This window comes from Lissotriton vulgaris, chromosome 11, assembly GCF_964263255.1.
Source record: "Lissotriton vulgaris chromosome 11, aLisVul1.2, whole genome shotgun sequence".
Taxonomy (NCBI): domain Eukaryota; kingdom Metazoa; phylum Chordata; class Amphibia; order Caudata; family Salamandridae; genus Lissotriton; species Lissotriton vulgaris.
In genome coordinates, this window is record NC_141699.1 from 998,842,778 (window position 1) to 998,986,956 (window position 144,179).

Consider the following 144,179-nt stretch of genomic DNA (forward strand, 5'->3'; position numbering starts at 1 on the left):
CACTTGTGTTATTTTTTTAATTCGTATGTATTGTTTTCCGCGTTTTATGTTGTCTGCAAGATGTGAGGAAAGTGTTGTGTCACCTGTTTAATGTTTTTTTTTCTTTCCGTGTGTTCGTTTTTGTATCCCTTCAAAGAAGTTTCCCTTTCGTTTTGTCAATTGTGTGGTGAAGTCCTGGCAGTGCTCGAGTGATTATGGGCAGTTGTGTTATTTTCGTTATTCATATGTCTTATTGTAAGTGTTTTATCTTGTCCGCAAGATGTGAGGAAAGTCTCGCGAATGCGCAGTCGATTGCGTTTCTCCGTTAAGAAATTACGGCTTTTTTTGTTCGTGTTTACCCCCCTGTGACATCGTTGGTCAATGGCCAATGGTTAAAGACTTTTTTTTTGGTGAGCCGAAGTCGTGTGTGTGTTTTCTTTAGTGCGTAGTGATTGGTGTAGTATGCGATTAATCCTGCCCCCTGTGTGGCGTCATTTGACACTCCTCGTCGATGGAAGGCCTGCCCGGTTTTTAATGCGAAGGTGTCCATATTTTCTGGGTAACTGCAATGAATGTGTGTATATTTCTTATAGCGCGCACCTCTGCTGTTTTTGTATATTGGTGTTACCGCGCTGTATGTGTGAATTTAAATTCATTGAAAGCGCATTTCCGCTGTATGTGTTGGGATTTGCAATTTTTTTTAGAAATTCATTGAAAGCGCATTTCCGCTCTATGTCTGCATATTGTGCGTTGTAAATTCAGTGCAAGCGCATTTCCGCTCTATGTGTGCATATGTAAGTGTGTTGTGAAGTCGCTTGGCCTAAGTTTGTTATTTGCACTTGGCACAGCCCTGTAAACGCCCACATTTGTTGTTTGAGACGCCCACTGCCAAGACCACGCCCCCAAGGGACTACTTTACCACTTTTGGCGTTTTCGCTTTTTTAACGTATATGGTGTACATATCTATAGCCTATGTCCTTCTGCCATATCTCCCCTTTCAAATGCTGTATTGGGTGTAGTGATTAGTGCATTACTTTTGTAGTTTACCTGGCTCAAAGGTTTGTGTTCTCTCTTTATAATAGTAGTATAGAGTATATATATATATATATATATATATATATATATATATATATATATATATATATATATATATATATATATATATAAAACACGTGACTCCTCTGGATCTCTCGGTGTTTCTCGCGCACATGCAGCACACCAGCAAACAGGAAGGAGACGGACCACGTCACATCAGCATAGATGTTATTTATTCGGTACAACAGAAAGCAGCTACGCGTTTCTGGCAAGGAATGCCCTTGTTCACGCTGCAACAAGTACATCGAACTAAATGCTTTTTAAATGCAATTTACAAACAGTGACCACCCCTTCACAGTGACATAGTGAGTCATGTGACTTAATAGATATCGAAAACATACTACCATAGTGAGTGCGAGTACATCTCGTAGAAAATGTCAACAAGAAGAAACATCACTGGTTAAATCCAGATATTCACACTACATAGACCATAATGCATCACCGGTTAAATCCATAAATATGGCCATAATTCAAGAGACCTATCAATTCATTACTAGCAATCTTATCACAATTTCATTGAGTACATGTTAAATAGCTGTAAATGACAGGAAATTCTTATATCCAAAATTAGTACAATTAGTGTTTCTGTTTGCGTAACCATGGTAGTATGATAAAGTGCTAAGTGAAGATTAAAAGGTAAAGTGCAAAGTTCTAAGAAAAGTGCGTAAGAACAGAAAGCTGTACGTAATAAAGTGCAATACCAATCATTATATCTAGTACGATTAGAATATATCTGATCACATTTGAATATTACATGGGTTCTGAGTACCTCAACATTTCATATGTATATTTCGTACTTTAATAATAATGTTATGTTATGTTATAACGTTTTATTGAGCGCGAACAGCTGCCCCAGCAACGAGGCGTCCCGGTGCTAAACTATAACAAAACCTGAGGGGGGAGAAGGAAAGGAGGGGCAGTAAGAGGTTAGGATGGGGAGAATAGGAATGTTTCGATCGCTTTGCGGAAGGCCAGCAGGTTAGTTATGGAGCGAATGTGAAGTGGAAGGGAGTTCCAGAGCCTTGCCCCCAGGACTCTGAAAGAGCGACCGCCCATTCTGCTTAGCCTTGTACGTGGGGTAACAACCAAGTTTTGACCCAAGGAGCGTAGGGCCCGCTGAGGGGTGTAGGGCTCTAGGAGTGGACGCAAGAGACCAGGACAGTCAGTCTTGAGAATTTTGAAAACCGTAGTGAGGGCTTTAAACTGGACTCGGGCTTCCATGCGCAGCCAGTGTAGTTTCTGGATGGTGTTTCTTGCAGAGCACCTGCGAGGGAGGCCTACAACTGCCCTGGCGGCAGAGATTTGAATACGTTATAACCGCGCCATCTCAGCTTTGTTAAGGCCAAGAAAGAGGACATTGGCGTAGTCCAGTCGAGCCAGGATGGTGGATTGGACTATCAGTTGGCGCGTATGGTGATCAAAAAAGCCAAGGATAGGATGAAGGCTCCTCAACAGGCCCACACAGGTGGCAGCCAGTTTCTTAGTGTGGGTCTGGAAGTTAAGAGATGCGTCCACCCAGACACCAAGGTTTTTTACCACGGTTTTGGGGGGGGGATAGGGCCCAGTGCGGACGGCCACCAGTGATCAGTCCAGTAGTCGGGGTTTTTGCCCAAAAGCAACACCTCTGTTTTGCCAGCGTTCAGCTGGAGGCAGTTGTGTGACATCCAGCGAGCAACTGCCTCTAACCCGTTCTTGAATCTCGCCGCTGAGATCGAGGGGCCCTCAGTCAGGGAGATGACGAGCTGAGTGTCGTCGGCGTACGACACTAGTGTCAGGTCCCATTCTTTTGCTATTTCGGCGAGAGGCTGGACATAAAGATTGAATAGGGACGGGCTGAGCGCCGATCCCTGGGGGACGCCTTGCTCTATGGGGTGAGGCTGGGATGTGAACGGGGGGCAGAGACCCGGAAAGATCTGTCTGTTAAGAATGATCGGAACCATTCTAGAGCAAGGTCTTTGATACCTATGGCTTCGAGACGTTTTAGTAGGATGGAGTGGGAGACCGTATCAAAGGCTGCGCTGAGGTCGAGTAAAACTAGCGTAGCACTTTGACCGGCGTCCAGGATGTTCCGTAAGTTTTCGATGGTGGTCAGCAGGGCGGATTCGGTGCTGAATCCTGGCCTGAAGCCATTTTGTGATGGTCTAGAATTTGGTGTTGCGTCATGTAGTTGGCTAAAACCTTGTTCACATGGGCTTCTGCCAATTTAGAGGCCCATGGAAGCAATGAAATTGGTCTGAAATTTTCTGGTTGTGATGGGTCTAGGGTGGGTTTTTTTATAATTGGAGAGACCCAGGCCTGCTTCCAACATGTGGGGACCACTGCTGATGAGAATGATAGGTTAAGTAGGGTAGTCAGAGGAGGGAGGAAGAACTCGAGAGATTCTAGGAATTTGGCGGGTCTCATGGCATCTGTGGGCGAGCCAGATTTGACTTTGGTGCACAGTTTGGCAAGTTCGTCAGAAGTTAAACTGGGGATGAGAGACAAACTGGGACTGTCTGGCGAAGGCTCACGTGGTTTGGAGGTATCCGGGAGGTTCTGAGGGAAGGAGGTGTAGATTTTCTTTACCTTTTCCGTAAAGAAGGTGGCAAGTTCATCGCATTGTTGTGCGGAGGTTATGCCTGGGGTAGGATTAGAACTATCTTTAAGTTTTTGAACAAGTTCAAAAATAGTTTTGGAGGGATTCTCACTGGAGCTGATTGCTTCCGCATAGAAGGAAGCACGGGTGGTGCGCACCGCCTTGTGGTATGACCTCAATTTTAGCAGATAGGCAGCTTTGTCGGTGTCCTTATATTCTTTCCTCCACTGGCGTTCAGCCCTTTTGCAGTCTTTCCGCATGGTTAGAAGATTTTCGTTGTACCATGGGTTAGATGGCGTGTTACGGGTTTTAGTCCATTTTGCTGGTATTAGGGAGTCTAGTCCTAGGTTAATCCAATTTTGAAAGGCCGCGTAGGCGGAGTTAATGTCTCCATCTGAGAGGTTAAGGTGGAGGTTACCTAGTTTACTAGTAAGGTCACTAGGTGCCAGTTTATGCCATGGCCTCTTGTATCGGGAACTGGAGGTGTTTTTCATAATCGAGTCTCTGATCTTCAGGGAGAATTTGATAAGGGAGTGGTCAGTCCACCCCATGGGTTTAGGGGGGGCAGCCGAGGCAGCTGAGAGGTTGGAAAACACAGGGTCCAATAAATGCCCGGCAGAGTGAGTGGGAGTTTGGATGAGTGGATTTAGCTGAAGGGCTGTAAGGTCTGCCTGAAGGTTCTCAATGGTATAGTCGGTCAGAGAGTCGAAATGTAAGTTAAGGTCTCCCAGGATGGTGAAATTGGGCGAGGATATCACTAGAGTGTGAGCGACATCTAGAAGTTCCTCAATGAACCTGGCAGTGGGGCCAGGGGGCCGGTAGATATATAGTCCGGAGAGGGTGAACTGGGGACTGGTGGAGATTTTAAATCTTGCGCTTTCACAGCCCCAAATGGCTTCCTTTTCAAAAGTGCAGTTGTAAGACGATTTGTAGACAACAGCTACCCCCCCCCCCCCCCCCCTGGAGTCTCTATTGATGGTCTTTATGGAGAAGCCCTCGGGCAGCGAGAGATTTAGGATGCTGTTTTGATCATCGTGGAGCCAGGTTTCACGGATAAACATGATGTCAGGATGTTCCTCTGTTATGAGGGTGAACACCTCGGCGTGGTGTTTCACAAGGGATCTAACATTAAGTTGGAAGATGGAAAGGGTGTATTGCTTATAAGCAGTGGTATTGTGGCTAGCTAGCCCGGGTGAGGGTGTCAAAAAACAATACGACTTGCAGTACAGAACTGTTTGTCCAAAGCAGCCTAATAAATAGTATAAATAGTTAAAAAGCTCCTTGAACATCAAAAATAACCCGGATTTGTGATAATCAATTGATGATATATATACACACACATCAATTTAACTGGCATATATATACATCTATATTACATATTTACAACCCACAACAATTTATGTATAATTTCATTTGTGTTCATACTCAAACTATTGGTCCTCTTATCAAATACTAAGCAGTATAAAAAAGTAGAAAAGTAGAAAAGTAGAAAAGTAGAAACATAGAAAAGTAGAAAAAATCCATATATATATGTGTATGCACATTAAATCTATATACACAAATATATCAATCTGAGTATCTACATGATCATGATAACAAAATTAGGAAACACTTTTACATGGTTATTTACAATTTTGGCAAGCAAGCAATGTGTTCAGACCCACTCTCAACCTCGAAATAGGGAACCTAACTAAGAGGGAGATCCAAATTACTAATAGACATGGGTCTGTGGTAGTAGACAGGAAATATAGGTGGACAGACAATAATACTTTCTACAAAAAGTGATGCATCTCATCTATATTGTTCAATCCATTTGGCCAACGTGTATCCAGCTCTAATATCATCCTAGTCTCCAGCTGTCTTAACAGTGATTCCCTATCTCCTCCTCTTTTCAAAGGTGGCACAGCCCCGATCACAAAGTACTTTAAACACGAAAGATCCTTGTTGTGTACTCTTTTAAAGTGGCGTGCCACCGGGTAGGCAGGGTCACTGTGCAAAATAGCGCGCAAATGCTGTAAAATCCTGACATGCACCTGCAGCTTGGTACTACCCACATATTTCAAGCCGCAGGTGCAAGTCAGGACATACACAGCAAAATCGGTTTTGCAATTAAAATTGCCCATGATCTTTTTTGGTTCTGTAGAAAAAGGAGTCATGTATTGTGCAGTATTCTCACCAAATCTACAAGCGCGGCATTTGAGATGTCATCAGTGATGTCATCAGTGATGTCACTGACTATGTCATGAATGATGTAATATGTGACATGATCAGCAGTGGATTGTGGGTGCGCGATAGTGCAACTAACTATATATGCGAATTTCAATGGTTTTGTGTGAGTAAAATAAGGTATTGTAAATGCTAATTCCTAACTATATATGGTTTATAACCTATGGTTTTTTCAGTGAATATATATATGTATATATATATGTATATATATATATAGATATATATTCACAGAAAAAACCATAGGTTTTAGCCCATATATAGTTAGGGATTAGCATTTACAAAACCTTAATATACTCGCACAAAACCATAGAAATTCGCATATATAGTTAGATGCAATAACTATATATCGCGCACCCGCAACCCACTGCTGATGATGTCACATATTACATCATTCATGACATGGTCAGTGACATCACTGATGACATCACTGATGACATCACTGATGACATCATTCATGACATGGTCAGTGACATCACTGATGACATCTCAAATGACAACATCCAGTGACTGTATGTTTCTGTAAAGTTAAAATATGTCTTAGATATTGAAGAATGAGTGGATGTATAAGTGTTTGGATGAAGGATTTAGTAGGTGCATGACTTACTGTATGAGTGAGTGATTAAATGTGTCTCACTGAGTGCATGGGTTAGTGACTAAACTGTCTTAATTTGTGCATCATTATTACTGTAGTTCTGTAAACTGCTGCATGTGTTGATCAGTAGCTATATGAGTAACTATATGGGTTATTGATTGGTTGCCCAAATATTTGTATGGGAGAGTGAGTGTGTGAGTGGGGGTGGCTGGGAGGTGTGTGACTCTGTGCATAGATGTGTGAGCAGTTGATTCAGTAGATGTATGGGTTCAAAAGTGCATGTGAAAACAGCTGTATGGGCGGTTGACTATCAGCATGAGTGCATTGGTGAGTAATTGGATTTATCAGTGCTATATGTCAAAGTAAGTACATATGTAAAACACAGTACATGTAAGAGTTGACATATATAAATAACTGTGCATAAGAGCCAGTGAATGTGTGAGTGGCTGTATGGATCATTCTGAACTTGTATCAGGGATTGTATAAGAGAGTAAATATGTGTTAGTATATGTTTGATTAAGTAAGGTGTGTATAACTGTATAGTTGAGGAAATGGAGGTGTGATTGATTCTTTGCATGACTGACTAGGTGTGTGAGTAACTCCATGGATGAGTGACAGTCTGTGAGAGTCTGTTTACACTGATTGTATCTAAGGTTATATTAGAGTCTGAAGAGGTTGATCGTATTATCACATGAATGATATCATCAATGATGTGATCAGTAATGACAAATGAGATGTTATCAGTGATGTCATTTGAGATGTCATCAGTGATGTCATCAGTGATGTCACTGACCATGTCATGAATGATGTCATCAGTGATGTCATCAGTGATGTCATCAGTGATGTCACTGACCATGTCAGGAATCATGTAATATGTGACATCATCAGCAGTGGGTTGCGGGTGCGCGATATATAGTTATTGCATCTAACTATATATGCGAATTTCTATGGTTTTGTAAGAGTATATTAAGGTTTTGTAAATGCTAATCCCTAACTATATATGGGCTAAAAATTATGGTTTTTTCTGTGAATTTCAATGGTTTTTTAATAGCAAATATCAAAAACTGTCAAATGTCAAGTACGTGATAGGTCAAAACTTTTTCGTGTTTATGCACGCTGATGTGCTTTGAACGCTGCCCCCCCCCCTCTTTTCTCTTAGTAGTACTCTCTCTTTGCAGATAGTGAAGGGTAGTTAACGCAGGCCTTTGCCCCCGTTCTAATCCACCGTGTCTGCTTCTCTCTCCATTTGATTGATTGTTATCCAAGCATTTACTGTTTGAGAATTGGTTCTCTTTGGTTCATTCTCTATTTACAAACAAGCACAGAGTCGCAATACTCTGTTTAGTCTTTGCAGATAGTGAAAAATCGTGTAAAAAACAAAAGGAATCGAGCAAAATCAGTAGGCCACTAATGGGATCTCTTTTTGACCTAGCTAAAATAGAAACATTAAGAACAACCCTTCATGAGAAATACGAAACTAGTGAGATGAACTGAGCTCCACACGATGATGGCTGCAAGACAGCTCGGCTCCACCACCCACCCCACCCAAAACAACGACAAACCCTATGCAAATATTATAAATATATACAACACACCAGCAAAGTAACAGGGTAAAACATTTTATTAAATAACTATTTACATAACTATTTTATACTTTTTGTTGCCCGATCCGGCTAGCTCAATCGATCGAGCATGAGATTCATGCACTCTGATCTCCTTGGCCTCAGTCAAGCATCAATACTAAAATTTTAATACATGAGTGTTCGTTCATGGTTTTGGTCCCTGAGTTGCTTCGATGTCACTGCCTTGCACAAATGGCATAAGTCCTGGATGTTGGGTGCCATACTTCAGAGTTCTGAGCAGCGCTTGTAACACTGTCTAAACCTTATTTGCACCTGCTGCAGCTTCACTATTCTCAAAGTAAGTGGGGGCCGTTTGTGGACCTGACTGCATTTGAAAACAATGTGATATGGTACCTCCCTAAACCGCTTGACGGAGGCCCCCGAGGGGCGGTGTGATGGCACGGACTCGGAGAAGACGCTTGGCTCCGACCCCTTCCCCAAGTCTTATAGCACTGGTGTAGCCTGAGATCGCACCCGACATAAGCGGCCGGCTCCCGGGGTCAAGCTGTCTTTGACGTTTTGTAGCCTTTCGAATTCTATCCTTAGATGGCATTGTCTAATTTCCAAATAATCTGCAGTTGAATCTGTGGTGAAATATAATAAAAAATGTTATTAACCACTATTACCAAACAGTAAATCAATAACAGTAAGAACTAGATTCGACAATGCTATATAAAAAAAAAAAAGTATGCACAAGGATGCAGGGGGTATCACTTTGACACCCTCTGACACCCTCAAAGCAGGCACAAGTGCCATGTAGCAAGCAAACCAGCCCTAAGGGCAGGTCTGCCTTTCACATGACATAGATGTGCGAGCACACATGTGCATGCACACCGGAATCGGTATTTTACCATGAAGTTTGATTTCATGCTAAAATACCGATTCGTTAAGGCCTTTGGGACTCAGAAGACTCCCCCCTACATAACAAATTAACAGAATCGGTAAAATTACCGATTCGGTATTTTAACGAACAAATAATTTTTCCGATTCTGTAAATGTAGATTTACCTACACGTGGCCTTGGATTTAAGCCCCTACATTCCGATTTGCCATTTAACGATCGGAAACGGCCAAAAACGGCCGTAACCGGTCGGTAAATGGCCTGAAACGACCACCTACATCTGGCCCTAAGTGTGCATGCATTTCATTTCAAACAAAGTTTTAAAACATTTTATGTAAAACAATAATACACCTAGGGCCAGATGTAGGTAAATCACATTTACCGATTTTGAAATACCGAATATTACCGAATTTTACCGATTCGGTATTTCAAAATCGGTAAATGGGATGTAAGTACCAACATTTGATTTATTACCGATTCCTTAAAAATTCGGTATTTACCGATTTGGTAAATACTGAATCGGTATTTCCTATTGAATCCTATGGGCCTTGAAGCCCATTGGATTCAATTCAAATACCGATTCAGTATTTACCGAATCGGTAAATACCGAATTTGTCAAGGGTGCAGGGGGTATCACTTTGACACCATCTAGCACCCCCAAAACGGGCATGTGTGCAATGTGGCACACAGACATGCCCTAAGGACACGTCTATCTGTCACATGGCATATGTGTACATGCACAGATGTGCATGTACACAGGAATCAGTATTTTACCATGGATTTGTATTCCATGGTAAAATACCGATTCTGAAAGCCATGTGCCAATGGAAAATTGGCTACCCACATTTCAATCTTGCATTTTCGGTAAAATTACTGAATCGGTAAAATTACCGATTCGGTAAAATTACCGAAAACGCAACATTTAAGGGCAAAGTAATTAATTTTACACATGGGGGCGTATTTACAAGGGCCTTACACTACAAGGAAAATGACTTCAAATGACCAGACACACATGGGGACGTATTTACAAGGCACATGAACCCGGAGGAAGTAACTTGAAATTGCTAAGCACACATAGGAGAGTATCTACAATGCCCGTGCAACACTTATGCATCATTTTTTACATGTACACCGTAACATTAACAACACAATTACATCATATATCTGTTCCGCAAAAGCAACACATTGTAGGAGTCACATCATTTTACCATCAAAAACAATTTCACCAATACCTTAAGAAACATGGAAGTGGTGAAAAAAGCCAAGCTTGACGTTACGGCAGCCACGAGGTAGCTAGGCTCCGCCACCCCCCCACTGCTCCAAGCATGTCTGTCCCACCGCCCGCCACGCCCATTAACGGTAACATGAAATAGATACAAATCAGCAGATACCTACCCCCATTCCGGAAACTCCCGAAGTGCAACAGGACCACGGTTACGCCCATCCGGAAGATGAGGCCTCGACACGTGCAGGGCGGGGCCCGGCTAATCGCCATCAGCCATGGGGTGTAAGGCCCAAAATGTACTGGTCTCCCGATTCCCTTCTTCTGCCACCTTGCAGGCCACGGGGGGGGATGTCTTGCCTCTGCCTCCGACCCCCCCCCCTCTTATCGCCTGGTCCGGACATCACGGATATCAACGCCAGGTGTCGGCGTGGGGTGCGCTGGGAGGGAGAGGCGGCGCGAACGAGCCTCTCCCACCCCCCCAGGTGGGGGCCCCTCAGCTGCACCCCCAACGCTCCACTCACCCGACAAGGGTTCCTCCACTCTTGCGATGCAGCGGCGCTGCACTCACCCGACAAAAGGTCTCGTCCACTATTGCGAGGCAATGATGCTCCGCTCACCCAGCGGGGGTCTCGTTCACTGTTGCGGTGCAACAACGCTTCTAGTTTCCTGCGTCCAGAAACCTTCTCCTCAACTTTGAAGATTCTATAAGAGCCACGGGGGCCCCCGACCCCCGATGGGGAATGACTGCCATGATCACCCACGGAACGACCACGACGTAGCTGCGGGACGTCGGCGCGCTCATGCCGGCGCCGGCCTCAGTCTTGAAATCACCAAAATCCTGCAAGACTACCAACTTGATCAGTTCCGGTGGGACACCAGTATGACCCGGTAGGAGAGATTGTTGCCTCCCACCCCACTTTGACTGATGGTTCATGTCGGCAGTCCCCTCTGCTACCCTTCAATGAAAACTTTTGGACTGCCGAAAGAGGTCCCGGTCCAACCACGAGTTGGTGGAGACATTTTGACTATACTTGGACCTTCCTGACCTCACCCAAAATGGCGCCGGTACAAATGAAACTCTCAACTCCTTGTTGTGCCCCGATTGCTCAGCCTTGATATCATGAGATATGTATGCAGTTTTTAGCACATGAATTGATATGGGATAAGACTGATTACACGTTCGAACAATGAATTGATATTAAGTTCTAAAGCATAATTGATTACTGTATTTATTATTGAAGGTTCGAATTGTCGACACTTTTGGTACTTGCTCACAATGAATTATCGATATGATTTTGTTGCACTTGTCGCACTTTTTACTATGAAATCAACGACCACTGACTCTCTGTTATGTTTTCCACAAATAAATACCCCGCCCCCATTTACAGTTCCAGCCTGCTCCGTGGCCGGCCCACGGGGTTGTAAGCCCGTATTTGGGCACCAACATTTTTATTAAAGGTTTTTGAAAAAGCAAACGTAGTTGTAACGCGTAGATTGGTAAGTTTCGAAGAAATGGCCACTGTTTCCGATTTTTTTTTTTTTGTTAAAAAAAAGCAGGTGAAATGAAGCAGCTCAATTAGTTAAGGGTTAAAAAGTATAGTACGCAGAAACATTGAAAATATGAATGGTCCAGGTTTGTTGTGTGTTTTTCATTTTTCTACAGCATAAAGCAATAGATAAAGATCCTGGTATTTAGCCTCTACTTTATATGCTACCTGTATCAGGGAAGTTGTTTTAAATGCCCCTAAGCCACCCCGAACGAATGTCACCTGGCCCCCCTAGTACAAACGAAAACGACCCCGTACCACTGTAGGTTATCTCTCTTCCTCAAAAATGACAAAAATTACTTTCTAGGACGTTTTGGACATTGATGATTTTCATATGATCTATTTATTAAAGTAATACTCATCTCTCCGCATGAAATTAATTTTCCACATGCTACACAAGTCAATCTCATCTGCCTAAAGTTCTTTTACAGATTTGGGACCGTTTCCCTTGCCTCTGACTCACTTATTGCTAAGTCATTGGTGGATGTTTTTGCCGGTCGGGGATTATCCACCAAATCTCGAAGTTGTGCTTTAGAATAATTAAAAGGGTGCCACCTCTCCATGTGCCAATGCATGATAGGATTACCATAGCTATATATTTTTTTCGGTCCCTCTCGAGAGTTTTTTTTTGGCAGATGAGGCAGGTAACGAACCTGGGATTAACTTTCTTTTCATGAGAAGGAAAAGAAACAAATTGCCAGATAAAATTCACTTTCACATGGGACGTTCTTGGCATTTCTTTCAGAAACTTTTACATCACTGTGTCATTTCTTTGTCTATCCTGCTTAAAGCAATGTCATGTAAATAGTTGTTTAAAAAGTTTTTTTTAACGTGTTTACTTTGTTGAAGCGTTGTATATATTTATAAGTTATTAAAGTGTTATAATCCTACAACTTTGTTGGAGTGCTATATATTTTTAATGTGACACATAATTGTGAAGACTTTGATGTACAAAAAGGCATCCCTGGAATCTTCCGCTTCAGGCTCGGGCCCACACACCCTCACAGTGAGAATCCGCTCCCCAAGCACAATACAGGATGGTTATCAGATAGTAGGAACGCGTGTGGTGTGACGGATCTCATCGAGTGGGGGCCTTGATCTACTGTAACTCCTTTGAACAGGGGTGATTCTCTACAGCTGGAGCCATAAACTACATCTGCAGGGCTAAGTGATAGCCTGAGACCGGCCTGCACAATCAGACACAGAGGAAGAGGAGTGTCAGAGGGTGCGGTAGTGAATAGGGTGAAAGGGAGGTGTCGGGCGGGCACAGGGTGTGATTCTCAGGGAAGAGCAGCGCGGATGGGGGGAGGTTTATGGCCCATGCATGAGAGAGAGAGCGGGGGTGACCAGTGCGTGGGGGAGATGCTTGCGAGGGTGGGGAGCCATGCTGAGGATCGGCGGCGTGCAGAGAGTGGGTCTGGTCAAGGCATCTAAAATGGCTGCCGTGCTCAACAAAAGTGTGGCATTGCAAAAAAGGCAAGATGGCGCAGACAATGTTTATCAATACGGATTAATTTATAACAATTATTTTTAACAAAATATTTACTCGCAGTGACAAAATGGCGGTCAACAGTTCCTGATTTCCATCGAATCGAACGTTAACAGACGTCACGCAGCAAAAAAAAAAAAACGCTCACGCACAGCCGCTGGAAGACATGTATCAACATATATGAGCCTCCTCAGCCACCCTCAGAAAACATAAGGGGTCAGGATACGTCTCCTGTACCCCCTTATACCTAGTAATTTAATTAAATCGAAACACAAAATGGCGAATTCCCGTTTCGCTACCAGTTTGCGGCCCGGTTCACGAACCGAGAAGCGCTTCTACCGTGAAAAATCAAATTTTAATTATTTGCCCCACGGGACCCTTTAATAACCCCAACATCATTCCTAGGGGGTCAAGAGGAGTCTACCTTGCCCCCTTTCATTAAATTCCCCCTTCGTTTTTCTCCTCCTCTTGTCTCTCGATCCTACCAAGAGACAAGATGGCGGCCGCACCTGACTGTTTAGAATGTTGACAGACACCGGAGAGCCAATCAGCTTCGCTACGCAAAGCTCCGTTACGCGAAAAGTACGCAATCTGGTGCGCTATCTAGGACGCTGTCACAGATATATCTGTTTTTTTAAACGTTAATTTCTCAAAATCCACTGGAGCACATATATTGAGACCCAGCAAAGGCACATCGGGCTAACAGTCCCTATAATTTTGCCAAGTTTCGTGTAAATCCATTCAGCCGTTCGAGCTAAAAGTGAGGCCAAAGGCCCTATGGAAAAATGAATGGGAAAAACGCGTTTTGGGACCCCCCTTTTTTCTCAGCCCCCCTTGACGAAACCCCCCCAAATTTTCTATGCTACAAGCAACAGGACTTGCGCTTTCTGCACCGGGGCGACTTCGTGACCAAGAGCGGGCCACTTAATATTCCACAAAGGTGCTCAACAAGTGAAGTGCCACACACAACGTTTTCTTTACCATGTTTTATTCAGGAAGCTGCAGCGAAATCAGCACAATTCATTCAGCCTCGCCCGCTCTTGGTCACAAAGTCGCCCCGGTGCAGGAAGCGCAAGTCCTGTTGCTTGTAGCATAGAGCAACAAAAAGGAACGACGTCACCTTTTCAGGAAGCATAAGTATGAAGCTTAAACAGCATCTTTCAAGGCACGTGTAATTTGCTGTAGGAAACTAAGGGACGACTGCCGCTACTACAGCTTTAACTTACCTGGAACTGCATATACCATCATGCAAATCACAAGCACGCCCCCGAGGAGGGCGGGACTAAAAACTTGAATGTTGGTGAAAAAACGAAGTGCAGCCGGTCCTGTTTTCCACATGCCTGCCAGTGAGCAAGGGAGACAGACTCCAGAAACGCGTTTGGCAAGAAGAGGCTTTAAAAGACGAGGCTGAATGAATTGTGCTGATTTTGCTGCAGCTTCCTGAATAAAACATGGTAACAGTGAACACCTGGACTCAAAACTAGACTCTGTACTCGTTGCTGTAAAGAAAATAGGTACCTCCCTCGAGCAAACTCACACTTCCTTTGAGGGCCGCATCGACAAAATCACAGTTGACTTCACCTGGGAGCACACAGATTATCCCAAGCTGACTGACCAGGTATGCGACATTGAGCAAGAACTGGCTGAAGTCCACCCTATTACCCGGACCGCAGGTTTGGAGGTACAGGAGCTAATGATTCACGGGCGGTGTTGACACTTGCCCACTACTCCGTGGACCAAGCAGCTGGGGGTCGCTGGTTGCTGGGGCAAGTGACAACGAACATCCTGCACTCAAAACTTGACTCGGTACTCGCTGCTGTGGAGACAATAGGTACCTTCCTCAAACAGGGCTGTATCAACAAAATCACGGTTGACTTCACCCTACAGGAGCTAATAGCACGTGTGAAGCCACTAGAAAGAAGAGCTGAGGATGTGGAGGGCCGCTCTTAGCAGAACAACCTGCGGGTGGTGGGTAGGCCTGAGGGAGCAGAAGGAGCTGATGCAGTGACATATACTGAGACATGGTTCCGTGACCTACTGCCAGCAGGTGCACTCTCCTCATTCTTTGTTGTGGTGCGGTCCCATCGAGTGCCAGTGAGCCGTCCGCTGCCAGGGGACAGGTCATGGACCCTTCCTAGAGGGATCGTGATGCTGACTTGAGGGAGGTGCCCAAGCTGGGGGAGGTGAAAGTGGATAACACCACAGTACTTTTCTTCCCTGACAGAGGAGGCTGTTTCTAGTGGTTAAGCAACAGCTCAGAGTGTTGGGCATCAAATGCTTCCTCCTCTTCCTGGCAAGGTTGCGAGTGGTCTCAGCTGGTAACATGCGATTCTTTGATGCCACTGAACATGTCTGGACCTGGTTAGAATCTACTGGTCGCTAGGTGCTGCGGACAGGGAGTGAAGGATCTGCGTATCAAGCTGTCATTCGCAGAGCCAGTCATAGTGGGAGGCTTAGGAGGAGCAGACATCCCCCGCTACAACTACAAGCCGCCCCAAATCTGGAGCAGGTTATACAAGAGTGGCAGAAGGTGCTGCATGCGTAGCAGCAATGCACAATTGCACTAAGAGACATGATATCAACACATCCCCTGAACGCTCCTCCAGCGACTATGGCTCCACTGCACCGTGGCTTTTTTTCGATGTCCTAGTTTTTGCAGGAGTTTTTACGTGGGAATGCCTACCTTGCATCTCATTTTCTGTAAGTCAAGCTAACAGAAGTGGTGCTGTGAAAAATTCACGTTAACACTGAAAAAATGCTGCTAAGTGGACTTCATGGCAACGTGTGAATATAGCAATCGAAAAAGCCACCGTAGCATCAAAAAATTGATGCTACGGCGCCGTTAAATCCTTGCAAATATGCCTCTTAGGGGCATATTAACAAGGCGGTGATATAAAATTATAGCTGCTTTTGGAGCGGTTTTCGGCCGAAAAGCGGCGATAATTTTATCGCCTTATCAGCAAAGACTTTGCATCGCTAATGAGATGCAAAGCAGGCGTGTCTTTGGAAACAACATGGGTAAATATCGCGAAGGCAGCTTCGCGATATTTACAACGCAGGGAAGCAATTATTTTAATCGCGCTAAGTATGCCTTAACGCCGGCATTTAACGTCTGTTAAATTCCTGACTAAGGCATACCTAACATGGGAGGTGAATTCATGTAATACGACCGCAGGGTCGTATTATCAAGCATATCGATGTTTTACATGGAACATCGCTGAAAAACCAGCGATGTTCCATGGAAAAAGGCACTATCGCTGGAATATTCATCGCCATGGCGCTAAACGCTAGCCTGGCGAAATATTACAGCGATAGAAAATAATGCGGTATGCAAGGTCAGCGATAATTATCGCTGCCTGTTCCAAATTCGCCCCTTAGTGCTTCCGACTGTAATTGAAACCCAGCACAGACACTGCAACCCCGACTGTTAGGCCGCAGTCCCAAATAGCAACCTTAAATTGCAAGTATTAGAGGGTGTCACAGCCTCAAAGACACCCCTGAAGCTACACCTCTGAGAGCATGAAACAAACACTAATAACAATCAATGAGAAGTCTGGAAAAGGCCATCAGCTTTGTGGCAACCATCAACTAATCTCCTCCATAAAGTGAACCTAAAATCCTTATAAAAATAAAGGCAAAACGTTTTGAAAATGGAGGAAAGAAAGAAGTTTATTTAGAAAGGCTCAGACATCATTTACAAAAACTAGACTTGCGCCTGAGAAACATTTTCAGTAGTCTGACATGATTCACCCAGGAGAGAAAACAAACCACTCTCACAGTGGGCTAAAGGAGTGGACACGCAGAAGGCTTGAGACCACTTGAACTGGAACAGTCTGAGTTTGCTATTAAAGAACAAGTGGTTTGGAAGGTCCTTCAATGAGACAATTTACAGGCTACAGAACAACTCCATGTCCCAACTGGTAAATGATTCCAAACCTGCAGCAGACTTTCCATCATGAAGTGGTGACAAACGAGTGAGGCCCATGGCTCTTATACTATTCCACCCTGCAATGGAACCAACTGATTGCCAATTCTCTCATCTAATCAATTGTCAATACACTGGCTTTCAGGTAGGGGTAAACACAATTTCTTTTGCAGAAAACATGCATGTGTTGGTGAAAAAACAATAACGTAATAACTAGAAATTCCTCTTCTAATCAACAAATCTGATAACAAAGTGATATAAATGCCTAAACTGTTCCCCAAAACTAAATAAGTTGGTAAGGCGCCCTCCCAAATGAGAACTACCCCAACATCAGAAAGCACGCTATGAAGATGTCCACAGTTTTTGGAAGCACATATATCTGTGAGCAAACTTTTTCACGCATGAAGCTGATAAAAAATCTGACAAGATCAAGACTCTCAGATCAACAATTGCATCAGTCTCTGAGACTGGCTGTAACTGGAATGGAACCTGACATCAATCTCCTCACCAGTCAGAAGCAAGCCCACAGCTCACACTGATATGGTAAGCCTGCTGATTTCAGTAACTATGAATATGAAAAAATGTCAGTATAGTAATGCTCTTTTTATAGGCAACATGTTTCTTGAACAGTGATGTCACATACAAAATAAGACTGCATCATGTCATCTGCTGATGGGCTGCTTGTGTTTTTTTTTAAGGGCCTGCATGCTTCCAGGACCACCCTAAAGTCAGACTGTTTATTGCAATTATTCTGTATTAATGTTATTTCACTGTGTGGCAAAAAAATTATCATCAGCTTGTGTTTTTATTTTCGAATCTAATCTATATCTATAAAATAATAGGAGTATCTGTGGTACTTCAAATAAACACGAGACTTTCTATTACTTTTTTTGCAAACCAACAGGTGGCGCCAAGGCCCAGCGAAGGGCAGCTGCAAAAAAAAATTCATTATAATCTCCACAATAATACTGGTTGTCACTTTGGCCCATATCATTTCCTGTTATAAGACTGACCCCGGCCCCCCATCACAGAAAGGAAAGTTGATGTGGCCCCCGCCGAAAAAAAAAGTTTGAGGACACTGCCCTAGGACATTGCTCTATGCCACAATTCACATCATGCCATTGCAGTTGATCTACGAGCATGTTGAATATATAGGAATATGGATCACTTAACCCAGGAGGAATACATTACGTGCCAAACAAATACCTTTGCTGCCTGTCTCAACTGTCTGAGAACATAGCCAAAATGAAGTCCCTTTGGCAGGGTTTGACACAGCTGGCAATCAATGGCGAACAATCATTCACTCCCTTTACTTGCTTGCTCCAGAACTCTTGAACTTTATCCCTTTGCACATCCTGATTATTCAGTCTTGTTTAGCCTCCAGAAAGGATGTGGGAAGTAACTTTTCGCTAGTTCAGCTTCTGTATTTCTCTCTTTCTGCAGTGTTTTACCCAATATGTTTTATTGTTTCTAGCACCAAGATGCCTAAGTTGGTGAACAAGACTACAATTTGGGAATCAAGAGTAATTTTTTACAATTGGTGCTTCTCTCAAAATTTGTACCTGTGGCATTTGTGGGTTGAATAATTCATGAGCTGCGCGACATTAAAAAAATAAAATGAAGACAGAATGACTCATCAGATATTTCACCTATGTTGATGAAAAGGTGATGGAGTGTATGCCACAAATTTAAACTGATGCAAAACAAAAAGATCTACAAAATAATTTCTACAAAATATTCAGTATGCTGCCAGGAAGCAGATAGGAGACAAGTTGTCACATTAGGATCTTTTTTTCTGTCGAAAGACCAGGGACATAAGGAGTTTCGCAGGGCTCATCCCTGCAATATATTTATATGGCCACCCTAATCTCCCTAACAGCATCTTTTAGAATCACTACACCATTGTATGCTGATGACACACAGTTGATTCTCTCATTGGACATAGGGTATTTTGGCACAGAACTTAATTTCCGAAGCTGTCTGACCAAAGTTGTCCTGTGGATGCAATTGAACCACTTAAAATGCAACACAGACAAAATGGTGATCTTGCTATTTGGCAAGTCTAAATGTTTCTCTCCACTTTAATGGTGACCAAACTCATGACCACCCCCTGCCACAGTGGAAGGAGAAAGAAATCTAAGAGTAAAAGTGTACACCTCTCTCTCCTTCCACTTCCCTGCTCCTGCTTTGGCTGGGACAAGTTCCAACGTAATCAAATCCCTATGAAAGTTTTTTGATTTCTTCCCATTGCCCGCCAGAAAAACAGTTGCTTTTGCTCTTATTAACTTCAGACTCAATTACTGTAACAGTCTCTATGCAGGATCCTCAAAATACATACTCCACAATTTTCAGATGGTGCAAAATGCAGCAGCCGGACCGGTGCTGAAACTGCTCAGACGGCGTTCCGCTTCTGCTGCTCTAAAGTCTTCGCATTGGCTGCCAGTACATAAAAGGATCCTCTTTAAATTCCTTTTACTGGTCTTTAGAGAATTCAAAGCCACCATTCCTAAATACTTGACTGCCAGGTTCACGCACTATACAACCCAAAGAACCTTAAGGTCCTCGCACATGAATCTTCTTAAGCCCCTCTCATTCAGACTTAAGACCCAAGGGAGTGAATCATTCTCGCTACTAGGATCCAAGGCATGAAATCAGTTCACGAGCCCTCTGAAGTTCATTGAAACTGAAGTCCTCTTTAAAAAGCATTTAAAAAACAGGCTTTTCCTGAGTCCTAACACACTCTGTCACTCCCTTATCTAGTTAGCCTCATTCTGCTTCCCTTCATCTGGGTTTTCAGACAAACTTGCAGCACCAGGATGCTCCTTGAGAGTAGCAGAAAACGTTATAAGTGTATAATCCAATTCAATTCAGGAGACAGGCTTTTCTTGCTATATTCTTTTAGAATTTCATGCATGGGCAAAGTGGGCGTTTCAGACCATTGGCTTGATTTGTGTAACCTTCGATTTCGTGATTGAGAAATCTAACAAGATCCACATTTTCATGAATAATGTATGCCGTGCAGTCATCAGCATTATCATGATGCCTCAGTTCTTGCTATTTGCAAATCAGCCGAGTTACATCAAGTTATTGTACATAGGCTGAGTTCACCCAAGGCAGGGCTGTATTGCTGTCCATGCAATAGTTAATATTTTTGCTTAAGTGGCACCATATTGAAGCAAAGTAATGTCAATGACCTGAACATTAAGGTATTTGAATATATTTAATACGCCGGTCACCTTATTCAGGCAGTGAGTGTAGTAAACTGAGGATTTCTTTGTACTTTTTATGGCAGATGAAAAGACAGCAGAATGTTTGAAAAGTGTCTGTGGTTGTGATCATCTTCTGAAATGTGCAGTTTCCAGATGTGTTGGTAAAGAACATTATTGCTGGTTTTATTGGCTATCTCGGCCTGGATTCAATGCTACCCTGTTTAAGGGCATTTGTTGGCAGTGGAGGATACTTCATCCATACCACGATGTGTTAATCTTCAAAATTATGAATGCTGTCCGTGTGACCTCAGCCTGGATTCTATATCAGTACATGAAGACACTCATTACTTGGGGCCCGATTCACAGAACTAACTTAAGACAAAATCCTAAACTTACTGCTTTTGGTATTCACAGAAGTTAGGATTTTGTCTTAAGACAGACTTAAGACAGACTTAAGACAGACTTAAGTTAGGATTTTGTCTTAAGTCTGTCTTAAGTTTGTCTTAAGACAAACTTAAGACAAAATCCTAACTTCTGTGAATACCAAAAGTAGTAAGTTTAGGATTTTGTCTTAAGTTAGTTCTGTGAATCAGCCTCTTGGTCTCTAGTCTTTACAACTCATCAGCAGCAGATGAGCATAACAATAACCATTACATTTCTTTGGAATACTATAAATCCCATGAGTACAAGCAAGGAAATAAACAAAATACTTCCACCAAGCAGTGCTCCTCCAACAGTCCATAACCTAGTATCCTGTCTCAAACTCCTCCACTTTTCTTTGTTGCGACGTTCTTTGTAAATGCGACACAACTGACGTTTCGACTGTCCTACTGTAACTTCTCTCACACATCTCGCCGCTTTCCTTATATCAGCTCTCAAAACAATAAACATCAAATCAAAAAATCTAGTCTTGTAACAACCATGACCGTATCTGCTTGACCAACAAGTTTCAGGTGTAACCTTATAATACACTACATAACAAAGAAGGGGATTGAACGATACAAGGGAGACAATAATCCTTTGCGTCAATAACTAGAACGTACACTTTCCTTAACATTGTACAGAAAACCACTTTTCAGTTTTGTTCTGTGTGATGACATATGTTGAGATATAGTAGAAACAAGCATCCAGTACTGCAATGTGTCACTCATGGCTATTGCTACTGAAGTCAGCACAGCCTAAGGGCCTTATTTAGATCTTGGCTGATGGAATACTCCATCACAAACGTTAGAGATACCCCGTCCACCGCATTGCGATCTCCATAGGATATAATGTAATCGTTATACAGCGTACGGCATATCCGCCATGTTTGTGAAGGATCATTCCCCTCTGCCAAGATCTACATCAGGCCCTAAGTCTGTATTTGTTGTTACTGTGTATGAGGACATCTGTTGGGCAGTGAGAACATTTTGGTGAAATTCCTCTCATCAAGATAATGCTTGTATACTTCTGTTGCAGAGATCACAGATCTTTAGATATATGTTATTTGAGGAGAGCTTTGGAAGAATTTTTCCTCAAAGCTGGAAGCAGTAAAACATGCCCAAGAATGAAAGGACAAACGTGTTAACTAAATAAATAATTCCATACTATGTTGTGCACTGTGGATGAAAGTGAAAATAAATTCTATTCCAAAATAAGCATATGAAAAAGGCAATGTATGTGTCTTGAGAATAGTTTGGATAAACACTAAAATCTTAGTTTGTATACAACTTATCATCTTAATTGTATCACAGGTGTTAGGTGAAGAAACATGCTCTAAAATGCCATCTACCATACATTATTAGGATATTCCAAGTTACAGAGGAGATCCATGACCATCTAGAGGAATGTGGTCGATGGTCATGGAAATCCTCGATGACTTGCAGTATCCTTTTAAGTGCTTCAAAGGGTATTTTATTCCATATACAAGGTCACACTATCACCCTTGACTCAAACTGCTTAAATCCTTGGTGCCTTTCTATTTTATGTGCATTGCAGACAAGAAGAATAAAAGTAGAATGGGGGCGTGGCTAGCCAGCCAACATGGTGTATGTAACCTGCTAGTGCTCTGGCATTAGTCCCCTAATTTTCCTGCAAAATATCCTTAAGAGGTGTCTTTGACAATTCTCATAAGTGGGGATTGGTGTGGGGACCCAGAGGGGAGCCTGTGGGATCCGGTGGCTCCTGACCGGAGAGTGTAGACGAGGAAATCGCGGGCGACTGCTGTGGAGAGGCCCCCGGGGATGTGGGCGCGAAGAGAGCTCCGGGGCTCAACAGTTGCTGGTGTGCCCTGTGGCAGCTCTGTGACACTGCTGCGGGTGCCGGGACCTGGCGGAGTCTGGTGCCCCTGAGTGAGCAGTCAGACGGAGCGGCTGGTGAGATTGGCTGGGCCCATTGTCCTGGGCTGCTGGTGCCTTCTGCTGGTGGAGCGTGGGCCGGAGTGGGCGGTGGGCGCGCAAGGGCGCCGAGGCGATAGCAGGGGGGCCCAGACCTGAGGCCGATGTGGCCTGCTCAGGTGACCCAGACGAAGCCCGGGACCTGGAGGGCATCCCTGCGCTGAGGCAGCAAACTGCAACGGAGGAAGGCGCTAGAGAAGAGATCGACCGGGGAGCCCCCCCAAAAAACTGCTGGTGTCTCAAGGAGAAGCAGCTGCGGACTGGGCCCCGCGTCGCCCAACTCTGAGCCCTACTGAGAGCAGCGGGCCCGGCCTGACTGCCCCTCTGACTGACACCCCAGGTGAGGAGTGTGGACCTGGGGCGGAAGGAGGGCCTGGGAAGACTTGGCAGTGCCCCACCCTGCGGAGCGTGCACCTGGCACTGCACCTGAGACCTGCGGTGGCTATCAGCGACCCAGGGGGCAGGCGGTCATCTACCTGCAGGAGCAGAGCTGCGAGGAGACGCTCCTGGGGGCCTGGGGGTAGCTGTGGCACCTGCGGTCTGCGGCCCTTATACCAGCTAGCTTGGAGGTGGTCTGGGCCTGGCTCCCGATCTGGCCCGCTACGGTGGTGCAGCCCCGGGGAGGCAGAGTGATCAAGCGATCTCCCCGCAGCTAGTGGCATAGTGGAGTGTGCGGGGACTATAGCGGATGGTGGAAGGTGTGATGCGGCCCTGGTGAGAGCCCTGACTGACAATTGAAGACGGCTGTGATAGGCATTCTGCGGGGTGCGCTGGGTGCTGGGAAGACCCCCCTCCCCACTGGCGGGACAACGACTGTGGCGCCGCACCGTGCCTGCCATGATAACTAAGAAGCAGTCTGCGAGTGCAAGGGAATAGTGCTACTGGTGTGTCGGCAGCGCCCGGAGGCGTCGTGACAGCCATCACAGGTGCGCTCTAAGTGGCTGTGGCCCGCCATCTAACGCCCTGGGTGCCATCTTGGAGGCGGCGACATTTTGGGCGCAACTGCAGCAGCGGTGACACACCCCGAAGTGAGAGATACACCGTGCAGAGAGGAGGCCTTGTGAAGTCAGTGGCGGCTTAGGCTTGCTGTGCCCAACTTCTGATGGTGCTGAGAAAACTCATAGGCCATGGGCGACAGCTAGAGCTGAGCGGTGCTGTGAGAAGGGACGAGAGCAGAGGGACACCACCTGGTGAAGCACACGGAGAAACACCCCTGGGCCACGAGTGGTGCATGAGCTACTAGTCAGGCCGTTCCCAGGCTCGGTGGCTCCTTTGCCCCTCGGGAGACGCCTAGGTCCAGGTGACTAGGGGTTGATAGTGCTCACCCGAGCCAGCGTCTGCGAATGCCAATGGCACAACAATTAGCGATGGGCCGGCTGAGGGGCAAACCGAAAATTGGACAACAAAAGACTGACAGTCTTGATTCCCCCTCGGGACGTCAGAGTGGAAGCATGGAGCCCCAGGCGGCGGCCCTTGCGGCTAAGATGGACAACGTGCTGGCAGTGGTGAAGCGGATCGGAACCACCCTGGAGCACACGAAAGAGTCAATAGAATCACGGATTGATAAAGTCACGTTGGACTTCACTCTCCTTCATGCCGATCATCGCAAGTTAGCAGACTCCGTTGCCCTGCAAAACCAGACCCTCCAAGAAATTCAGGCAGTGGTGCAAAATCACACTACAGCGCTCCAGGATATGATCGACCAAATCAATGCACTTGAGGATCGTATTGAGGATGCAGAAGAGCGATCCCAGCACAACAATGTCCGCGTGATGGGCCTTCCAGAGGGCAAGGAGGGCAGGAGCCCGGAACAATATGTTGAGAACTGGTTGCGTGACCTTCTGCCCCGTGGGGTGCTGTTGCTGCAATTTGTGGTGGAGAGGGCACATAGAGTGACGGCGCAGAAGCCCAAACCGGCAGCTAGGCCTCGTCCATTCCTCTTCAAACTCCTTAATTTTCGAGACCAAGTTGTGGTGCTCTGTGAAACCAGGAAGCTAGGTGACATCAGGGCGGGTAGTGGTCTGGTGATGTTCTTTCCAGACTACACAGCAGCAGTTCAGAGATGGAGAAGCACCTATATGGCGGTGAAGCTTCAACTGCGGGAGTTGGAGCTGTCATACTCCCTGTTATCCCTCTCAAAGGAGGGTGCCCGCTTTTTCGATACTCCGTCGGACGTCTGGGACTGACTGGAGGAGACCGAGCAGTGGAAAGGAGCAAGGCCCACTGGCCTGGACGACAGTGGCTGGCAGAAGAAGAAGTCGCGGAGGCGCAGGCGCAGGGGGGCTCGCCGAGGAATGGAGTTGGGTACTGTTGCGCCCAGTCCAGTGAAGATTAGACTGGAACGTCAGGAAGCTCTTGAGGCGGTGGCGACTCTCGGGACAGTGAACAATAATAGCCGTGTGGAGTCGCATGCACACAGTGCATGCGCGTGGCACCCTGGTATGGGTAAGGGCGGGAATCCCCTTCATTTGTGAGGAAACAAAGATAGACCAGGAAGGCAGGTACTCCCTGGTGCGGGGGAAGCTGATTAGACAGAAGGTGCTATTAGGATCGGTTTATGCCCCAAATGTAGACCAACCCTCCTTCCTAGCGAGTCTGACCCAGGCCCTTCACCCTTATGCTGGGCTTCCTTGGCTACTTGGCAGAGATTTTAATATGGTGCTGGACGTGAACCTGGATAGGTCCTTTCCCCCTCAGAGCTGCAGAGGTAGAGTCCAATGCGCAGGCGTTTCGCAATTGGCTTACACACTGGGCGATACAGGACCTGTGGCGAGCGCAACATCCGGTAGATAGAATCTATTCGTATTACTCATCAGTCCACGACTTACATGTCCGGTTGGGCAGGATAGTGGGTTCCCAGTCCCTGCTCCCACTCATCACACAGTCAGAGTACCTGGGTAGAACACATTCCGATCATAATCCCCTGTGGTTCCGGATCAGTTGGGAGGCTGACCGACCACCTATTCCCACATGGAGGCTACAGCCTAATGCGTTAGAGGATGCAGAGTTCAACGTCAATGAAGGGACAGCGAGCAGCGCCTTGATGGAATGGGATGCGCACAAGGTGGCCGTTCGGGGACACTGCCTGGGGGCCCATGGAACATACGCAGAACGCTCTCCGACTCTCTGGCGCGTCTTGAGGCCGAGCTCCTGCAGTATGAGCGGGAAGGGGAAGGGGGGGGTGGGCACTCACACAGACTGGAAGACCTTTGCACTAGACACGCGGAGCTTCTAGAGAGGCTGAGATGCTATAACTATGCAGCAAACACAGCCAGAACACATGCCAAGGCAGACTGGGCAGGCCGACTGTTGGCCTGGTTGATAAAACAGGAGGGGCACGGTGCCCCGATAGGGGCCCTCCGCACAGCTGGGGGAGGGATGGTGTTTACGCAACGTGAGATACACCGTGCCCTGACGGATCATTATACACAGTTGTACAAGGCCCAGGGCATTGGCCCCACGCACGTCTTGGAGGAATTCTTGGACTCTGTCCTACTGCCCACGGCCTCTGAGGACCACAAAGGGGCACATAGTGCGCCCCTCTCGCTGGCAGATGTTGGGGAGGCGATTAAGCCAATGGCATTCAGGAAGACCCCGGGGCTGGATGGCTTACCAGCGGAATATTACAAAGCATATAGGGAAACCCTGACACCACTGCTTCACAAGATATACAATACTGCGATAGAGGAAGGATCCTTGCCTTCCTCAATGAGGGAGGCGTTTCTGGTTTCTCTGCCTAAACCAGACAGGGACCCCACAACCCTGGGCTCATACAGGCCTCTGGTGATGCTCATTGTGGGCTATAAAGTCTTCGCTAAGGTGTTGGCAGAACGATTGGCGCCCAGTCGCTCACCTGGTGCCCACTGACCAGAATGGGTTTGTCCCAGCGGGATCCACATCGCTCAACCTTAGAAGATACTTTAGGGTGGCAGCTTAGGCTACCCAGGAGTGGCCTAGGGCAGGATCCCTGATATTGGATTTGGAAAAGGCGTTTGATTGCCTGGAATCGGGATATCTATCGGCAGTGGAACTGCGCTACGGATTGGAGGTGGACTTCCTCCAAATGATAGACTTACTATATAGAAATCCTGTAGTACGAGTGCGATTGGACCCATACATCTCAGAAGCGGTGGCGGTCGGCAGAGGCACTCGGCAGGGGTTCCCTCTGTCCCCGCTGCTGTTCGCGATGGCAATCGAACCCCTGGCTGCAGCCATAAGACAAACTCTTGGGGATGGTATCCTGTTGGGAGACGCAATACATCAGGTATCGCTTTACGCTGACGACCTGTTGGTATTTGTGAGGGATGTGGGATGCATGCCGGAACGGCTGACCCAGCTGCTGCGCACATTTGCTGGAGTCTCGGGGCTCCGCGTGAATGTGAGTAAGTCCTGCCTTTATGCTTTTAGTGAAGGGACCGGAGACCGTGAGTATTATCTCGAGTGCACACAAGTCCAGTGGAAAGCAGACACCTTTAGGTACCTGGGGATACAGATATAACGTCGGCTGGGTGATTTGTTCCATGAAAATCTTGGGAGGGCGGTCGCAGCGCTCAGGTCCCAGATACGCTTTTGGAATACGCTCCCGCTAACAACCACAGGCAGAGTGGCATTTGCCAAAATGGTCATGCTTCCCCGCCTTCTGTACTATTTTGTCAACTTACCGCTCTTTGTCCCGGCCTCCTTCTTCACTATGCTCAATAGGATACTGCGGGACTTCATCTGGGACACTTCGAGGCACAGGCTGGCGCTGGCTAAACTATTCCTGCCAACAGACCGGGGAGGCTTGGCCGCCCCTTGCTTTGAGCACTACTACCTAGCCGTGCAGCTGCAGTGGGTTGCTCGCTGGTTGGCAGACAGAGGCAGAGAGGACACAGCCACGGTGCTGCCACCATATTCCCTAGAGCGTATAACTACATTTTTTCACCCCATAGCAGTGACTCGGTGCCCAACACCGCTCCTTTTGGCGGTGGCATGTAAATGTTACCGTAGAAGCCTTATACCTTATCTGCAGCATGACGCCTTATGCGCCCGCAATTCCATTGGAAGGTTCTCCCAGCGGCGACGGGGTACTTACGTCCTCCATGCTTGCGGAGTGGCGGGAGGCTGACATACTCATGCTTGGCGACCTGTATAGGGGAGGGGATCTCACAGCATACGAGACACTGGAAGCGGAAGAGGGACTTCCACCCAGGGGGTTCTTAATGCACCGCTCACTGATAGCGAAACTGACTGCCAGTTGGGGAGATGTAGCATCGGAACCCAAACAGCATTTAACTATGCAGTACCTCCATGTCATGGGGAGAGGCAGACACTTGGTCCGCTGGTTTGCAACATCTCTAAGGGAGCCCGTAGGGATTAGTCTAGATCCCTTCAGAGGCAAATAGGAGCTAGATCTGGGGCGGCCATTAGCAGACAAGGAATGAGAAAGAGTCCTCAAAAGCCCAGTGCGCATACCCAGAAACATGCAATTTTGTCAGATACAACTTTTCATTATTCATTGGGCCTACCTTACACCAGAGTTAATGAACAAATATTTCTGTCGTGACAATGCGCGCTGCCCTGGGTGTAACGAGCTAGGGGCGCAGCTTCTGCACATACTATGGAGCTGTTCCGGGCCAGGCACCTACTGGCAAATGATCAGTGAGCTGCTGCGGCACTGCACGGGTCGAACCATACCCTTTGATTGGCCGAATATATTCTACACCACTTCAGGAGAACCCCCAAAGATGAGGTGAGATCCCAATTCCTGGACCTGGGGCTAGTGGTGGCACAGCGCCTCCTCACGAGGAGATGGAAGGCGCACGATCCGCTATGTGCTCGGGCGTGGACCTCCTCCTTTCAGGCACAGGCCAGGGCGGAAGGGACTGCTATACGTAGGGAGGAGACGGTGGGGCTTCGGAAGGAACCCATGGCATCGCTCTGGGGCAGCCATTAGCAGACAAGGAATGGGAAAGAGTCCTCAAAAGCCCTGTGCGCATACCCAGAAACATGTGATTTCGTCAGATACAACTTTTCATTATTCATAGGGCCTACCTTACACTAGAGTTGATTAACAAATACTTCTGTTGTGACAATGTGCGCTGCCCCATGTGTAACGAGCTAGGGGCGGGGCTTCTGCACATGCTATGGAGCTGTTCCGGGCTAGGCACCTACTGGCAAATGATCAGTGAGCTGCTGCGGCACTGCACGTGTCGAACCATACCCTTTGATTGGCCCAAATATATTCTATACCACTTCAGGAGAACCCCCAAAGATAAGGTGACAACCCGATTCCTGGACCTGGGGCTGGTGGTGGCACAGCGCCTCCTCACGAGGAGATGGAAGGTGCTCGGGCGTGGACCTCCTCCTTTCAGGCATAGGCCAAGGTGGAAGGGACTGCCATACGTAGGGAGGAGACGGTGGGGCTTCGAAAGGAACCAATGGCGGCGCTCTGGGGGCAAATGCTTCATGAACACAGCAGGCGGATAGGGAGGGTGCCGCGGATGGCGCAAGGGGGATGGGAGGCACACAGGGGGGGCAGGTGCATACCACAAGTCGTTCTCCAGCTGGGATAGTCTGATGTGTTCATCTCCTGGTCCAAGTGGCCGTGAGGGGAAGTGTGGGGGGGGAGACAGTCCATGAATGAGAGCCAGAATGCCTGGGGGTGAAAATTTGTTGCCGCAGCTTATGTTTTTCCTTCCCTTTGTTTCAAATATAATTCATCTGTTTGCAAGCTCAAGTTGGAGGGTCAGCCCTGAACTACACGGGCTAATGAGAAGTTAATGCATCAGCCCCCCTGGACAACCTCAGAGACTGAGCCTGCATGAGGGCAGGCGCACTACAATCCAAATAACTCTGGGCAAACATTGCATGTCTTATCTATTGTAACAAGTGAATGATGGTACCATGACGTGCTAATGTGATAACTCACATAAGGCTGACGGGCCTCTGCCTATGAGCTTATATAATGATGTTTGTAATGTAATGTAAAGTGCAATCCTTCTGAAATTCTAATAAAAACAGATTTGACAAAAAAAGAAGAATAAAAGTAGAACACACCTGTAGTGTGATACTAAACACATTAAAAAGTGGTTATTCATTTTTGCACAAAGATATTTAAATCAGTTTAATGTAAGTGAGATTAAAAATTCTATACCTCAGAATGTGTGGAAACATGCAGATATTCTGGCTTACCTAAAATAACCTATAGCATGGAAAAAATGAACATGTAGCCATAAATATCTCCTTTCAACAGATCACTTTTTCTTTTCTGAAAAATATATCAGAAGAAGGAAAAGCCAGTTCCCATTTTCCTCCTTTAAACTGTGCAGTTGTAATTATCCTCTGTGACTTGCCTTTCACCCTGGCTGCTGGCTCTGACAGAAGGCACAGTGATGTCAGAACTCAACTGCAATAACTTATTACAGTTGAGCAGCTATGTTATTTCATTATTACCACCTACTAGAGAAATCACAAGTCATCTGTAATAAGGAAATCAGGGACAGGCTTTTACACACTCTCCCATGTATTATATATGCATAAAGTAACCCTTTGCATACATTAAAGGGATATTGCAAGTCTGTGAGGAGTTATGTTACCATATAGAGAAATGTGGCCGACGGCCATGTTCCTTTATAAGGCCATGGAACTCAGAGGTGACTTTCAATATCCTTATAATGTACACCATGGTGTGCTTTATTCCGTATTATATATGGTCACACAATCACCCTTCGCACAAATTGCTTAAATACTTAGGTTCACATTTATCAAGCCTTTGCGTTGTCCTTGCAATGCAAGGACAATGCAAAGGCTTCAGTAATATTCACAAAGTCACGCAAGGGGCATTTTGCGTCACCTTGAGTGGTTCTGTAAAGAAATGTAAAGCAACGTAGGGGCTTGCCCTGTGTCATGGTCTATTTCAAGCTGAGAGGCATTCTATGGGTGGATCATGGGTGTTCCCGTACATTCACCCATGGATTTTGGCTCATTCCCACATCTATTAAAACTAGTAACCTTTGGAATGAATCAAAATGCTACGCCTTTCCGCAGTGAGGCATGAGTAGAAATATCTTCATTTTTCCTTGTTGCTTCCTCTTTCCAGCACCAGGGTAAGTGGAAAATGCCTCTAAAGATTGTTTTTGTGCGGGAATGTGTCCCTTCCAGCACAAAATCAATCCTACCTGTAATGCAGGTACTCTTGCACTATGGGGCAAGGTGGCCTTTCTTGGTGCTAGGCTACACACTTTTTGCAAGTGCACGGAGAGATCAGAAATGCTCCATATCTTTGTAAATATGGAGCAATACTGCTCTCTCCCTTACACACAATGCAGAGCAGTAACTTTGCTCGCTACCCTGTTTTGCATGAAAGATTAGTAAATATGCCCCTTGGTATTTCGCTCTTTCATGTAAAAGAGGCGAGATGTTTGCAAGCATGAAGAATAAAAGTTGAATCTCTACTGTAAAATCATACACAACAAACAGCAGATACATATTTTTTTGCAAAATGGTATTAGAATAAGCCTAATACGAGCAGAATCTGAAGAAATTATATAGGTCAGACTATGTACACAAATGCAAAGAGATTCTACCTTTCGTATAATTACATAAAACATGCAACAAGAAAAAAATATGCTACCATAAATATCTAATTTCATCTTATTACTATTCCTCTAGAAAAACAAAGCAGTCGGAAAAACAAGTTTTGCTTTTATTGTTTAAACTGCAGTTTTAATTATGCTCTGTGACTTGCTTTTTACTCTGGCTGCTTGCTCGCATAGCCGGCATTCTGTCGTAGTCTTTGACGTCACAAGTCGCCTGTAATAAGGAAATTAGAGACGGACGCTTATACATGGACTGTGGTCTCTCATTTGACCCCTTGGGCGCGGGCGTGATCCTGCGCCTGTGCGGCACATTCCGATCGTGGGTGCTGTCATGACGGCCTCGAGCCGTCATCAGCACATGAGCACTGTGTGCCATGACGGCTCCCGGCCGTCATCAGCATGGAAGGGGTTAATATATCAATTGTACATAGCACTGTGTACTTTATTTCGATGTAAATAACAGGTATCACTAGTCCTCATCTTAATGGTACTCATTTATTGACCTCAAAAGGAATCAGGGCTGATTTGGACCCTGTTGTGATTCAGGCTTGTGATCTTCAGCAAGCACTCAACCTACTGAGCCAAACACCACTAACGATTTGTGACTGTTTATGTCTGCTATGCACGCTGAATGTTAGCGCAGTGAGTCAAAGGCACACATACTCACGCAATCCATCCGGTTTTGTGTTTGTTCTTTCTCAAGCTGCAGGATATGAGCCCTTTATGCTGCTTCTTGGTTAGTTCTCTTAAACTTCACATTTCCAAACAATTAGAGAATATCAGAAGCTCTTAGCTTGTAATAGTCATCTTCTGTGGTGAGTACACAGGTACCGGTTGAGAATGTTTTGTAAGAGGTTGGCCACAGGAACCAATCCATCTATGCAGGAGTTTATTTGTGTTACAGGCCCTAAAGCTCCAGCACAGAAAAGGCAGGGATGGAAGAGTGACACTTATTCATAGTGCCAATAAAAATGCTGCAGCTGTGCAGACATGTTATTACCATGCATGTAACAAATTCTGCATGTATACTGTAAAGGAGTATTATTGGATTGCATTACCAAAACCGTGATCATTTCACCAACAGTAGGGGCCTATTAGGATGACGGGCGGACTTTGTCCGGCCGTCAGCCTAGCGGGGATTGGTACTTCCCGCCATAAGGGCGGGGGTCCCGCGGGGGGTATTAGGATGTGCCCGCCACAGTGGCGGGCACATCCTGCATTTTTAGCATTGTGGCGGGTGGTGCTCTCAGCACCGCCCGCCACAATGCTAAAAATGCATTTCAGCATCTGCATAAACAAAGCGGCAGGCACCGTGCGATGCTTGCCGCTTCGTTTATGCAAATGAAGGGGGGTACCACAGGTACCCCCCGTGTGCAACCCCCACCCCTCCTTCACCCTGGGGGCCCGCAGGGGGCCCCCAGAGTGAAGACCGCATGCCTTTCCGTGGCGCTATTGCCGCCACGAAAAGGCATGTCTGAAAGCCCATGCTAATATGGCTGGCGGTGTCTAATTGACATGCCACCATATTAAACATTTTCCACCCCGGCCGCAAGGCGACCGGGACGGAAAAACGGCGGACCGTCTTTCCCTCCGCCGCGGTCCCCCGCCTAATATGGCGGGGGGAATTCTGGAGAGGATGTCGGGCAGATTGCCCCCGTCAGGCCGGTGGTGGCTACCGAAAATGACATATGCCTGTTCCCTTGCGCAGCAGCACTCTTACACTGAAGATAAAATGCAAATTACCGCAAGGTTTGTGCCATTGGTTGAGGGTGGTGAGCACCGGTACTTATGTTTGAGAAGGTTAAAGTGCTTATAAAGCACACATATACTCCACTGAGTGTTCTAGTGCTCGTAGATCAGATGGCCCAAGTTCCCACAGTAAGAGCAGTTTAACACCACAAGAACATGGGCTTCTATGGGAATTCACAAGGCCATATTATCAAGCCCATTATCACTGCTTTAGCAGCAGTTTCCTGTCGCTAAAGCAGTGATAATTTTAATCCCGTTCTTGATATTATGCCCCTAAGTTGGTATAAAGGGAGCCCTCAATATAGCGCACTAGTATAGTCCAGAGGCAATGTAATCGTTGAGTGGACCACCATCTTCTGACAAGAGCTCAGGAGCAAAACAAAAACTTTCTGTGGAGCTCCAAAAAACTGGAGCAGGATGCAACCACACTTTCTACCTGAGGTTTAAAAGACAGGTTATGATCAAATTTCACTCCAAGATTCTGGACCACTTTGGCCGGTGTAGGAGGAGATGGTGCAGAGCTGTGTCAGACTTCAGCAACCCAGCAAGGGGGAGGAGACCCAACATCCAGAACTTTCGTCTAACTTGTGTTACAGTGGAGGTTGCTTAAGCACATCTAGTGGAACACAGCTGACAGACACGCTTCAAATGTAAGATGAGTGATGGAGATATTTCAGTCCCACTCAGAAAAATCTGTGTGTCATCAGCATAAGAGATGACCTACACTCCAAAGGATTCCACATAAATATTTTTTTTGTCCTTTTTCTTTTGTCCTCATTTGTGCAATAAACAGTGATAAGGGCGATAACTGGGGTCTTGTTTCTCTCTGTACCGTCTTGACTTTGATTCTGTTTCTAGGGGCCCTTTAGTCTGATAGACCTTTTCCATCCTGTCCCATTGGTTCCAACTAAAGGAAGCCTGCTTTCTGGGGCCATAGTGCGAGTACCTTATTTGCGGATTATTGCTGTATTGCGTAATCATTGGACATTATATGCCCCTTGTCTCATTAGATCTCTACTATATTTCCTTTCCCAAATGTCCCAAAAGCCTGGCCTCTTGCTTGGCACCCCCCTCTGTCCATTTTGTTTATTCTCTGTACTGAGGTTACGCATTCCTCATGCATGGGTGAGATGTTAAATACCCACTTGATGCAGATCTCCGTCCTAGCCAATAGGATCAAAGGAAAGAGTAGATTTTTGTGCTTATTACTTAATGTTGCCTTGTTTTCATTACAGCTGAGTAGCCCAAATATTATTAGCTCTGTGCTTATCTCTAAGTTGTGAACCATCACATCTGTAAGTGCCTTATCCACATCTTGCCAGAAGCCTTGGAGCTGGGAGCACTGCCAGAACATGTGTATATTATCAGCCTTTTCTTCTTCACATTTAGGGCAGCACTTCACCTCTTGCTTGCTCATCGTTGTTAAGGTTTTAGGCGGCCAGTATACTCCGTGCACTGTAAATAAATGATACTTCCTGAGGGGGGCAGATTTGACAAAATACCTACACGTAGACATTGATCCTTGCCATAGGTCTGAATGCTCCAGCATCGACAGCCGTTTCCCCCAGAGCTCCACTGGCAATAATGTACAGTCTCTATCCTCTGCTGGTATTAGGCTCTTTAGCCATCTTGCTACTTCCTTTTTTTCCGTCAGACTATCTTGCATCATTTCTTCTAGATCCATGTTTCCTGATTCTTTATTTCTAAATAAGTTTGCCCAGCTCTTGAGCTAGTAATTTTTGAATTTTGATGTATAGCCATTAGTCCTTGATGAGAGCTGTTCCCAGCGTATTAGTTTGTTTCCCTCTAGTAGTTGATCCCATTTCAGAGTGCCTTCTTGCCTTAATAGTCATGCAAGTGAATATTTCAGGTAGACCGGGGTCCCTGGGGAGTCCCAGATTATCGCAAATTCACTATAGTACGGTATCTTCGTAGTTCTCCTGATCTTATACCATAATTTTCAGCCAGACCATAGTATTTCCAGCTTCACTTTTTGTACAACTTTAGGTGACCAAATTTATACAGGAAGAAACTGCCTTAGGGCTTCGTCATGGCCAGCAAATGTGGAGGGTATGTTTGTTGTTCTCTTAATGGTACTCTTACATTTTTGAATTGGAAGGCTGTGTAATATTGATAAAAGTCTGGTGTGGCTATCCCACCACATTCTTTTTTCCTTCTGAGCTTTTTCCAGGCTATTCTAACTCCTTTATCAGCCCATATAATGCTGCTCAGCTCTCCTTGTAGCTTTTTAAATCAATCCCTCCAATGGTATAATGTTAAAAATGAATGTAAATTTTTGGAGAATCGACATTTTTAAGATGTTGGATCTACCAATAAATGTAAAGGGGAAGGTCCTCCAGCTTTTTAATAGCTTATTAGTTTCGAGAGAAAGTTTGGTAAAATTCACACAGGTTATTTTGTCTATGTCTTGTACTATTTGAATGCCCAGGTATTTTATGCTATCTTTTACCAGGGGTTTGTGACTTTGGGAGTTCCAGTCCATGATTTCAGTTTTGTTGCTGGTTTACCTGGTAACCATGAACTTTCCCAACATCTTCAAGATCTGGTAGTATTATTGGGAATGTGGCTGGGAGGTTATTTGTGAAGACCATTAAGTTGTCAGCATATTAGACAACTTTCTTTTCCAATGGTGGTAGAAGGTTGTTATTCTAGTGTTCTATCTAAGAGCATAAGCTAGAGGTTCTCAGTACAGATTAAAAAGTAGGGGGGGGGGGAGAGTGGACAGCCCTATCTGGTGCCCCTTATTATACCGATTTTTTCTGTGAGTTTCCGTTTGACTAGGATTTTTGCTATTGAGTTCGTGTTCAAAGATTTTATCGCCTCTGAGAATACCCCTCCGAGATTATTCCAGTCGATTACTTTGAACATGAAGGGCCAGCTGACCCTTTCAAAAGCTTTTGCAGCATCAAAAGTGAGAAACGACCAGAGGATCATATAAATGTTAAGGCCGAACCCTGGGGGACACCAAACTGAAGAAGTTTAGGGTCAGATACATAGGAAGGCATCCCCATGGCTTGGCCTCTGTTTGATGAAATGGAGCCCAAACAGGCCAACACAGTCCCACCTACCCCTAGTCCCTCCAGGCAAAGTAGAAATATTGGATGGGAAACCATATTGAACACTGCAGAGAGGTCCAATAGCAATAGAGCAACATTCTTACCATGGTCTACAGCCATTTTAATGGTGTCAGAAACTTCCACCAGCATGGATAAGTGCTGTAGCCCGGAGGCAATCTTGATTGCGTTGGATGTAACAGCCTGTAGGTCTCACGATCACTGGAAAGCAGGACATTCGCCAGTTCCTATAGGATCTTAGAAAAGGTGGGCAGGAGAGAAATAGGCCTGTAATTTGACATCACAGCTTTGTCCACAGCCGTTTTTATAGGAGTGGTATTAAATTAGCATTCTTCCATTGCCTAATGACAATGACTTGATGAAGTGTACTATTCAACAGAGGGGTCAAAATCTGATTAATAACCTCAGCATGCACCGCTAGAATTTAAAAAGGACACCGCTCATCCAAGGAGCTAGACTTGTAGGCTCTAGGAGCTTTCATCCCAAAGAGATGCCAGAGAACAAGAGTGAGTGATAGGAGCAAAAAAAGGCTTTCAGCCACATGCATCAAGCTAAAAACCGGTCGCAAACGGGCAGATTCTCAGAATCTGCCTCTTTGCGACCGGTATTTTTGCATTTGGGATGCATCATCCCAAATGCAAAAATCGCAATTTAAGGAACCTCTAAATTGAGATTGCTTAAATTGCGATTGCATTTAAGGAATCCCAAATTGAAATTCCTTAAATGCAATGCATCAGAGTAAATAAATTAGCGATTTCGGTAATAGGAGTAGCAAATTACCATGAAGTTCAACTTCATGGTAATTTGCAAACACTTTGAAAAATGCACTTTTGTGCATTTTTCAAAGTTTCATGTTGCGCACACACATGCCCTAAAGCCATGTGTGTGCGCAACATATGTCCACAGATCAATTTCAGGGGTGCAACAGGGTGTCCTTTGGACACCCCTGCGCCCTTGAAATTGCATTCTCAATTTGCGAATCCCTAATTGCGATTCGCAAATTGAGAATGTCTTCCGATTCATTCCTACGGGCCTCTAGGCCCATAGGAATGAATGGGGAGGTATTCCGTAACTGCGACTCGCAATTTGCGAGTCGCAATTAAGGAATATTAAGAAATCACATCTTTTTTTAGAGATTTCTTCATGCATAGCCTTTTGCTATTCCTTATTAGCGAATCCTTATTCTTCGCTAATAAGGAATCGCAAATGGCATTGTTGATACATGTGGGCCTTAATCTCCAATCCTCTGTCCTTGTTGCTGTCAATAGGTGCAAACCCTGGAGTTCAGTTGAATCAGCAGCATCAATATAGTCAATGGATTCGGCATCATTTGGGGACTCAACAATATTTAGAATCTAATGCTGAAATAATCAGAGAGCTGAGAGCAAAGTTTCTGGGAGACTGGCACGGATTGAGAAAGGGCCATGGGACTAACAAAGTTTTTTGTGATTTTAAAAATCACTTATGATTTTTTATTGGACTGGCAATTCCATTAGCAAAGTGCTTAGCTTTTTTTTTTCTTTTGTATCTCTCGATGGTAAGACCCCAGCTCCCTTTTATAGCAGTCATTATCCTGAGGCCGATGGCGCTTACACCACACTCTTTCAAGTGTTTTACAATTCTCATTAAACCTGGGTGCAGAGGGATGCCTCAGGACCCCAGACCTGGACTTAATAGGAGCCCCTTTATCTCCTATGCTCCCCAACCAGCCATTAATTGCCAGGGCATCCGCTTTCACACCGCCTGATGGTATCAGGGCACAATCTTTGAAAGTAAGAGTGATTTCAGCCATACTAGCCTTTGCCCACTTGCAATAAGGCAGAGAAGGGGTAAGCCCTCTATCACTTGGGCCATGTTCCAGAGACCAAAGGAAATGAACAATTGAATTATCCAACCAGGAATTGCTTAGCACCTCTAGAACCTTGATGCAGCCATTTGAAACAAGCAATTTCAATGCAATCGGTCTCACCTTTGGGACCTTATATGTATCTAGCTATGCAGCACATTAGCCTGGGTGCTAAAACATCTACTGGCAGATGCATCAACGTAGCCTTTTGCTATTCCTAAATAGCGATTTTTAAGGAATCGCCATTTAGGAATAGCAAAAGCCTATGCATGTAGGAATCGCTATTAAAATAGCGATTCCTTAACATTCCTTAATTGGTACTCGCAAATTGCTAGTCTCATTCATTCATGCAGGCCCTTAGGCATGTATTTGAGATTGCATGAGCAATTGCGAGTACCAGTAGATACTCGCAAATTGCTCATGCAATTTCAAGGGTGCAAGGGTGTCAAAATGACACCCTGTTGCACCCCTGAAATTGATCTATGCACATATGTTGCACACACACACATGCCCTAAGGGCATGTGTGTGTGCAACATGAAACTTTGAAAAATGCACAAAAGTGCTTTTTAAAAAGTTTTAGCAAATTACCATGAAGTCCAACTTCATGGTAATTTGCTCCCCTTATTAGCAAATTCGCTATTTTTTTACTTTCATGCATTGCATTTAAGGAATCTCAATTTGGGATTCCTTAAATGCAATCGCAATTTAAGGAATCTCAATTTAGAGATTCCTTAAATTGCGATTTTTGCATTTGGGATGATGCATCCCAAATGCAAAAATACCGGGAGCAAAGGGGCAGATTCTGAGAATCTGCCCATTTGCTCCTGGTATTTACTTTGATGCATATGCCTCCTACTGTTCTTTAACATGGAGGGAAGGTAAGCCCCAAACTGCGTGACACGCCAGGTATGGGAACACATGGAAAGAAATATTGCCTTTCAGCGGGAAATGGTATAGTCCAAAGCTCTGTTTTTAATATAAAATCAGGTCCTCGTGGTCATATCACTGAAAATACAAGATTTGAAAAAATATTATTGTCTACGGGTGCTCGTGGAAGACAATTTCTATGGACTGGAATCTAGAGAATGCTAAAGTGATTCTGGTATTTTACTGACCTCTGCTGGCCGTTTTCTATCAAGACAGTTAAATAGAGTCAGTTGAACAAGCAGAAAGCAATTCTAGTATTTTACTGACCTCAACTGGTCGTTTCCTATCAAGACAGGTAAATAGAGGCAGTTCAACAGAAGAAAAAGTCCTTAAGCGGAAGCAGAGCAGTCCTAGGGCTGATCTCCAGAGCCCACAAAGTACATACACATATAAGTATATACTAAAGTATATACAAGAGGTCTCGAATGCTTGACCTAAAAACAGGGTCCAGCAAATCACCCGCCGATTGAGTAGGCTTTTCCACAAATTGCAACCAGGACTTTCATTTTTAATTATCAAACTTTGACCTATAGAAAGAGAACAGTAAAAAAAGAAATAGAAGGAAGTGGAGAGGAAAAGGAAAACAGTGACAAAGGGAGGAATCAGGGATGAAAAATAACGTGCCTGAGTGAGTAAAGGCTTGTGGAACTATAGGGTGGTGGAAAAGAGAAGCATGAGGTGGACTTAAGACTCGGCAATTTTAACATTCAACAATCACAGAATAAGGCACTACTGGTAGCAGGCTCCTAGGAACAACTTTCAGACCAAACACCTATTTTTTATTTCTTTGATTTCAAGATTTCAATTGAACAGTCATATGATCATTCACACTTTTATGGCTTAAGAAGTGCTGTTAAAATTGACTGATCCTCATTATAACATTCTTATTTTTCAACCTAGAATTTCAAATCTGCTTCCTGCATCAGGTGTAATAAATCTTTTGTCAAATCAAGTACAAAACTTGCTGTAACTCTGGGCTCTTTTTTATTATAGAGGAAATTGTCTCTGCTGCTCCACGGACAAGTGCTTAACTCTGACAGGGGTTATCTATGCGTGATAGAAATAGCACCAGAGGACATGCTGCTTCTTTGACTCAAGAGGCTAATTTAATATCAGTGGAACCTGTCAGTGCTGGGGCTTAAAATAGGCCTGCCCTGCTCCTTCCTGGATGTCATTAGAGACAGCACCTGTGTGCAAAGGGATTCTGTGATCTCCATCTGAGTTGCATGAGGCACCAATTCATTTTCTGAGAATATAGTAGGCAGGGGAAACTGACAAAGAAAAGAAGAGCAAAATAAAGAGATAAGTGAACTGGGCAGAATCTGCATAATTATATCTAACTGGCTTCTCTAGTGAAGATAAAGATGAAAAGAGAACACACTGTTATATGCAGTGTGATAAGTGTCTTACTTTTTTGGATTGTTTGTGTCTGAATGCTAATGCACCTACTTCATGGCCCTATGTTTGACAAAGGTGCTACCTGTGCTCCTCATGTGTCACATTACCACAAGTGTCTAAAGCATATCACCTCCTTCGCACAATCTATGCTCCGTTGATGCACACCACCATATGACCCCTGCTGTATAGCATATATATGACTCTCAGTCAATATATTGAGGTTGGAACGGGAGGACCAGGAAATAAAAAAACTTTGGTTAGGGCTCATTATCTAATAATTTCCTCACCATCATTAGAGCCCGATCTGAGAATTGTGACTAAGCCCTTCCATCGCTGGCTTTTGACCAGGTTTCGATTTAACTTGATCCACTTTTCCCTGGGTAACTTCCCTGGTTGGTGTAAACCAGAAGATATAGCCCTGTGTAACTGTGCCAAATTTTCACCTCAGGACGCTATGCACTTTATAATGTTTTGTGATTTTTATACTGACATTAGGAAGAGGATTCTAATTCCGCTCCTGAGGGGAAAGGGCTTTTTACAGGTCAGACCAGCTCTAATGTACCTTCAATTGTTAGATAACACCTGGAATATTTTTTACATTTCCAGTTTTCTTGTAGCTGCTGTCCGCCTTAGGAAAAAAAGACTCCCTATGGTGATTGAAATATGAATTATTATTTTTTTGAAGCTTTTAGTATTTATATATCTTGTGTAGAAATTGTATACATTTTTATGATGCCCATTTGTACTAAAAGATTCATACTATTGTTTAAGCATGGGCGAATTTTGCGAATCTGGCGTTTCTTGAATTGGCGTATTTGCGAACTCGCAATCCGCAAAATCCGCGAACTCTCGCGAATTTGCAGATTTTTTTTCGTGTTCGCAAGGGTTTCTGCCAGTTCGCGAGGGTTTTGTACCAGTTCGCAATTGCGAACTTACTTGTTGGCTCGCAAAGGTCGCGACTTTGTTGTTTCTACGTCTGGTTCATCATCACAGGTTCACAGCACCCTCTTTTTCACCACTGCCACCCTCTGATTCACCCATGCCACCCTCTGGTACATCACTGCCACCCTCTGATTCATCACTGTAGATTATGGGGCGGAAAAGCAAGCACACCTGCCCTGCTTCAACTGACATTAATTAATTTGGGGTTGATTAATGTGTCACTGAATTTAAACTTCCTGTCTGGCACCTGCTTCCTTATCTGTAATTTGCTTTCTGTTGCAGTGCAATTTTTTTCCCAGGACCTCTGTGGCCTACTTGTAGCTATTCTATGAGCCTGCTGTGAGGGTCAGAGCAGGGTCATAGAATAGTTGCAAGTAGGCAACTGAACTCTGAAGGGGCCCCTCAGGAAGCACTACAGGGAATGGTTACTAATGATGAGTTTGAACTTTTGCACCTGCTGAGTGCTTTCAGTTTTGCAAAACTCGTTTTTCTGCAGAACAGCAACTGTACGTAGGCAACGGAACTCTGGAGGGGCCCCTCAGGAAGCACTACAGGGAATGGTTACTAATGATGAGTGAACTTTTGCACCTGCTGAGTGCTTTCAGTTTTGCAAAACTCGTTTTCTGCAGAACAGCAACTGTAATGCCCCAAACAAACTTACTTGTGAAAGAAGTTGATTTCTAATCCAAAAGTGATCCAAAGAAAGTCAAAAAGGCCTCAAATCCAAAAAAGTGCAGGCAAATGTCAACCTGAGGAGTTATTCTGATAAAAATCATCATTTTTAGAAGGTTTGTGCTGCTTGCTGGTGGATTTCTTGTGCAGAATTGCAAATTTTGTAATTTCGCGAGTGCGAGATTGTTGCTGCCCGCCGCATCAACATGTTCGCAATTGCGAACTCTCGCGATGCGTCGCTAAAATCCCGCGGGATCCCGCAAAAAGATCCAAAATGGCGCAGCACTCGCAAAATATCGAGAAAAACAACTCGGCAAACGCTGAATGACGGTAAGTGAACTCCACAATATTGTATCACCAAGCAAAAAAATCAGCTGCGTGCGAATTTGCGGATTTTCGGTAAATTTGCGAGAGTTCGCGGATTGCGAATTTACCGAAAATCCGCAAAATCCGCGAGCGGATCGGATTTTCCGCCCATGCTTACTATTGTTGTCTTGTTGTGTTTTGTGTTTTGTATTGTACTTTTATGATTTTAATTAATCAAATAAAGTGGATTGACTGACTGACTGACACTCAGACTCTCAGTCTGTGTGCCCTGACATATGTGCACTTGTTGATTTGTGTTCATGGGAGCCTGAAGATGTGTACAACTTTATGAAAAAGTGTGCCCTTATGTGTGCTGGTCTGTTGCATGTCCAGTCTATGCATGTGCACCCTTACATTCAGTGCTTCAGTGTGCATACACTGTACAAAAGCCAAACCTCATACCTTTATTCATTCTTGTTTTTCTGTTACTCCTTTTTAAACACTGAATGAACTTTACTACCAGACTGGGTTTGGGGAAGGGACTCCTGGGAACTCTATAATTCATTGTTAGAATGGTGGAATGATTGATTGATAGATTTACCAATAGAGATGTGCTGGTACTGTGCAGACCTGCCTAGATCTAGGTGAGGGTAGACATTGGCTGTATAAAGCCATGTTTTCAGCACACTGCTTGAGTGGCATGGTGGGCGAAAAACTACAGATTGGGAAGCAGCCCGAGCGATTGCCAGTGGTTAAGATCAATTCAATCATTCTATCCATCACCTTGGTGTGGTTGATGTTAACCTGGGATCATCAAAACAGTGACAAAAGTGCCATGTGGAAGAGGAGGTGCTCTAGACTTCCAAAGAATAAAAGCACAGAAGTACCTCAAATGTCTAGTACTAACAATGTGTCTGCTTGATAATCTTTATAAATTCATTCTTTCTGACAGTTTATAGATTCAGTGCTGATGCATTTGAAATTCTGGACAAAAAAACTAAATACATTGGGCCTGATTCACAAAGGTAAATATGCACATTTGTGTAAATGTACTCTTTTTGGGTACTCACAAAACTGTGGGCCGATTCACAGAACTAAAGACAAAATCCTAAACTTACTACCATTTTGGTATTCACAGAAGACACTTACTCATTTTGGTTTTCACAGAAGGCACTTACTCATTTTGGTATTCACAGAAGTTAGGAGTCCTAACTTTTAGGACTCGTAAATGCCTTCTGTGAATACCCAAAGTCTTAAAGTTATGATTTTTCTCGGTTTAGGAGTCCTAAAGTTAGGAGTCATAACTTTACTACTCCTAAACTGAGAAAAATCCTAACTTTAAGACTTTCGATATTCACAGAAGGTATTTAGGAGTCCTAAAGTTAGAACTCCTAACTGTGAATACCGAAATGAGTAAGTGCCTTCTGTGAAAATCAAAATGAGTAAGTGCCTTCTGTGAATACCAAAATGAGTAAGTGCCTTCAGTGAATACCAAAATGGTAGTACGTTTAGGATTTTGTTTTAAGTTAGTTCTGTGAATCGGGCCCTAGGTTTAATAGTAACTTTTCAGACTGCAGAGACTCCACAGATAGACTAAGACCTGCCACAAACATACCACATTTTGAGAATTGTTAGGGTGTTAAGGCACATACTGTAGAGATCTAAGCAACTGGCAAGTTAAGGGGCATATTACTGCTAAGAAACTGCAGATTGTTAATACACTTAAAACAAATATCAAAGTGAAGTTTTTTAATGTGTCTGCTGCAGACCTCTGCTGGTAGCCTGCAGATACCTGGGGGCATATTATCAAGGGGGTTTATCTCCGCTTTTTTGGCTTAAAAAGCCAAGAAAGCGGAGATAAAGTTATCTCCCTATTACCTAGCTGTCGCTAACACCAGTTAGCGACAGCTAGTAGGAGATAGCGACCATCTTGGGCCCCACTTTGCATGTCAGTGATATTTATCACTAATGACATGCAAAGTGAGCGTGCAAAGATGTTAGCGACTGAAAACAGTCGCTAACATTGCTATCTCCTATTACTAACTTTTGGAGATATTCCCGCTAAGAGCGAATATCTCCAAAAGCTAACACCTGCCCTGAGCAGTTCTTAGCCATGTTATCCAATGGGAGGTGGATAACATGGCTAAGAGCATTAGCTCGGTAATGCATGAATATCGCGGACTTTTCAGCGATATTCATGCATTGCGGCGATTTTTATCGCATTTGCGATAAACCTTGGTAAAGGTTTATTTGCGGTAAAAATCGCCGCAGCTCTGCGGTAAATTTTTGTATCTAACCAAGCAATAGCGATAATTATCGCTATTGCTTGGTAATATGCCCCCAGATGTATTAGGTAGGATGACTATCAAAGAAAAAAATCATGTCTATTGTTCAAAGACAATTAGTAAAAATAAATGGCGATTATTTGACCAAAGATTGTGGGTAAACAGGTTGCTAATTCATCTTTGTAGGTATTCAGAAACAATGAGTGGACTGGAGTGAGGATGCTAGCTGGAGAATTTACTGGGTCACTTGATTTTTTCTTAAGCAAAGGAAATACGCCTGCAATCTAATAGCATGAGTGTACTAATCTGTGAATAGTGATTAGCTGAAGAGCTATAACCAGCAGTGAGTGAGGCTATTGGTAGGTGTTGATAATTAGCCAACAAAGGAGTCAAAGCAGATACAGTGGGATTTTCCAAAGGGGGGGGGGGGTGGAGAGAGAGAGAGAGAGAGAGAGAGAGAGAGAGAGAGAGAGAGAGATTGAAATAACAGCAACCTTGGTGGAGAATTGAAGGGCTACATGAGAGAGAGTATAATACAGGAACAGGATGATACATTTGAACATGGTTTAGGGTCTTAAGTGGAATGAACACCTGTCCACAAGTCTAGATTATGTGAGAAGTAGAACCAGAGGACAAGTACAGGTTGAGGGTTCAAAATAGGTGGAAATAGTAGGGATAGAAGGAGTAAACCTGTGCTTGACAGGAGGAAGAGTTGGCCTGCTCTTAGGCAGAAGAGAGACTGGGAAGCATCAATCAACATGTTGCAGGGAGTTCAGTGGTTTAGGTTGTCTCCATTTTGGGAAGTCTGCCCGTTTGTAGAATATAAAAGCATTAATTACATGGGTGACACATTGGTGGAGGTTGGGGTGTGGGTTGAGTGGGTGATGACTTGAACACTGGTGGCATCAAGTAAGGACTGAAGTTGGTGCCATTGAATGAGCACAAAGACGAGAGAATTGAGATGTCATTGGGTAGGAATTAAAGCCAGTCTATGAAATGTCCAGCCCCAGTGAATGTGGACGAGCGCATGGATGGATTTGACCTGGATGTAGGGAAGAGGTGACAAGAGTGGCAGAAAGATCAGTGATGCAAATGTGGAGAAGGAGAGGCCACATATCTACAGGTCAATCAATTGTGGAATAATCTGTAGGTATTTCGAGTAAAGAAATGCTCAATTAATTTTGTGTTCAGTGTGGGTGGAAACGGAGGGAGTGGGGATTAATTAATGGTCCCAAATGTAGTATGCATAAAGTACTCAGGGACTAATGTGTATTTATAAATGCAGGTGGCTGAGGAGGGGGAAGGTACTGGGCAAGGTGCAGATATCTGAAATATGGTTAGTGCCACTCCTGTTGCAGCACTTCAATAAAAACATGCTCTGGGTGTATATTACTTTGGCTAAAAGTGGAGATTCATCCGATGATTCAGCTATCCGAAACCGGGAGTTGGCCAAAGAAAAGAGGAAGAAAGTCAGAACTCCCAGATATGCAGTAAGACCGAGAGTTGCTTATGCCATAGCAGCAGTCTTAATTGATGAAGTTCATGGAGAATGGGTGGTTTGTGGTGGCATAGAAAGAGTGCCACGCGCCCGAATGCGGCAAGAAAAAATGGCCGCCTACCCCTAATTTTGTAGTCAAATTCAGGCATGGTTGAGGTTCAGTGGGCCCATCCTAGCCTGGACTCTTTTGCCAATATGGCGCAACTTATAGCTACATCGCTGGTTGTTTAGGCCTTGGCCTCCAAGATTCCTGAAGCACTAAGATGAATGGTAAGCAAGACCCTGTTTGCCTTCATTGGTAGCCTTGCACACCTATTAAGCTGCACATTCTGAAGTGGGGAGGTTTCAGTTGACATATCATTGGGCCAGGTCCATCAAATATTTACAAAAGGTGGGATAGGAGGTAGGTAACCCCCAAGGACCACCAGATGAATCCATTACACATGAACTTAATTTTTTCATCTGCTCTGCTGCAAGTAGTCCTTTTCTATTGCTGGAAATGCAGAGTTTCTAAAGTTTGTAAATGAAATGCTGTCCTTGCAGCTAAAATTCGCAAGTGCCTGTGATCTTAGAAATGCAGGCATGGCAGATGGCCCTAAACAGCCTGGTTGTCCAATGGTGCAATGGTCCCCAAGGTCAAGGGAAGAGATGCTTAGGATTTCACCTGAGAGCTCTACACCAGGATCCAACACCAGCCGCTCAACAGAACGTACACTTCCATGCATGCAATTCTCTATCTGGCATACAGGGAAAGAGAATGGAGGCACATTTCTGTTTATGAATGTGAGACTGCATGGAAGAGCTTTGACAAGATAAATTGGATGCCATCCTGTTTATACCTGAAAAGCATCCTCAGCCTGCACCCAGGGCCTTGCTATACATCTTCTTGAAAGGCATAGAGAGACACAGAAACTAGTCCAGCAACATGTTAGGAGTCACAGAAATTTTCCCTCAACAAACCAAGAATGGTAGAGAAATGGGCAGGGCTCTTTAAGAAGTGTGAGATTCATGCCCTCTCATTTTGTCCTAAGAAGCCACTGGGTGCCACTGCCTTCATGGCTCATAGCAGAACACAGATCAGCATGGTGTCAGTTGCTGAAGGAACTGCTACCAGATTGAGAAATAAAATGAGCCCAATGCTTTGTCTTTTAGCATTTGTGAACACAGAAGCAGTCCATGTGCATTTTAAATATACACAAATATGATATTTTATTTTTCATCCCCAGGGGAATGGGCCTGACGTCTGCAGTCCAGTGGGGGTAATGGAGGAGGAAGCAGTCAAATTCCACTCCCTCAAAAGACACAAACTTGCACAAGCGCACTGGTATTATACATCTGGAGTAGAACACGCTTCCGGGGCATGGAGTACACTGCATATGTCCCCACACTGTGTCTACGCCTATCACAAAATACTGCCCCTTCACCTACACACTGCCCCTCCAGACACTCTGCCCAAGACCTACCCCACACTGCTCCTGCACACCACATACTACCTTCGCCCTAATTGCCAATACACCCTATACTGTCCTTCCCCCCCTAAACTGCCCTGGACCCTTCACTGTTTCCTGGCTCGTTTAATGAGCCATGCATGTAGTCTTCCATTCATTCAGCTATCCAGCGAAACATTTACTCACCTATTCATCCCAGCACTAAATCACTCATCGATCCATATACTCATCATCCATGGAATATCTCATCCAGCCATTTACCTGGATCACTGGTACAATATTGGGGTAGACAATATCGTTGACAAAAATATGGTGTCAAAAATATTGTTTACCCCAATATTATGCTCCTATACTTACTGTGATAAGTACCAAAATATCAGAAAAGAAATATTGTTGACACTAATGTCGTTCAAAAATAGACCGAAATATTGTTTTTTTAATATAAATCGAGTTTAAAGCAGAAAGTGATAACACTTTTATATATTAATTTAATATAATGTAAATGTAATATATTCCACTTATTTTTAATTACTGTACACAAAAACATACTTAAATATACACACAAACACATATATAGTGTGTGTGTGTGTGTGTGTGTGTATATATATATATATATTCCGCTTCTCCCTTTCCACAAGGATTACGATGCCGTGTGCAGATACTTTAAAATGTTTATTGGACGACCACCGTTAAACGCGTTTCGACTGTTAACAGCCCAAACATGTTCAATGGTGGTCATACAATAAATATTTAAAAGTATCTGTACACGGCGTCGCCATCCTTGTGGAAGGGCGAAGGTGAATTCATACGGACTATCTCCCGTGAAATCCGTGCCAAGGACGCGTCCCCCGGTCAGGCGAAGGAGCGTCAAATCACAGGAGAACAAAGAAGGATATATACACACTGACGAAGGCCAAGAGCCGAAACGCGTCTGTGGCGCGCTTGTAGTAAATAAACTACTGTGTGAGTCAAGGTACCCCCCGAGTGCTGTCTTTTCTTCCTTGGGACTGCAAGGTTGCTTGAGCGCAATATATATATATATATATATATATATATTCACACACATATATATATATAAACACACACATCGCTGTACATGTATCCGCATTGCATTTAAAGCTGGCAGCAACCCCCTCTCAATTCCCTATTTCATTTCTTCTAACTTTCCAATGTTATAATAATTTTGAAAAAATCTTTTTTTTAAATGGTCCAGTCTACTAACAGGAAAAATGGATACATCAAAAAAATGATAAAATGGAATGAAAGAATGAGACAAAATAATGAAGCAAGAGTTACATGCATAGTATTTTGTAATGTCTTTTAAAATCGGTAAGCACACATGCACTTTTCCTTTAAAACTGTCTGTAAAGAAGCCATGCCCATCTGTGAGCAAGGCTCGAGGTACAATCCGAAACATGTTGGCTCCGTGAACCCTCCTGATCTCGTGCTGAAATCTGATTGGCTGCCAAAGCTCCAGCCAGGAAGTGTTGGCTGCCATCTTGGGCTCGGCTTCAGCTGCGTCCCACAAAAAATTAAAAACATATAGAAAAGGTGTGGTGGTGAGGTCCCACAGAGACCCCGCTGAGGATTAAAACATTTTCTTCTTACTTTGCCACGAAATCATGAGTGAATCTGAAAATTCGCAGCAAAATTGAAAAAAAAAGCAGTCTCCCGATCTTGTTTAGAGTATAGCCCTAGGGTGGTCCAGGTCCCAGGGGCATGTGCAGGACCTGCACGCTCAGTGACGCAAAGTTATCGAATAGACAGGTGCATGACAGTCGCAGTACGGAATGGCATACAGTGTCTTCCAAACACGTTAGGACCATCATTGCTCGGGTGAGAGGACAATGGCCGAATCTGAGCAGGTCCATGTTCACTGGATAAAATTTGTTCGGTGGATGGATTGGTGTGGCAGGAGAATGTGCACAGCTGATGTAAACATTGGAGGGGATGGTGGATGGATTTGGGATCCCGCTGATTGAAGTGCTGAGCCAGAAGTGCAAATGCAAAAACAAGTGCAAAAACAAGTGCATGCACCGCAAGTGAGCGAGTTCATGCAAATGTTGGGCATACTATTACAAGAAAGTGCCTCAGAATCGATAGTTAGTATCAGGATGACATTCTGGGGCATATTACCAAGGGGGCAATAGGCAATTATCGCCGATTCAGCTGCCGTTTTCGGCCGCTAAGCGGCAATAATTATATCGCCCTATTAGCAAGCTGTTGCTAACTGATGTTAGCGACAGATTTTAGGCGATAGCGAGCGGTTTGGGGCCCGCTTTGCATGTCAGCGATGTTTATCGCTAATGACATGCAAAGTGGGCGTACCCAACCAGTTAGCGCCTGAAAGCAGTCGCTAACGTCGCTATTGCCTATTAGCAAGGCAGGCATAGCGTTGGAAATATTCGCGCTAAGCGCGAATATCTCCAAAGACTAACACCTGTCCAGACCAGTTCTTAGCCATGTTATCCAATGGGAGGTGGATAACATGGCTAAGAGCATTTCGTCACTAATGCGTGAATATTGCTGTATTCTAAGCGATATTCACGCATTTCGCCGCTATCGCTGGATATTTTAGCACAATGGAGAAAAACGTTGCTAATAACATGTTTTCTCCGCTAACATATCCAGCGATAGGCAGCGATACATTTTTTTTCGCTAAGCCTATTTAGCGATAAATATTGCTACTTGTTGGTAACATGCCCCTCTGTTCTGTAAGTGAACTGATATGAGAAGCTGGTATGCACTCAGAGGGACAGCAGATGCATGGAAGCGATGGGGGTAATTGGACTACTTTTTAATGGGCAGCATATCCTGGTGTAGTCCGTGCGTAGAGCAGAATACAAAGCCAGAGTATGCTGCCAAAGCAGTGTCTGAGAGGGTCTCCGTAGAGCCTTTCCAGGAATAGTAAGCACTATATAAATTTCAATGCCAATATAGGGATTTAAGCCTTGATCCCAGTACAATGTCCTTATAGGAGGGGGTGTGAGTTCCATGTGGGTGCACACAACAGTCCACGCTCAACCCTGTGCCAACCAGCGACACTCTCCTGGAACCCCAACCCCACCTCTCCCACAGATCCCAGTGGCACCTGAACTTCCGTTTTGAATGTTTTCATTGTGTCAGTCCTGTTCACAAAACCCCCTTAATGTGAGTGTTCACCCCATTAAGTTATTATCACGACTTTGCAGTGCTGGGATAGAAAATATGGGGGCATATTATCAAGACAGGCGATAAAATTATCGATACTTTAGTGGCAGAAAACTGCAGCTAAAACGGCGATAATGGGCTTGATAATATGCTCTATGGAATTCCAATTGAAGCCCATCTTAAATGTGAAGGACAGCTAACATGGGCTTCAATTGGAATTCCATAGAGCATATTATTAAGACCATTATCTCTGTTTTAGCGGCAGTTTTCTGCCGCTAAAGCGTCGATAATTTTATCGCCTGTCTCGATAATATGCCCCATGGGTTCTTTGCTGAAATGAGCACACCTTGCAGTAGATTTGCTGCTATCCATTGGCACCCAGTCACAGACTGACTCAGACACTCACATACTGACTCATAGACCCACTCATGTTGTGGCCGGAATTATAGTAACATTAACATACTAGTAGGCATGCAGGTACTTCTGTGCCCTAAATGTTAGGGCTCTGGTCCTGGAAGCCATAGAAATTACCCCTCTGGTTACATTGTGTGATTTATGTGCTTTATCTTGCAATAGGTGTCTGTTCCTAAAAAGATACTGTGTTCTTTTAGAAGGTATCTATTACATGCATGTAAACTAATATTTATGTTATGTTTACTTGCTGCATCTAAGGTGACATTGTATTCCTGCATCACTTGGAAAGTATTTACTGATGTATGTTACTGTGATTCTTTCTTTGTACAAGATAACGAGTAATATCCAAGGGCTGGATTACGAGTCTAGCGGTCCATGGAGAGCCAGACTCGCGGTGGTGGTGGTTCAACTGGTGGAGTATGACCTTCTGTGTCGTTCTAAAGGTGGACCACCGGCTGCGTCAGGGCACTGCCATACCCTCGTAGTGGCGCAGTAGAGGGGCAATACAATATGCTGAGCGGGACTGGCGCAGTCCTGCCAAGCATATTGCGGGTTCCTCCACCGCCAGCCTTTTCAGGGTGGGGAGCTGCCACATAAAGGTTGGAGGTGGAAAAAAAAACATGGGAATGCATTCAGGGGGACACAACATGTGACCCCCTGTCTGCTTGCACCCCCGGTTCCAGCATGGCATGGACTTCACAGTCCATTCCGTGCTGGAACATTTTTGCCGTCCCCATTGCAGTGCCCTTTTTCAGGGCACCACCGTGGGAAGCGGCAAAAGGACCATTCACCTTGTAATCAGGTGGACGGTCTTTGCTTGGCTTTTGTGATGCTGTGCCGGTGTAAAGCCAGTGCAGCACTGCAAAAGTCATAATCAGGCCCTAAGTAATTACATAGAATGCACAGTATTTATGGTTCATGTCCTTTTGGTCTGCTTTTATGTACAATACACTACATATTTTTTGTATACCCCTGTGTGGAGTCACTTTTGTGGTATATTTCATGTGTTGCTGTGTCAGTGTGTTGCACAAATGCTTTACACATTACCTCTGATGATAAGCCTGCCTGCTCTGCATCAAGCTACCAGAGGGTGAGCACAGGTAATCTTTGGTGTGTGACTGACTTGCCCTGACTAGAGTGGTGGGTTCTACCTGACTTAGGTGCATACCCTAGCCAAACAGAAACCCCATTTCTAACAATATATATCTATATACATATGTAGATATATATATATATATATATATATATATATATATATATATATATATATATATATATATATATATATATATATATATATATATATATATATATATATATATATATATATATATATATATATATATATATATATCTTTAACAAAGGGTGTCCTTCTTTAAAAAGACACACGGAGCACACTGGGATGTTCAAAAGCTTTTAATGCAAACAGCATGACGCGTTTCGTCTTGCGACTTCCTCAGACGCTGTGTGCACAATTTAAAGGCTTCTCTTGGTCAAAGTTTTAAAAGTCAGCCTCGCTCCTCCCCTTTTGGCAACAACGAAGAGGGACTATTTTCATGTTCCTCCCCCTTCACATTACTCTGCTTGTAGCTGCCATCTTTCAGTGTGTTTTTCATTCATGCCACTCACCAGATTCGTGGCTATGTTCCACTTTAAAGATCTTTCATTTTTCTGGATATAGACACAATGTCCAATTCGATGGTCCCACTTTGCCAGGGGTATGTTATGGAGCTTGATGGTCCGCTTTATCCCTTTTCGCCAGCCGCTGATTTTGGATCCCGCATCAGTGTAGACGATGTCAGTCATCGGCGCTACCTGTGTAAGTCACAAGCCAGATATACGGGATTCATTTTCATTGGCGGTTCACGCAGGCTATTAATCCACAGATGCCTTAACAAACGCCGCTATCCTGCTGAACTGCTTTAGGCGGGTGCATCTTTCGTGCAAGCGGGAATGCACGTATTTAATATCTTTAACAAAGGGTGTCCTTCTTTAAAAAGACACACGGAGCACACTGGGATGTTCAAAAGCTTTTAATGCAAACAGCATGACGCGTTTCGTCTTGCGACTTCCTCAGACGCTGTGTGCACAATTTAAAGGCTTCTCTTGGTCAAAGTTTTAAAAGTCAGCCTCGCTCCTCCCCTTTTGGCAACAACAAAGAGGGACTATTTTCATGTTCCTCCCCCTTCACATTACTCTGCTTATAGCTGCCATCTTTCAGTGTGTTTTTCATTCATGCCACTCACCAGATTCGTGGCTATGTTCCACTTTAAAGATCTTTCATTTTTCTGGATATAGACACAATGTCCAATTCGATGGTCCCACTTTGCCAGGGGTATGTTATGGAGCTTGATGGTCCGCTTTATCCCTTTTCGCCAGCCGCTGATTTTGGATCCCGCATCAGTGTAGACGATGTCAGTCATCGGCGCTACCTGTGTAAGTCACAAGCCAGATATACGGGATTCATTTTCATTGGCGGTTCACGCAGGCTATTAATCCACAGATGCCTTAACAAACGCCGCTATCCTGCTGAACTGCTTTAGGCGGGTGCATCCTTCGTGCAAGCGGCAATGCACGTATTTAATATCTTTAACAAAGGGTGTCCTTCTTTAAAAAGACACACAGAGCACACTGGGATGTTCAAAAGCTTTTAATGCAAACAGCATGACGCGTTTCGTCTTGCGACTTCCTCAGACGCTGTGTGCACAATATAAAGGCTTCTCTTGGTCAAAGTTTTAAAAGTCAGCCTCGCTCCTCCCCTTTTGGCAACAACGAAGAGGGACTATTTTCATGTTCCTCCCCCTTCACATTACTCTGCTTGTAGCTGCCATCTTTCAGTGTGTTTATCATTCATGCCACTCACCAGATTCGTGGATATGTTCCACTTTAAAGATCTTTCATTTTTCTGGATATAGACACAATGTCCAATTTGATGGTACCACTTTGCCAGGGGTATGTTATGGAGCTTGATGGTCCGCTTTATCCCTTTTCGCCAGTGTAATGGCTGCCCTTCTGCTGGCTCTTTGGAGAGGGAGAATGATGGAGAGTGACTCCAGCCTATCACCCCCATAGCATAGGGATAAGGACTATAGACAGGGCCCCTGTCTTACATATATTAGGGCATTTTCGTGTCACTTTCCCTAATGTAGGGCTTATGAATTTAAGTTAGGGGATAGATATATAAGTATTAGTCATGATTTGCCCATTTGCTAACATGCTAGGATATTTTCCATGGAGTTATGCATATTGTGGGCTCCGTAGGCCTTAAACGAGACAGACTCCATTTTGCTTTCTGCCTGGTAGCTCGAGAAGGCTTTCTAGGTGAAGTGTAATGTTTTAGTTTCAAGCTGTTGTTCGCTTGGAGAGAACCGGTTCAGGCTGACCCTTATCGAAGGAATGTATTTTTCTCCACACCGAAGACACAACTTCAGGCCGGCCGGCTGGGAACGTGTCCTTGGTACGGGGAGGTACAAGAATTTGGTGGGCGGCAGGTTACTGGCCGTAGCTTTCCATGAAGGAACGGGCTTTGATATTAGCGAAGGTGTTAGTCAGTTTTTCAGTTAGTCCGTAGGCGGCATCTAGCCGTTAGCATCTCTGCCATTAATTATCTCATGGCGGACAGTCGCCATCTTTGAAGTCCTAGAAAGATTTAAGACCGAAACTCTCTGAGAAAGACTGAAGGAGAATTAGCGCGGAGTGCACTGAGACAGAGAGAGAGAGAGACGGTAGCTAATAACCAGCAAGGTTCCGGTGCCCTGGAGGGAAGCAGACGAGGTTGAGCCTAGCGGTGCAGACGTGTACTTGTGACGGCTGGGGTGTGACTGCAAGGCGAGCCAGGACACAGAGACGAGAAGGGAACCTAGATGACTGCCGAGCCCAGACTTCATATTAACCAGGTGATGTCCGTCCATTGCTCATAGAACGTGCACTCTAATCTTTACCTTTTCTTTGCAGAAGTTATGTTGCATAGTAATGTGATTTGTGTCTACTGTTAATAAATATCCTAATTCTTATGGAATTATCGTGTGCCTCGTGTTCATGTTCAATCTTGGTAAATGCATCTCCTAGTTGAACGTTGTTTATGTGAGCGGATGTGAAATCCCGATCAGGTAAATAGTGATTGAACAAAGAGGGAGTGAGTGGACCTTTGATGCCAAGAATAGGAGGTACACCATATAATTTGGGAACCGTATCAAACGTCATTATTATAGTTTTATCCCGAGTAGGTAACTGAGATATTATCCTGATGATTGTTCATAGGAATGTGGTCGTCGTTGATATACGGCGTTAGTGAGAACACTGGGGAGGATTACCAGTGCCGATACCCACAGGATTGTGGCTTGAATAAGTGAGAGCGCTAGGAGGTCGAACTAGCGTGTAGTTTCGCAGGATTGCGAACAGTTTGGAAAAGGGAGCATTGGGTTCTGCAGGCCCATGTGTAGACGCACCGGATTGTGTGTCAGATCTGCCCTAGGGTAGACCGGTCTGGGTCGGGGTGGCCGCGAGACCAACTGATGTGAACAAGATATTGTAGAAAATCTATGTATATTCCCCATCCTTAGGTACGACCTGTATATATATCCGTACATCTATCCATTGTGAATACTGTCTAAGGAGGGAAGGTGAGTACGTTTTGGCTGGGTCATAGGGGCCCCTGGGGGCTGATCCCATTTCAACGGAAAATCCAGCCATAACATCTGGCGTCACGAACTGTTTACGAAGCCTGTGTGCATTGTATTGTTTTAATCTTGTTGGTTTGCGCTCGGCTTGTACGTATAAAATTTTGTTTATAATTGTGTATATAACTTTGTTGTGTCATTATGTTTGCGAAAAAATCATCGTCGGTTTTCAAGTTACCGATTCAGATTCCCGGCTGGGAATGTACCCCTTACGAGGCTTTGGCCCGTGAGTGGGCCGATTCTACTGGTTTGAGTGAAAATTGGTCTTCATGCCTGGAGCAGGCGGAGCCTGCCGATGTGGTGTCGTGCTTGCAGAAAGCGCCAGTAGTGAAGGGTGATGAGCTTCCTATTTTAGGACGCAGAGGTTGGATTGTTCTTAATGCATATAGAATACTGCATGAGAGGTTTGTACAGCTACAAAAGCAGTTTAAGGACATGGAGGGACAGTGTGTTGAGTTGCAAAATGCACATACTCTTTTACGTTGTCAAAATAAATTGCTTGCCGATAAACTTGAAACATATCAGACCATTGCCGAAAGAGCTGCGGTCCGTATTGCACGATATAAGTATAAACATCGTCGTGGTTGTGTATCTACACGCAAAGTGCGTATGGTTGTAGCAAAAGCTGGAATGGATTGGAACCCCGATGAGTGGGACGGTAATATCTGGGATTCTCATACTTCTGACTCCTCGGCAGAGGAGGGTAACAAGCGCGAGTCTTCTCGCTCCGGACGTGATTGTGGATCTGCTTCATGTACTGATCTAGGTCCTGTTAGTGACCGTGCTCGTTCTTCCCATTCGGATGACGTAGCTTGCCCTGATTGCCATACTAAATCTAAGATGAGGGCTTCCTCGGGAGCTCTTCCTGAAGTTTCTGCTCACCCTGTGTTTCGACGTAAACTACAACAAGCCCCTGGTAACCCGGCTGGTATAGCTCTAGATTGTATTGAAGATTTTACTCAGCAGGAAGTTAGTGACATTTTACAACGATTTCGACAACGGCCTGGTGAGGCCTTGCTTACCTGGATGGTGCGTCTTTATGAACTTGGCGCTGCCGGTATTTTTCTTGATGCTGTTGATTGCTTACGGTTTTGCTCTTTAAGTTCTGATTCTACGATTCAAGATCATTTTCGAAACTATAATGGTGCTGGTCAAATTACTTTGCTCCAGCTTGCGTCTGACGGCTGTAATCATAAATATCCAACTGAATCTGATTGGCCCACTGATGAGAAACCGTGGTACACTTTGCGCGATGCGTCGCAACGTTTAAAGGAGGAAGTCATGAAAACTGCTATCTTTCTTAGTACTGCTGATAGGTTATTGGATGGTCTTTTAACATCTTCTGTGCGCAATCGCATTATCCGTTCTTCTCCTGTTGCTTACAAGCAGGTCATGATGACATTATTGATTAACCAAACTGGCAATCCTTTGTCTGCTGTGCTTGAGTCTGTTCGTCACCTTGGTGAGCTGGGTGAATGGTTTAAACCTGAAAGACAATCTCAACCTGAGGGTCGTACTGGTGGGGACTATAAGTTCTCTAGACGTGACATGTTTCTTGCTCTCATTGCTGATGGTGTCAAAAGGGAAGACATTGACGGTGAGCCTAATAATCGCTTATGGGACATGTTTCGTAAGCGTGGTTTGGATCGTCGTGTGCGAAAGAATGAGTATGATCGTGGTTCGGATGACAGTGGTGATGAGAAGCGACGTGTGAATTCTGATCGCAATGATGATCGGCGTTATGAACGTGATGGATCCCCTCATCGTAATGACGGGAGGGGGAGAGAGGATGATCGTGAGAGGGGGAGAGATGAGCGTGTTTCTAACAGACGAAAAGATGAAAGGAGTTATTCCCCTGACATGAGAAAGAGAGAGGATCGTAACAGACTTTCTGACCGTAATTCACAACTTTTTGAACATGACACTAATCCGTTTCGTACTGGAGACGGATATGAACAAGATATATTGATACCAAAGAAAACTGAGAGCATTTACCCTGATTTGTCTTGGTTGACGGAACGCGGGAAAAAGGACTAGGAAATAGGTCAAGCTCCGGTACGCAAGTGGGCTCACAGAGATAACAGACCCTATGTAGATATTGAGATTTTTTGGAAACATCGTAATATCCAAAGGGCCCGAGCATTAGTTGATACTGGGGCGGAGGCCACTTTAATTCATGGTAAGTCGAAAAAATTTCATGGACAGTCTTTTACAATTACTGGTTTGGGTGGTAAAGAAACACCCGCAGTTCAAACTGCACTCGAAATTAAGATTGGTAGGATTCCTCGTAGAGAATACTCTGTGTTGGTTGTACCACTTTTGGAATTCATAATTGGAATTGACATTTTGAAAGGAATGACTTTGCATCTGGATGATGGTTGTTATCAATTTGGAACTAGACAGTACATTTCGACCAGACCCGTACGGGTTGGCCGTTTGCGAATGCCACCTATTAAAATACCTTTAGCCACAAAGGTGGTTTGTCAGAAGCAGTATCGTATCCCAGGTGGTCATGATGAGATTACTGCTACTATTCAGGATTTGGTTGACGCGGGAGTCATTACTCCGGTCACATCTGCTTGGAATAATCCTGTTTGGCCCGTGCGCAAAAGTGACAATTCTTGGCGCATGACTGTTGATTATCGAGAATTGAATAAAAACACACCTAAATTGACGGTCGCAGTGCCCGACATTGTCACGCTAATTCAGAGAATTCAAAAGCATCCAGGTACGTGGTATGCTTCAATTGATATTGCTAATGCTTTCTTTTCGATGCCGATTGCCCCCGAATGTCAGGAACAATTCAGTTTTACATGGAATGGACGTCAAATGACGTTCCGAAGTCTTCCTCAAGGCTATGTGCATAGTCCTACGATCTGTCACCGGCTGGTGGCAGAGCATTTGTCTGAAGTGCCCACGAATTCACGAGTTCAAGTCTGTCATTATATTGACGACATTTTGATTCAAGGTGAAACGCAAGACCAGGTACAGTCCCATTTAGATCAGATCATTGACTGTTTGCGAGCAAAAGGCTGGGAAATTAATCCCGATAAATTACAAACTCCATCCCAGAATGTGAAATTTTTAGGTATTAATTGGCATGAAGGTCACAGAGAAGTGATCCCACAGGTAAAGCGTAAAATACTTGATTTTGCAGTTCCCAGAAACAGGAAAGAGGCTCAATGCTTCATTGGTTTGTTTGGATTTTGGCGTCAACATATTCCACATCTAACTCAGATTTTAGCTCCATTGTATCGAGTCACTCGTAAAAAGAATGCGTTTGAATGGGGTGAGTCTCAACAGACGGCTTTTGATTTGGCTAAAGAAGCTATTCAGTATGCCTTGGATTTGTGGCCCGTGAGTGAAGGTGGTGTGGATTTGAATGTGTCCGTGGAAGGCTTGTATGCCAATTGGAGCCTGTGGCAAAAGCAGGGCAGACAAAAAGTGCCATTGGGTTTTTGGACCAAGAAGTTACCAGAGGCTGGTGAGCGTTACTCACCTTTTGAAAAACAGTTGCTTGCTTGTTATTGGGCTCTGGTAGATACCGAGCAATTGACCCTAGGCCATGCTGTGATTTTGAGGCCTGAAATTCCCATTATGCAGTGGGTTTTGAGTTCACCGAAGTCCCATCGAATTGGACATGCTCAGGAGGCTAGTGTGATTAAATGGAAATGGTACATTCAGGACAGGGCACGTGTGGGTCCGAAAGGTGTGGCGGTTTTACATGAGCGAGTGGCGCAGGCGCCCTCCAATGAGACTGAAAGTGAGTGTTCGGTTCCCGTGGTGCAGGAGTCTCCCGTGAAGTGGGGTAAATCATTTGATGATCTGTCCGTGGAGGATAGAAAACATGTGTGGTTTACGGATGGTTCTGCGAAGTTCATTGGTGACAAAAGACATTGGAAAGCTGTTTCATTCAACCCGATTACGCAGAAATTGTTAAGCACAACTGGAGATGGTAAGAGTAGTCAATATGCTGAACTCTATGCAGTTTACCAAGTTTTGAAACAGGAACTACCTGGCACATGTCATATTTTCACTGATTCCTGGTCCACTGCGAATGGACTGGCGGTATGGTTACCAACATGGCATTCTCATAATTGGGAATTGCATTCAAAAGAGTTGTGGGGAAAGGAATTGTGGCAAGAAATTTGGGAGCTGCTCCCGCAGAGCACTGTAACAATCTTTCACGTGGATGCTCACACTCCAATTGACTCCCTTGACAAATTTTTCCATAACATTGCAGATGAAAAGTCTAAAATTGCTGAGGCAGTGGTGGACATGCAGGATTCTGATTTGGCGGGATTGGCGAAGTGGGCCCATCAGAAAGCAGGACATTTTGGAGAGAAAGCCACTAGCAGGTGGGCTGCCGATAGAGGAATTCATATTCCTTTTTCTTTAATAAAAGATGTCATTCTACATTGTCCCATTTGTCAGCATTCTAGGAAAAAAGAGGTGCCTCAGATTGTTCGAGGACACTTACATCGAGGTAAATTGCCCGCCCAAATTTGGCAGATTGACTATATTGGTCCGCTCCCTATGAGCAGAAATTGTCAATATATTTGTACAGTGGTTGACACTTATAGTGGCCTTTTGGTCGCTTTCCCTTGTAAGAACGCTACCCAAGTGAATACCATTAAAACCCTGGAGCTAATTATTCTGTACTATGGTGTCCCATTCCAAATTCAATCAGATAATGCATCCCACTTTCGTGGAAGATTGGTGCAGGAATTCTGTGCGGAAAATAATATTGATTGGGCGTTTCATATTCCATATTACCCACAGGCTTCAGGACTGATTGAGAGGATGAATGGCTTGTTGAAAGAACAGTTGCGCAAGTTGACTGATGACCGCTACAGCCAGTGGAGAGATGTCCTGCTTCAAGCTTTATTGATTCTGAATAATCGCCCTTTGTTACATGCTGAATCTCCTTTAATGCGTTTGTTTCCTCCAAGTGTTGATGTGAAACCTAATTCTTTATCGAACACTGTCATGTATTGGGAAATTACCCCCGGTGCTTTGGCTCCATGTAGAGCAACCCCAGGTTCCGCAGGCCTCGACCTGCATGCTTTAAATGATGCTAAATTTCCAGGAAAGGATCGTATTATTGTTGAAACTGGCGTTGGTGTCTGTATACCTGCCGGTAGTTTTGGATTAATTGCCCCTAGATCTGGCCTGGCCCTGAAAGGTGTACAAGTGCTCGGAGGAGTAATTGACAGTGATTATCAGGGAGAGATTAAGGTTCTCCTGCTTAATAGCAGTGAGACGGATTTGTTGATCAAAAAGTCTGACCGTGTTGCCCAGTTATTGATTATGCCTGTCTTCAGTGGTGAGATCAAAAAAGGCTCTGCCCCAACGTTGCTAACTGTGCGAGGACAAAAAGGCTTCGGATCATCTGATCTTCCTGGAGCTAAAATATGGGTGCAATCGCCTAAAAATCCTCCTGAACAGGCTGATATTATTGCGACCGGTCATGACAACACCGTTTTGGTGATGAAGCCAGGGAAAGATGGCTGGGAAGCTGTCCCAGCTGATAAATGTTACTTACGAGAATGATTAAGGCCTGTGTTTGTATTTCTTCAGATCATTCTCTGGACTGCTGCTGCAGGATGTGTCGGCGCTGGACTCCTTTTGGCCTGCTACGCCGGGAGAGGAGAGGATCCACCGACGCCGGTTGATGGGATAATCCGAGCCCCGCGGTCTGCGTGGGCCGCATCGTCCAACTTCTGGATTACACTCGCAAAGCGAGTGACGAACTCTCCGCATTTCTGTCTTACCCCAATGAAATCTGTTACTGACATTTTAGCGACCTGTTTGGTTGCTGTCCCTGCATCTACCGAGACTTTGCGACATATTTTTAATATCTCAAATGCCCGACCTAATGTTATTCTAGGCGACTTCGCGGCCCATGAATTTTGTCCCTCATGTACTGCTCTTCCAGACCTTGATATTGCTATTCATTCCCGAATTACTACCTTTAATATTACCCCTGGAGACCTATGTTTTATAATGACATGTGACCCTAAGGCTATCACCGAATGCTTAAGGTTAAAGATACAGGCCGCTACTTCTTTTTCAGCTCATCAACGATTGCTGTGTTTACAGAGACTTCCGAATTCATGTCTTTCTGTAAAGAATAATATGACTTGTAAACGTTTATTAGTTGCCCCTAGCCATTATCGTTCAATGTTACTGCCAGCTGGATGGCTATTTTCCTGCGGGAATTCATCTTGGCCCTATATTCCTGCGAATATTTCTGGCGGCCCATGTGCCATCACTAGATTGAGTTTGCTAATGTTTTCCTCACATCCTACTTCACATTCCCGTATTGTATGTGATTCAATGTCATTGAATGAAGATTGTGATTCCTCTGTTCACCTCTATTCTAGATCGGAATATCTTGGTTTAGCTTTTTCTATTATTGGAGTGCCCGCATTGGCCGTTTATAATGCCAAGACAATCGGCAAAATGGCCTGCTGGATGGTTAAGTCTATCAATCAGACATCTACTGTTTTGTCTGACCTTTTATTAGATGCCCAAGGTGAACGTAGAGCTATTTTGCAGAATAGAGCTGCTATTGATTATCTTTTGTTAAAACATGGACACGAATGTTCTGATTTTGAAGGTCTGTGCTGTTTTAATTTGTCCGACCATTCTAAAGCTATCCAATCCCATATTGACAAACTCCACGACTTGACTGCAGAAATTAGACAACATATAGATCAGGGTTTCTTTGACTGGCTTTTTAATTGGTTGCCTGACTTGCATTCCTTACGACAGATTTTAGGGGGAGTTATTGTCGCTATTTGTGTCTTGATAGCTATTTGTTGCTTCATTCAGTGTATCCCTTCCTTGCTCCAATTTTTTAGACTTAGTAAGAGACATAGATCAGTTAATTTTGTTTCCTATTATTCTTCTACTGATGTTAGTTCCATTTAGTTTGTGGTTAATAGACTGGAGTCAAGGGGTGTAATGTAATGGCTGCCCTTCTGCTGGCTCTTTGGAGAGGGAGAATGATGGAGAGTGACTCCAGCCTATCACCCCCATAGCATAGGGGTTAGGACTATAGACAGGGCCCCTGTCTTACATATATTAGGGCATTTTCGTGTCACTTTCCCTAATGTAGGGCTTATGAATTTAAGTTAGGGGATAGATATATAAGTATTAGTCATGATTTGCCCATTTGCTAACATGCTAGGATATTTTCCATGGAGTTATGCATATTGTGGGCTCCGTAGGCCTTAAACGAGACAGACTCCATTTTGCTTTCTGCCTGGTAGCTCGAGAAGGCTTTCTAGGTGAAGTGTAATGTTTTAGTTTCAAGCTGTTGTTCGCTTGGAGAGAACCGGTTCAGGCTGACCCTTATCGAAGGAATGTATTTTTCTCCACACCGAAGACACAACTTCAGGCCGGCCGGCTGGGAACGTGTCCTTGGTACGGGGAGGTACAAGAATTTGGTGGGCGGCAGGTTACTGGCCGTAGCTTTCCATGAAGGAACGGGCTTTGATATTAGCGAAGGTGTTAGTCAGTTTTTCAGTTAGTCCGTAGGCGGCATCTAGCCGTTAGCATCTCTGCCATTAATTATCTCATGGCGGACAGTCGCCATCTTTGAAGTCCTAGAAAGATTTAAGACCGAAACTCTCTGAGAAAGACTGAAGGAGAATTAGCGCGGAGCGCACTGAGACAGAGAGAGAGAGAGACGGTAGCTAATAACCAGCAAGGTTCCGGTGCCCTGGAGGGAAGCAGACGAGGTTGAGCCTAGCGGTGCAGACGTGTACTTGTGACGGCTGGGGTGTGACTGCAAGGCGAGCCAGGACACAGAGACGAGAAGGGAACCTAGATTACTGCCGAGCCCAGACTTCATATTAACCAGGTGATGTCCGTCCATTGCTCATAGAACGTGCACTCTAATCTTTACCTTTTCTTTGCAGAAGTTATGTTGCATAGTAATGTGATTTGTGTCTACTGTTAATAAATATCCTAATTCTTATGGAATTATCGTGTGCCTCGTGTTCATGTTCAATCTTGGTAAATGCATCTCCTAGTTGAACGTTGTTTATGTGAGCGGATGTGAAATCCCGATCAGGTAAATAGTGATCGAACAAAGAGGGAGTGAGTGGACCTTTGATGCCAAGAATAGGAGGTACACCATATAATTTGGGAACCGTATCAAACGTCATTATTATAGTTTTATCCCGAGTAGGTAACTGAGATATTATCCTGATGATTGTTCATAGGAATGTGGTCGTCGTTGATATACGGCGTTAGTGAGAACACTGGGGAGGATTACCAGTGCCGATACCCACAGGATTGTGGCTTGAATAAGTGAGAGCGCTAGGAGGTCGAACTAGCGTGTAGTTTCGCAGGATTGCGAACAGTTTGGAAAAGGGAGCATTGGGTTCTGCAGGCCCATGTGTAGACGCACCGGATTGTGTGTCAGATCTGCCCTAGGGTAGACCGGTCTGGGTCGGGGTGGCCGCGAGACCAACTGATGTGAACAAGGTATTGTAGAAAATCTATGTATATTCCCCATCCTTAGGTACGACCTGTATATATATCCGTACATCTATCCATTGTGAATACTGTCTAAGGAGGGAAGGTGAGTACGTTTTGGCTGGGTCATAGGGGCCCCTGGGGGCTGATCCCATTTCAACGGAAAATCCAGCCATAACAGCCAGCCGCTGATTTTGGATCCCGCATCAGTGTAGACGATGTCAGTCATCGGCGCTACCTGTGTAAGTCACAAGCCAGATATACGGGATTCATTTTCATTGGCGGTTCACGCAGGCTATTAATCCACAGATGCCTTAACAAACGCCGCTATCCTGCTGAACAGCTTTAGGCGGGTGCATCCTTCGTGCAAGCGGCAATGCACGTATTTAATATCTTTAACAAAGGGTGTCCTTCTTTAAAAAGACACACGGAGCACACTGGGATGTTCAAAAGCTTTTAATGCAAACAGCATGACGCGTTTCGTCTTGCGACTTCCTCAGACGCTGTGTGCACAATTTAAAGGCTTCTCTTGGTCAAAGTTTTAAAAGTCAGCCTCGCTCCTCCCCTTTTGGCAACAACGGAGAGGGACTATTTTCATGTTCCTCCCCCTTCACATTACTCTGCTTGTAGCTGCCATCTTTCAGTGTGTTTTTCATTCATGCCACTCACCAGATTCGTGGCTATGTTCCACTTTAAAGATCTTTCATTTTTCTGGATATAGACACAATGTCCAATTCGATGGTCCCACTTTGCCAGGGGTACGTTATGGAGCTTGATGGTCCGCTTTATCCCTTTTCGCCAGCCGCTGATTTTGGATCCCGCATCAGTGTAGACGATGTCAGTCATCGGCGCTACCTGTGTAAGTCACAAGCCAGATATACGGGATTCATTTTCATTGGCGGTTCACGCAGGCTATTAATCCACAGATGCCTTAACAAACGCCGCTATCCTGCTGAACTGCTTTAGGCGGGTGCATCCTTCGTGCAAGCGGCAATGCACGTATTTAATATCTTTAACAAAGGGTGTCCTTCTTTAAAAAGACACACGGAGCACACTGGGATGTTCGAAAGCTTTTAATGCAAACAGCATGACGCGTTTCGTCTTGCGACTTCCTCAGACGCTGTGTGCACAATTTAAAGGCTTCTCTTGGTCAAAGTTTTAAAAGTCAGCCTCGCTCCTCCCCTTTTGGCAACAACGAAGAGGGACTATTTTCATGTTCCTCCCCCTTCACATTACTCTGCTTGTAGCTGCCATCTTTCAGTGTGTTTTTCATTCATGCCACTCACCAGATTCGTGGCTATGTTCCACTTTAAAGATCTTTCATTTTTCTGGATATAGACACAATGTCCAATTCGATGGTCCCACTTTGCCAGGGGTATGTTATGGAGCTTGATGGTCCGCTTTATCCCTTTTCGCCAGCCGCTGATTTTGGATCCCGCATCAGTGTAGACGATGTCAGTCATCGGCGCTACCTGTGTAAGTCACAAGCCAGATATACGGGATTCATTTTCATTGGCGGTTCACGCAGGCTATTAATCCACAGATGCCTTAACAAACGCCGCTATCCTGCTGAACTGCTTTAGGCAGGTGCATCCTTCGTGCAAGCGGCAATGCACGTATTTAATATCTTTAACAAAGGGTGTCCTTCTTTAAAAAGACACACGGAGCACACTGGGATGTTCAAAAGCTTTTAATGCAAACAGCATGACGCGTTTCGTCTTGCGACTTCCTCAGACGCTGTGTGCACAATTTAAAGGCTTCTCTTGGTCAAAGTTTTAAAAGTCAGCCTCGCTCCTCCCCTTTTGGCAACAACGAAGAGGGACTATTTTCATGTTCCTCCCCCTTCACATTACTCTGCTTGTAGCTGCCATCTTTCAGTGTGTTTTTCATTCATGCCACTCACCAGATTCGTGGCTATGTTCCACTTTAAAGATCTTTCATTTTTCTGGATATAGACACAATGTCCAATTCGATGGTCCCACTTTGCCAGGGGTATGTTATGGAGCTTGATGGTCCACTTTATCCCTTTTCGCCAGCCGCTGATTTTGGATCCCGCATCAGTGTAGACGATGTCAGTCATCGGCGCTACCTGTGTAAGTCACAAGCCAGATATACGGGATTCATTTTCATTGGCGGTTCACGCAGGCTATTAATCCACAGATGCCTTAACAAACGCCGCTATCCTGCTGAACTGCTTAAGGCGGGTGCATCCTTCGTGCAAGCGGCAATGCACGTATTTAATATCTTTAACAAAGGCTGTCCTTCTTTAAAAAGACACACGGAGCACACTGGGATGTTCAAAAGCTTTTAATGCAAACAGCATGACGCGTTTCGTCTTGCGACTTCCTCAGACGATGTGTGCACAATTTAAAGGCTTCTCTTGGTCAAAGTTTTAAAAGTCAGCTTCGCTCCTCCCCTTTTGGCAACAACGAAGAGGGACTATTTTCATGTTCCTCCACCTTCACATTACTCTGCTTGTAGCTGCCATCTTTCAGTGTGTTTTTCATTCATGCCACTCACCAGATTCGTGGCTATGTTCCACTTTAAAGATCTTTCATTTTTCTGGATATAGACACAATGTCCAATTCGATGGTCCCACTTTGCCAGGGGTATGCTATGGAGCTTGATGGTCCGCTTTATCCCTCTTCGCCAGCCGCTGATTTTGGAACCCGCATCAGTGTAGACGATGTCATATATATATATATATATATATATATATATATATATATATATATATATATATATATATATATATATATATATATATATTTATATATATTTATATGTATATTTATATATTACCTACTGGCGGATGCTAGGACCTAGTTACCATAGGAAATTCCGAACATTCTATTGGGAATAACTTTGGCGCCGATTGAGGGATCTGCCTGTAATTTTCCTTAAATTTGCCTCGCTGCGCTCCGCTCCTTCCCTGGAAGTTTCGGGGAGATTCGTCAAGCGGGGGCTGAGAACAAAGGGGGTCCCAAAACGTGTTTTCCCCATGTTAATTTCCATAGGGACATTCTGACAAGGCTACAGCTCGAACGGCTGAACGGAATTATACCAGATTTGGCAAAATGGTAGGGACTGGTATGCAGCAGTGCCTTTTGTATGTTTGGTGTAAATCCCTCCAGTAGTTCTTGAGAAAATTGAGTTTGAAATGTTTCAAATGGCATTTCCTATATTTGGTGAAAATCCCTCCAGTAGTTGTTGAGAAAATGAATTTGAGCAAATTATATATCTATATGCGCTCAACATTCTATTGGGAATAACTTTGGCGCCGATTGAGGAATCTGTGTTTAATTTTCCAGAATTTTGGCCAGCTCTGCTCCGCTCCTTCCCTGAAAGTTTCGGGGGGATTCGTCAAGCGGGGGCCGAAAGGGGGGTCCCAAAACGAGTTTTCCCTATGTTAATTTCCATAGGGACCTTTAGACACGGCTACAGCTCGAACGGCTGAATGGAATTACACCAAACTTGGCAAAATGATAGGGCCTGGTATGCAGATGTGCCTTTGCTATGTTTGGTGAAAATCCCTCCAGTAGTTCTTGAGAAAATTGAATTTGAAATTTTTCAAATGGCATTTTCTATGGGACCTTTAGACACGGCTACAGCCCGAACGGCTGAACGGAATTACACCAAACTTGACAAAATGGTAGGGACAGGTATGCAGTAGTGCCTTTTCTATATTTGGTGAAAATCCCTCCAGTAGTTGTTTTTAAAATTGAACTTGATCAAATTATATATCTATATGCGCGTACCCTTACCTGCGCGAGCGAGTTTCTGATTGGCTGGCAGTGGACTGTCAACATTCCAAACTGTCCAAACCAGGAAGTGTTGGCTACCATCTTGTTTTTCAGGAGAACTGAGGCACAAGAGAGCCCAAAACAAGAGTGTAAAACACGAAAAGGGGGCAGGGTAGAGACCCCCCAACCCTCTAGTCCTTCTCAGGGGGTCCCAAAAGGACCCCCAAGGGCAAAAAAAAAAAATCGCGGGGTAGGCGCTATGTACGCGTAGGCGTAGGGTACGCGTACTGTGCGCGTACCCCACGATTTTAAAAAAATATACTTTTTTTCACTTGGTGGTCCTTCTGGGACCCCCTGAGAAGGGCTAGGGGGTCAGGGGGTCTCAAGCCTGCCCCCTTTTTGCGTTTTCCACTCTTGCTTTGTGCTCTCTTGTGCCTCACTACTCCTGAGAAACAAGATGGCTGCTCAGGTGGTCCCAGAAGGATAATAACATATATAAACGTTATCCACTAATAGAAGTACCATTTACAAAATCTTTGAAATTTATTGAAAAAAAATATTGGTTTCACGCCTGATATAGTTAGGAATTAGCATTTCAAAAACCTTGCAAATTCACTGAAAAAAACATAGGTTTCAAGCCTTATATAGTTAGGAATTAGCATTTAAAAAACCTTGCAAATTCACTTAAAAAACATAGGTTTCAGGACTTATATAGTTAGGAATTAGCATTTAAAAAACCTTGCAAATTCACTTAAAAAACCATAGGTTTCAGGCCTTATATAGTTAGGAATTAGCATTTTAAAAACCTTGCAAATTCACTTAAAACACCATAGGTCTCAGGATTTATATAGTTAGGAATTAGCATTTAAAAAACCATTATTGGTTAAACTCAGGAAATTGGAATCACGAATGATCCTCGAATTCGACAGTAAATGGCCCAACGGGCTTAACATTACTGAGGATCTTCGTCACTTTCTATGAGATGCTCTTTAGCAAACAGTACCTTGGTTTCTTTTCCACTAGATAGTCAGGTTCCCTGTTATCTAGTGGGTCAAATCTTCTAAGTCCAAATAACGTATGATGGTGCCGAATTCACTAGCTGTATAGTTGACCAGTCAAGTTCCTTGTTGGTCAACCTACCATTGATAAATGTAACTCCTTACCTTCCTCTAATATTGTAAATATTGTTATATAATAATTTAGATACACGTGTTTTATCAAAAAAATGAAAAAATATTTTTGTACACTTTTTATCACTGTATTTTACACCGGGTATTTTTAGCAACTATGAATTCTACACATGGTGGTTTTATTAAGTATCCATTGTTTTAAACTTTTGTATGAGATCTATAGGTTCATGTTCCTATCTCTGACTTTATGCATTTATGCAATGATGACAAAAGGTACTCAACAACATGTGGATTCAGCACTTTATTCTCACCTACCTCTCCTCCCTATGCACTTTATCACTCTCCACCATTCGCAGACTTGGAACCAGTCTAAAATGTAAATATTGGCACTTTCAGCAATCCTATAATTCCCCAGCCACTACAATACTGTATATAGACATTTTTACGGTTATATATATAAGGATTTATCCTGTTATGAATTTTGTGATACCGTATTTATCAAATCTGCCTACAATCTTGGTTTTAAAACTTGACATCCCATTTTTATTTTTATATTAATTTGTATGCAAACAATATATAATATATAATATTGAAATGTGGTTTGTTTGAAAACAAGGGAAAACTGTAGACTGGGCAGTACCTCTCTCCTCAAGACGTGGGAGTAAAATGTTTTTTATGTCTATGCAGTTGTATACCATGTGACAGGGCGGGCCAATTGGGTGTGCACAGCAGTATAAAATTAAAAAGTTGAAACTGGTTCATTTGCATGTGAACAAGGGCTTTTCCAGCCCGAAACACGTAGTGCCCTCTGGCTTACCGGCTTCTCTGCAAATAAAGATCCTGTGCAGCGCATTCTGTGGTCCGTCTCCTATGTTCCCTCGCCGGTTCGACGTTGGTTGACCAGGAAGTGGTATTTTGGAGGTTTTTTGGATACATATATATATATATATATACACACACACACATGTGTATATATATACTGATATATATATAACATACATACACAACGAAACCATAATAAATATAAATAAATGAATGAGAAAAAGTATTATATTTATTGTAGACAATAAATAAAATATTCGAAATTGAGAAATCCAAAAGCCACGTTTATAATAAATACTATAAACATTAAAATACATTTGAAAATTAAAATACATAAATAAAATATAAAAATATAAAATAATTCATGCTAGTAAATCTATTTAACCATTATTAGGAAAACTATTTGAGTCTAAGATTAGTAAATATACTATTCCCACTCTAGTTTATGCAACAGTAGCGAAAATGTTTTACTTCGGAGGAGTTAAGTTTACTATCCCTACTCCAATCACCTTACAGCAGGGAAAGCATTGAAATTCGGAGGGGTGAAACTTCCTATTCCCACTCCAGTCAGCGCAACAGTGGGCAAAGCGTTGGATCGCAGACAAAGCAAGAGTAGAGAAACTACTTCACTTCAAACAGATTACAGTACATGAGTAACCCCATGATCTTAGAAAAAATATTAAACTCCTCACAAAAAAGGCATATAATATATATATATATAATGTAATAGAAAACTAACAACAATTAATCAATTTAAATAATTACTAATCAATAAAAAGTATTTAGCAATTCCTAAATAGTTGTTATTCAATTATTAATTAATTAACTTTCCACCTTGTACCCCTACAAACTTAGCAGCCCCACCTACAATGTAGCTACAAAATAACTATTCCAAAATGTATCTATTGAAAATAAATTAAATAACTATTTAACGATTAATTACTAATAATGATTACTTAACTTCCCCCTAAACCCATACAAATCCTAGCATCCACCAACTATAATAAAATGTAAATACATAAGTATTTCACAATTTACATATTTAAACTTCAACTAAATGTACAAATAATAATTAATTGTTAATTACTTATTACTTGATTAATGTCCCACCCTATACCCCTACACACAAAGCATCCCACAACTAAAATATAAGTAGAATAAATCAGTATTCCAAATTTTACATAACTAAATTTCAATTAAATAATAATAATACATTAATTAATAAAAATAAATAGTTAATTATTTATTACTAAATTATCTTTCCACCCCACATCCATACACAACTAGCAGCATGTAACGAAAATATAAATAAAATAGATACATATTCCATAAATTACATACTTGAAAATCAATTAAATACTTAATAATTAATTGGTAATTAATTACTACTTACTTAACTTACCATCCTATACCCCAACAAATCTAACTGCCTGCAAATAACATATAACTAAGTTTCAAATAATACATTATATTAAATCAGTGTCGCATAAATTACATAATAATTATCAATCATATAAATAAATAAATGTTTTTAAATAATTCTTAATTAATTATTATATGAATAACTTCCCACCTTGTCCCCCTACAAACCCAATAACGCAGTAAGACACTTTAAATTACTACTAAAAATTATGAAAAATTCCATATCACTTAAAATGTCATGGTATGCTTTAAAAGCGACCAATACCATTATATAAACAAAGGCAACACATAACATTTACATATCACCTAAAACACAATACAATAATTTAAAAACTTCATTTTTAACTACTATATTAATGAAAACTATACAAAAAACTTTGATATTATTTACAACAATATTACCTCAAAAAACAATGGGGCATATTACCGAGGGCAAGTATCGCCGCTTTTTCGTCGAATTGTGCCGAGAAAGCGGCGATACAGCTAGAGCCCTAGTAACAAGGGCAGTTTAAAGCCTGGGCCGAGCCCACTTTGCATGTCGGCGATAAACATCGCTAATGATATGCAAAGTGGGCGTTCCCACGTCCAACCACATGAAAAATTTGGTTGGAGGTGGGAACACCCTATTACCAAGGCAGGCGTTGGGAGGAAAAGACCTGAGATAAACTTGTTTATCGCAGGTCCCCCAACGCCTGCTCTGACCAGGCGTTAGGCATTGATAACATGGGGGTGTGGATCATAAAGCTGAATCCAGCCCCCATATTTTCAAGGCCCACATTAGCGTGTGAAAACAACGTTTGTTTTCATGCGCTAATGTGCCATATCACCGACTATCGCCGGATTTCAATTCGCCTACCTGATGCGCATTAATAATTGCGCGCTAAAATGGCGATTAAATCCGGTGATAGCCGGCGATACAGGAATGTGCGTTGTGCGTTTTCCAACGCACTCCTTGGTAATATGCCCCAATATTCTTGTCAGCGATATTTGTGCATCACAATATTTGTTTCACAATATTTCATTTCCGATATTTCTGTCTCCCAATATGTTTTATTTGATATTTTGTCCGAACACCATTCATCCATCCTCACAACTAAACACACAAACTCGCCATTCAATGAAGATATGCTTTCCCCTATTAAAAACAGATCAATTGACTTTGTCAATGCTTATTTCTCTTCTCCTCGTTCCCCATCCTAGCAGAGAGCCGGTTAATTTACGAGTAGACTCTTCTCGCCTCTGTGCCCTCATAAGGAGCTTTGCCAAGAGTATGTTGTATGCATTGTCTATGCCCCTCTTTCTTTGTAATTGTTTCTTTGTTACCACGTGTTATCACATTCGCACCTGAACAGCTGCGCGAATGGAATAAAACATTGAGCCTTGTGTTCATGAAGATAAAAGTCGATTCTAATTTGTGTCGACACAGTGGCCATGGATTAATATTACCATGCTGAAAATGCCCGTTGTCAAACCTATTGGAGAAAAAAGAAACATCACACGCTCTTTTGTAAGAAAGAAAATATCTGCAAACTATTCCATTCTATTATTTAGAATATTTTATTTAAACAAAATACATCACTTTCAATATTTATTTTGGTATCACTGTATTTCTGTACTTTAAATTGAAGTTTTTAAAACAGCAACAATTCCTTCTTATTCAGACACCACGGGCGATATTTGTGAGTCTTGTGTTGCGTTTGCACCTCGCAGCGTGGTACATGCGTGACGCAAACCTCTGAGTCAGATTTTTGAAGCTACACAAAGCCACTTTGCGTGGCCCTGAGTGGCTTCATAGATCTGCGGCAACGCAAGGCAGTGCAAATTGCTGCGTTGCGTTACTCTGCCCTGGGAAGGCGTTCCATGGGTGTTTCGGGACAACTCCCATGGATTTTGACGCATTCCTGGATTTACAAGAACTTGAAACTTGGGAATGAGGCACAATCTCACCCCTTCCCAGGGAAGGCGTTACAAGGAGAAATGTCTCTATGGCCCACATGCATCAAGCACTTTTTCATTCGCAAACGGTGCGATTCCTTAAAATCGGCCGTTTGCTAATGCAAAAGTGCTTTTTGGGATGCATGAAGCAATTTTAGAATTCGTAACATGTTTGCGAATTCTAAAATTGCGGGTGCTTTTAAGAAGTCGGAGATGTGCGATTTCTTAAAAGCAATGCATCATTATTTTAAAAAGTGAAAATTCGCAAATAGGGTGCCAAATTTACCGAGTGGTTGAACCACTCGGTAAATTTGGAAAAAGTGTTTAAAATGTTGAAAATGCTTTTTTTTCAACATTCATGTTACGGACACACATGTCCTTAGGACATGTGTGTGTGCAACATGATGCGAAAAATACATTTCAGGGGTGCATGGGGGGGTCCTTTGGACCCCCCCCTGCACCCATGAAATTTTCTAAGTGCCACTCGCAATTTGCATTGACTCCTATGGGCCTTTGGCCCATAGGAATCAATGGGAATTGCGAAAATTAACTTAAGAATTCGGTATTTCTTTGGGATTCGGTAAAAATTGCGATTTTTACCGAATCACAAAGAAATACCGAAAAAAATGATGCATAGCATTTTGCACTTCTTAATTTGCGATTCCTTATTTTTCGCAAATTAAGAAATGCAAAATGACACAATGATGCATGTGGGCCAAAATCTCATCGTTTCTTCCTCATCCTATGTGTGCTGCATTGTGAGCTTCCCTTGCCACATCACTTTTTTCTCACCACCTCTGTTGTCAGTGTTGCCCTCTACCCCCAGATGACCTCCCTTTTGCCCCCCTCTGCCTTTTCAGCAACAAAAAATGCTATAATGCGGTCAGTTCTGGGGCATGTTTGAGGAGTATTTAGCAGTATGAAAATATAACAATGCCACTTGAGTAACTTTAGTAACGCACTGCAGCTGCTGTTTTGTTTATTCCAATTTATTGTTGCCAATTTCTTTGAGGTCGGAATTTGTAAAAATGCATACATAGGCATTCTTACCCTGGAGAAAACCTTTTCCCTTACCAAAACTGTGGACAAAACTGTGGACAACACACGTGTACACACTCAGAGATGCACATAAGGTGCAACAGAGATCTGTGTTTTTTTCAATGTAAATTCCATTTTGGGATAATAGACATTAGTGTAAGGTTGATAAGCAACAGATCTGCTAAGTAACCTTACATTGATGATGCAGGGGTAGAGGTACAAAGAAAGTAAGTGATTTGAAGGTTTTGGACATGTCCCACAGAGTTCCTTTCTGGTGAGAAGGAGTCAGAAATCTTGAAGATCTAGAAATTTGTGGCAAGGTAGAAGGAGGACTTCACAGTTGTGAGAGTACTCGCCCACATTCTGCTGTTTCAAGTGAGATTTGCCTTTATACACTGCATTTGGCTCCACTCACACCACTTTAGGTTTCAAGGATATGCTTCTAAAACTGCCTCAAATATATTTCCAAATTTCAGGGTGGACTGCCTCATCTGGGGCAGGACCAAGTCTTATATACAGATGTCTGGTCTCTTTCTGGAGAGACGTAATGGGCTAGATTGCGACATGAGCAGCTGCCACAGGCTAAGAATTTCGCAAGCATTGCACCCATATCCTTTGTATTTTGAGGTTACTCTAGGCTTCCACACTCAGACTCCAAACTAGAGTAATGAAAATTCCATAAAATAATTTCACAATGGCGAATCTTAAGAATCCCATCCATAAGGATACACCAGCCTTACAGAACTTAGAGGCACATACATCAAGCTTTTTACCTGTCGCAAACGGGCCATTTGCGGCTGGTAAAAAGCTTTTGGAATGCATCAACCCAAAATGCATTCGCAAAATAGGTAATCGCAATTTTTCCAATTCGCCATTTTGCAAATGCAGTTAGGGAATCGAAATTTGCGATTCCCTAAATGCAATGCAACAAGCATTTTCATAATGCGACTTTGCATTAAGGAATCACAAATTACCATCAACTTCAAGTTGATGGTAATTTGCAATTCCTTAGAAAAATGCACAAAATTTAATTTTTCTAAGTGCCATGTTGCATGTGTGTGCGCCACATGTGCACACATACCGTTTTGGGGGGTGTATCAGGGGGACCCTATGGCCACCTAGCACCCTTGAAATTGTGTTTGCAATTTGCGATTACCTATTTGGTAATCACAAATTGTGAATGCTTTTCAATTCATTCCTATGGGCCTCTTGGCCCATGTGAATGAATGGGAAAGCATTCCCTAATAGCAAATCTCAATTTATGATTCGCTATTAGGGAATATGTAGGAATCGCTAATATTTTAGCGAAACCTACATGCATAAGGAATTGCGATTCCTTAATAGCGATTGCTTAAAAATCGCTCTTAAGGAATTGCAATTCCTTAGCTTGATCCATGTGGCCCTTAGTCCACAGATAGAAATTGTGATATTGTCTTTTAAAAGCTTAATCAATTTAAATGATGCAATGTCTGCAGAAAAGTCATGAAATAATGACCATTGCTAGAAGTGCTGTCTGTCCACAAGAAAACAACATCCTCAATATATTTCCCCAACTATACTCAAATATAAATTTCAAATATATTTGGGAAATGCAATTATTTTTCCAACAAATCAGCTAGTGAGATTCTATGAATACATTTTGCTATCAAGCATAAGCTTTCCCTATTAGTAATAAACTCAGAAGCCCAAACAGATTCTTCTCTTTATAAAATCATTACTTTTGTCCTTAAGTATCAACTTTTATTTTTAGTAAACTAAAATGTAGTCTGCAAACATCAGCTTCCTACTTCAGTTGATTAGCCCCTGTACTGTTGATACATATTGAAATATTCAGTCTTACATGTCCAATTGTCCATGCAGCACTATCAATTGCTGCCACTATTCCATGGTTGACCCCAATTCTGAATGTGCGCACACATTATGCCACGGATAGGAGCGTATCTGCCAAGCACACAAATATGTCAGACATGGGTTCTATATAGTCAAGAGTGACTCAGATTATACCTCAATTGTACACCGACCTGCCCAGGTGCCCACAATGTGCCAAAAATGCCCACTTCATCCCAGTGATGGTGTCCAATAAGTCAAGAGTGTCCAACATTGTACCATAAGTATGCACCATTCTGCCATAATATTACAAGTACCACCGCGGTACCCATCGCTCTCAATGCATTATGTGACAGTCAGTGGTAGGTGGGTGCTTTTAGCCTCCCATGCCTTGAAGTGGTACGGCTAGAGCAGTCATCCGTGATGGAGCCTCATTCCAAGTCACTGATGTACAAATGCCCCATCAAAAATGGCGGCAAACCAAGAGGACAGGCAGTCAATCATTCCTCTTGCTGAGCAGGGCTATGGGCCGAGTATGGCACACTATGGATGGGGAAGTCTGTCACAAAGATGGTGGACAGTCTTGCTTTCAATCATGCCAGCTTGGTGTTTGGAGAATGCGGTTGCTCCATCGATTTTAAATGATAATAAAAACAATGGTCCCACAAATTGTGTATCTTGCCCATGCAACAAAAGAAAAAGTACCTCATATTGTCTCAATACTTCTGGCACACTCTATAGTAATTGTTGTGTCTAATTTTCCTAATGTAAACAGTTGTTTATATTATATATGTAGCTTTTTCAATTGAAGAATAAGACTTGGCAAGTATTATGGTATATTTGCACATTTACTCCCCTACACTTACACACATACTAGAGTGCAAAGCTTTTCAAAAGGGCTTCTATTTCCAGAGAACAGCCCAAACAGTGCTACAAACAATGCACCTCTTTGTTCACAAGGAGGCTGAAAATACACCCAGAAGCTAATAGTACGATGGTGAAACCAAAGTACACCTCTCATCTAGCCCAAAATGTGAATGAGACTATCTAAAGCAATGACTGAAGGAGACTAATACAAACATGTTAATGGCTGAATAGAGCTTTGTCTCCATATTGATAACTGCAGCTCTGGTTGTTTGCAGTGCAATATAATAACTTCTGAAGCAAGCACATGAAACAATTCACAAAAGTACATTTAAACATGTGGATTTACGCATGTGTAGATTTACTCTTACACCTAGTTGTAAGACTACACTTTTTTTGATTTTCACCATTTCAGAGTGTGGATTTAGGTCTATATACCGACTTACATGTCAGAAATCAGCAGTTGGATTCATCCAAGACAGGATTTAGTCAAAAGTCACTACTAGGGACATTGCACACGTAGGCAGGGAGATCTCGGGCACAGGGATGGAGATCTCCCCATTGGAAAGTTTAGGGAAAAATAATCAAGTATATTTTCCCTACAAAAAATTTAAATATTTTATTGTAAAATAAAAATGTAAATAATTTAAAATACTTATTATTACTCTAGCACAAATATAAAAAGATGTTTAGCACATTTGCTTATAAAATTAAATCCGTATTGAACAATTACATTTAATTGTATATTTGTTTTGTGAATTTAATTTAAAGTTATGTGTCTTTGTATTAATTAAAAACAATTGTTGCTACAAGCCTAAAAGTCTAATTTAATTATTCTATTAAAGCAAAAGAAATGTATAAAATATTTAACTTTTAGCAATCTAACATTTAAATACTAAAAGCAAATATATACCATATCGCCACTGGGTAGTTATAGTTAGGATTGTGTTGCCATAGGTAATTAATTTTTTGTGTTGCTAATAAATTTGGCGCCGTCTGACGAATTTCCACTTAACTTTCTTTGTAAGTGCTACGTTTTGACTAGTTTGCACTTGGAAAGTTTTGGGGTTATCCATAAAACGGGGGCCGAGAAAAAGGGGGTATCCCAATCATTTTTCCATAGTAACTTTAAACACAACTGCAGCTCAAACCTCTGAATGGATTTACATCAGATTTGGCAGAAAGCTATATATTGACCCAAAAAGAGTGATTTTTGTGATGTGGTGTAAATCTGTTCTGAATTTTTTGAGTAATTAATGCGCAAATAAATTTATATTGAGGGAAGTAGTGCCTCCGCGGATCTAACAGGCCACCTGCTGATATCTGATTGGCAGCCACCAAATCAACCAGGAAATGGTGGCACCCATCTTAGAACTCAGAACTAATACCTACTTCCTAAAAAAAAAAAAAATTCAATTTCCCACCAAACGAGGGCAAACACTAAGGGGCCCATTAGGCTGGCTGGGTGACATCCCGACGTAAAACGGGACCGCCCGCCATAAGGGTGGCGGTCCCGTGGGGGCCATTAGGATGCGCCCGCCACACTGGTGGGCGCATCCCGCATTTTAACATTGCGGCCGGCGGTGCTGAAAGCACCGCCGGCCGCAATGCTAAAAATGCACATTGTGCACTTCAATGCACAACATGACAGGCACTGTGCGGTGCCTGTCACGTTGTACAGTGAAGTGCAGGGGGTAGGTACCCCCCATGTGCCCCCCCACCCCCCGGAGTCCCTGGCCCCCACAAGACATTCCTGCATGCATTGCTGCCACGTAAAAGCATGTCCCGCCATATATATATATATATATATATATATATATATATATATATATATATATATATATATATATATATATATATATATCCAACAACAAGAGCACCCGACAGTTGGAGGCCCGCCACCTATGCGACGCCTAAGGAGTTTCGTGTTTTTCAGCGAGGAGTAACATTTTGCATGACAGCAGTTGTGGTGGGGTACAGGAACCCACTGTGGACTTTGAAAACCTTCTTTTAGAAACTGGGCAGCAGCACCTACTATAGGTAAATTTGAGAAAGAACTACAAAGACCAGTGTGCAATGCGCGCACACGCCCAAGGGGCGGGACAAGTGAATGAATACTATAATTGGCTAACCTGCTTCCCTGCCAAAGTTTATACAAGCCATACCTGTGACCAAGGGCGGATGGACGCGCAAAACGCGTCGGAGAAATTTATGGCAAAAATTTGCTGTTCCTACCATGCTGATGTGCGATGCAACCTGGCTGAATTAAAGATTTAACACGAAAACGTGTGGGCCTCCAACTGTCGGGTGCTCTTGTTGTTGGATTTATAGCGACCTGCCTTGGTCGAGGAGAGCCCCCCCTGCGGACGAGCAGGTCCCACGCCGCCACCTATGCGACCCCTAAGGAGTTTCGTGTTTTTCAGCGAGGAGTACAATTTTGCATGGCAGCAGTTGTGGTGGGGTACAGCAACCCACTGTGGACTTTGAAAACCTTCTTTTAGAAACTGGGCAGCGGCACCTACTATAGGTAAATTTGAGAAAGAACTACAAAGACCAGTGTGCAATGCACACACACGCCCAAGGGGCGGGACAAGTGAATGAATACTATAATTGGCTTACCTGCTTCGCTGCCAAATTTCATACAAGCCATACCTGTGAGCAAGGGCGGATGTACGCCCGAAACTCGTTGGAGAAATTTATGGCAAAAATTAGCTGTTCCTACCATGCTGATGTGCGATGCAACCGGGCTGAATTAAAGATTTAACATGGAAACGTGTGGGCCTCCAACTGTCGGGTGCTCTTGTTTGGATATATATATATATATATATATATATATATCCGAATAATTCCTCAAACCTCCACTCGGCGTGGCGAAAGAAGAAGACGGACCCCACGGCTTCAGGCAAGATGTTGTTTTATTTGGAACCTTCTTTCAAGCGACGCGTTTCGAGTACCAAGTACCCTTGATCACACACTAGTTACACAGTTCTCTTGCTTTTTTAAATGCTGTGTTTCCCTGACCCAACCTATGGGCCTCACCTCCTAAAGTGCGTCACATGACTTGTTCATGAACATAGAAATAGTGCATATTTGGAATGGGAAATACTAAAAGACCGAAGTCTTCAATTAAAGTATATACAATTCGCCTGAATGATGACATACATATTAATGAAATAAATTGCATTTTCTTTCATTAAAAATAAATATTCAATGTATTGGAAATCACTCAATTGCACACATTACATTAAAGTGCATCTTTCAACAATTATCATTGCTGCATGAATGCAAAAACTACCAACTGGTATATAAGGTGACTAGTGCAGAATTCTATGTCAAAACAATACATTCAATAAATTGTAGCTACTCTTGTTTACCTTTTCTCATCACTGCATGAATGCAGATACCACTAAGTGTATAAAACACTTAGTGGTATCATAAAATCATTACATAAAATCACTGAAACTTAGGCAATCTGACTAGTACAATTGAATTAATATTGTATTGATCATAAATCAAGTCAATCATGTGATAAAAATGTTTTTCTTTTTGGTGGAAAGCAACCCCTTATATACGTTAGAGCTTGTGTCCTATATACTTATTCAAAATTTAAAATATTAAATTTTGTACATCATAAATATTAAGACCTATATACATTGATTTAATTCAAAAAATTATAATGAAAAGTGCAAATCTGTACATGTGCATTTTTGGTGATTCAATGACATGAAAAAAAAACTTTGGGAAAAAAAGGGGGGAGAACTGACATGAAAAAAATATTATTTTGAACTGTACAAGATATTTAAAAAGAGAGAGATAATAGGAAGTTTTATGTATACACATATATATTTCATGTATCGCTGTGAATAAGGTTACATTGATTTCATAATGTGCCCTTGATATATACATGTGTGTAGCTCTATGGGGTTAGATTGTCACTCATCAAAAAATAACGAAGTGCGCATAGCGTGTCCAAGTTTTGCGATATTCTCATGAGTTCGCCTTGAACCAATGCTGACAAAGTTGGGGTCTTTATACGAAATTATGCAGATCTTCAGTTGCATTAAGACCATGGGGCTGTTTGCTGTCCAATTCGATGATATATTTGGTTTCCAGCTTTCTCAGCAATTTATCCCTGTCCCTGCCCCTTCTCAGTATATACGTATATATATTGAATCCTTCGATGTAGATGGCGACTATATCCACCAGGCAAAAGAGGTGCTGCAGTTAGGCAGGCTACTGACCCTACAATAAACAACATCCTTGACAATATTAAATCACAGCACCCCACTGCATGAAAAGTTTTATTTCCTGTCCAGAACGACACATTTCGGCTATAAAGTCTTTCTCAGGTGCAAATCCATGGGCTGTCAACAACATATAGTGCAGTACAAAGACATAGCATACATGCTTGCATAAATAGGTGAATATTTATATTTATACATTTGTTACTGTTTCTCTATATGTATATATATATATATTACCTACTGGCGTTCGCCAGTAGGTATATATAGTTAGGATAAATTCCCTATGGGACTTTTGAAAATTCTATGTCTAATAACTTTGGCGTTTGTGGATGGAATCGGCTGAAATTTTCAGGAAAATGGCACATTTTGTTTCTGAGCAGCTCCTGAAAATTTGGGGGGGTTTCGTCAAGGGGGGGCTGAGAAAAAAGGGGGGTCCCAAAACGCGTTTTTTGCATTGAGTTTTCCATAGGGCGGTTGGACTCACTTTTAGCTCGAACGGCTGAATGGATTTGCACGAAACTTGGCAAAATTGTAGGGACTGTTAGCCCGATGTGCCTTTGCTAGGTCTCAATATATGTGCTCCAGTAGTTTTTGAGAAATTAACGTTCAAACCAAGATATATATCTGTAACAGCGCTCTGGGCAGCGATCCGGTCCGCTTACTTTTCGCTTATCGGAACTTTGCGCGCAGAAAGCTGATTGGCTCTCCGGTGTCTGTCAACATTCTAAACAGTCCGGAGCGGACGCCATCTTGTCTCTCGGTAGGATCGAGAGAGAAGAAGAGGTGGAAAACGAAGGGGGAATTTAATGAAAGGGGGCAAGGTATCCCCCTCTTGACCTCCTAGGAATGTTGTTGGGGTTATTAAAGGGTCCCGTGGGGAAAATAAAAAAAAAATGATTTTTCACGGTAGAAGCGCGGCCGCAAACTGGTAGCGAAACGGGAATTCGCCATTTTGTGCTTCGTAAATTAAATTACTAGTTATAAGTGGGTACGGGAGACGTATCCTAATCCCCTATGTTTCCTGAGGGTGGGTGAGGAGGCTGATATATGTTGATACATCTCTTCCAGCGGCTGTGCGTGAGCTTTTTTTTTTTTTTTGCTGCGTGACAGTCCGGAGCGGCCGCCATCTTGTCTCTCGGTAGGATCGAGAGAGAAGAAAAGGTGAAAAACTAAGGGGGAATTTAATGAAAGGGGGCAAGGTATCCCCCTCTTGACCCCCTAGGAATGTTGTTGGGGTTATTAAAGGGTCCCGTGGGGAAAAAAAAAAAAAAATGATTTTTCACGGTAGAAGCGCTTCACGGGCCGCGAACTGGGCCGCAAACTGGTAGCGAAACGGGAATTCGCCATTTTGTGCTTCGTTAATTAAAGTACTAGGTATAAGGGGGTGCGGGAGACATATCCTAATCCCCTATGTTTCCTGAGGGTGGCTGAGGAGGCTGATATATGTTGATATATCTCTTCCAGCGGCTGCGCCATCTTGCCTTTTTTCGAATGCCACAATTTTGTCGTGCACGGCAGCCATTTTAGATGCCAGGCTGGTCCCAGGCTATCACCTACCCCTGCGGATGTAGTTTATGGCCCCAGCTGTAGAGAATTCAGACATGCCAATTCTCCTGATTCAGGCGTGTAAGTACTGATTTCAGTGCTAGTCTCCCGCCTCCCGATTTCTGCCAGCAAAAACCCGGGGGCATATTACTAACAACTAGCGATAATTTTTGTCTATAACTTGTTTAGAGACAAAAATTATCGCCGCACATCGGCGATTTTTATCGCAGATAAACCTTGCTATTATCGCAGAAAAGTCAGCGATATTCATGTATTATCGACCTAATGCTCTTAGCCATGTTATCCACCTCCCATTGGATAACATGGCTAAGACCTGCTCAGGGCAGGTGTTAGCTTTTGGAGATATTCGCGCTTAGTGCGAATATCTCCAAAAGTTGGTAATAGAAGGTAGCGATGTTAGGGACTGTTTCCAGTCGCTAACATCTTGGCACGCCACTTTGCATGTCATTAGTGATAAGTATCACTGACATGCAAAGCCGGGCCCAAGATGGTCGCTATCTCCTTTTAGGTGTCACTAACTGGTGTTAGCGACAGCTTGATAATAGGGAAATAATTTTATCTCCGCTTTCATGGTTTTTAAAGCCAAAAAAGCGGAGATAAACCCCCTTGCTAATATGCCCCACGATTCCTTGGGGGTTTCAGCTGATAGGGCTTGGTATTGTGTTACATGGTAATTTTTCCATGAAACGTCAGAGGGTCGATGTAGGGGTTCTAGAAGAGGTGATAAACCATTTAAGCCTCATGAACAAGCGCATGGTCTTTTAAAGATTTCTGAAGTACTCGGGGCGGCGGTGTGTGTGTGCCCTCTTTCAGGAGCGGGCGGGGGGGCACTGCCAGCAACTTGCCAGGTCAGGTAGTGTTCAACACGTGCATCACCCTTTCTCTGCTTGCTATTGCGCTCCATGCTTCGGAAAGGTAAGAAAAAGAACGTGCATTTGAGTTTGAAATGTCCGATCCTGCAGCAGCACACTTCCAAAGCCCACACATGACAATAACCCGATTCAAGGCCCCATTCACCCGTTTTTCAAAAAATAGATAACAGTCCAACAAAGTAAGGTTATAAAACTTTATTAACTTTTAACGATAATGAACAGAACAAAAACTAAAAACATTTAAACATTTATTAACACAAAAAGCAACAATGGTTAGAAGCTGTCTTTTGTGCGAATAGTCCCAAGGCAGCACAACGTGCAGAGTTCTGGACGGCACCCAGGTGATGTCGCCTGGGTGCCGCACTGGTTTAGGGATCCTACAATGCTGCTCCGAAAATTGGCGTGGGGCGTCCCGGGTGGGGCGGGGGGAGGCCTCGTCAGTAGCGGTCTGCTGTGCGAATAGTCCCAAGGCAGCACAACGTGCAGAGTTCTGGACGGCACCCAGGTGATGTCGCCTGGGTGCCGCACTGGTTTAGGGATCCTACAATGCAGCACAGAAAAACAGCGTGGGGCGTCCCGGGTGGTGCGGGGGGAGGCCTCGTCAGTAGCGGTCTGTGTCCAGTGTCACATGGCTGACACAACATGTACGACAGGCACCCAGGTGATGTCCAGTAAACTGCCGCACTGGTTTTGGTATCCTACAATGCTGCTCCGAAAATTGGCGTGCAGCGGCCCGGGGGGGGGGGGGGGAGGCGGCGTGAACGGGCCTCCCCAGGTGGCGGCCATCTAGCTGAGTTGCGTCTCGCTCACCATGTTGTGGAGTTGCTCCCACTCTTGCAGTGCAGCGATAGGCGGCTGCCACATGGCTGTCAAAATGGCGGACGGCTCTTCGGTTTTGGGCCTGGTCCACTGAAATGGCCCTGGGACACCTTGGAAGTCGGACGCTTGCCTGCTAGGGCTTGGGCTCCATTCTCGAAAAGCGTCCCCTCAGCCGTGAAGATTGTATAAAAGTCTTGGGGGCCCCCGACTCCCGCAGGCTTCCGGTGGGGAGCGGCTGCCATGATTGCTCGCGGAATGACCACGACGGAGCCACGAGATGGTGGTGCTCTCATGCTGACGCCAGCTTCAGTCTGAATGATCCAGAAACAAGGTGGGGCTTTCATCGGTTGGGAAAAAAAATGTTCTAAACCAATGAAAAGTGTTATTTTTAGGTCATATGACCAAGCCTTCCATCTTTAGGAAACCAAAAGTAAAATGAACCAATGAAAAGTTTTATAAACAAGTCACATGACCTGTTCTGCGGCATAGGGCTACAAAAAGCGTAGAAAATCCGTTGGCACGTGAGGCGGCGTCAGTAGCGGACCGATGTGCGAATAGGCCGAAGGCAGCACAACGCGTCGAGATCCGGATGGCACCGAGGTGGTGTCCAGCAAATTGCCGCACTGGTGTGGCCATCCTACAATGCTGCGCCGAAAGACGGCGTGTCCAGCAGAATTGCGGTCACTGTTGCGGTACAGTGACTCGAACGCGCCGAGATCCGGATGGCGCCGAGGTGGTGTCCAGCAAATTGCCGTACTGGTGTGGCCATCCTACAATGCTGCGCCGAAAGACGGCGTGTTCAGCTGAGTTCCGGTTAGTCTTCCGGCACAGTGACTCGAACGCGCTGAGATCCGGATGGCACCGAGGTGGTGTCCAGCAAGTGGCTGCACTGGTGTGGCCATCCTACAATGCTGCGCCGAAAGATGGCGTGGGGTGCCCCGTTGGCTTATGAGGTGATGTCAGTAGTGGACTGATGTGTGAATAGGTCGGAACCAGCACAAGGCGCCAAGATCCGAATGGCAAGTCCTGGATGTTGAGTGCCTCAGTTGAGATTTCTGAGCAGTGCTTGTAGAACTGTCTGAAGCTTATTTGCACCTGCTGCAGCTTCACTAGGTCCGGCGGAACTTGTTGCCTTTTCCTTTGTGCTTCTTTTCCTACAATGCGTTTCTTCTGAAGACACGACCAGGTCCCTGAATGTGTGCAGGGGGACGCTATTGAATGAATGAACGCGCCGAGATCTGGATGGTCAAGTTTCATCTGGCAGTTTTTCTCCATCCCTCCTGGATCAAAGAAGGTGAATGCTAAATATGCCACCTGCCTCATCTGAACATATGAAGTTAACTTGTATACACTGTGGTGCTATGCTGTCCTATGGCAACATGAGCATCAACCTGATGAATACGGCATTCGAAAATCATAAATGCCCTAATGCACCCAAGAAGTAATTTTTTTTTTTCTCCAGTTGAGCCGTTTTCAATGTCTGTTTTTTGTTCTTTCCCCTCCATCAAAAACAAAACAAAAATACAAGGCGCTAAGATCCGAATGGCAAGTCCTGGATGTTGAGTGCCTCAGTTGAGAGTTCTGAGCAGTGCTTGTAAGACTGTCTGAAGCTTATTTGCACCTGCTGCAGCTTCACTAGGTCCGGCGGAACTTTTTTCCTTTTCCTTTCTGCTTCTTTTCCTACAATGCGTTTCATCTAAAGACACGACCAGGTCCCTGAATGTGTGCAGGGGGACGCTATTGATTGAATGAAAATGGCGGCTTGACACAAAGCTGACTCAAGCGTTACTGTTGGTGCTATACAGACAAAAATTGGTTTTCAGTTTGTACATTCTTCAGGTTTTTTTTTCCATCCAAGTCTGATTGAGAGTTTGTAGAAAAATGGCTTCAGATTTTCCACATACTACTCTTCAACATTCTTCCTAAATGTAACAATGTGAAATTCACTAGGAGAACGGCTGTTTCTGTTTCCTTTCAAAATGCTGCCACCAATATTTTCTGAATGGAAGACACCATCTTGTAGCATAAAGGGCCGAAAGGGGTTCTGGTCTGGCCGATGGTTGGTGGAGACATTTTGACTATATCTTGGACCTGCCCGGCCTCGCCCAAAATGGCGCCGGTATAAATGGGACTCGTAACTCTTTGCCCGCAAATGTATATCTAGAAAATGTTATTGTAAGTGGCCCTGTCGTATTTTAATTACAAAATGTACGTCCACCGATTCCGCAACTGTTAGACACCTTTGTTCTTGTCACCTAATGGCCCGCTCGTTACGTTCTTCTACAGTGTAAATGTCTCCTCATCATATACGATTTGAGTTTGCTCCGTGGCCGGCCCACGTGGTTATAGGCCCGTATTTGTATACTGACATTTTCACAATAAAGGTTTTTAAAACAAAACACGGTAGTAGTATTTTCATTTGTAAAGTTTTTACTTTTAGTGACTGTTTTCGAATCAGTAAAAGGCAAGTGAAATAAAGCAGTCCAATTACATGACGGATAAAAGGTATAATATGTAGGAACGCAGTAAAGATAAATGGTCAAGGGCAGTTGTGTTTTTCATGTCTGCAACATAAAGTGATCGATAAGAATCTGATAATCAGGCGTATCGGCGACTAAGACAGCAGGCCGAATCTCTTTTACTCAACGGCTCCGTCATGGAAGGAAGAAACGCCCTTTTTCTCGAAAAAGGAATATATTTTACTTGCCAGACAGTTGTAAATTTTCCGGGAAAGTACATTAGCTTGGAATATTATAACATATGTTTGAAAAAAAAATATTGTTCGAAAATAATAAAAAGCGTAATTTTTAGGTCATATGACCAAGCTTTTCATCATTAAATTAACAAAAGTAAAATGAACCAATGAAAAGTTTTATTAACAAGTCACATGACCTGTTATGCTTACGTTACGCGCTGCGCGCCGCGCCTCGGATCACTTCCGGGTGCGCTAACGCGGCGTGTCATAAAACGCATTACGCGACAACGTAGGTCAAGAATATAGTCTAAATGTCTCCACCAACCAGCGTTCAGAACACAACCCCTTTCAGCAGTCCAAAAAGTTCTGTTAAATGACAACAGAGGGGACAGGCAACAAGAACCATCAGTCAAAGAGGGGAGGGCAAGTTCTTCTCTTCCGGGTCATGTTGGGGCGCTACCGGAACTGATCGAATTGGTAGTCTACAGTGTTTCTGGATGTTTCAGACTAAAGCTGGCGTCAGCATGAGACCACTACCATTTCGTAGCTCCGTCGTGGCCATTCCACGAGCAATCATGGCAGCCGCTCCCCACCAGAAGCCTGCGGGAGTCGGAGGCCCCCAAGACTTTTGTAGAATCTTCACGGCTGAGGGGACGCTTTTCGAGAATGGGACCCAAGCCCTAGCAGACAAGCGTCCGAGTTCCAAGGTGTCCCAGGGCCATTTTAGTGGACCAGGCCCAAAACCGAAGAGACGGCCGCCATTTTGAGAGTCCTGTGGCAGCCGCCTATCGCTGCACCGCAAGAGCGGGCGCATCTCAACTACATGGTGAGCGAGACGCTGTAGTCGCAAGAGCGGGCGGAAAACAGCTGAATGGCGGAAGAGGCACAGTGTAGCAAAAGCGGGCGGAATGGCAACTAAAACGATAAAGGGGCGCCCCACTACAGCTTGTCTTCAGGTCAAACGGATTGTGGGACAAGGTCCAGAATTGAAGAGTCATCAAAAGGCAAAAAGTACCGCCGGACCCCGGGAGCCGGCCGCCTATGTCCGGGGCGATCTCAGGCTACACCAGTGCTATAAGACTTGGGGAGGGTGTCGGAGCCAAGCGTCTTCTCCGAGTCCATGGCCATCACAGCGCCCCTCAGGGGCCTCCGTCAAGCTGTTTAGGAAGGTAACATATGACATTGTTTTCTAATGCAGTCAGGTCCACAAACGACACTCACTTACTTTGAGAATAGTGAAGCTGCAGTAGGTGGAAATAAGCTTCAGACAGTGTTACAAGCGCTGCTCAGAACTCTTAACTATGGCACCCAACATCTAGAACTTATGCTATTTGAGAATGGTAGTGACATCGAAGCATCTCGGGGACCAAAACCATTAACGTACTTTCACGTATGAAAATCTTACTTGGGGAGGGGGCAGGAGCGAAGCGCCCCCTCCCAGTCAGCGCCACCACATCGTATGTTGAAAATCTGAAGCCATCGTTCTACAAAGTCAACCAAACTTGGATTGAAAAATCTAGAAAAATGTACAAACTGAAAACCAGTTTTGGTCTGCATCAGTAGCAACGCTTGAGTCAGCTTTGTGTCAAGCCGCCATTTTGATTCAACAAAGCACAGGCATTGAAAAAGGCTGAAATTCAGAACTCTAAACTATGGCACCCAACATCCAGGAGCTTGCTCTCCGGATCTTGGAGCCTTGTGCTGTTTTCGATCTATTCACACATCGGTCCACTACTGACATCATCTTATAAACCAACGTTATGTAAATAGTTTTTTAATAAAATGTTTTACCCTGTTTCTTTGCTGGTGTGTTGTCTATATTTTTAATATTTGCATAGGGTTTGTCATTATTTTGTGCGGGATGGGTGATAGAGCCGAGCTGTCTTGCAGCCCTCATGGTGTGGAGCTCAGTTCATCTCACTATTTTCGTATTTCTCAAGAAGGGTTGTTCCTAATATTTCTATTTTAGCGAGGTCAAAAAGAGATCCAATTAGTGGCCTACTGATTTTGCTCGATTACTTTTATTTTTTTACACGATTTTTCACTATCTGCAAAGACTAAACAGAGGATTGCGACTTTGTGCTTGTTTGTAAATAGAGAATGATCCAAAGAGAACCAATTCTAAAACAGTAAATGCTTGGACAACAATCAATCAAATGGAGAGACAAGGAGGTACGACGGATTACAACGGGGGTAAAGGCCTGCGTTAACTACTCTTCTGTATCTGCAAAGAGAGAGTACTAACAAAGGCAAAAGAGGGGAGGGGGGGGGGGGGGCAGCGTTCAAAGCACATCAGCGTGCATAAATACGAAAATGTTTTTATCTATCACGTACTTGACATTTTAAAGCTTTTCATATTTGCTATTAAAAAACCAATGAAATTCACAGAAAAAACCATAGGTTATAGTGGATATATAGTTAGGAATTTGCATTTACAAAACCTTGAAAATTCAATGAAAAAACCATAGGTTATAGGCCATATATAGTTAGGAATTAGCATTTACAAAACCTTATTTTACTCGCATAAAACCATTGAAATTCCATATATAGTTAGCTAACTATAAGCGCTAACTATATATCGCGCACCCGCAATCCACTGCTGATGATGTCACATATTACATCATTCATGACATGGTCAGTGACATCACTGATGACATCACTGATGACATCTCAAATGACATCACTGATGACAACTCAAATGATATCAATGATGACATCTCAAATGACATCACTGATGACAACTCAAATGACATCACTGATGACATCTCATTTGTCATCACTGATCACATCACTCATGTGATAATACAATGAACCTCTTCAGACTCTAATATAACCTTACATACACTCAGTATAAACAGACACTCACAGACTGTCACTCATCCATGGAGTTACTCACACACCTAGTCAGTCATGCAAAGAATCAATCACACCTCCATTTCCTCAACTATACAGTTATACACATCTTACTTATTCAAACATATAATAACACATATTTACTCTCTTATATAATCCCTGATACAAGCTCACAGTGATCGATACAGCCACTCACACATTCACTGGCTCTTATGTTCAGTTATTTATATATGTCAACTCTCACATGTATTGTGTTTTACATACGTACTTACTTGCACATGTAGCAATGAGAAATCCATTCACTCACCAACACACCCATGCACAGTCAACCGCCCATATAGCTGTTTCCACATGCACTCTTGAACTCATACTCCTAGTGAATCAACTGCTTACACATCTATGCACAGAGTCACGCACCTCCCAGCCACCCACACACACACTCAGCCTCCCATTCAAATACTTGGGCAACCAATCAATAACCCATATGGCCACTCTTATAGCTACTGATCAACACATGCAGCAGCTTACACAACAACAAACATACTGATGCACAAATTAAGACAGTTTAGTCACTAACCCATGCACTCAGTGAGACACATTTAATCACTCTTTCATACAGTCAGTCATGCACCTACTAAATTCTTCATCTAGACACTTATACATCCACTCATTCTTCAATATGTAAAACATATTTAAACTTTACAGACACATACAATCACTGGATGTTGTGATCAGTGATGTCATCAGTGATGTCATTTGAGATGTCATCAGTGATGTCATCAGTGATGTCACTGACCATGTCATGAATGATGTAATATGTGACATCATCAGCAGTGGATTGCGGGTGCGCGATATATAGTTAGCGCTTATAGTTAGCTAACTATATATGGAATTTCAATGGTTTTATGCGAGTAAAATAAGGTTTTGTAAATGCTAATTCCTAACTATATATGGCCTATAACCTATGGTTTTTTCATTGAATTTTCAAGGTTTTGTAAATGCAAATTCCTAACTATATATCCACTATAACCTATGGTTTTTTCTGTGAATATATATATATATATATATATATATATATATATATATATATATATATATATATATATATATATATATATATATGTAGATATATATTTTAAATTACAATTCATTTATAAATATGTGAAAATAATGCATTCCATTTTCACACCAAAGGAGCATACATGACTAGAAAGGAGCTAGGATGCAATACAAATCCCAGCATTCATTGCAATGATACACATAAAGATGTTCGTGCTGTAATAAATCAAACAAGGAGCGAAAAATGCCTGTTAAGTAAATTAAAGTCTAAATCAACTGTCAGTCTCGACTCCAATGGCCCGAGTGCCGTTTCTCTGTCCCCATTTCAGTCTCCACTGATCTCTTGTATGAGGTAGTTATCCTAAATGAACAGCTATTGCCTCATTCCTTGTTCAAGGCCATTTGGAACCTTAGGGTCAGATTTACAAGCCTCTTGTGTCGCTTTTACGCAGCCGTTGCGTCACTTTTGTGACGCAGCAGCAGCGCTAAAGATGCGCCATGGTGCGGGGTATTTACAACGTGACGCATCTGGGAGATGCGTCACGTTGTAAAGCCCTGCACCAGGAATAGGCGTTCCTGCGCGGGGGGGCGTTCCGTCACAGGAACACCTCTTAAAAGTGGCTGAGTGAAATCTACAAGATTTCACTCAGTCACTTTCGGGCCAATGCTGCGTCTAAACCCTGCGCCTGCTTGAAGCAGGCGTAAGGATTGACACAGCATTGGAAGAATAGGCTCCCCCAGAGCATTGCTGGAGCAACTCCAGCAATGCGCCACCTTTACGGCACAGATGCGTGACGCATCTGTGCCGGTTTTGCCCCATGGTGCGCCACATTGTAAATGCGATACAAAAGGGGATGATGGACGGAGCTTTTGAGCAAATCAAACACTCACCTCCAGTCAACTGATCTGGGTTTAATCCATCACCATTCTTTAGCTCACTCCGCCACCCCCGTTCAGACATGGCCATATGCAAATCAGTCTGACCCTGTGCCTCATGGGAACAGTCCAGCCCGAACTGCCAAGCCATGTCTTCCCTGGACATGATCTTGAACAAAAAAAACTACTGGGTTTGGGCTCCCAACAGCACTGCTTGCCACAAGCTACTGACCAACAAAAGAGATTGCATGTGCTGCCAATTCTTTTACCTTCTTATTTTGAGTTTGAACATCTGACCATTGAACAAATGTTACCGGTGACCAAAATGTGTCGTTTTCTTTATATTTTATTTTGAAACATGATTCTTTCTTATTTATGAATCTCAATGAACGATTTAAGGATTTTCAATGGAAAAACTCTTTAAGACCTTATGTACAACAAACAAATGATCATTATTCAGAAAAAACACAACTTTTTTTCAGATAGGAAAACGTTTTAGACTTTTTTTGACAACATATAATACATACATCCAATCATACCACTCTCAAACAACACTATTTACATATATACAAACAATACAGAAGAATAAATAAATTGTATCTACAATGTAATCACTTTGATTTACAAAGAAGCCTGAAGAATATTTATATCTATCTTAACCATTCAGAAGTAAATATCACACAATTTTTTGGTTTTTTAGGCTTGACAAGTCAAAAAAAAAAAACATTGTGTGATATTTACTTCTGAATGGTTAAGATAGATATAAATATTCTTCAGGCTTCTTTGTAAATCAAAGTGATTACATTGTAGATACAATTTATTTATTCTTCTGTATTGTTTGTATATATGTAAATAGTGTTGTTTGAGAGTGGTATGATTGGATGTATGTATTATATGTTGTCAAAAAAAGTCTAAAACGTTTTCCTATCTGAAAAAAAGTTGTGTTTTTTCTGAATAATGATCATTTGTTTGTTGTACATAAGGTCTTAAAGAGTTTTTCTATTGAAAATCCTTAAATCGTTCATTGAGATTCATAAATAAGAAAGAATCATGTTTCAAAATAAAATATAAAGAAAACGACACATTTTGGTCACCGGTAACATTTGTTCAATGGTCAGATGTTCAAACTCAAAATAAGAAGGTAAAAGAATTGGCAGCACATGCAATCTCTTTCCCTGGACATGAAACAAGCATCCTGAGACCGGTTTCAGATTCATAATCCTCATCGATGGAATTAGGCCCAGATCCCTGTACTGGGGTGAATGCATGACATTGTTCTGCATTCTGTCCATCAACTGTGGTTTTTGCATTGCCACCCCGAGTGGGATGGGTATGCTCAGACGTGAGTTCCGTGCTCTCCACACCACTGGAGTCAAGCTATCCTGGCTGAAGACGGCTGATAGCCAGAAACCGGTCCTAGGATGCTTGATTCTGGTCCAGGAAAGACATGGCTTGGCAGTTCGGGCTGGACTGTTCCCATGAGGCACAGGGTCAAGGCTGATTTGCATATGGCCATGTCTGAACTGGGGTGGTGTGGAGTGCAAAAAACGATGGATTTAGGCCCAGATCTCTGTACTGGGGTGAATGTATGACATTGTTCTGCATTCTGTCCATCAACTGTGGTTTTTGCATTGTAAATGTGGCGCATCCATGGTGGCGGCGGCATGGCGCACAATAACTGGTGCATCCCTTGGGATGCGCCAGTTATTGTAAATCTGCCCCTTAGTGTCCAAACCAACTATCAGTCTTGAGTGACTTTTCTCTGTTCCCGCCACAGTTCATCTTTTTAGTTCTCTTATTGCCAAAAAAGGGGATCAAGTCTGAGTTGCCATTATGGCATTCATTAAAATTCCTGGCCACAGGGTATGTAACATCATTCTTTTATGCCTATATTCTGCACTATATGGTGAGAATGCTTTTTAGCCGAAATATGCCATTCTGGACATATGAAATAAACACTCTTCGCCACAGTGAAGTGCTGTGATATATATTTTGCTGATGCTGGGTGTCTTTCCGTATAGATGTTTTTCCTCTACACCCCACTGGACTGAACATTGCCTGAGCCACAGGACATCCTCTCACCCATGCAGCCACTCTCACCCATGCCGTCACTCTCACTCATGCTGTCACTCTCACTCATGCTGTCACTCTCACTCATGCTGTCACTCTCACTCTGCTGCAAACTTTCCTAAAACAAGTACAAACCGTGCAGCAAAGGTATTTCACATATTCAACAATTGCAGTAAATGGAACAGCAGTGGACTGATGAACAGTCTCTCTCAGCAAAACAAAGGCTGCAGCAGAGGTACAAGGTCAGGATTGCAGGAGAGGGAAGGCTAGGTGATGGCTGTGAAGGTAGGCCTGGACATCCAAAGAGTCAACAAATGAAGGGGTGCTGTTTCACTAGCTTGGGCATCCTACACCAGAAATCAATTGTTTATTTTAGTTGTAGAACCGTACATTTTTCGCGCAGGATCCAGTAACAAATTTCACCTGAACACAGCCCACACTCTCTCATGACATGCAAAATCACACCAGAGTGCCAGGTGGGGACAACCAGCTGGGGGCATAATATAGCTTTATTTTCACAAAGGGAATGCACCGTGGTATCTTACATCACAAAAAAAATAGCATGCATGCGAAAAATAGCATGCATGCGAACAAGAACCATCCACTCCCCCAGCCATGACCCTCCACCCCTGCCCTCTTGAGATTTAAGGAAGGCACCACTTTACACCAACACTATTCGTATTCAACCAAAAAATGCTGCAGTAAAACCAATACTATATCACTTTAGACTGCTGACAATCCGAAAGCCAATGCCCCCACCTTTACTGAGCATGCACACCAATGTCGCCTGGCTTCTTTCGTAAAACTGTATTTCTGCCATTCTTGCAGCATTAGACTGTACATCACAGCACCCTATTCACATGCAGCCCCAGAACATTAACACCGAGATGAAGGCATATAAAGAAATACGATGAACTGTCCCAAATTCCAAACGCATAGAACACATTGCTCCAGCCAGCCGCACAATATAGGACACAATCAGTAGCAACATACAAATAACCCAGGGCAGTGGATGTGCACATACATATTAATATATACAGAAATACACACAATGGCTGCATATAGCAAGAGTACTGAAAAACAGAATATGATAGTTTTATCAAACTAAAAGGACGAATTCAGGTGCAGCACAGCAACTAACGCGCAGATTGCTGACAAGGGTGATGGCTGCTCTGCTCCCGGGGAACTCACATTACAACCACTGTCCTCAAGATGGCTTCGCGTAACAATGACAGTATGTCAAACATTAAGCCCCATTGTTGACGGCACAGGGCGCCCAGCCTTTATTGCCAAAATCACACTTTAATTGCACAAAGTAGCGTGCAACCGGAAAGCAGTGATCATAAGTGCAGCATGTGCAGGCTCCCAAACAGGCCAGTGGCCCATGTTCCACATTTATTACCATCTTTTACAGCACCACCATCTTTTTGAGGCGAGTCTGTCGAGCCACTGACTCTGCTCCGGCTCTACCTGCTTTCAAGAGGCAGGCCGACAGATGGCCAACTGGTCCCCAACTCAACCTATTTTTTAAGACCAAAACAGTAAAAGGAGGGACTCTCTCAATGCACTCCTTACCTTCCAGAAAAGTTCATGCGATTGGGATCGACTTGGACAGCCCAGGCTTCCAGAGGTTAACCGAACATACGACAGAACCTGCCACAGTCGCACTGAACTTTAAAATGTAGGACTAGCGTGTGACTGACTCATGGACTGTCACTGGTGCTCCTTACAGACGCACTTCACAAGTGTTCGGCTGTCTTCACCACTACCTTGTCTTTCTCGGGCCTCAACATCACATGTGACTCTACCCCATACCCACCAGCTTTTCAGTGGCAAGTTGGCGAGGCGGCCAATTAAACCTCTACCTTAGCATTCTTTTTGAAGCCACTTGACCGGTTTCACCCCTTCTGCTTTTCAAGATAACCCACCATTTTCACTAGGTTCAAGGCAATTTCGCTAGAAACTGCTTAACGTTTGTAAAGCCTGGGTATCATTCGGACTGTATTATTTACGGTTCGAATGTGTGTTTCGTTGCAATTCTGCTACATGGAACGGAAAATTCACGTGTTTGAGGCTTGGACTCGTACAGTAATGGACATGAATTGCACGTTAAAAAAAGTGTTTAAAAAAATGTATGCAGAATAAATAGAACTTCTAGGTGATGGGCAGAACACATCTGCATTCATCTGGACCCAGAAAGGGTCTTGACAAGATGGCGCCCTGGAGAGGCTTCATCTGCCAGTCACGCGCTTGGCGAGACTTCAGAGGGAGATGGAAAAACAAAAGCAGATTAAATTGAGCTTTTCGCTTCAAGGTAACCTTGCTTCCCGTGGCCCTGCTGTGCCCCAGAGGGGATGGATTCCGCCGTAAAAAGAAACAAAGTAGAAAAAAAACAGGAGGAAAACATGAACTTTCCCCTAGATCGGCGGCTCCTCCGAGACACTTTCCTAGCGCACAGAGGGGACGGATTCCCGTAAAAAGAAACAAAGTAGAAAAAAACCAGGAGGAAAACATGAACTTTCCCCTAGATTGGCGGCTCCTCCGAGACACTTTCCTAGCACACTGGCCCTATGTGTGTGAATAAGCCAAGTCCAGATGAGTTCCTGAGTTTGCAGCATTGCCAGTCTGATTGCCATCCTGAAGTACAAAAAAAAAAAAAAAATGCCCGCGAGTGGTGCGCGCGCGCTCGCCTCTGCGAGCATATGTTTTGAATTATCGCGGCTGCGCGACCGCCTATGGCCTATTGCGTGTTCTGTTTAAAAACAGCACGCACCAGAAGGCCAATGGAAATGGACCTTGGAAATCCACACGCAGGAGCATGTGGAATTTCAAGGTCCATTTTCAAAACGCCGGGATTAGGACTCTCTCTGCGCGACATTGCTGAACAGTGTATGCAGAGTCCGAGCCCTAAAAATAATGTGTCCTCATGTAATGCAACTGGTGCTCATGTAAAGGGCTCTGAAACCTTTGGGCCTAGTTCGCGCTAAATAAAACTAAAAAAAAGGTGCGGGATAAGCAGCCTATTAATGCAGATAGAGTGAGGGGTAGTGAATTCTTTCATCCTAGATGCTGAAACATACCATCTAAACACAGCAAAACTCCACTAAAAACCGAAAGAACCCTTGGGGTGCAACCGGTGAAGGCATATCATTTAATCATTTTTTATTTTTTTTATTTTTTTATTTATAATTTTTTTTGTTTTTTTTGTTAAAGACCTTTATTGTACAAAATGCGTCTTACACAGCTTACAGCTTACAACCCCTCAGGGCCAGCCGCGTGGATCAATAACCATAGAAAATATTGTCAGGTGAACACAGCCGTATGGCCGACAACCCTGAGGTTCGGCGGTGTAAAGTTTTGGCAGCACTTACATTCAGCAATTCACATGTCTCAATAAGTAAACAGGTCTGTAGGGTTTTATCTTTTTGTAGAGCAACGGTGGTGGTTCGTCATCGTCGACATTTGGATAACAGCCCGCACCCATGAGTGAATATTATGGGTGAGTGTGTCAATAAGATTCTTTTCCCCATGGGGATGCGGGGCATTGAAGTTTAAGGAGTGGGTCTATGCAATACCTCAAGTGTGTTAATGAACGAGCGTTTATGCAGCTTACTATGCCTAGGATGAGAGGCTCGTGGTGGCGGCAGCGTTTGGCAGGAACCGCCATGGTCATGGCCGTCACTCTTAGTGGTTCTGTGCATGTGGCGTCTCTCAGTAACGGTGGTTCGAGCGAGATAGCCGGTATTGTGAGACACAACCTGGATCTATCTGCCTGTCCTCAAGCAGTGTGCGTGGTAGTCATTCCCCTCTGGTCTTGTTCCTATGTCGCTGTGTGTTATTGGCGCTGGGAAGGAGGGGGACCTGACATGTCGTATAGAATATGGCACCTAAAGTTATTTTTGCAACGCGCACAACGTCTTTGTTAACAAAATTGAGAAAGCCTGGTCAGGGAACATATGGCCGGGATGCCTGTCACCCCCTCCCAACACAATCCCCAAGGATGGGAAGACGGACGCGGTTCTGAACTTTTGGAAGGCGGGAGGGAGTTACCCTCCCGGCCGTATTTATTAAAATATGAAACAAAATTAAAACATTAAAATAAAAGTTTCATATCATGTACAATTTTCATTTATTACATTTCGATGAAGATATGTTCATTGGCTAACCTTAACAAATCTCTAATACAAAGGTTTTCCTAGCCGAGTCTAACATCCTGCAAATGCATACTTTCTAAATTAAAATTGTACATCCTAGCATTACGGGCCAACGGCAAGGTCGCAACCGGTGTCAGATCCCTACTACCAAAACTCTCGCCCTCACGGTGTGAGTGGCGGCCGCGCAGAGGACTGTACCCTCTGTGCCAACTCCAATTTCCCTTGTCTTGTTGGGGGCTCCCCATTTAAACTCGACGCCATCTTAAAGGTCGTCCGAGGACCCGTGTGAGGTGTCTGTAAGAAGGCAGCGTGGACTCCCCCTCCCACCCCACACTGTCTATCACATCCGCCGTCGCGGATATCCGGGCCCCGGGAAATTCGTAGGAGGGGCATATAGCCGCCTCCTCCCCTAGAAGGGGCCTATGGCCGTCTTCCCTTAGGCGACCCATACTTAGTGGGTGCCGCCTCCCCATGGGAGGGGCCAATGGCCGCCTCCCCCCGGGCGCTCCCATCCATAGTGGGTGGCACCCCCCTCTAGGGACCTTGAAATTACTGCTCACCGATCATGACCTTACCGCCACAGGCCGGATAGTTGACGGGCTAAGGGGCCTATGGCCGTCTTCCCCTAGGCGACCCATACTTAGTGGGTGCCGCCTCCCCGTGGGATGGGGCCAATGGCCGCCTCCCCCCGGGCGCTCCCATCCATAGTGGGTGGCGCCCCCCTCTAGGGACCTTGAAATTACTGCTCACTGATCATGACCTTACCGCCCGACCAAAAAATAAATACGACATTTGATTACCTACTAAGGGAGAAAAAAATATCCTGTTTATTTGCAATATTTGTCTATACTACAAGCAAACAGTACCTTCAGACATTAATCATATCATTAAACTAGACCTTCATATACCGCTAAACAGAGGGAAGAAGATGTTATCAGAGAATTACTTTATTGCAGAACTAACATTGCCATAAGGGGCTGGTGGGTGGGTCAAAATTGCTCCTTGTTCCGTCGAGGGTTCACGTGCAACGAGTGGGTGCAGCTTCCAAGCACGGGAACAAGAGGATGCTTCTTCGGATTCCCGCTCTCTTTATTCCTCTTCGGGAGGGCGTGAACCCTCCGCTGGTACGCCTACTGGGCGTGGCCATCGATGTAGGTGTCTAGGACAACCCCTCTTGGGCGGGAAAAAGGCGCGCCCCGGCTACGCCGCTTTGGGCATACCAGCCGTGACACGCCCCCAGCCCAAAATGGTTTCCCGGGAGGATCCGGGCCCCCAACCATACGTTCGGGGGGACCGAGTGGTCGCCCCTTTCCAGAACCAGCACTTTGATAAGCATCTAAACCATAACGTGAGGGGGTATTTTTACAAAGGGGGGACAAATTGTGGGTGGGTGTATCTGTGTATTTTAGGGGAAAAGGGGGCAGTGTTGCAGCGTCAGTGTAGGTCCGGTGGTCGGGGAGTAGGATGCATCATGTGGTTAGCTTGTTTGCGTAGGAGGGGGTTCCCCCACAGGGGCATACTGATGACGTCTTTAAAGTGAAGCCAGTGGGGCGGCCACATCCAGGTTTCACAGTAAGGGCTTGATATATGGAAGTGGAGGTGGGGTGAAGAGCGCTCTATCACTGACAGTGGGGTACGTGTTTTAGGCATTCCGGAGCATGGGTGATGTGCAGGAGAGGCGCAGTATATTGTTCGCAGCATGGCAGAGATATAGCGGGATGAGCCCTGGCTTGTATTACTCAGTCAGAGGTGGGGGGGAAGGGACGAGGGGAGCAGCGGGCGAAAGCGCATCCCGCGGTGTCCCTTGCGTATGTGTGGAGGTCGGATATGGATCTCTTCAAGTGATCCCCTGTTCCAGGCATTTCTGTTGAAAGGATTGGAGGATGTCATCCCAGCGTTGTGCGATGGGGAATTTCCTAAGCCCCGCTGTCTCTTCCCGCTGTAAGACTGTGCTTTCCGCTCGTGCTCAGTTGGTAAGGGACATGCACCAGTGCTGTATATGTGGGGGTGTGTTGGCCTTCCACCGCTTGGTGAGCAGGCGTTTGGCCGTGATTAGCCCGAGGTCCCAGAACCGGACCGGCACCTTGTTCAGCTTTGTGCGTTTGTATAGTCCTAGGGTGCAGGCTTCCCATATCTTCGGCACATTTTCGTTGGTGCAGTGTGTAAGCAGCGCTGTTACCTCATCCCAATATTGCTGGATGTTGGGGCACAGCCAAAGCATGTGCAAGAGGTCTGCATCTACCAGGGAGCAGCGCCTGCAGGCAGTATCTGTGACTGAAAAGTATCTGTTTATCTTGTCAGGTGTGAGATAGGCACGATGTAATATGTAGAGTTGTATGACTTTGAATCGGGGGTTGCGCGGGATGTTAACCGGCCCAGTCAGCACCATCGCCCACTCCTTGTCCGTCCAGTCTCTCCCCCTGTCTGCCGCCCACTTCTCTCTCAACTGCGAGGTAGAGGGTTGTGTATGAATCAGGAGGGCTTGCGCTAGCCAATGCACTATGTGGGAACCATAGCCCATAACATGGAGGTACTGTATGAAGTAGTGTGTCGGTAGCTCCTCGGACATGTCACCCCAGGCGGCAGTCAGCGTGCGGATGAGAGACGCGTGCAATAGGAATTGTCCATTTGGGAGGGACGTATCTTCCGCGAGGTTCGCAAAGGGGAGAAGAGCACCATCAGGGTATAAGTGTACTAGCGTTTCCACGCCCGCACTGGACCAGCTTGCCAGCATTGCGTCCGTCAGTACTCCAGTTGCCATGGGGGTGCCCAGCAGGGGGACTATCGGGGCATACGGTATCGTCGCTTGGGTGAGTCGCAGGCATCGCAGAAAACACCTGTGCGCCACTGCTAGGTACAGCTGTGGGGGACGAGGAGCTCGGGTCAGCGGATGAAACAGGGTGCACACTTGTAACTGAGACCAGGTGGTGACGTCCGTTGCGGTGGCCTCTAGGTCTTTACCGCTTAGCCATCCTGACACCCACTGCATCTGTGCGCTAGATAATACAGCTCCATGTTGGGAACCGCCAGACCCCCCGAATCAGTGGGCATGTACAACTTTTTCAATGCCACCCGCGGTCGGCCTGTGTTCCATATTAAGCCTCGGAGTAGGACCTCAAGGTTCCGGAATACCCTGTTGGGGACATAGGATGGGATATTGGCAAAATAATACAAGAGTCTCGGCAGGACTATCATTTTTGCCAGTGTTACTCGGCTGGGCACATTCAGGGGCAGAGTCCTCCAAAATCCAATTTGCGCCCGAATGGATGCGAGCGCTCGCATCAGGTTCCCCTCCAAGATATCCGCAGTTTTACGGTAAATGTGGATTCCTAGGTACCTAAGGCATATCATTTAATCATGCTGAACAAGTGGGTTGTAAACCATTATTAATCTTTGCATGGCTGTGTTAAGCGTTTACAAAGCTTCCGACTCATCACAAGCTGGCACTGAGTTGCAGTGCTGGAAAGGTTCTGAGCATGACATAGTCAGCCTATTTCTGCACCGTCCAATCAACGGTGATTGTGGTGAGTGGGCTATGCAACCTAACATGCTCCCACGTGACGTGCAAGACTCCAGATGATGACTTCCTGCGCTGTCATGATTAATGCCTGCTTTTTCGTTGCCGTTCATACATATTGAAGGAAGGTTTTCTGTTGCCTCCGCCATTACTACACTACAGCATTTGCATGTGACATCTGTTGTGCGAGATTGGATGAACAAGGCAACTGTTACCAGCAGCCACTCAGGAGAATGCATGGCTTTCATTTCTTAGAAGGAACTTTTTATTTAGAGGTATTCAAAAATGCGGCATCGTAGTGTAAAAGAATACATGCCCAGCCCACAAGCCTTTCTTAGATGTTGTCATGGAATTATAAGTGGCAATGGAATTATGATGCCCAGAAAAGTTTAAATGTGAATCAAACAGGTTGACAATGTGCAACAGTCTTGTGACAAGTAGAGGAGATACGGGGATACCGCTCAAATCTCCCCAAGTTTTTGACCTTTGTAAATATCGTAAATTTGTTTTAGGGCTCTCTGTCGAACTTGTGGAGTGTGTGTGTGTCTGGGGGGGGGGGGGGGGGGGAGAGGGGTTATGCCTGCTTGCATGGATGTCAGTTAGGGTTAGCCAGGTGTAGTAATGAAGTCCGTGGCTGAGGTGTAGTTTCATGTAGATTTATTAAGTTGCAGGTACAAGTTGTGTAGATCCTGTAGAGCAGCCCCAGTCACATGCACATCAGTAGTAGCAGCCCCACCAGGAGCAGCCTCCCTGCTGCTCAGCCCATCTTCAACTGTCAACACTCACACCAGGCACCCAAGAATTCCAAACATGTCCATCGAACTAACATTCCACACAGAACACTCACACTGGCTGAGCAGCTAGGAACCAGGTACGTAGGAACAGTATAAACAAAACAACAGGGGCCAGATTCACAAAAGTAATCTGAGAGAAAATCCTAACTTTATGTCTTTCAGTATTCACAAAGGGCATTTAGGAGTAGTAAAGTTAGTATTTTGTTTCAGTTAAACTTAAGTTTTGGTCTTAACTTTAATTTAAGACTAAAACTTAGGTTTAACTGAGACAAAGTTTTGGTCTTAAGTTTAAGTTTTGGTTTTAAGTTTAACTGAAGTCCAAAATGTAAGTTTAACTGAGACAAAGTTGTGATCTTAAATTTGGGTCTTAAGTTCAACTTAAGACCAAAATTCAAGTTTAACTGAGACAAAATGCTAACTTTACTACTCCTTAATGCCCTTTGTGAATACCGAAAGTCGTAATGTTAGGATTTTGTCTCAGATTACTTTTGTGAATCGGGCCCCAGGATATTACATCAGGATTAACTGTTGCCCCACCTAGCTTGTTCTCTGTTGATGGTTCTGCCATGATGCTGCCTAAAGCATTTTTGATGAGCTAAAGAAAGAAAGATATGGACATGTTTGATGATCATGTGAGAAGCCTCACAGGATCTTGTTTGGAGGTGCTGAATGATGCAATTAATAGCTGGCATGGGGTGGTATTTTAGAGGCAGTGCCTATGAGTTGATGTAATGATGGAGACGACGTCTGAGCAACTTTTGAGGTGGTACGGCTGTACTGGCTGTTGAAGAACTGAGACAGAGCCCCTCGTGAAAGGTGGCCTTTTTCAATGGCTTTCCAATGCACATGAACCAGAGCAATGTTAGCAGGGGATATCAGTAGTGCAGCAGGTGTAGTGGCACTGGGGCTTCAGGATGTGAGGGGCCCAGGTCTGCCAATTAGTGTTTTTTTTGACTGAAGTAGACCTTCCCAAGTTTTTTTTCCTTATCTTTTGGAGTCGCAAATGGATTCCCCTTGTCTTATTCTCCTCTTTGGACACCCTTTACCTTCAGCCTAATATCGCAATATTGCACTGCCATCTCAAACTCTTGGCATGACAAATCTCAGGGGTTCCTTGCAATGGCTGAATTTTTTGGTAGTAATGGCAGACCATGTCAAAAAGGGATCCAGATGTGCCTGTTGCTCTGCCTGGGCATCATTGGTGCTTGGGACAGAATCTGAATTCCCTTTGTTCTCCTCCCTCCACCCTAGCAGTGCTTAATTTGAGCCGGCTGTTTCCTGTACTAGGCACCAACACCTAATTGCCAGCACTGGGGCTTGTGACAGTCAGCCACATGATGGTGCAGTGTGGCCAATTTAGGTATGAGCATAATAACATCTGTTTATTCTTTCAATTTACAATTACAATGACTAATACCTGCCTCACAAACAATTATTATAGCTTTTGGGGCTTGGAATCGTATGAATAGTCACACTTGTTAAAGGGTGATGGTTAGTAGCTGTGTTTGTACTGTCATTGGCAGCTGGCAGGGGCAATGTGTTGTGCAAGCTTCAGTGGCCTCCCAACGAGATCCCCGGCACTTATTCTTTTACAAATTTAGCACTGGACCCTAGACAACTTCCTCTCAGCCCTTTTCCCTGGAGGCCTGTCATACAGAGCTATTAACACATACAGCTCAGAAATTGCAGCTTGCCTTCTTCCTTTCAAATCTATCTCCTTTGATAGGGATAATCTTGTATGGTACCCCATTAAGAACATTTGTGTTGAGAGACACCCTTCCCTCCAATACTTTTACCTGGGAAATCTTCCACATTCTTAATTTCTGTCTTACAAATCAACGAACACCTCATTCTCCCTTAAAGATCTCTCCTCAAACTAAACTCACTGACGGTCACATTTGCTCTAGAGTGGGATCCAAATTTATAGCCCTTTCTATTTTTGACCTAATAGCGCTATATGTTAGATCTCATCCCGCAGCAAGACAGCTTCTCAATCCATCTTCTATCCTTATTTTCCTTCCCTTGCTTCTCTTTAGCCCCTCCTTTATCAAATCCTCATTTTTCAGTTCCTCTTCCTCAGATGAACTCCTTATCTCTTTGGAGAATCCTTGCAAGCCACTCTCTTGCATCACCCTGCCTCCCTGGTTCACTGATGGCTGATGCTGAAATTGCAACTTCCTGCTTTAGAGTATATTTCACAGGTGGAGTCATGGCATCTAAGGTTTTATTAGCTAACTCAAGTTTGGAGGACGTTCTGAGAACCGCAGATTGGTCTCATGCATCCACCTTCATGCAAGAAGAATATGTGGGCAACAGAGTTCCTATTGGGCGTTGAGCTTGCATATTGCACTGTCTCGTTTTCTTGTTATAAAATCCGGTTTTCCCTAGCTTCAGTGAAGAGGGAATCTAAAATTGTATCAACAATAATGAGGCGAGTATATTATCTGTTAACCTCTCCCGTTAGTGTAAATTTGTCTTGCTGTGTAAGAGTTCATTCACACCTTTATTCTCTTTCTGTTTTAGTTTAAACATTGTCCTATCCTAATATTTTGCATTTTCTCTCAGGATCTTCATAACCAGGGCCTAATCTTCTTCCAAGGTGCTTTTCATGTGCCAACAGTATTTGCCTGGCTTTTTCAACCAACGGTTGGTGCCCAAAGTGTCTTTTGAGGATTAGAGAGCATATTCGGTATATATGTATATATGCAATACAGTACATTCCTATCCTTTCCCCCTGCTCTGTTGCCATTTCAGCAGCCTAACACCAACGCAGAAACCCATGCACCATGGTTCAAGGGTGCCTGTGTTGTTGGAAGGATTGTTTTTGTGGAGGAACTTGCTCCTTCCTTCACAGAAACAATCCTAAGAGGCATTTTCCTCTTTCTATGTGATATGCAGAATGCAGAGAAAGAGGAAACAGAAGAGGAAACAGTGAGGAGAAATAAAGATATTTCTCCTCATTAAACCTCACTTCAGGAGGCGTAAGAGCTTGATCTGGGGAAGTGCCAAAATCTATGGGTGTTACTTGGGAAAACCCACAGCAATGTCCATGGAATGCCTCCCGAGTGCAGAGTAAGGCAACACAGATATTTGCACTGACTTGCCTTACTCCCTATCTATTAGGCCAGTCAAAGCTACGTATAGTGGCTTTGCGTGGTCTTATAGACAGGATTTTGTGATTTGTGCCACTGGAGTGTCACAGAAAGTGATGCTGCGGCAGCACAAGGGGCTCGTAAGTATGCACCTTAGTCTGCAATCTAATGGAGTCCTGGCTGCAGCTGTGCCAAGTACCACCAGAGCTGGCGAGCTTGTCTTCTAAATAAGTGGTGGTGATGGTCATAACAACTTTGCGAATGGTGCAGCTGGTTTTGGACTGGCAGAGGAACCCATAGAGTCCATCCGGATGGAGGTGATGTGATCATATTTCTTCAGACCCTGGATGAGACATGCTCAGTGTGTAGAATGCCCTTAATAGGATCATTGTGGAGTCTGAAAGGCCATGGAGTAGGGTATTACCAACACTAGATGTGAGTGCTTGAACAACAGTTCTGAAGTGGCTTTTTGGAAGGAATAGTTTAACTTTCTTTAGAAGAGAGAGATGGTACCAAGCTGTCTCTGTATTTTTGTCAATGTGTTCTTTGAGGGTGAGGTTGGTGTACAGGGTGAATCCAACTAACTTGGTATTCATTTAAAGTTAGGGTTTGGAACCATCCAGTTCAAGTTTCATATCTTTGAGCCAGGGTTCTACTGTTTCTTGCTTGTTGTTCATGGCAAATAACAGTAAACCTATTTTGGGTGGGTTGAGCTTCAGATAGCGCTGGACATCTCGGTCTGGATGATGTGAAGGTAGTGTTTGAGGCATGGTGGATCTTGATGCTGGTATCTATGAGTAGTGCTACACAAACAAATGAAGGACGGAATGTTGAATAAATCATATATTCAGCCCCAGTCAAGAGATCTGGGTTAAATTCATCGATTTTTTGCTCAAAATGCCACCCCAGTTTAGACCCAGCCTTATGCAAATCAGTCTTGACCCGGTGCCTGATGGGACAAGTCCAGACGGAACTGCCTAGCCAGGTCTCCCTTAGACAGGAAACAAGCATCCTGGGACTGGCTTCTGGGTATTACCTTTCATCAGCCAGGGTAGCTTGAATCCAGATGGCACAGTGAGCAAGGGACCCATGTCTGGGCATACCCATCCCCCTTAGGGTGAAAAGTGCTATGTAACCAATTGATGGACGGAATGCTGAATAAATCATACATTCACCCCCAGTAAAGAGATCTGGGTTATATTCATTGTTCTTTTGCTCACCAGGCCACCCCAGTTTAGACCCAGCCATATGCAAATCAGTCTTGACCCTGAGCCTCATGGGTACAGCCCAGGCCAAACTGCCAAGCCAGGTCCTCCCTGGACCGGAAACAAGTATCCTGGGACCGGTTTCTGGATATTACCCTTCATCAGCCAGGCTACCTGAATCCACTGGCACAGTGAGCAACGGACCCATGTCTGAGTAGAGCACCGAGCAGCTCCATGTAGAGGTTGAAGATGATGATGGTGAGAGGAGAGCCAGTGAAGGACATGACTGGTGAATCCCAATCAAGACTCCTGGGTGGCTATGAGGGTGGGATGGTTGACTGTGACAATCGCACTAGGTCTAGCAGTATGCGGAGGCAGGGGCCAGCTTCATCTGTGGTCAGTAGGGTTTCATCTACGATATGTAAAGTAGCCACCTCGTTGCAAGCATATTATTATTTATATTTTCTGTAAATTTTAGAAAACACGCTGCAATATGTAAATGTCACTAGTTCTGAGTTCCCTGAGCATGTAGACCAGCTTTCACTTTCCTTACAATGTAAGAGATTCAATCAACTTGCAGAGGACAAAGACATTTTGAAAGCAGGAATTAAACTGAGACTAATAAAAGAGAACAGTCATAATAACATAGATATGGATGTTGAAGTGGATTATGTAGTGGAATATATGTTTTTTAAATAAAATTTGGAATTGTTTCAATCCTGAATTGATTTTTGGAAAAAAGCAAAATTTGGAGATTAGGTATAGGTTATGAACTGTGCATGCTTTAAGGTGAGAGATTCTATTCATGATTCACCGATTCAGAGTTTGAGGGAGACGTGAACAAAGTGACCCAAAGGCTAAAAGGCCATTGAGAGAGACAGGCAGTTGTAAAGGGACATACAGATGCTGGTAATGATAAACAGATAACTTAAGGTAAATTGAACCCCACAGCTCCATCTAGTTGTGACACTGACATACTGCAAATATCCTGAATAACAACCTTTTTTGTTTGCAGTGTGTTCTTGAGGAAGAAACAGAGGCGCATAGATTTACGGAAACTCTTCATCCGGTTTGTGTTACTTTTTAGTCTACTAGTGTAATTTATAATCTAACACAAATCAAACTTTGCATTGAATTGTAATGTAATGAGGTGTAATGCGCTGCCGTGCATTATTTTGTGTTAAAGGGGTGTATCATGGGTGGTACATGGGTGTTTCCATGCAACCATCCATGGGTTATGACACAAATCCCTATCGACAATGAATTGTAGACGGGTATATGTGTCAAAATCTTGTGCCTCTGTGAGGCACGTGTAGCGATGAGAAATATTTTAATGTTCCCTCCTTTTTCCCTCTCTGCATGTGTGCTGCATAATACAACACACATACAAACAGGGAAATGCCTTAATGTATAGGTATCCTTTCTGTATCCCTTCCTGTACATAAATTATACTTACCCCAACCCAGACGCCATTGCAGTATGGGTGTCTGCATTGGTCCATGGCAGTCAAAAGTGCGCCAGCGCTAGGGAGAGAGCAGAAGGGCATCACACCTAGGGCCTCATTTATGAGAAATGACACATCGTTGCGTGAAAGCAGCGATGCGTCACTTCTCAGTGCGCACTCCTTGCGACATACCTGATGCGTCATATTTACTGTATGAGGAATCATGTCGCAAGGAGTTACAGCTACGTCAGTATTTCTGATGTATCTGTATGGCGCAAAAGTGACGCATTGCTGGAGTGTGTCACAAAAGTGACGCAACTCCCACAATGCGTCCTTTCACATGAGGCAAGCCCCATGTGAAAGGGCCTGCGTCAGTCTTACTCTTGCTGTGAGGCAGGCGTAAGATTTTGACGCAACGGCATCCTAGAAGTGACGCAGTGAAATCTCATAGATTTCACTGCGTCACTTTTTCTAGGCTTTTTGCGGGGGAACGCCCCCCACTGCATACATTATACCTGACGCAGGTATAATGTAGTGCAGGGGTTTACAAAGTGAGGCATCTGTTTAGATGCGTCGCTTTGTAAATAGTGCGCAACAGGAGGCATGGTTTACGCCGCCGATGCGTCACAAAAAGTGAGTATTTCTAATTCACAGCATATTTTTACACATTTTGATACATATTATAGCTTCAGTTTTTTAAAAAGGGGTTTAATTGCACTTGCATACATTCATTCCTACAAAAACCCTTTAAGAGATTTGAAAAAAGCAAGGAAAAAGTGTCCAACATGCAAGAATCTGTGGGAAAACGAGTTGCGGTATACAAAAGAAAGGATATTACTCGACCAAATTATGCTGACGCCAATGTATTTTATCTTCATTTCCGGCAACTCGGGCTGGAGTGTTCCTATTGGTGCAGGGTCAAGACTGATTTGCATATGGTTGGATCCAAACTGGCTTGGGATGGTGTACAAATGAACATTGGACTGAAATGCTATCCCAAATGATTGCGAGTGGAAAGATTTATTGCAAGCATAAATCCCATCACCTTTTGTGTGTTTGCTGGCCTGCAGAATAATCTCTTCTCAAAGTGAAGGATAGCTTAAGTAGATGTACTGATGACATGTATAAATATATCTCCTACTTCATGCATATTTATTGAAATGTCAACAAATATAAACTTAAAGTTTAATAACCAAAGAGATTGGAGAAAGGCAGATTAAATTATCTCTGCTATTAGATTCTGAGGTTCCTGTGGCATAATAACTTGTACAATTCATATTTAGTACAACAGCTAAATAGCGTTTTTAAATTATCATAGAAAAGGGGCTTGGCAAAGAAAAAAGCACACTCATACCAAATTCTGAAAAATGCTTTTGTAATTCAGATAAGACAATTATATCAACGACATATATACAAAAAAGTGCAATGTGTCCCCAGTGATATTGTGAGCGAAAACAACAAACACATAGACAATAAGTGATCTGTACAATTTTTCAGCTATGAGTATTTACAAAAGGGAAATGACCAAACGCAACAATAAATCAATTTGTAATCAGTGACTATCTACAATCATAGAACACTGTGTTTTGAGGGGTTCATTCCCTATGGCGTCGACGGCGTTTCGACCTATTAGATGAAGGTCTCTTCAGGACTAGACAGTGAGGGACATCTACAGAAAGAAGGGAAAACGTGTATGAGTATGTGTATAGTCGCATTAATTGATGGAAATATATGAAATAAATTTCAAGAGATGTACCTCATGGTGTCTTTAAATACAACCCATGCGTGATAAAATAATAGAAACAACTTACAGTGAACCCAGCCGGGCACTGTCAAGAAGCAAGGCAAAACAGGTATTAGTGATGTCACATTCACTGTGATATAGGCAAGAAAGAGCAAAAACGTCATGTTCTAGGACTTACCACTGTCATGGGATTACGTGGTAGTCCTATATGAGGGCTTGCGGTCAGTGCCGATGTAACAAAGGATGAACAGGGAGGTACCTGTCAATACAAGTGCACGTATTACTTTAGGCGCGTCTAAATGCTAAACGGAGGCTCTTAGTATCGCTGGAGATGTCGGTAAGGGTCTTAAAGTAAGTTCATACCTGTTTGGAAGAATAGACCCGCTCGATAGCGATTTCCCGGTCGTCTGTATGATGACAGAATGAGTTCCGGGTATGGACGTCATCACGCTTATAACGCGATGCGTGCGGTGCGCGCGCAATCAGAAAGGGGCTGTTTGTAAACATAGAAGGACTTCCTGCTTCGGTCCTACTTACACAGTCGTAATTGTCATTTATAAACATATTACACTATTTGGCGATGTTTACATATACAATCGCGCTCAATATGTTACAAACATTTTAACCCTAATTAAAATTGCAATTAAGGAAGAAATTTGCATGATGTTTATAGCGTAATGCGTGCGGTGCGCGCGCAATCAAAAAGGGGCTGTTTGTAAACATGAAAGGACTTCCTGATTCGATCCTATTTACACAGTCGTAATTGCAATAATTATCAATTGTAAACATATTATACTATATGACGATTTTTACATATACAATAGCATTTGGTATGTTACAAACAATTTATCTCCAATAACAATTTGCAATCAAGAAAGAATTAAGCATTTACCCAAAATAAAACAAATCATAAGTGCCCCATATTTTGTCTCATCATTGTTGTACTGCATAATTCACAAACAGTTATATCTTAGCTATACAGTAATACAGAGCTAGTATACATTATCAGTGTACATCCCACATGGCCACTCAATTTAGACGTTCTTGCTCAGAAATAATCAGGTTTACCAGATCTCATCAGGTCATCAGGGTAGAGACAAAGCCCCTCCATTCATCTGCAGAGTTTAACCCATCATTAATTGAATTGATTCTATCAATCCAATGGCACTCACGTCGTAGCAATATTTGTGAAATATCACCCCCTCTTTCAGGTACTGTCACAGTGTCTACGACTTGCCATTTCATCTGGTCTGCAGAGTGATTTTTCTCTATAAAATGACCTACCAGCGGTGTTGTTAAAACCGCTTTTCTTATGCGGCTGCGATGTTGGCCTATTCTCGCTTTCACTGGTTGTTGTGTCTGTCCAATGTACGGTAAACCGCAAGGGCACCAAATGCAATACACGACATTGCGTGTGTTACAATTTGAGAAAAACTTCAGTGTGTGTTCATGACTACCATGTTTGAAGGAGTTTGTCTTCTCCGTCAGAGGGCAAATTACACAATTGCCACAAGGATGATGGTCCAAGATGGGTGGGAGATTCCATGATGTTTCTAATGTGCCACCTCTCTTAGTAATTTTCTCAGTAGATGACCTAACCAAGTGATCTTTCAAATTTTTCCCTCTCTTATAGGCAAATAAAGGTACATCAATTTGAGGGTCAATACTTCTAATGATATTCCAATTTTTTATAATTTTCTTACGGATCTTATTAGTGTGGATACCAAAAGTGGTGACACATATAATTTTCTCCATTTCTCTCTTTGGTCTAGTAACTAATAGTTCCTCTCGGGGGCAGTACCAGGCACGTTTAAGTGATTTTCTCACTATTTTATTGGGGTAGCCTCTCTTTAGTAATTTGTTCCTTAGTATTTCTTAGTATTTCTGCTTCTTTTAGATAGTCATCTCGCCGAGCACAATTCCGACGGATCCCTAAAAATTGCCCAAAGGGCAAACCGTCTCTCAGAGCTCTAGGGTGTTGACTCCTATACGATAGCAGTGTGTTTTTTTCGGTTGGTTTTCTATGAAGAGATGTGTAAAGTTTACCATAGTCATGTTGAATACTCAAGTCAAGGAATGGGATCTTATCTTTTTGCAATGTAGATGTAAAGATCAAGTGTGTTTGAGCAGTGTTTAAATACAAAACAAATCTCTCAAAATCCACTCCGTTCCCTCTCCAAATAAGAATAAATGTTATCTATATACCTATACCAAATTCATTCTCTACGCTGTTCATGTAGATATTAGCTAAATTTGGAGCAAAAACTGCCCCCATGCTCGTGCCACCACATTGTTCGTAATATTGACCACTGGATACAAAATAGTTCCTTTGAAGTGCTACTTCAAGTAATGAAATTATAAAAGAGGTGGGCACATTAAATGGTCTTGGTCTAGTATCAAGTAGATGTTTTATGCAGCTAATACTTTCGACTTGGGGGATGTTGGTGTAGAGGGATGATATATCTAGAGTAGCTAGCCAGTCTGTATCTTTATCAAATGCCATGTCTTCTACTAGATTAATCATGTGCATTGTGTCACGCACATAACTAGCTTTTTCGGGGAACGTAGTCTCATATGAAGAAATCAATGTATTTACCGATTGGCTCTAAAATCGAGCCACACCCTGACAGAATGGGTCTTCCTGGGGGATGTGTCACACTTTTGTGCACCTTAGGGAGGGTATATAGGACCGGGGTTCTTGGGTTTGTAGAATTTAAAAACTCAAATTCTTTCTTAGTTATAAACCCTTGATCTAATCCCTCTTTAGTAATAGCCACAATTCTCTCACGAATCTCAGTTACAGGGTTGTGATGGAGTTTCTTATAATGCTTCTCTTCAGAGATTTGTTTATTTATTTCGATGTCATAGTCAGTTCTTTCCTGGATGACTATACCTCCACCCATTTAGCTGTTGTACTAAATATAAATTGTACAAGTTATTATGCCACAGGAACCATTGTTCTTTGGATAAACACGTTACCCTGGTTCCGTTGTGAGTAGGGTCTCCCTTGTTCTTCTTTTTCGCATTAGATTCTGAGGTGCATATTTACAAGGAAGTGGCTGAGCGCGGCGTAAGCCACCTTCGCTTAACGCCGCGCTCCGCCACGTCCAAAACTTAGGGCTGCACTGTTTTTACAAGGATACAGTGCAGCCCTGGATTTCCGCCTGCGCTGACGCTAATTTTAGCTGCCTAGCGCCAACGCAGACACCCTAGCACCAAAGTACAAGGGTGCCTGCGTTGTAGGGGAAGATTGTTTATGTGCAGCATGGTGTCTCTTCCTGCACATAATCAATGGGTGTTGTGGTTGAACGCCCACTGCAACACCCATTGCCCGCCCCACTCACACTGAGTATAGCTTGAAAGGGGCCTTGTCCACAAGGCAGCATTAAGCCATGTAAAGTGGCTTCACACTGCCTTTAAATTAGGCGGGCCCCTATCGCCATCACAATGTCAGAAAAAGTGACGTTGTAGTGGCGATAGGGGCTTGTAATTATGCCCCTAAGTGCATACAAAAGGCTCAACCCAAGGAAACAAAGGCGGGATGTATTTTCCAGGTGACCGATACTTTCTTAAAAGCAAAAACTTTAAAGTGGGTAACAGAGAAATTGACGCCAAAGACAAGGTTAAGAGACACTAGGAGTGATAGTTGAGGCTTGCTTGTCAATGATTTATTAGATAGTCTCCTCAGACTCACATCTACAGGTTTTAAGATGAGTAAAATTGTGCCAGGATTGCCAAGGCCATTATTGGGGATATCATGGACTACTGCAACACTCTGTATGTGGGCACTTCAAAAGCTAAAATAGGTGAACTGGATGTATTGCAAAATGTTGCCCAAACAGCAATGATGAATTTGCCCAAAAAGCCAATACCTCACCCATCTTCTAAAGTATTCTCTGGCTTATAACTTATGAAATACTGGCCTGGTAGCCCACCCAGGCTTTTAAAATCTAGGGTTCGGATGTATATATCTAAGTATGTATGTATATTTGTATGTATGTCTGTGTGTATGCATATACGCAAAACCTGTGCGCTCCCTCAGATGTAGCAGTACATCTTTTTGGTACCATCCATGTTCAGGAGAAGGTAGGACAGGTGCTCAGCTTTCCTTGTTCGGGATGTGCACCTTGGAATGAGCTGTCGCAACTTCTGGCTCCGCTGGCTTAGTAGACTAATTTGTCCACTGTAGGAGACTGTGTTTGACGTCATGGTCACAGGTTCAAATCCCGGAAGATCATTTCATCCTTCTGAGGTTGATAAAATGAGTACCATTGAGTTGGGTAACAATAAACATCTGTTATTCAGCGCCGAGATACCTGTCGCGGTGAACATGCTCTTTACAAATACACATGTTATGTCATTAAATGAGCAATTATTACCATTTAGGAAAATGTTTTTAAAAAATTGTTTGTCGCCGTGGTTGTAGATAGCTGGTGTGCCCTTTCTAGGTTTTAGCAATTTATAATGCAAACAGAAATGGTAATGAAAAGCCTTGCCATCTGCAGACCTTGTGGGGCTGAGACTTCCTACACGGTACTTAACACATGAACACATGTGGCATACCTGGAGTACATGGGACGATCATACATGTATTTCGCTAGCATACTGCTAAATGTATTTGCACAATATCACCATAATCTTGCTCAATCGGGAAGTACTTTTTTTTAATTCTAATGCCCTAAGAAGAGGCCAGCTTGAAGCCACAAGGAACATGTCATGACTTTTCGGTTCTTCTTTGAGACATTCATGGCTATTTTATGATAATCCTAGCCCAGGCCATTCAGTTCCCAAACAAGCCATTCAAATTCATCTCTTAATAACAGTAGCCTTAGCTTTAGTTATATATACATACACACACACACACAAACACACACGTATATATATATATAAAAAATATATATATATATATATATATATTCTTCTGCTACAAGACACTGCAAAGCTAAGAATTTCTGTTTCCTTTGTATTGTGTTTGTTAGCACTTATGTCAAGCAGCTCTCAGCTCCTATATCAAGAAAGTCTCATGCCAATAGGCTTTTTACTTTACCCTGGACGGAATTCAAGGAGTTCTCTCATTGTATTGTTTCACTAGCATTCAACCCACATTCCTTTCTGGCACAGCCTTTCATTGAGATTCTACAGGATTTCTCTTAACAGCCAAGGGCATTTTCTACATAAGATCATTCATTTTCCTGAGATAAAAATTTACTTTAAACTTGTAAGACGAAGGAGTGTATCATTTTCATGCAGTTTGAAATGGAAAATAAAAGTCGTTTGCTTCTCATTTTTATACAGGTTTTATAATTTTGATAAATTTTGTATAACTTTTATAAATCTTTTATACATTGATACTATAATTGCTACTTTCCTGTATACACTTAATCACATAATTGAAGGGACACCCTAAACAAGCCCCTTCCAAATTACAATTGGGTATGCATTTCTAACCCCATTTTGCAATGTGGTAAGCACTTTCTAAATTGCAAAATGGATTTAGCGCATATTAAAAAGTCATTTAGTAGGTGCAAACCCTGTGATTTAGTAAATCATGGGATTTGGGACTTTGAAATTGCCTCCTACGTTTGGACTTTAATTTTTAAAGTCATATTAAAGTTAATCTTTGGTCTCAGAAAGCTGGACCACTTCTCAATGGCGGCCGCTATGCGGCCATGCGCAGCGGGTGTACCACCGGTGTGCCAAAGGTATATATGGAGTTACAACGCATACCATTATATCGCATTCCATTGCAATGCATACTAATACTAGGCATATTGCAACAGTAGGGAAGGTGTTGGATTGCTGAGATGTAAACATTACTATTCCCACTTCAGTGAGTGCAACCCTAAAACTAACCCTTGCACCCCAAAGCGAAACCTAAACCCTAAAATTCATCTTCGAGCACCCAAAACACACCCTTAAAATCATATTTGACCTAAATGCACACCCCGATTTTCATATTTGACCCAAATGCACACCCCAAATTTTAAATTTTGCCCCATAATACACCCCACATTTCATCTCCGACAGCCGAAACCCATACGCACCCTAAAAATTTTAAATACCCCATTACTGATCTCACAATACGTTGTAATGGAATACGATGTAAAGGCACCTGCATTGTTGGATTTGCATTGTAAAGGCTTTACGATGTAATGCCTGTGTTGTAATGGACTTCTCCTATGCCAAAGGCAAGCCAGTCTGCGTCCGTCTGCCCCTGGTACGAAGTTTTGATGAGGCCATCAAGTAGAGTGGCTGAAACGCGTCGAGAGACAATTTGAGACACCATATAAAATCAAAATAGAATGTAAAATAAGTAGAGAGCACCTAAAATAGAAAGGGGTATGAATTAATAAAACTTTAAGTTGACTCCAAGGATGGTGATCTAATTGGGAAGGGAATACACTATGTTTATAACGTGTGAGGTGCATCCCGATATACAATAAGGGCCAAGAGGGCAAGAAAGTTTTTACACTTGTGTTTGTATCATATGTATAAATGTGAATAAGTGTATATATATGTTGTATTAATGTATTGGTGTGTATTTTGAGTTTGTAAATGTGACTTTTTGCATAGAATGTATGGAATAAAATACAATACAAAGCAATTTGAATTATAAATAGGTGTACGCATAGTGTTTGTTCATTGACTACGCATATTGGAAATGTATGAGATTTATTGAGGAGATTCAGATCGACAGGAAGAGTTTAATTAATTTTCACTTCATCTTACTGTTTAATATACTTATCGATCCTGGGGCATTGTTATTTTTCTGATGGTATACTATTACCCAGATGCCGAAAGGTTAATTGGGTTACCCCCTGTTTTAAATAGGTTTCTAATTGCAGTTAGAGGCAGTCTTTTTGGTCCTCCAAACTTAAAGAATTCCCTTGTAAATATCGTGAAGTGGCGTTAGCGGCCGTTTTTGCACAGGAACGCCTTCCTTGCATGTCATTATCGCTAACCGAAGTGGCGCTCTTTATAATGGACGTTTTCGCCGGAAAACTGCTACTAACAGAGGTCAGTGGCAGCTTGTACATAAGGCGATAAAAATCTCGCCACAAAACCTTGGAAAAGTGCTGCTAATGCAGCGTTAACTCCTTGTACATATATGCCCCACAGTTTTAATGCGTGTAGCCTGGGAAAGTGCATAAAAAAGCACAATAAAATACTAACAATGTTGCAGTGCGTGCTGCCATGAGAACAATTCAGTACATGTTAATTATATGGAGGCAAGAAAATGTCTGCGAATATATATTTAACATTTCAAATTGGAAAAAATTAGTTAAAGACACATTTGGTTGTGCGTGCTGGCAAAAAATGAAGAGTAGTACTTATATGAGAAGATTAAATAAATAACGGTGATAGGGACAATTATGCAGTTAGAAGCATGCTCCAAATATATGAATGCATATTTATATAATGCAATTAAAGAAATAACGTTGGTCACAGAGACAATTATACCATTTGCCACCACAATTTAATACGTACAGCCATTAAAATGTAACTAAAAACGTGAATAAACAATACGAGGTTAGGAGGAAAAAAGAAATGTTGGCGAGCGTCCTACTAGGAAAATAGTTTCTGAAATGTATCAGCTGTAGTACAATTTAAATGTGTGTAGCGTTGAAAAATAAAGTTAATGCCCAAGTAAATTGTACAAGTGAAATAGTTGTGCATGTAACTAGGAAAACATTGGGGCATATTATCAAGGGGGTTTATCTCCGCTTTTTTGGCTTTAAAAGCCAAGAAAGCGGAGATAATTTTATCTCCCTATTACCTAGCTGTCGCTAACACCAGTTAGCGACAGCTAGTAGGAGATAGCGACCATCTTGGGCCCCGCTTTGCATGTCAGTGATATTTATCACTAATGACATGCAAAGTGGGCGTGCCAAGATGTTAGCGACTGAAAACAGTCGCTAACATCGCTATCTCCTATTACCAACTTTTGGAGATATTCGCGCTAAGCGCGAATATCTCCAAAAGCTAACACCTGCCCCTGAGCAGTTCTTAGCCATGTTATCCAATGGTAGGTGGATAACATGGCTAAGAGCATTAGCTCGGTAATGCATGAATATCGCTGACTTTTCAGCGATATTCATGCATTTCGGCCGATTTTTATCCCAACTAGCGATAATTATCGCTAGTTGTTGGTAATATGCCCCTCTGTTTGCTTAAAATACATCAGCAGAAGTCCAGTTTTAATGCCTGCAGTAAGGGAAATGCACAGCCTATGGTAACGTATCCTGGACAAATGAATAATGGCGAGAGTGCTCCACGCAAGTTCCTGCCATCTAAACATAGGAAAGAAAGGTGGCTCAGTGAGCTGAATGCTTGCCACTTGCAAAGTGTGGTGTAAAAGTAAAACCGTGCAACAACTAAAATGCTTTAATAATTGAAGTTTTCAGCATATCGAAAAATATGCGCTCCCCCTGAAATGTATATATTTTTTACGTATACATAGATATATAAAATACAGCTAATACCAGACCTGCTTGTTAGCGATGTAAATGTAGTGGTGGGAAGCAGTATTACATGGGCGTCCGCAGGGGGAGGGGAAAGGAGGGGCGCTTGACCGCCCCCCTCCACCCCCCCCCCGAGCACTCCTCCTTGCCCCCCCTGCGGACGCCCATGAAAACCGTGACTTCAAGACAGGCTTCTCACTCTCTTTCCTCTCCTTTCTTTTATTTGCTTTCCTGTGAAATGGATCCAAAAAAGAAAGCCGCTTTTGCTGGAAATGTAGTATTTTTCTGACATTTTAATTCCAAAGTGCAGCATTGGGTATAAAAGGCTAAAAATATTAAAAATAGATAAATAACTAAATAAAGTAAGACAGAGTGGTAGCAAACTGGCCAAACTGATTTTATTCACACTGAAACACATTAGCGCCACTTTTACAGAGTTTGCCAGTGAAGCGCTATTTTTGTTTTCTTGTCTTTGTTTTCCCTATACTTGGAACTAGTGCACCAATCATGGAGGTACCAAAATGTGTGGATTGAAAAACAAAATGTGTGCTGCGGCTCTGCGTCCAGGGATGTGGTCTTTTTACCATACTGCTTACGTTTTGTAAGGATATAAGCAATGGCCCTTGAAATGGGTCCATTCAGGGCCCTGTTGTTGTGTCCTTAACTTTTCAGGCAAAAGCACTCACTGATTTCTGAATAGTGAGTGTAAAAGCATTAAGGTAACCATGTTGTTCCTGCTTACTTTTCCCATGGTTTGCTAAATTTTGCATTCCCTATAAGTGTATGCTTCTTCCAGGATTTTGTTCCTTTTTTTTGTAGGCCGCATATTGCTCTTGTCTAGTGCGTAATTTAAATTGCGCATCCAGGTGTTTATAGCGGGCAACAATTGGGTTGTAGTTGAAAACAGTGGGAGTGTTTCTCAGTGGGGCAGTACGGTGTTCAGTGGGGGAGAGGATGTGGCACTATGGTCAGAGCTGCTGAATTTGGAACTGGGAACCAGGTTCAGCCTTAATAACCAGCCCACCAGACCACTCTCCTGCGAGAGCACAATCACATGCTAGACATTAGAAGGCTTCGCAACACCTTAGAAGTCCTGGTGTCTTCGCACCAGCAGGTGGACACTAGCATGACAAGTGTAGGTTAACCTTCAAGGCTTGTCCACCACTATCCATAGTGAAGTTCACCTCCAGTCTTGTGGGCAGGCCTATGAAGCAGCACACCCTAGAACAACAGTCACTGAGGTCACAGGACCCTTGAGAAGGACCAGCTCTAGGGCGGTGCAACCAGTGTGACCGCACTGGGTGCTGACTTTAGGTGAAGGCATCATGTTTGCAAGTATATTATGGTTTTAAAAAGGCCTGCTGCCTCCTTCCTGGCTTCCAGCAATTTTCGGCAACAATAAAAATGTCATGATGACTCTGGTGATTAATGTTCTTCCTAGAGAGAGATCAGAATTTTGTCTAGTGGAAGTTTTGACTCATGGAACGGTAGCTCAGAGGGTTAATGTACCGGCTGCAAAGAACATGCGCCATGCAGATCACAAAGTGCACATAACATAAATAGGTCAGTGGGTTACTGCTTTTGTCAGAGATCCTTTTGTTACTTGCAGTTTATAAGTCAAAATCCTAACTTAGAACAGTGAGCTATTAACTGTCATCTAAGAGCTGCATACAAACTGCAAGGTATAAATTTGAGCGTTATGTCCCCCCCCCCCAGACCCCCCCTGTCACCCAGTCTTTGATTATCCTAATGTCCTAAAAAGTGTTCTTTTGGACAGAAATCAATTCTGATTATTAAGGAGAACCCCAACCATGGTATTACATTTTAAATTCCGGGTATTGTGTTTCTCCAGACCACTCACTATAAAACTATATGGGCTACTAGTATGGTTGTCATGTGACTCCTACACCTGGTAGTCCCTAGTCTTATGTAACATTTTCTATACAGTAATTTACACACATAGTGATTGTCTCTGTATAATGTGTGTGATGTAAAGTGCTCTGACACCCTACAATGGTATGAGTGGCGCTGTAAATCAAATTAAATGCATCTGAGAGAGAGTGGTTATGGAGACTTGGGGGGCGCAGTTAAAGGGTGGTAGTGAGGGAATCCATGGCAGAGGTAGTCATGGGGGTCACTAACAAATATTAATGCACAGGACACCACCAGTGCTATGGCTGGCCCTGCCCTAGAGGCCAGTCTGCCTCCCCCAAAGGTACCTCCATAGGCCTTGTTTCAGCAGCAGTAGTTGCAATTCACCAGGGGTTGGCAATGCAGGATTTGCACACACCAATTTGCAAACTTCACAGTTTCCCTGCTTCATTCACAAGCACTTTTAACATGTGCTGCCTGCTGTGGGGCCACTGGAATTAATTATGCAGCCAAGGAAGACAACATTATGCCGTAGTGTTGACTAAATTATGCATTAAAAAAATGCTGCAGCGTAATGCAGTATATTTTCAGATATTTTATTATTTTGACGTGTGTACACATGCTAACAGTCTCTGGAAAGATTTTGCCTTATTAGGACCAGTGTAACATACAAACGCAGCAGTGAGAAAGGTGACCAGTCAACCTTTACAATAGGCATCCACTCCGCAGCAAAACAAGTCACATTTTATATTAACTTTTGATATGTTTGAGCTACAAACAAGTTATTAGTTTAAATGGTCAGATCATGCAGCAGATCTTGCATTATGAGGCAAATATGGCAGAGCCATAATTTTAGAGAAAACATTTGCTAGGATATTTTGCCATTCATGTTTGAACTGCTGTTGTTTAAAAAGGGTGAAGTGCTGATGACAGAAACTCCATGGCTCTGAGACAAATGGCTTGTGTTTCCACATTTTATCATATTTGGTACATTCTGTGATTAGAAGCATATCCCACTTTGTGAATATATTTTAATGTCAATAACTCATTATTACCTTAAATAATCATGTGTATCCATTGGTTGAATAAACTGGACAGGGAAATGCCAAACAAATACTAAAAATTGGGATGTCTACGCATTCTAGCCACACCTCTGGCTCCACCCACAGATCCAATCCTTGGGTTATTCCCGCACTCTGATTCTCCGCCCACTCTTCCCCTACTTTTTTCCCCCATTTCGACCACTGTGTAAGACTCAGCATCCCTGGACTTGTGATGTGGCGCAGCTGCGGGTACCGCATGTGCCACACATTTACGGTGCCGGGCTTCCGCATAAGGGAGCTGGCCATTATTGCATCCCTAAACGTGCGCACGATGTCAGTTTGACATTGAATACACGTAGAGGGACTCTAAGTTTCTTTGAAAGAATATAGCTAACATTTGGACCTATACATTTTATTTTGTATAAATTAATTGAATGTGTGTAAAATTCAACAATGCCCGGGGAATTCTAGTAAAGGGAGCACCCACTGGCAAATCACTAGCGTGTGTGATTGCTGCATTATTTATTACTAACTTTGACGCTGTGCTTTAACTTTGGATAAAAGTTATCATGAATTCTAGCACCAATAAGCCAATATTGGTAAATATGTGTGCTACAAATAATCCCTAACATACACTGTGCATACAGTATATTTAATCTGGTGCTTTAATCATAGGCTGTTTTAAAGTATTCTGATAAAAATCGAATCGTGCTGAAGACAGCCTTGATTGGTGTTGGATCGAGGACCCAGAAGTCTGCACACCTAACAGACAGAGATAAAGCACCTTGTCAGAAAGTTTAGCGTTTTCCCTACAGGTGGTGTTTGTTGGCCTGTGGCAGGGTCAGTCACATGTCCTGGATTCCTGGCATTTAATTGAGTCTATCCTAGTTCTGCGCCCCAGTGTTTCGTGTGCTAAACCTGGCACACATCATGTCGGAGGATGGTGATGAGGTTAACATTTTGCCCCCCCCACTGGAAAAATGTCTGCGGACGCCCATGCAGTATTATGCATTATGTAAAGAACGAACGATCTACAAAAGCACTCAAGATTCACCAAATATGTAGCAAAATCCCTTAGTTTAATAGTAATACAGCACACCCTCTGTTTCAGAATTTGCTCAACACAAACCTCAGACGCCAAACTGAGACAAACCACAGATTACCCCCTCCCCACTGTGTTATCAGAATTAAGAGTAAGAAGCTAACAGGCCCAAGAAACAAAACAAAAAAAATTCCAATGTGTTTCTGAAGGAGATATTGTTGGGTACATTGCTGTCAGTTTCACGAGTGTCATCAAATAAAGCCTGTTTGAAAGTCCTTAGTAAAAAGCGCTCCCTGCGCGCAGTGCTGTAGCAGGACCCCGGCTTCACCTCCATCTGCAGGGGCCCTCAGTGCAGGACGAGCTGTGCTTTATGGCAGGCACGGAGTGAGGGGGGGCGGTCTTGGCTGCAGCTCCGGCTTCATCTAGTGCCCCTGCTATTACCAGCGAGCGAGTGGCGCTGAGGATACAGCACAAGGGACAGGGCCGGACTGGGAACCACAACCGGCCCTGGCAAAGTTCTCGGCCGCCCCCCCCCCCCCGCCACTCTCCCCACTCGGGGGTGTTGGAGGTGCCGCCGAGCTCTTTGCGGGGGGCGGTTTTCGGCCGATTTTGGTACAGGGCCGGTTTTGCAGCTAACAAAAACGGCCCCAAAACGGGCCCCCACCCGTGCCCAGGGCACGCTTTGGCCATTCTGGCCCTGACAAGGAAGGTGGGTTAGAATGGAGGAGGGGTGGGGAGAGCAGAGGCCCGGACAGGAGAGCGAGTTCAGTCGTAGTGAACAGTGGGAGGAGGGTGATTGGGGGACAGGAGAAAAAGCAGCTTTCAGCCGAGCGCGTTAGAAAAGGCAAACACCAGAAGCTTAAAACAAGAACCCGGACAAATGAACAAGAAAAACGAGCCTCGGCGTGGGATCAACATCAGAAATGTTGGGAAAATACCAATCTCCCCATGCCTATCCAAAAATGAATGTGTCTGTCTGTAATATAACTGTTTCTATTGCTTGCATTCTAAGCCAGCATGGGAGCTAGCTTCAGGGAGAATACAAAAGAATGCCAGCCACATAAAAGCACCCAAAACAAATTTAAAAAAAACTATTCAATACAAGTTAATAAATATATCAATTACATTTCATTAAAAATAATTTCCCTGAGTTAATACAAATAAATAAGCTGCAAGCCACCTATGACAACTTCTTAAGTTGCTCCTGGATCACTAGTTCCAGCTCTATCCAAGAGTTATGAGAATAACTTTAGTTTGACCAGAAAGGTCATAACCTATTATCCCAGCCCAAGTTGCTGCTGTCTCGGATTTTTCACCTTACAATTTCTGAATCTCTGTCTTTGCTTGCTCGTTCAACTCTTTTGTGCTACACTGCAAAGGAATATCTCTGACCAACAAGAGAGTTAGGGTTGACAAGCCACTCTTCTACCCCTATCAATTATAGTACAACAACTAAAGAGCGACTAACAATTATATATAATATACACAGTGTGAAAAATTGGGGGGATAAAGAATACAAGAAAGTAAAGAGAATGGAAAAGGAACAACTCTATTGATAAAAAGAACCCTCACTCACCCTCGTGGTGACATGCTTCATCATGGGGTCCCCACAGGGGAGACCGAGTGTCCCCCCCGTGTGCTACAACGCCTGCAATTGCAGCGGAGCTGGTTTTTTTGAGTTTAGATGTGTGTGCTCAAGTGTTGTGAGTGCAAGGTTAAAAAAGATCCCAGCTGGTCACATTAAAAACAAGTGTGGACTATGTGGTGATTTTATTGGAAATCACTATGTCCTAATAACAAGAGGTCGACATGTTTCTGCTGTTTAGTGCAACATTTGGCTCAGCTTTCATCAGGACCATAAGGTGAAATTCCCCGGGGGGTCCATGCATGCTAAGGCGCGTCCACTCCGTGAGGATATGTATGTGAAAAATTAAAATATTTTTTCAAGACTCACGGTTTTACCCGTATAGAGTACTCCTAGAAATCACCAGGAGCCAGCTAACATACTCAGATCAGGTGTGCCGTATGGGCTAGCAGCGGGGCACCACCTTCACGTCGCGCTTTATTTCATGCAAAAAAAACTAGAAAAAAAAAAGAATTAATAAAAAACAAACGATTCACTCAGTTTACTAAATCTAAATATAAAATAATGAGCAAAATAAAGTCTGCACACATCTAAGCAATGGTGTTACGGGTCACAGATTATCATATCATTAAGTGCAAATAAATGATGGTGGCACAGCACAACCAATTCCAATAGTCTTGCACTTGGCCACACAGCACCTGTCACGACTTTCATACAGACAGGCATGTCAGGCTCGGGTCAAAAATTGAGTGGGGGCCACATAGCTCGAGCAACTGTGTCCCCCCCCCCCCCCCCCCCCCCAAAAAAAATCCATTATGGAAAAATATAAAAGAGAAGCTCCATCTAGTGGTACAAATATGTAATTTACCCCATCATCAATAAATAGGGCTTGATTCGAAATGTATAAATAGCTTTTGGATCAAAATGTGGGACTCTAACAAAGGAAGGGCCATGTCTTTGTGTTCCACTTCTGATAGATATGTATAACGCCATCATTAAGTACAGAAGGAATAGAGGGGCTTATTTACAAGAAACGGACGCATCTGTATAGATGTGTCAGTTTCCCTTCGTCTGCGTGCGAAACCCTTGGCCACCATGGAAGCGCAGTATTTACAATACGGCGCACTATGGCGCATGGATTGATAGCTGCTTCAGAAATCCTGACGCATCTGTCGCACAAAAGTCATGCATTGCTGGAGTTGTGTGGCAGGCACGATGCAACTTCAGCAATGCATGGGGAGGCCTATTCCTAATACACTGCGTCACGCCTTACTCCTTTTCCAAGCAGGCACAGGGTTTTGACGCAGTGGCGACCTAGACGTGGCGCAGTGAAATCTTGTAGATTTAACTGCGTATCACTTCTACAAGGATTTCCTGCATGGGAACGCCCACCCTGCATCCATTATACCTGACACAGGTATAATGTGACGCAGGGCTTTGCATCTCCATAGATGTGTCCCATTGTAAAGTGGCCACAACGGGGTGCATTGTTTATGCCACCGCTGTGTCAAATAAAATAGTGACACAACGATGTCGCAAAAGTATCGCGAGGGGCTTGTAAATGTTCCCCAAAGTGCTTACATCCATTTAGCGGCGTCCGTGACATGGTCTCCACTTCATATTCTTGACTTGAGCTGCAGATCAAAGTGCCAACTGACCCCCAGGGCTCCCTAGAGTGTTATTATCAACGCTTTACGTTAAACATCGCAAAGCATGCTTAGCGCGATTTTGAATATCGCCGCCTATCGGTGGTTTACGTCGCTGTGCTAGCGGCGTATTTACAACGCCTTGCTCACAGGCAATGTACAAACCTTGGATAGACGGAGATATTCATCATTAGCGTTTGAAACAAGTGATGATTTCACACGCTAATGAAAAGCTTGATAATAGGAGAGTGTGGACGTAACCAAGCAATCCACCTCCCATTCAAAACATGCCTAAGTCAAGTTTTGACCAGGCGTGAGGATCCGGTGTAAACCATGTTTAGCGCAGCTTTCATCATCGCTTCGTGGTTCCGGGGCCGCGTTGTAAATAACGCGATGTCCTGGTCACGACTGTCATGGTGTTACAGGAAGGTACGCCTACTTTGCATCTCATTAGGGATGTATATCGCTAAGATGCGTGGCGTTACAAAAACAGCAGCTAACTTGCACTAATGCATGTTAGCGCCGCCTTGCTAATAGGGCGATGAAATTATCGTTGCTTTAGCGGCAAAAAGTGTCGCTAAAGATGTGATAATGCCCTTGTAAATATGCCCCCCAGGTTCATTAAAATCCGTCCTTCATTTCTTCCAACATTAATGAAAGCCATTGACAACCCTATAAACAGTGAAGATCGGCTTCCACAGATTCCCATACAACCCTGTTCTCTTCATTACGTCGGTGGGAGATAACAAGCCTATTGTCTGAACTAGATTGTGTATTGTATTGAAATAATTTGAGAGAATTGATTCAGTCAGTGTCTTTGTTCGAAACGCTTTTAATGGCCAGCTCACCTCTCTCTGTCGCATAGAAATGCTTGCAATCTTGAATATCGTATAGACATTATAATAATCAGTGACATGCCTTTTCTGCGGTAGTGGTACTGAATGGCTGCTTTCATCGATTAAACGTGATTTGAATAGGACAGTAATCATTAGGGAACACAACATAGGAAATAAAGAAATGCAAAAAAACTCGAATTCAAGAAATTGCTTTTCTTTCAAGCCTCCCTTTCTCCTTTTCTTGGTTCTCATTAGAAATGAGAAACACAAAACTTCCTATTCAATTTGCTCAAAGCAAAAGCGCATTTTTTCGGCTCTTTAATTTTAAACCGGGCAATACTTCGAAGAATTTGCATGCATGCAGTGTAAGCCTTTCCAAATGATTTTGGGTGTGGGTCGCTGAGGTCCTTTTGTGTCCTGCGCTTGCTCGGTCGGTTCTGTACCTTAACGAGGTGGATTGCACAGCCAGGGAGGCAGAGATCATTATGCCTGGCTTACCTGTCATATCTGATTTATACGCTTGATGGAAACAGACTTCGGCTGGAACTGGCGGCTCTTTCGGCTGCCTCGTGCTAGCAGGAAAAGACGTTCAGCTCTGCCTGCATGCCACTTCCCTGCTACAGCTAAGACTGTTCACAAATACCATAATGGCATTTTCAGGGCTAATTAGATTATCTTTCGATGGACTGGCCAATTTTGCAGATTTATATTTATACAACGCCAACACCTTTTCGATTAGGACATTTAATTTCACTCTTTTATTATACTTTTATTCCTATAGTAAAAAAAAAAGAGATGGAAAAAAGAAAAATGCATTAAATTGAGGTTGGCAGCAATGAATAGGGAAAAAAGAAGAGTGCATCTGATTTGGTTGCAGAAGCAAGCAGCTGACTGACATTCCTGCATTTACTGTCAGCAGAGACCGCACACTTAAGCGCAGTGAGGCGGGGCAGGGTGGGAGTGGGGGGGAAGTCGAAAGATAACAGAATAGGTATCATTAAATAAATAAATAATACCTATTCTGTCGTGTGTCGACTAAGCCCCCGCTGCGCTCCGCCTCACCGTGCTTACCTTTGCCGGCCACCACTGGCTCTTAGGCAGGAGATGTAGGGTCACAGCAGAAGGATTGGACCATACTTAAATCCTGTTGATTTTCTGCGTATTCTTTTAGGGTTCCATGGAACCTTTGTAATTCCCAGTGTGCAAAATGTTTGGATCTTCCAGCCATTTTACTAGGCTCCGGAGATTACGCTCTTTCCTTAAACTCTCCATTCGGTTTGGATTCTTTTTGTGCATCCAGTATCTTTCCACCACCATGGGCTCGCTGTTTTGCTCCGGGACCTTTGCTGGGCGCTCAGATTTTCTTTGGTATTCCCCTGGGCCCACTAGTTTTCCTGAGTATTGACATTGACTCCTCAGTGTCCCTGTATCTTCGCCTGGTCTTCCCAGTCTCTCCAGGTCTTCCACTTGACTCTCTTGTCTCCCCGGATCATTGACTTTTCCTAGGCCTCTGTAGGGACTATTGCTTCCACTTAGGAACATTTTAAAGAGATGGTAATTGTGCTTTGCTGTTTACCCTAGGGGCCTACTTATGAGTTGGGTGGTGCGAGGACCGCCAGACCTGTGGTGGTGCAGTGGTTGTGGTCCAGCCACCTCAGACTGGTGGCCGACCACCCTATTACGACTTGGGCAGTCGGATCATAAGTGGACTGCCCGCTCCGCCAGGGAACCATCATTCCCTGGTGGGGGTGCATTGGTTAGGGGCTATGTAAATGACGGTGGTGCAACTGCATACATATTGCAAGTTTCAGGTCAACCAGTAGTTTCGTGGTGGTTCCGCCTGTGAAAATTGCATCGCTGTGGGACCGTGATGTCATCAGTGATGTCACTGACCATGTCATGAGTGAGGTAATATGTGACATCATCAGCAGTGCATTGCAGGGGTGCAAGTTATAGTTAGCATAACTAACTATAACGGAGGAATTTCTGTGGTTTTATACGTGAAATGTTCAGTTAACTATAACACCCCTGAAACCTGTTTCTTTCAGTGAATTTCAAAGGTTTTTTAAATGCTAATTTCTAACTATATTGTGCCTGAAACCTATGGTCATTTCAGTGAATTTCAAAGCTTTTTCAAATGCTAGTTTCTACTATGCCTACAACATGAGCTAGAACATGTGAAGAAAGAAGAAAAAACACACAGAAAGAAGCAAAAGAAATGCAGAAAGAAGCAACAGAAGTCCACAAAGACGAAGAAAAGTGCAGGAAGAAGCAAGACATGTGCCGAGAGAACCAACAGAGGAGCAGAAAGAGGCCTTCTTGCAAAATCATCCTGTGCCCACAACTTTTTCAGACGGGTACTGGTGGTAACTGACTCTGACTAACCAGGCCTAGAGCCAGTGGTATGCTAAAAGACACTTAGAATACAGTGAAAACACCTACATACACTAGGGAACACTATGTGTTGGGGCACCCCTGTGATTAGCATGACCTCCTCTGTAAGGCCCTAGTACATAATAGGGCAGGGGGATTAAAACTACCTCTTAAAACGTGCTATGGGGCGTGTTTGCACAGTGGTGAAGGGAGGGGTGGACTGAGGTGACATGTGTGCAAACACGCCCTGTGGCCGTTTTAAGTTGGGAGATTAATTCCCCTTGAATCCTGATGGTCATTGGGGTCCAACTAGCCAACCAGGTACCTCCAGTTAGCGCCACAGAGCTGCATTGCGAAGAAGCGTAAAAAGGGGCGTGGTCTGGACCACCTCTCTGCAAAGCACGCCACTGGCACTTACTGCAGGTACAACTTAAAACGCTCCACAGGGCGCGTTTGCACACTTGTAACATCTGGCCACGGCCCCTCCCTGCAAAAAATGCGCAAACTCACCCCCTCGTGCATTGCAAATTGGGGAATTAAGTCCCCTTGAGTCCTGGGGGTTCCTGGGAGCCAACTAGCCCACCACGTACCTCCAGTAAGCGCCAGAGCTGCGTTGCAGAGTGGTGTAAAAAGGGGCATGGCCTGAGCCACCTCTCTGTAACGCAGCACAGTGGCGCTTACTGAAGGTAAGTGGTGGGCTACTTGGCCCCCAGGGACCCACAGGATTGAAGAGGAATTAATTCCCCAACTTAAAACGTGCCACAGGGTGTGTTTGCACACATGTCACCTCAAGCCCCACCCCCTCCCTTCACCACTGTGCAAACGCACCCTATGGCGCATTTTCAATTGGGGGATAAAATCCCCTTGAATCCTGAGGGTTCCTGGGGGCCAACTAGCCCACCAGGTACCTCCGGTAAGCACCACAGAGCTGCATTGCAGAGGGGTGTAAAAAGGGGAGTGGCCTGGACCACCTCTCTGCAACGCAGCTCTGTGGTGCTTACTGGAGGTACCTGGTGGGCTAGTTGGCCCCCAGGGACCCTTAGTATTGAAGGGGAATTAATTCCCCAACTTACAACTCGCCAGGGGGCACGTTTGCACAGTGGTGAAGGAAGGGGGCGGGGCCTGAGGTGGTGTGTGAAAACTTGCCATGTGGCGCATTTTAAGTTGGGGAATTAATTCCTCTTCAATACTGAGGGTCACTGGGGGCCAACTAACCCACCAGGTACCTCCAGTAAGTGCCACAGAGCTGCGTTGCAGAGAGGTGCAAAAAGGGGCGTGGTCTCTGAACAACTCTCTGCAAGGGACCTCCCTGGCGCATGCTGGAGGTACCTGGTGGGTGCACCTGAGTCTGACTCTGTTCATGTAAACTTTACTGGAACACCATATTTATCTTTTTCTACATTCTCAAAATGGCAGCTCCTCGTTTAGTGGCTGCGGCAAAATATTGGCGTTTTCGAATGCCCTGAATTTGCTTGGATTGCACTCTTCAAAGATACATTTCAGGGCATGCATGAATGAAAAGCAATAAGCCTACCAGGGGAAACAATTTTATTAAATAGTATGACAAACAAACACATATATGCGATTATGTAGGACATTCATAAAATAAGACAGAAAGGATAACATTCCTTGCAAGGATTTTTATGTGTGTTCCAAAGAACCCACTTACCTTTGTATCCAAGCAGAAAAGCAATAACATTCTTAGAGTTCTTGAGAAAAGTAGAACTATGCTGCACACTCTTCCAGCTGCATTCTTCAGCTGTCGCCTCAGGGGACAGGATGACACTGAACTCATAAACTACATTCACTTTCCCACAGACTAGCAGCATTTGCGATGCTTTAGTTTATGACCATATAATTTTTGTAAATAATTTTATTTAACTAAATGTACATCTCACAGCAGATATTGGAAATGCAAATAAAATCAACAGATAAACAACAGAAAAAAGCAGAGGTAAAGCTTGACATGATTAATGCCTATGAGAACTTTTTTTCAAGTAACATATAGATATAAAATTGTTGCGAGTCCCCTTAAGTGCACTCTTTTCTGACTGACGCAGAAAGTATGCTTTTTTTTATTTGGTGCAAATCTGTTCAGTAGTTTTTGAGAACTTAAGGTTCTAAATGTATAGATATCTAGACTGTTGATGTCCAGATATGCGCTAATTTATCAATTTGAAGTGGACTATTCAATCCTGGTTGGTTGGTCACAACCTGAACAATTTGTTGTAGCAGCCGTTATAGGACTCAGATACATGGTCCTAGTATCCTGAATTAATTAAAAAAAATATGTAAGGGTGGAGGGTTAGCATACCCTGACTCTAAAGGGCATGTGGCGGGCAGCCCAGAATGAGCCCACCTTCATTGGCTGGCCACAACATGGACAACATGATGTACACTGAAATGCATTGTAGTGAAAGGCACATTTTGAGGGTCACAAAAGGAGCACATATCACGTGTGGAAACAGATTTTAATGACATTTTGATTTATTTGTTGGTGGTAGTGTGGCTCACTGGTTAGAGGCGGCAGACCCGAGAGCAGAGGACGGCCCGGGACCAGGGTTCGATTCCCGGCGCGGCAGGTTTCTGGACCAGGGTCAGCGGACTCGATAATTCTCTCGCCTCGGTGCCCACTCTGATCAGCGATCACACTCGGCAACTCTGGGCATTAGCTTGCCTCATCTTCACTAACGGCCCCACCAGACCGCCGGGGATGCCTGGTCTCACCCTGGAGATACCCATTAAGGGACCATCTCTCAGGGAAGCCAGGAAGGGTTTTGCAGCGGTCGAAGCGCCTTGGGACCCTCCGGGTAAGTAGTGCGCTATATAAATGCCTATACATTACATTACGTACCATTCTAATTTTAGAAATTGTGGTGTGTTCTAAGTTGATATTACTCTGTGTACAATGTTGAGCTTCTACTGGGATATGATGAACCATGTTTTCGAGATAAATATTTGTTCTCATGATTTTCTCATAGAGGTTAAGGAAGGTGCTAGAGAATCTAAAATGAGAACATAGATCCTGTAAATCCACACAATCTTCCTCAGCTGTGAAAGAATTAAGTCTAACATACTAAGTAAAACATATACTTCCAATAGCAATAGCCTCTCAGTTGATTCCTCTGCAGCCTCCCAAAGTGTTCTGGGACAGGGAAGGCATGTACAAAACCATAGAAATTCAGCTGTTATAGTCAGAGTTCTTTCAAGTAACTATAACTTGTGCCCTAAGGTAACTATACCTCACACCCTTGCCATGCACAGCTAATTATATCACATATTACATCATTGATGACATCTTCTATAGCTGCATTGATATCATTGATACAACATTTACAGAAAAATCAATTATGCGAAAACAGTGCATGGTGTGGGTGCGAGTTATACTTACCTTAGGGCACGAGTTATTGTTACTTAAAATGACTCTAACTTTAACAGCTGAATTTGTATGGTTTTGTACGTGTAAATTCAGAACCTAACTATACTGTCCAATTCTAACTATAACAGCCCCTTAACCTTTGTTTTTTTTCTCTCAATTTCTATTTTTTTAATGCATCCCCTGGGGCCTGGCCTCAGTACTGGGTGCCCTAACCCCACCCAGGGCACCCAGTATTTTTCACATTGGGGACCGCTGGTGGAGCCTGAAGGCTCCGCTGTCCATGCCTTCTAACCCCCCATCCTCCGGGAGACAGCATTGATTTTGGACAGACAGAGCTACTTACATGCAGCTCCCTCTCTCCAAAAAGCAATTCGGCTCTACTTTGTGCAAGCAAGAGCATTTTCTGTGCTCTCACTTCCATGAAGCAGAGCAGAGTTTGCTATGGGTGGGGGAAGCGGTGCACTCGCCTAGCCTAGCAAACAGCAGTGTCCCAAGGTGAGCACACCAGGACATTGCAGGAGCCTGCCCTAAGGGATGGCGATCCCCAGGCCCATCTAGGGCTCCACGATGGGGCCTGTGTGGCCCCCTCCAATGTTAACAACTCCCTGGAAAGTGGTGGTCACTGGGGTTGCGTGGAGGGGACGGGGCCCCAACACGCATTAATATTTAATTTAGCCCTGGGGAGGTGTAGTCCCCATAGCTGTGGGGGGCCACGTAGTTTCCCTGCATTTGTCACATTTAGCCGCATAGAGGTGGTGGTTCCCGAGCCCCCGGGCAGGCCATAAGGGCCTCCTAGCATTAATTTTATTCAATGGCCCTGGGGAGGTGGCGGTCCACGAGGCTGTGGGTGGACCGCGTGGCCCCCTGCATTTGTTACATTTAGCCCCAGGGATGTGGCAGGCTAACAAGGACGCAATATGGGCCTCCCCCATTCATTTTATTCAATAGCCCCAGGGAGATCTCGTCCCAGGGACTACAGGGGGCCGTGCAGGCCGCATCAGTTTTCACATATTTGCCCTGTGGAGGTCGCAGTCCCCGGGGTGTGAGGGTACCGTATGGTCACCTCTCGCATTACTATAAAAACTGCCCCTGGGACCTGCCCACCCAGGGGCCTATATTTAAAGGAGTGCAGGAGTCCACACTTCTGTAAAAAGAAAAATGCTTTTTTGGCCTTGGGTGGTCCCTGTGGGACCGTCTCAAGAGGCCTAATGAATCAGAGTCTTTCTATCATGCCCCCTTTTCTTTTTCTAAATCTTTTTTGTGTGACTTGGTTCTACTGAGTCACAGATCCAACATGTCCCTATATACACAACTGGGAATTTCAGTAAATTTCTCCATACCTACTGAACGGATTTACATCAAATCACAAAAAGGCATATCCTTGAACCAACGTCTACCTTCCTGCCTAATCTGGTGCAATTCTATTCAGCAGTTCGAGCTGAAGCCTTTTCTAATGGTACTATGGGAATTAATATCGGGAAAACGCACTTTTAAGCACCCGCCTGGTTCTCCCGAGCATTGTATTAGTTTTGAAAATTCGTGAAGCTTTGTCATATGACGCCAAACCTATTAACAAAACAAAACACGTTTTTCCTATGGAAACTAGGTTACTTCCAACATGGAAACTACTATTCAAGCAACCTAGGATCCATTCTAGGTTGCTTGTGTTCTGGCTTGGTAAGGACCTGGCCTGTCAGTTTGGGCTGAACTGTTCCCATGAGTAGCAGGGTTAAGGCTCATTTGTATCTAGCTGTGGCCAAACCGAGGTGGCATGGTGGGCAAAAGAACGATGGGTTGGGGTGCTACAGTGAGTGTATGCCAGTGCTCAGGCAAATTGCAAGCATTCCTCCCATCACCTTTTGTGTGGATAATTTACCATCAAAAATCATGTAATAATGGACATAACCTTTGACCGAATGCTGGACACATTTACCTCATAGTATTAACCTCATAATTATGGATTTAATGTATTTGCAACATATTTTGCCACATAATTTGCAAAACTTGTGAATTTCACCAAAATTATTGTTTTTAGCTCCAATGGATGGAAATAATACTGCCAGAGAATATGCTGCATAAGTACCATTTTTTCCGCCTACTGTAGATCACCTAGCTTCATATTTTTGTCCTCTGTGCCGCATAATCTTAGTATAGCTGACAATGTTAATGCTCTCTGGAGTGGGGCGGACATGATAATGAAATCCGCACTTTGCAGGCAGCGGTAACACATTTTCCATGTTTCACGATTCCTTATGACATATGGGTTTTTATACCACTGCATACTATGCTATGAAAGCACCAAAACATGTCAGCTATACATATGCTTGTGTGTGTTTGTCTGCACATATAAATACAAACACATATATATATGTAACATTTCTTGCTTTTATGTTCCCTTTCCCATATTTCTTTTTCCTGCGTTACTGTAGTCATTTAATGATGACTTTAATATTTTTATTCATAGATTTTGCTTATTTATTACCTATTTTAATTTTTTTTAATCTATTTAACTTTACAAATTTAATGCAGCCTACCTTGTTTCGCAATTCAAATGGTTATGAACATTGAATGAATGAATGAATGAAAGAGCTTATAAAGCACAGAACTCACCCCCAAAGGGGGATCTCTGCGCTGCAAGCGGAGGTAGTAGAACTAGGAAACGGGTGCAGTTGTTAAAAAGTTCCGTCTTCAGGAGTTTCTTGAACGTTAGGAGAGTAGCACATTTGCATAGGTGGAAAGAGAGCGAGTTCCAGTATTGCGGACAAGGCACAAGAAAGTTCTGCCACCAGAGCGAAGTTTGTTGAACCACCGAGGGACTATGAGAAGGCCCTTCTCCCCCGAGCGCACAGATCTGCTCGGTAGATAGCGTCTAAGTTTCTCTGCCAAGTAACTAGGGCGGTGAACAACTGTTACAACGAAACTTTTACAATGCAGTGCCTTTACAACGTGGTGTTTACAACGCAAACCATTACAACGCATTGCGCTGGGGGGCGCTCTAGGATAGGGAATAAGTTTAATTTACTATCCAACACCTTCCCTAGTGTCCACGGGGACTGGTGTTGGAATAGTAAATTAAACTTTTCACTATCCAGCACCTCTAAGCGCTATGCGTTGTAAAGGTTTGCGATGTTAAAACGGCGTTGTAAACACATGTGTGGTAATAGCATGCATTGTAACGTCATACATCCAACTAGGGCCTTTGTTGTAAAGCGCTTTATGGACCAAACAGCAAATTTTAAATGTAATTATTTTACGAATAGGAAGCCAGCAGAGATTTCTTAGTAAGGGGAGTGAAGCTGTTCTAGGTGGCACGTTGAGGGCCAGCCCTCTGCTGTGTTCTGAACCAAATGCAACCTGTTCAAAACAGTTTCCTTTGCTGCTGCTAGAAGGGCATTACAGTTGTCAAGAAAACTGATTACCAAGGCTTGGATTAGGGACTTGCGTACTGATAAAGGAAGGAGATGGAACCCACTCCTTAGAAACCTCAGAGTATAGAAACAGGAGGCTGCAGTAGAGGGTGCTTGATTTCTCATTGATAAAGAATGATCTAGATAAAACCCCTAAATTCTTCGCAGTCATTGTAGATGTTGGGGCAGGGCCTAACTCTGACAGCCACCAGTCAGGGGACCACAGTATTTGCGAATTGCCAAACATTAAGGGGCTCATTAGGATCGCGGACAGACTTGAGTCCGTCCGCGACCCCAGAGTAGGAGGGAACATCCGCATGGGCAGCGGCGTTCCCTCTGTGCAGATTAGGATGTGACCGCCACCACATCCTCTATCTTTAACATTGCGGCGGGTGCAGCTTCAAGCTGTACCCGCCGCAATGTTAAAAATGCATACATTGCATTTGTATGCAGAAAGCGGCAGGCACCGCGCGGTGCCTGCCGATTTCTGCATACAAATGCAGGGGGGTACCATGGGTACCCCCCATGTGCACCCCCCACCCCCCTTTCACCCAGGGGGCCCGCAACGGGCCCCCGAAGTCAAAGTCCGTATGATTTTCCACGGCAGAAAAGCCGCCGTGGAAAAGCATCTCTTCTACACCATCCTAATATGGCTGGTGGTGTCTGATAGACACCGCCAGCCATGTTACAGCTTTTCCACCGCGGTTGTAAGTCAACCGCGGCGGAAAAACGGCGGACTGAAACCAGGACCCACCAGCCATCCTAATGTGGCGGTGGGTCTTTGGTGGGTCCGCAGAGGATTTTCCGCATCCTCCGGGCCGGCGGTGGCTTCCGCCGGCCCGGAGGATGCGGAAAATCCTCCATCATAATCAGCCCCTATGTGTATGGTTTTATCAGAACTAAGCTGGACACAGTTTGTCATCAACCAGCTAGACCGATTTTTGGTTGCAGCCAATCAATTGTCAAATGAAAAGAGAAGCTGGGCGTCATCAGCATATGAGAAGGGTGTATACCCATAGTCTCTAATTATTTTTGCAAGAGAGGCCACATACACATTGAACACTGTTGGGCTAAGGCACGAGCCCTGTGGCACCCCCTTCATGAGAGGCCTAACACCAGAGCGAAAGGGACCTAAATTTACTGTCTGTGTCTGCTGCTCCAAAAAGCTAGAGAGCCATTGAAGTGCTCAACCTTGAATTCTGGTTTCATTGAGTCTTTGAAGGAGCTTATGGTGGGATACAGTATCGAAGGCTGCGGACAAGTATAGCAGCACTAACCATACGGCCTTATTACTGTTCACAGCTAATCTAATAAAATCTATAACACCTATAAGGGTAGATTCGGTGGAATAATTTGGTCTAAAACCAGAATGCGAGGAGTCAAGACAGCCTTGGGATTCTCGGTACTCCCTGAGCTTCCCATTAATATGTTTTTCAAGTAGTGTACTTATAAGTGGAAGAAGTGAAATGGGACGGGAGTTAGATAGCTCAGTGAAATGAAATGAAATGAAAATGGCACTTATAAAGCGCATGGCTACCCTAAGGGTACATGTGGGGGTACATTGGCCTTTTTACAAATGGGGAGTACTTGTGCTGCTTTCCAGGCCAAGGGTAAAATCCCCTCACTGAACGATAGGTTAAATAGAGTACAGATGGAAGGAGCGAGGGGTTTAGCCAATAAGGCAAACATGCTAGCTGGCATTAGGTCGTCAGGAGAGCCTGACTTAGCTGTTCTTAGCATCTCTTCTACTATTAAAACCTGTAAAGATGGGAAGCTTGTTAGGGCAGCGTTTGATCCTCTTGAAGCTAAAGGAATCATTTGGAAATTTATCGTATATTTTGTTATTTTTTTCTTCAAAAAAGTTGGAGATGTTATCGCACAAATCTTGGGAGTGAAGGATTGTATTAGCACAGGTCCTAGGTGTTGTGAATGATTTAAGAATTTTATAGAGTTCCTCCAAGGAGTTGCCAGCTTGACATTATAAAGTTATTTTTAAAACTTTATTGTACTTACCTGTGAAGTAAAAGTCCCAGGTGATGGAGTAAATCCCTATGAAAATATAGCTATGTAATGACTCCTGATGTGCCTGCAACATATAGACTCATGATATAGTGCCGGCGATGTAGTGGGATAAACTGTCAGGCGAGCCCTATTTGTGTGAGAGACCACCAAGGTTTCCATGTTGGCTTTTCATGGAGTCATTGCCACCAAAGTGGGGCCGAACGAATGTACTAAAAATGTACAGCATGTCAGCAATTATTTAGACAATGTCAATAAGGCCAGAAGATGGATGGAGATTTTTCTTCAGAGGCATGTCTGCCTTCCGTCGCCATTTTTAATTAGTAGGGCAATGTCTGGGGATAAGCACGACATCTGCTATTTGATGTCAGAAGTCATGCTACCTCTTTACTGTAAATTATTTTTGAAGTTTTTACTATACAACTGACCCACCACAAACTAAAACTCTCAAACTCTGGTTTATTGCCAAAAAGGTGCCGGCTTTGCAATCACAGACATATTCCTAATGGTGCACCACCTGCTCCAGTCACTTGATCCTTCGTGATTCCCAAGCAAAGGTTCCCATGAATCTCTTGCATTAATGTGATCCATAGTTGTGTGACATTACTAGAGGTACGTAAATCTATCTTGAGCCTACGTAATCTTGCTATCTTAAATACCTACCACATTGGGCCAGATAATAAGTGAATGCCTTTATGCTAAGAGACAGAAGTTGCTACTTTTGTCTGCTATGTCTTATAATTCGGTCTGAATAAAGCATGTAAATTCGGAACTGAAATGTGTCCCCTTTGAGTATGAATGGTCCTCATTTCAAATTCTCATGTTTTGAGAGAAAGGCCTGTTTTCCAAGTTTGATCTTGTGGCCATTATTGGCCATCCAATCCAAATTATTGCAGTTCCCTTGTTTGCTGTCTGTTCACAGCACAATTCAGTAGGCGAGGAATTAACTAATAAAGAAAGAAAAATGGCTGAGATAAACAAATCTTGATTTCGTTGTCTGGACAGCACCTAGTTGTTGATAATAAATCAATTAAATAGCCACACAAAATAGTTGGAGGGTAGAATCACTTTACATATATATTTTTAAAAAGCTGCCGATTTGTTACTGTTTATAAACATGAAACAGTATTCTGATTAAGCCTTTTACCTCCTGATTTCCTGATTCCTAGGTTCTAATCTGACCAAAAGTATCTCAGTAGGCCTCTATACGGAGGACTTTTCACCTGAATATAGATGTTGCGACTAATTCCACTGTGCCGTAACTCTCTTATGGAGATGGACAGTAATTCCATAGTGGAATGACTTACCCTCTGGTTGAGCCTCACAATCTCATCAATAGGACCAATTTAGCGTCCACATTGACATTTCAGCCTAAATGTCCATAGGGCCACTAAACAAAAGTAGACGCCCCACCCTTATCCTTCCTCACTCCTGTGGATCTCCTTGCAAATCAGAACCCGCTTGTCCACCCATCTGTTGGTGAAGGAATATGGGGATTGCCCCTTTGGCAAGAACCACCACATTTTAACACCGAGATTTGTGTAATAGGGCAATAGCTCCTGCCCAGTCGCAGGCCCACCCACTGGTGGGCAGATACCAATGTAACCTGCTAATTAGGCCCCAGAAGGCATAACCCAGAATATGAGCAAGATTGGATTGGAAAGTTGCAAAGGAAAAAGACATCTTTGTTTGCTGTATCCCACCTCTATAAAATATGATCTCCATGGCACTGGGGTCAACCTAGCCTGACTGATGAGGGGTGAAACCCTTAAACCGGTCCCAGGAGGCTTGTTTCTGGCCCAGGAAGGACCTGGCCTGGACTGTTCCCATGGGGAGCAGGGTCAAGACTGATTTGCATATGGCTGGCTTTAAACTGGAATGGCATGGGGAGCAAAACAACGATGGATTGAGGCCCAGATTTATGTACTGGGGTGAATTTCATTGTTCACCATTCTGTCCAACGATTGTTCTTTTTTCAGTTAAAGATTGGGCGCAGAGCTAACCTGTTCTCTTTGAGGCTTTCCCAGGTCTCCAAAGTGTCTGTGGAGTACTCTTAGTTGCACCTAAACTGCCATGAGTTGGGGTGAAGTGGGAATGGTTAACATAAACCAGTTTCTGGTGGTCTACATTCTCACTCTACCACATCTGCTTTATGAGCCACTACATATTAGCCCCTTGCCTGCAGGGCTAATTCCCCGCTGTGCTGGGGTGCGGGGGGAGAGCACAGCGCCCCGGTGCTTGCCGTGTGCTCATGATGAGCTGAGCTCGTCACGGCCACACCCGTTTTCATAGAACGTTCATCACAGCGGGGGAAATAGCCCCGCGTGCGAGCGTTCTGGCCGTTATGACGAGCTCAGCTCGTCATGCGCACACAACCACCGTGGCTCATGACGAGCTGAGCTCATCATGAGCATGGGAGGGGTTAACATGACTCGGGTCTGCCAACATGGATTCCTTCATTTCTGCGTGGTACGCCCCTCTGTAAATAATGGGAAAGCCCATTTATATCATCTGTGCATCACCAGCACCGATGCATTCATATCCTTAGGGGCCTTGAGGTGCAGCTGAACCAGGCATGTGCTATTTATTGCAGGCATGGTTCCTTTAAAACGCTCAGTGCATCTCCAGTTACTGGAGCAGCAGCACTTATATAAACAAGTTCTGCTTCCAGGTAGAAGACCAAGGGACCTTGGGAGTTAACACTGCAGGCATCAGCAGGCTGTGATTTATGAAGCAAGCAAAAACATCAGCCTGATGGAAACTCGCAGTCGAGAAGTCCATTAATCAGAGACTGTTAGTGTGATTACTACCTTTTTAGTTTGATTCCTGTCACGTTTAGCAACCATGAGGATTTCGAAGAAGGAGAATAAAAATACTGGCATGAAACTAATTTGTACCACATTAAAAACTGTGAAGAGTCAGCCTGAGCACTGAACAGTGAAAAAAGCAGCCCAGCGCCAAACAGTTCTTGTAAGTCATTTGAGTGACTGGAAAACGCCCTGCCACTGTGGCCAAGGAATGCGCTGTGCTTGCTCCTAAAAGGCCATGGGCCTCATTTATGAAAAGTGACGCATCGCTGCGTGAAAACAGCGATGCGTCACTTTTCACTGCACACTCCTTGCGACACCAATGATGCGTCATATTTAATGTATGACGCATCATGTCGCAAGGACTTACAGATACGTCAGTATTACTGACGCATCTGTAAGCGCAAAAGTGACGCATTGCTGGAGTGTGTCACAAAAGTGACGCAACTCCAGCAATGCGTCCTTTCACATGGGGAAAGCCCCATGTGAAAGGGCTTGCGTCAGTCTTACGCCTGCTGTGAGGCAGGCGCAAGATTTTGAAGCAACAGCATCCTAAAAGTGACGCAGTGAAATCTCATAGATTTCACTGCGTCACTATTACGAGGCTTTTTGCGGGGGAACGCCCCCTCTGCATACATTATACCTGACGCAGGTATAATGTGGCGCAGGGGTGTAAAAAGTGACGCATCTACCTAGATGCGTAACTTTTTAAATATGGCGCAACAACGCAAACTAAAATAAAAGAAAGATGTGTTATCCCAGAACATTATACCTCTTTCACCTGCCTGCCATAATATAAGCTAACATCTATTGACCAGCTACCTAATTTTATTACTTCTTTCATCGAACAACCCAACCTATTCACCTCCGATGAATCACCATTCCTAAAAGAATGACACCAAAGTTTATGGGATTATCCCCCATTCCAGCCCAAACTTTTTTCATCATCCCTAGCAGCTGAACCACCAATAACCTCTTTCCGTCTGCATGACAAAACACCCAGACTGACTGTGCCCCTTACTAACTGCTCTAATGTATGCTAAGCCCCAACTTGGCACACTGTTGTAATAAAGATGACGTTAGCCCCTTTGTATGTGGCTCCAGTAGGAGAAATCATGGACAGATTTGGGGTTGAGATAGTGTTGTATGCAGACGACACGCAACTGATTGTGACCCTGACGCAACCAGAGGAGCTATGTGCTGCTAACTTTTCGCTCTGTATGCAGTAGCTCGCCAAGTGGATGGCTGACAACTGCCTCCAATTAAATGGAAACAAGATGGAGGTGTTGATTGTAGGCAAGTCACCCTCAGTGTGGACCTCGGCCTGGTGGCCGGAGGAGCTGGGCGTATTGCCCACACCCAGTAATCCAGTGAAGAACTTAGGAATCTGGCTAGATAATAACATATCTTTTGATCACCAGACCAAACAGGTGGCGGGCACTTGTTTTGGCATGTTACGGGTCCTAAGGAAAATACTGGACCGTTTGCCTGTGCCGGTAAGACAAGCCCTGGTCCATGCCCTGATAACATCCAGACTGAACTATGGAAATGTCCTATATTTAGGTGCCAGTACAAAATGCTTCCAGAGACTACAATGCATACAAAATGCAGCTGCCCGTCTGATCCTACAGCTATCCAGAAGAGTGTCAGCAAAAAAAGCACTGAAGACCCTACACTGGCTCCCAATTAGGGAGCGGGTGACTTTCAAGGCCCTTTGTGTAGGGCACCGCATCCTCCATGGAAAAGGTCCTAGGTACCTGCAAAGCCTCCTTAATCAGTACAAGCCCACCCGCCAGTTAAGATCTTGTGGTATTGGGCAGGTTCATGTTCCAAAGTTTAAAAGAGTGAGAATGGGTGGACGATCTTTTAGAGTCCTGACCGCCATGCAGTGGAACAAACTGCCAAAGAGGCTGCGACTGTAAACATCAGAGCTCATCTTCCGGAAAGAGCTCAAAACTGTCCTGTTCCCCAAAGCATAGTGCACGAACGAAGACATCCCCCCCACTCAAGCCCGGACATAAGTAAAACGGATGCAAAGCAACCAGCGCGGGGACCCACTTGCTAGTGTAACCAAGCGCTTTACAAGATGTATAAATAAATAATAAAATATTACCATTTGGTCACTTTTGGATTTCATCAAGTGCCACCTCAACTTACCATCAGACCATTAAACTTCATTTACAATCAACCTACCTTCCTTGTCCCTCCCTAATAACTGTGATGCTCTAATTACCCCAAAAACAACCTTAACATGCACATCCTGAATAATAACGTCTCAAACATAGAAAAACAAACATTAGTAAGTCCCCTAACAAAAAATACCAAGCTCTTCCTTGCGACTGGGTTGTGTTTGACCAGTTTGTTTCTACTATGCCCACTATTGTAACAGCTGTTTGCCTATCTCTCATGCTGTGGGCTCATTTCCCCTGAAAGATTCCCATAAATACCTATGCCAGCCAACAGTCCTGCAAATGTTTTGTCTGCAATACCTCTGTCAATGTTCAAAATTGAAAAATGCACCTCATTGTTCAATCTGGCCTCCATACTCTCGTTATCCTGCCTTCTTCTACCCACACCACTGCTTGAAAATTCTTCCCACGTATGACGTTTGGGTACTTGGTGTAATAGATTGTTCTATCAGTTACAAAATTCTCAGTCTCCTAGGTTCCAAATGTCCATTGGTCTTCATCAGACCTGCTCCAGTGGGCTCCAGGGGAGACCAAACCATATACTAAAATAGCATAACAATGTGTATAACAATCACAACTTGACTAGAGACAGCACCTAGTGCATGTAGAATGGCTGGGACCCCAAGGAACCACCCAAGGTGATGACACAGGGAGCCCATGGAGGACGGGTGCAGTGAGGTAACATGACTGCATCCTCCGTAGAACTCTATGGGAAAGTCACAGTTGGAAAGGTAAAGTTTAAGGACCCTTCTAGGAGGACTTTGAGCAAACCCTTTGGAACTTAAGAGGTTGGAGAGCCACCTTACCCATGGATACCGTAGTACCGGAGTTACCTATCTCAGGGAGGTGGGCGCATAGGTTTAAACCGCCGTCATTCTCTATGGAACAATATGAAGAAGTACTGCTGCCTTGAAGGTGAAAAGGGTCCGGTGGAATCCAAGCCTGGATTCTGGAAGGAAGGAACTTGAAAGCAGAGGGGACAGAGTTTGGGTCACTTCAGAGTGAACAGGGGCTCGGTAGACAAATGCCCACCGATGTTCAGGGCCGGGGCCGGGCGGTAGCAAGGATCATCTCCCTAACCAGGCTTGTATTATCACATCACAAGCCTGGGTTGATCACTTTAAGGCCATCTATACCTCTGAAGTTGAGGATGGGGAATTGAAGGATTGCGGGCACCGAGCAATCCCCCGGTGTGCCGCAAGGGTGGGGGCCGGTTTTGGGCCCCTGGGGGCCGTTTTTGTTACAAGGCCGTTTATGCAGCATAGCTGCGAAATTGGCCCTGCTACAAAATTCGCCGAAAACCGGCCCCGGCGAAGAGCTCGGCGGCACCCCCAATCCCCCTGATGGGGTGGGGGGGCCGGTGGAGCACTTTGCCGGGCCGGTTTTGGTTCCCAGTCCGGCCCTGCCGATGTTGGATGCTTCAGGTGCGGAGAAGGGATGCTTGACTCTGCAGCCACGATGACCAGGAGACGTCAAGGATGACCAGGACCCACGAAGGATGTCAAGTCCTGTGTGCTTTGTGTTCCATACTCGTGTAGAGGATAGTAGAGAGTGT